The 144,179-nt window shown below is 39.7% G+C and overlaps 1 protein-coding gene across 3 annotated transcripts; it reads left to right on the top strand.

The window, feature by feature from the left end:
- The first annotated feature begins 33,111 nt into the window (after positions 1-33,111).
- On the top strand, positions 33,112-133,356 carry spo11 (SPO11 initiator of meiotic double stranded breaks). Of its 3 annotated transcripts, none has more exons than XM_063015328.1 (13): positions 33,112-33,193; positions 48,194-48,307; positions 75,814-75,902; positions 87,675-87,741; positions 87,885-87,993; positions 104,881-104,961; positions 114,138-114,174; positions 114,261-114,370; positions 124,099-124,198; positions 124,325-124,362; positions 125,713-125,789; positions 130,644-130,755; positions 133,025-133,356. In XM_063015328.1, the coding sequence occupies exons 1-13, from the start codon at positions 33,189-33,191 to the stop codon at positions 133,142-133,144; spliced, it is 1,059 nt and encodes a 352-aa protein (XP_062871398.1). In that variant the 5' UTR covers positions 33,112-33,188; the 3' UTR covers positions 133,145-133,356. The 3 variants fall into 3 exon arrangements, with proteins under 3 accessions (XP_062871398.1, XP_062871399.1, XP_062871397.1); XM_063015327.1 differs by lacking the exon at positions 33,112-33,193 and adding an exon at positions 33,527-33,645; XM_063015329.1 differs by lacking the exons at positions 33,112-33,193; positions 130,644-130,755; positions 133,025-133,356 and adding exons at positions 33,488-33,645; positions 129,453-129,579.
- Positions 133,357-144,179: the final 10,823 nt, after the last annotated feature.

Here is a 144,179-nt window from a genome sequence, read left to right as displayed (position 1 = left end):
GCAGGTGGTCGTGGGTTCGAATCCCCATGCTGTATCTGAGTCGGGGTTACATCAAAGAGCTTTACGATATAGAGTTGGAACGGCGTTGATATCTCGAACTTTCAAAAAATGAATGGAAGTGAATGTAGCCGAAAAATGGGCGTGGCAGGTGGGCGTGGGATTGAATCCCCATGCTGTACCCAAGTCGGGGTTACATCAGTGGGCTTTACGATTTAGAGTTGGAACGGCGTTGATATCTCGAACTTTCAAAAAATGAATGGAAATGAATGGGGACAAAAACCGGGCGTGGCAGGTGGGCGTGGGTTCGAATCCCCATGCTGTATCTGAGTCGGGGTTACATCAGTGAGCTTTACGATATAGAGTTGGAACGGCGTTGATATCTCGAACTTTCAAAAAATGAATGGAAGTGAATGTAGCCGAAAAATGGGCGTGGCAGGTGGGCGTGGGATTGAATCCCCATGCTGTACCCAAGTCGGGGTTACATCAGTGGGCTTTACGATTTAGAGTTGGAACGGCGTTGATATCTCGAACTTTCAAAAAATGAATGGAAATGAATGGGGACAAAAACCGGGCGTGGCAGGTGGGCGTGGGTTCGAATCCCCATGCTGTATCTGAGTCGGGGTTACATCAGTAAGCTTTACGATATAGAGTTGGAACGGCGTTGATATCTCGAACTTTCAAAAAATTAATGGAAGTGAATGTAGCCGAAAAATGGGCGTGGCAGGTGGGCGTGGGATTGAATCCCCATGCTGTACCCAAGTCAAGGTTACATCAGTGGGATTTATGATGTAAAGTTGGAACGGCGTCGATATCTCGAACTTTCAAAAAATGAATGGAAGTGAATGGGACCAAAAACCGGGCGTGGCAGGTGGGCGTGGGTTCGAATCCCCATGCTGTACCCATGTTGGGGCGTCATCAGTGGGCTTTACGATATAGAGTTGGAACGGCGTTGATATCTCAAACTTTCAAAAAATGAATGGAAGTGAATGGGGCCGAAAAACGGGCGTGGCAGTTGGGTGTGGGTTCGAATCCCCATGCTATACCTGAGTCGGGGTTACATCAGTGAGCTTTACGATATAGAGTTGGAACGGTGTCGATATCTTGAACTTTCAAAAAATGAATGGAAGTGAATGGGGACAAAAACCGGGCGTGGCAGGTGGGTGTGGGTTCGAATCCCCATGCTATACCCAAGTTGGGGTTACATCAGTGGGCTTTACGATTTAGAGTTGGAACGGCGTCGATATCTCGAACTTTCAAAAAATGAATGGAAGTGAATGGGGACAAAAACCGGGCGTGGCAGGTGGGCGTGGGTTCGAATCCCCATGCTGTATCTGAGTCGGGGTTACATCAGTGAGCTTTACGATATAGAGTTGGAACGGCGTTGATATCTCGAACTTTCAAAAAATGAATGGAAGTGAATGGGGATAAAAACCGGGCGTGGCAGGTGGGTGTGGGTTCGAATCCCCATGCTGTATCTGAGTCGGGGTTACATCAGTGAGCTTTACGATATAGAGTTGGAACGGCGTTGATATCTCGAACTTTCAAAAAATGAATGGAAGTGAATGGGGATAAAAACCGGGCGTGGCAGGTGGGCGTGGGTTCGAATCCCCATGCTGTACCCAAGTTGGGGTTACATCAGTGGGCTTTACGATTTAGAGTTGGAACGGCGTCGATATCTCGAACTTTCAAAAAATGAATGGAAGTGAATGGGGACAAAAACCGGGCGTGGCAGGTGGGCGTGGGTTCGAATCCCCATGCTGTATCTGAGTCGGGGTTACATCAGTGAGCTTTACGATATAGAGTTGGAACGGCGTTGATATCTCGAACTTTCAAAAAATGAATGGAAGTGAATGGGGATAAAAACCGGGCGTGGCAGGTGGGTGTGGGTTCGAATCCCCATGCTGTATCTGAGTCGGGGTTACATCAGTGAGCTTTACGATTTAGAGTTGGAACGGCGTCGATATCTCAAACTTTCAAAAAATGAATGGAAGTGAATGGGGCTCTTATAGGTTAAATAAAGGTTGTAGAAATGAGCATTCAACAACCATTCAGAAAAAATGAATGGAAGTCAATAGGACCAAAAAACGGTAAAAAAGAGGGCGTGGCAGGTGAACGGGCGGGCGGATCGAAAAGCAAAAAACAAGAAGTTATTTCAATAACGTGCCGGACGATATAGAGTTGGAACGGCGTCGATATCTCAAAATTTTTTCAAAAATGAATTGAAGTCTATGGGACAAAATTTCCGGAAAAACGGGCGTGGCGGGTGAAGGGGCGGGCAGATCGAAAACCTGTATACAAGCAGTTGATTCCCGTATGGGCCGGACGATTTGGCGCTGGAACGGGGTCGATATCTCGAAAACTGCGGACGAAGATAGGGAGACAAAAAACGGGTGGAATAATAATAATAACTAGAGATGTGCATTTCCTGCAGAAAATGCGAGTGTGATTGCCGTGTGCCGATCGGGCGGGCGCGCGTAACCCAATGCTTTATCCAAGTTGGGGTGTCATCAGTGGGATTTACGATTTAAAATTGAAACGGCGTCGATATCTCGAACTTTAAAAAAATGAATGGAAGTGAATGAGGACAAAAACCGGGCGTGGCAGGTCGGCGTGGGTTCGAATCCCCATGCTGTATCTGAGTCGGGGTTACATCAGTGGGTTTTACGATATAGAGTTGGAACGGCGTTGATATCTCGAACTTTCAAAAAATGAATGGAAGTGAATGGGGACAAAAACTGGGCGTGGCAAGTGGGTGTGGGTTCAAATCCCCATGCTGTACCTTAGTCGGGGTTACATCAGTGGGCTTTACGATATAGAGTTGGAACGGCGTTGATATCTCGAACTTTCAAAAAATTAATGGAAGTGAATTGGGACAAAAACCGGGCGTGGCAGGTGGGTGTGGGTTCGAATCCCCATGCTGTATCTGAGTCGGGGTTACATCAGGTAGCTTTACGATATAGAGTTGGAACGGCGTTGATATCTCGAACTTTTAAAAAATGAATGGAAGTGAATGGGGACAAAAACCGGGCGTGGCAGGTGGGCATGGGTTCGAATCCCCATGCTGTATCTGAGTCGGGGTTACATCAGTGAGCTTTACGATATAGAGTTGGAATGGCAATGATATCTCAAACTTTCAAAAAATGAATGGAAGTGAATGGGGACAAAAACCGGGCGTGGCAGGTGGGTGTGGGTTCGAATCCCCATGCTGTACCTGAGTCGGGGTTACATCAGGGGGCTTTACGATATAGAGTTGGAACGGCGTTGATATCTCGAACTTTCAAAAAATGAATGGAAGTGAATGGGACCAAAAACCGGGCGTGGCAGGTGGGCGTGGGTTCGAATCCCCATGCTGTATCTGATTCGGGGTTACATCAGTGGGCTTTACGATTTAGAGTTGGAACGGCGTTGATATCTCGAACTTTCAAAAAATGAATGGAAGTAAATGGAGCTGAAAAATGGGCGTGGCAGGTGGGCATGGGTTCGAATCCCCATGTTGTACCCATGTTGGGGTGTCATCAGTGGGCTTTACGATTTAGAGTTGGAACGGTTTTGATATCTCAAACTTTCAAAAAATGAATGGAAGTGAATGGGGACAAAAACCGGGCGTGGCAGGTGGGCGTGGGTTCGAATCCCCATGCTGTATCTGAGTCGGGGTTACATCAGTGAGCTTCACGATATAGAGTTGGAACGGCGTCGATATCTCAAACTTTCAAAAAATGAATGGAAGTGAATGGGGACAAAAACCGGGCGTGGCAGGTGGGCGTGGGGTCGAATCCCCATGCTGTATTTGAGTCGGGGTTACATCAGTGGGTTTTACGATAAAGAGTTGGAACGGCGTCGATATTTCGAACTTTCAAAAAATGAATGGAAGTGAATGGTGACAAAAACCGGGCGTGGCAGGTGGGCGTGGGTTCGAATCCCCATGCTGTACCTGAGTCTTGGTTACATCAGGGGGCTTTATGATATAGAGTTGGAACGGCGTTGATATCTCAAACTTTCAAAAAATGAATGGAAGTGAATGGGACCAAAAACCGGGCGTGGCAGGTGGGTGTGGGTTCGAATCCCCATGCTGTACCCAAGTCGGGGTTACATCAGTGGGCTTTACGATATAGAGTTGGAACGGCGTTGATATCTCGAACTTTCAAAAAATTAATGGAAGTGAATGGAGCCGGAAAATGGGCGTGGCAGGTGGGCATGGGTTCGAATCCCCATGCTGTATCTGAGTCGGGGTTACATCAGTGGGCTTTACGATATAGAGTTGTAACGGCGTTGATATATCGAACTTTCAAAAAATGAATAGAAGTGAATGGGACCAAAAACCGGGCGTGGCAGGTGGGTGTGGGTTCGAATCCCCATGCTGTACCCAAGTTGGGGTTACATCAGTGGGTTTTCCGATTTAGAGTTGGAACGGCGTTGATATCTCGAACTTTCAAAAAATGAATGGAAGTGAATGGGGACAAAAACCGGGCGTGGCAGGTGGGCGTGGGGTCGAATCCCCATGCTGTATTTGAGTCGGGGTTACATCAGTGGGTTTTACGATAAAGAGTTGGAACGGCGTCGATATTTCGAACTTTCAAAAAATGAATGGAAGTGAATGGTGACAAAAACCGGGCGTGGCAGGTGGGCGTGGGTTCGAATCCCCATGCTGTACCTGAGTCTTGGTTACATCAGGGGGCTTTATGATATAGAGTTGGAACGGCGTTGATATCTCAAACTTTCAAAAAATGAATGGAAGTGAATGGGACCAAAAACCGGGCGTGGCAGGTGGGTGTGGGTTCGAATCCCCATGCTGTACCCAAGTCGGGGTTACATCAGTGGGCTTTACGATATAGAGTTGGAACGGCGTTGATATCTCGAACTTTCAAAAAATTAATGGAAGTGAATGGAGCCGGAAAATGGGCGTGGCAGGTGGGCATGGGTTCGAATCCCCATGCTGTATCTGAGTCGGGGTTACATCAGTGGGCTTTACGATATAGAGTTGTAACGGCGTTGATATATCGAACTTTCAAAAAATGAATAGAAGTGAATGGGACCAAAAACCGGGCGTGGCAGGTGGGTGTGGGTTCGAATCCCCATGCTGTACCCAAGTTGGGGTTACATCAGTGGGTTTTCCGATTTAGAGTTGGAACGGCGTTGATATCTCGAACTTTCAAAAAATGAATGGAAGTGAATGGAGCCGAAAATCGGGCGTGGCAGGTGGGTGTGGGTTCGAATCCCCATGCTGTACCCGAGTCGGGGTTACATCAGGGGGCTTTACAATTTAGAGTTGGAACGGCGTTGATATCTCGAACTTTCAAAAAATGAATGGAAGTGAATGGGACCAAAAACCGGGCGTGGCAGGTGGGTGTGGGTTCGAATCCCCATGCTGTACCCATGTCGGGGTTACATCAGGGGGCTTTACAATTTAGAGTTGGAACGGCGTTGATATCTCGAACTTTCAAAAAATGAATGGAAGTGAATGGGGCTGAAAACCGGGCGTGGCAGGTGGGTGTGGGTTCGAATCCCCATGCTGTACCTATGTCGGGGTTACATCAGGGGGCTTTACAATTTAGAGTTGGAACGGCGTCGATATCTCGAACTTTCAAAAAATGAATGGAAGTGAATGGGGCCGAAAAACGGGCGTGGCAGGTGGGTGTGAGTTCGAATGCCCATGCTCAGTGGGAAGTGAGCGTATCTAAATGTTGTATGTGAGTGTGGTTACATCAGTGGGAAGTGAGCGTATCTAAATGCTGTATAGAAGAGCTACAGTGTGTGTTTGGTGGATGGGGGGGTAAATACTTTATCTTTAAATCCTAGCTCTCGATTTGAGTCGAGGGTGGGTATAGGAAAATCCCATTCTAAAAAAATGAATGGAAGTCAATGGGACCAAAAAACGCTACAAAAGCGGGCGTGGCTGGCGAACGGGCGGGCGGATCGAAAACGTGTATACAAGCGCTCGATTCCCGTATGGGCCGGACGATTTGGCGCTGGAACGGGGTCGATATCTCGAAAACTGCGGACGAAGAAACGCGGACAAAAAACGGGTGGAATAATAATAATAACTAGAGAGTGCATTTCCGGAGAAAATGCGAGTGTGATTGCCGTGTGCCGGTCGGGCGGGCGTGCGTATCCCAATGCTTTATCCAACTCGGGGTGTCATCAGTGGGCTTTACGATTTAGAGTTGAAACGGCGTCGATATCTCGATCTTTCAAAAAATGAATAGAAGTGAGTGGAGTCGAAAAACGGGCGTGGCAGGTGGGCGTGAGTTCGAATCCCCATGCTGTACCCAAGTCAGGGTTACATCAGTAGGCTTTACGATATAGAGTTGGAACGGCGTTGATATCTCGAACTTTCAATAAATGAATTGAAGTGAATAGAGCCGAAAAACGGGCGTGGCAGGTGGGCGTGGGTTCGAATCCCCATGCTGTACCTGAGTCGGGGTTACATCAGTGGGCTTTACGATTTAGAGTTGGAACGGCGTCGATATCTCAAACTTTCAAAAAATGAATGGAAGTGAATGGAACAAAAAAACAGGCGTGGCAGGTGGGTGTGGGTTCGAGTCCCCATGCTTTATCTGAGTCGGGGTTACATCAGTGGGCTTTACAATTTAGAGTTGGAACGGCGTTGATATCTCAAACTTTCAAAAAATGAATGGAAGTGAATAGGACCAAAAAACGGGTGTGGCAGGTGGGTGTGGGTTCGAATCCCCATGCTGTACCTTAGTCGGGGTTACATCAGTGGGCTTTATGATTTAGAGTTGGAACGGCGTTGATATCTCAAACTTTCAAAAAATGAATGGAAGTCAATGAGGCTGAAAAACGGGCGTGGCAGTTGGGCGTGTGTTCGAATCCCCATGCTGTACCCATTTTGGGGTTACATTAGTGGGCTTTATGATTTAGAGTTGGAACAATGTTGATATCTCAAACTTTCAAAAAATGAATGGAAGTGAATGGGGCAGAAAACCGGGCGTGGCAGGTGGGCGTGAGTTCGAATCCCCATGCTGTACCTGAGTCGGGGTTACATCAGTGGGCTTTACAATTTAGAGTTGGAACGGCGTCGATATCTCGAACTTTCAAAAAATGAATGGAAGTGAATTGAGCTCAAAAATGGGCGTGGCAGGTGGGTGTGGGTTCGAATCCCCATGCTGTATCTGAGTCGGGGTTACATCAGTGGGCTTTACGATATAGAGTTGGAACGGTGTTGATATCTCGAACTTTCAAAAAATGAATGGAAGTGAATGGGACCAAAAACCGGGCGTGGCAGGTGGGTGTGGGTTCGAATCCCCATGCTGTACCCAAGTCGGGGTTACATCAGGGGGCTTTACAATTTAGAGTTGGAACAGTGTTGATATCTCAAACTTTCAAAAAATGAATGGAAGTGAATGGAGCCGGAAAACGGGCGTGGCAGGTGGGCGTGGGTTCGAATCCCCAAAACTGTATCTGAGTCGGGGTTACATCAGGGGGCTTTACGATTTAGAGTTGGAACGGTGTTGATATCTCAAACTTTCAAAAAATGAATGGAAGTGAATGGGACTCTTACAGGTTAAATAAACGTTATAGAAATAACCATTGAACAACCATTCAAAGAAAACGAATGGAAGTCAATGGGACCAAAAATCGGTACAAAAGCGGGCGTGGCGGGTGAACGGACGGGCGGATCAAAAAACTTTTTTTCAATAAGTGATGCCAATAACGGGCCGGACGATCTAGAGTTGGAACGGCATCGATATCTCAAAATTTTTTTGAAAATGAATGGAAGTCTATGGGAAAAAAATCGCTACAAAAGAGGGCGTGGCGGGCGAACGGGCAGGCGGATCCGAAAGCTGTATACAAGCCCGCGTCGCACCAACAGGCCGGACGATTTGGCGTTGGAACAGTGTCGATATCTCGAAAACTGCGGGGCGAGATAGCCGGCGACGAAAGTGGTGGAATAATAAAAAGAAAAAAAATAATAATAATATGACTAACGGATAACAATAGTGTGCTTGCCCATAGGCAATCACACTAACTAGAGAGTGCATTTCCGGAGAAAATGCGAGTGTGATTGCCGTGTGCTGGTCGGCGTGCGTGCGCTCTTATCTGAACGCCGTATCTAAACTGAGAACAGCGTCGACGTCCGGACGTCTCAGAAACGGGCGTGGCAGACGGGCGGGGCTGCGTATGACCATGCTGTATCCAAGTCGGGGTGTCAGCAGTGGGCTAAACAAATTAGAGTTGGAACAGCGTTGATATCTCGAAATATTAAAAAAGTGGGCGTGGCAGGTGGGCGGGGCTGCGTATGACCATGCTGTATCCAAGTTGGGGTGTCATTAACTGGCCAGATGATTTACAGTTGGAACGGTGTTGATATCTCGAAATATTAGAAAATGGGCGTGGCAGGTGGGCGGGGCTGCGTATGACCATGCTGTATCCAAGTCGGGGTGCCATCAGTGGGCTAAACAAATTAGAGTTTGAACGGCGTTAATATCTCGAAATATAAAAAAAGTGGGCGTGGCAGGCGGGCGGGGCTGCGTATGACCATGCTGTATCCAGGTTGGGGTGTCATTAACTGCCCGGATGATTTACAGTTGGAACGGCGTTGATATCTTGAAATTTCCAAAAAATGAATGGAAGTGAATGGGGCTGAAAACCGGGCGTGGCAGGTGGGTTTGGGTTCGAGTCCCCATGCTGTATCTGAGTCGGGGTTACATCAGTGGGCTTTACGATATAGAGTTGGAACGGCGTTGATATCTCGAACTTTCAAAAAATGAATGGAAGTAAATGGGGCTCTTATAGGTTAAATAAAGGTTATAGAAATAACCATTAAATAACCATTCAAAAAAAATGAATGGAAGTCAATGGTATTGCGCAATCTATGATCGGCTGTGTCTCATTTACAGCTTTCATTCATAGTGCACTTACACAGTGCTCACACTTCGGTCCCTCCTTTAGCATGTAGCCATTGCCATTGATTTGAATGCATTTGTTAGCCTTGAAGCTAACGGATATAAATATCTTCTTTTCTGTTGCAACGCGAACGATATGACGCTCACTGCTAAGTGTTACTGGCTTATAATTTCATTCTGTGCAGCGTTTTCACCTTAAAAATCACTAATACTTTAGTTACAGACCAAAATAAGTCAGATTTTTTGGCGGCGGCCATTTTCTGTTCTCAGAACGGACTGAAGATGCCGCCTACGTCATCACGTTGACGTTCTGTGGAAAGCCAAAGGTGTCAAGATTTTAGTCCAAAAATTCGGGCAAATACGGGCATAAATGCCACACGGATGGGCGTATCCGGATGATTTTTTGGATTTGTGCGCTAATTAATGACCCGGTCGATCAAGGGTTGGAACGGCGTTGATAGCTCGACATTTTTTTCAAAATGAATGGGAGTCAATGGGGCAAAACGGGCACCTTAAAACGGGCACTGTGCCCACAGTGTTGGTTCGATCCAAAAGCTGTATACAAGCAGTCCATTCCCGTATGGGCCGGATGATTTGGCACTGGAACGGGGTCGATATCTCGAAAATTGCGGACGAAGAAAGGGAGACAAAAAACGGGCGGAATGGCAATAATATATTGAAAACGAAAATAACAATAACAATAGTGTGCTTGCATTCTGCAATCACACTAACTAGAGAGTGCATTTCCGGAGAAAATGCGAGTGTGATTGCCGTGTGCCGGTCGGCGGGCGTGCGCAGGTCGGGGGCGCGCATGCGTTTAGAAGTGGTGCGGTGCGTGGGGTGTGAATACTTTCTCCCAGACAGGCCACTGTATCTGTGCACAAGCTGTGGTGTGAGCACAAGTTCACTCTGGGTGTGTTTGAAAAGCCAAACCTGTAAAAAAATGCATTTCTGCACGTTTGTACTGCTTACAAATCAGTACTCATTCATTTACATGTGATTATCACTGCAGGGGCCATGGTATTGCGCAATCTATGATCGGCTGTGTCTCATTTACAGATTTCAGGCATAGTGCACTCAGACTTCGGTCCCTCTTTTAGCATTTAGCAATTCCCATTGATTTCAATGCATCCGTTAGCCTTGAAGCTAACGGATATAAATATCTTTGTTTCTGTTGCAGCGCGAACGATATGACGCTCACTGCAAAGTCTAACTGCACTATAATTTCATTCTGTGCAGCGTTTTCATCTTAAAAATCACTAATACTTTAGTTACAGACCAAAATAAGTCAGATTTTTTGGCGGCCGCCATTTTCTATTCTCAGAACGGCCTGAAGATGCCGTCTACGTCATCACGTTGACGTTCTGTGGAAAGCCAAAGGTGTCAAGATTTTTGTCCAAAAATTCGGGCAAAAACGGGCATAAATGCCACACGGATGGGCGTATCCGGATGATTTTTTGGATTTGGGCGCTAATTAATGACCCGGTCGATCAAGGGTTGGAACGGCGTTGATAGCTCGAAATTCATTTCAAAATGAATGGGAGTCAATGGGGAAAAACGGGCACCTTAAAACGGGCACTGTGCCCACAGTGTTGGTTCGATCAAAAAGTTGTATACAAGCGCTCTATTCCCGTATGGGCCGGACGATTTGGCGCTGGAACGGGGTCGATATCTCGAAAACTGCGGGAGAAGAAGCACGGACAAAAAACGGGCAGAATAATAATAATATATTGAAAACGAAAATAACAATAACAATAGTGTGCTTGCATTCTGCAATCACACTAACTAGAGAGTGCATTTCCGGAGAAAATGCGAGTGTGATTGCCGTGTGCCGGTCGGCGGGCGTGCGCAGGTCGGGGGCGCGCATGCGTTTAGAAGTGGTGCGGTGCGTGGGGTGTGAATACTTTCTCCCAGACAGGCCACTGTATCTGTGCACAAGCTGTGGTGTGAGCACAAGTTCACTCTGGGTGTGTTTGAAAAGCCAAACCTGTAAAAAAATGCATTTCTGCACGTTTGTACTGCTTACAAATCAGTACTCATTCATTTACATGTGATTATCACTGCAGGGGCCATGGTATTGCGCAATCTATGATCGGCTGTGTCTCATTTACAGATTTCAGGCATAGTGCACTCAGACTTCGGTCCCTCTTTTAGCATTTAGCAATTCCCATTGATTTCAATGCATCCGTTAGCCTTGAAGCTAACGGATATAAATATCTTTGTTTCTGTTGCAGCGCGAACGATATGACGCTCACTGCAAAGTCTAACTGCACTATAATTTCATTCTGTGCAGCGTTTTCATCTTAAAAATCACTAATACTTTAGTTACAGACCAAAATAAGTCAGATTTTTTGGCGGCCGCCATTTTCTATTCTCAGAACGGCCTGAAGATGCCGTCTACGTCATCACGTTGACGTTCTGTGGAAAGCCAAAGGTGTCAAGATTTTTGTCCAAAAATTCGGGCAAAAACGGGCATAAATGCCACACGGATGGGCGTATCCGGATGATTTTTTGGATTTGGGCGCTAATTAATGACCCGGTCGATCAAGGGTTGGAACGGCGTTGATAGCTCGAAATTCATTTCAAAATGAATGGGAGTCAATGGGGAAAAACGGGCACCTTAAAACGGGCACTGTGCCCACAGTGTTGGTTCGATCAAAAAGTTGTATACAAGCGCTCTATTCCCGTATGGGCCGGACGATTTGGCGCTGGAACGGGGTCGATATCTCGAAAACTGCGGGAGAAGAAGCACGGACAAAAAACGGGCAGAATAATAATAATATATTGAAAACGAAAATAACAATAACAATAGTGTGCTTGCATTCTGCAATCACACTAACTAGAGAGTGCATTTCCGGAGAAAATGCGAGTGTGATTGCCGTGTGCCGGTCGGCGGGCGTGCGCAGGTCGGGGGCGCGCATGCGTTTAGAAGTGGTGCGGTGCGTGGGGTGTGAATACTTTCTCCCAGACAGGCCACTGTATCTGTGCACAAGCTGTGGTGTGAGCACAAGTTCACTCTGGGTGTGTTTGAAAAGCCAAACCTGTAAAAAAATGCATTTCTGCACGTTTGTACTGCTTACAAATCAGTACTCATTCATTTACATGTGATTATCACTGCAGGGGCCATGGTATTGCGCAATCTATGATCGGCTGTGTCTCATTTACAGATTTCAGGCATAGTGCACTCAGACTTCGGTCCCTCTTTTAGCATTTAGCAATTCCCATTGATTTCAATGCATCCGTTAGCCTTGAAGCTAACGGATATAAATATCTTTGTTTCTGTTGCAGCGCGAACGATATGACGCTCACTGCAAAGTCTAACTGCACTATAATTTCATTCTGTGCAGCGTTTTCATCTTAAAAATCACTAATACTTTAGTTACAGACCAAAATAAGTCAGATTTTTTGGCGGCCGCCATTTTCTATTCTCAGAACGGCCTGAAGATGCCGTCTACGTCATCACGTTGACGTTCTGTGGAAAGCCAAAGGTGTCAAGATTTTTGTCCAAAAATTCGGGCAAAAACGGGCATAAATGCCACACGGATGGGCGTATCCGGATGATTTTTTGGATTTGGGCGCTAATTAATGACCCGGTCGATCAAGGGTTGGAACGGCGTTGATAGCTCGAAATTCATTTCAAAATGAATGGGAGTCAATGGGGAAAAACGGGCACCTTAAAACGGGCACTGTGCCCACAGTGTTGGTTCGATCAAAAAGTTGTATACAAGCGCTCTATTCCCGTATGGGCCGGACGATTTGGCGCTGGAACGGGGTCGATATCTCGAAAACTGCGGGAGAAGAAGCACGGACAAAAAACGGGCAGAATAATAATAATATATTGAAAACGAAAATAACAATAACAATAGTGTGCTTGCATTCTGCAATCACACTAACTAGAGAGTGCATTTCCGGAGAAAATGCGAGTGTGATTGCCGTGTGCCGGTCGGCGGGCGTGCGCAGGTCGGGGGCGCGCATGCGTTTAGAAGTGGTGCGGTGCGTGGGGTGTGAATACTTTCTCCCAGACAGGCCACTGTATCTGTGCACAAGCTGTGGTGTGAGCACAAGTTCACTCTGGGTGTGTTTGAAAAGCCAAACCTGTAAAAAAATGCATTTCTGCACGTTTGTACTGCTTACAAATCAGTACTCATTCATTTACATGTGATTATCACTGCAGGGGCCATGGTATTGCGCAATCTATGATCGGCTGTGTCTCATTTACAGATTTCAGGCATAGTGCACTCAGACTTCGGTCCCTCTTTTAGCATTTAGCAATTCCCATTGATTTCAATGCATCCGTTAGCCTTGAAGCTAACGGATATAAATATCTTTGTTTCTGTTGCAGCGCGAACGATATGACGCTCACTGCAAAGTCTAACTGCACTATAATTTCATTCTGTGCAGCGTTTTCATCTTAAAAATCACTAATACTTTAGTTACAGACCAAAATAAGTCAGATTTTTTGGCGGCCGCCATTTTCTATTCTCAGAACGGCCTGAAGATGCCGTCTACGTCATCACGTTGACGTTCTGTGGAAAGCCAAAGGTGTCAAGATTTTTGTCCAAAAATTCGGGCAAAAACGGGCATAAATGCCACACGGATGGGCGTATCCGGATGATTTTTTGGATTTGGGCGCTAATTAATGACCCGGTCGATCAAGGGTTGGAACGGCGTTGATAGCTCGAAATTCATTTCAAAATGAATGGGAGTCAATGGGGAAAAACGGGCACCTTAAAACGGGCACTGTGCCCACAGTGTTGGTTCGATCCAAAAGTTGTATACAAGCGCTCTATTCCCGTATGGGCCGGACGATTTGGCGCTGGAACGGGGTCGATATCTCGAAAACTGCGGGAGAAGAAGCACGGACAAAAAACGGGCAGAATAATAATAATATATTGAAAACGAAAATAACAATAACAATAGTGTGCTTGCATTCTGCAATCACACTAACTAGAGAGTGCATTTCCGGAGAAAATGCGAGTGTGATTGCCGTGTGCCGGTCGGGCGAGCGCGCGTATCCTAATGCTTTATCCAACTCGGGGTTACATCAGTGAGCTTTACGATATAGAGTTGGAACGGTGTTGATATCTCGAACTTTTAAAAAATGAATGGAAGTGAATAGGCACAAAACCGGGTGTGGCAGTTGGGCGTGAGTTCGAATTCCCATGCTGTATCTGAGTCGGGGTTACATCAGTGAGCTTTACGATATAGAGTTAGAACGGCGTCGATATCTCGAACTTTCAAAAAATGAATTGAAGTGAATGGGGACAAAAACCGGGCGTGGCAGGTGGGCGTGGGGTCGAATCCCCATGCTGTATCTGAGTCCGGGTTACATCAGTGAGCTTTACGATATAGAGTTGGAACGGCGTCGATATCTCGAACTTTCAAAAAATGAATGGAAGTGAATGGGGACAAAAACCGGGCGTGGCAGGTGGGTGTGGGTTCGAATCCCCATGCTGTATCTGAGTCCGGGTTACATCAGTGAGCTTTACGATATAGAGTTGGAACGGCGTCGATATCTCGAACTTTCAAAAAATGAATGGAAGTGAATAGGGACAAAAACCGGGCGTGGCAGGTGGGCGTGGGTTCGAATCCCCATGCTGTATCTGAGTCGGGGTTACATCAGTGAGCTTTACGATATAGAGTTGGAACGGCGTTGATATCTCGAACTTTCAAAAAATGAATGGAAGTGAATGGGGACCAAAACCGGGCGTGGCAGGTGGGCGTGGGCTCGAATCCCCATGCTGTATCTGAGTCGGGGTTTCATCAGTAGGCTTTACGATATAGAGTTGGAACGGCGTTGATATCTCGAACTTTCAAAAAATGAATGGAAGTGAATGGGGACAAAAACCGGGCGTGGCAGGTGGGTGTGGGTTCGAATCCCCATGCTGTATCTGAGTCGGGGTTACATCAGTGAGCTTTACGACTTAGAGTTGGAACGGCATCGATATCTCGAACTTTAGAAAAATGAATGGAAGTGAATGGAGCTGAAAAATGGGCGTGGCAGGTGGGTGTGGGTTCGAATCCCCATGCTGTATCTGAGTCGGGGTTACATCAGTGAGCTTTACGATATAGAGTTGGAACGGCGTCGATATCTCGAACTTTCAAAAAATGAATGGAAGTGAATGGGGACAAAAACCGGGCGTGGCAGGTGGGTGTGGGTTCGAATCCCCAGGCTGTACCTGTGTCGGGGTTACATCAGGGGGCTTTACGATTTAGAGTTGGAACGGCGTTGATATCTCGAACTTTAAAAAAAATGAATGGAAATGAATGGGACCAAAAACCGGGCGTGGCAGGTGGGTGTGGGTTCGAATCCCCATGCTGTACCTGAGTCGGGGTTACATCAGGGGGCTTTACAATTTAGAGTTGGAACGGCGTCGATATCTCGAACTTTTAAAAAATGAATGGAAGTGAATAGGCACAAAACCGGGTGTGGCAGTTGGGCGTGAGTTCGAATTCCCATGCTGTATCTGAGTCGGGGTTACATCAGTGAGCTTTACGATATAGAGTTAGAACGGCGTCGATATCTCGAACTTTCAAAAAATGAATTGAAGTGAATGGGGACAAAAACCGGGCGTGGCAGGTGGGCGTGGGGTCGAATCCCCATGCTGTATCTGAGTCCGGGTTACATCAGTGAGCTTTACGATATAGAGTTGGAACGGCGTCGATATCTCGAACTTTCAAAAAATGAATGGAAGTGAATGGGGACAAAAACCGGGCGTGGCAGGTGGGTGTGGGTTCGAATCCCCATGCTGTATCTGAGTCCGGGTTACATCAGTGAGCTTTACGATATAGAGTTGGAACGGCGTCGATATCTCGAACTTTCAAAAAATGAATGGAAGTGAATAGGGACAAAAACCGGGCGTGGCAGGTGGGCGTGGGTTCGAATCCCCATGCTGTATCTGAGTCGGGGTTACATCAGTGAGCTTTACGATATAGAGTTGGAACGGCGTTGATATCTCGAACTTTCAAAAAATGAATGGAAGTGAATGGGGACCAAAACCGGGCGTGGCAGGTGGGCGTGGGCTCGAATCCCCATGCTGTATCTGAGTCGGGGTTTCATCAGTAGGCTTTACGATATAGAGTTGGAACGGCGTTGATATCTCGAACTTTCAAAAAATGAATGGAAGTGAATGGGGACAAAAACCGGGCGTGGCAGGTGGGTGTGGGTTCGAATCCCCATGCTGTATCTGAGTCGGGGTTACATCAGTGAGCTTTACGACTTAGAGTTGGAACGGCATCGATATCTCGAACTTTAGAAAAATGAATGGAAGTGAATGGAGCTGAAAAATGGGCGTGGCAGGTGGGTGTGGGTTCGAATCCCCATGCTGTATCTGAGTCGGGGTTACATCAGTGAGCTTTACGATATAGAGTTGGAACGGCGTCGATATCTCGAACTTTCAAAAAATGAATGGAAGTGAATGGGGACAAAAACCGGGCGTGGCAGGTGGGTGTGGGTTCGAATCCCCAGGCTGTACCTGTGTCGGGGTTACATCAGGGGGCTTTACGATTTAGAGTTGGAACGGCGTTGATATCTCGAACTTTAAAAAAAATGAATGGAAATGAATGGGACCAAAAACCGGGCGTGGCAGGTGGGTGTGGGTTCGAATCCCCATGCTGTACCTGAGTCGGGGTTACATCAGGGGGCTTTACAATTTAGAGCTGGAACGGCGTCGATATCTCAAACTTTCAAAAAATGAATGGAAGTGAATGGGACCAAAAACCGGGCGTGGCAGGTGGGCGTGGTTTCGAATCCCAATGCTGTACCTGAGTCGGGGTTACACCAGTGAGCTTTACGATTTAGAGTTGGAACGGCGTCGATATCTCAAACTTTCAAAAAATGAATGGAAGTGAATGGGACCAAAAACCGGGCGTGGCAGGTGGGTGTGGGTTCGAATCCCCAGGCTGTACCTGAGTCAGGGTTACATCAGGGGGCTTTACAATTTAGAGTTGGAACGGCTTTGATATCTCAAACTTTCAAAAAATGAATGGAAGTGAATGGGACCAAAAACCGGGCGTGGCAGGTGGGCGTGGGTTCGAATCCCCATGCTGTACCCATGTTGGGGCGTCATCAGTGGGCTTTACGATATAGAGTTGGAACGGCGTTGATATCTCGAACTTTCAAAAAATGAATGGAAGTGAATGGGGACAAAAACCGGGCGTGGCAGGTGGGCGTGGGTTCGAATCCCCATGCTGTACCTGAGTCGGGGTTACATCAGGGGGCTTTACGATATAGAGTTGGAACGGCGTTGATATCTCGAACTTTCAAAAAATGAATGGAAGTGAATGGGGACAAAAACCGGGCGTGGCAGGTGGGTGTGGGTTCGAATCCCCAGGCTGTACCTGAGTCAGGGTTACATCAGGGGGCTTTACAATTTAGAGTTGGAACGGCTTTGATATCTCAAACTTTCAAAAAATGAATGGAAGTGAATGGGACCAAAAACCGGGCGTGGCAGGTGGGCGTGGGTTCGAATCCCCATGCTGTACCCATGTTGGGGCGTCATCAGTGGGCTTTACGATATAGAGTTGGAACGGCGTTGATATCTCGAACTTTCAAAAAATGTATGGAAGTGAATGGGGACAAAAACCGGGCGTGGCAGGTGGGCGTGGGTTCGAATCCCCATGCTGTACCTGAGTCGGGGTTACATCAGGGGGCTTTACGATATAGAGTTGGAACGGCGTTGATATCTCGAACTTTCAAAAAATGAATGGAAGTGAATGGGGACAAAAACCGGGCGTGGCAGGTGGGTGTGGGTTCGAATCCCCATGCTGTACCTGAGTCGGGGTTACATCAGGGGGCTTTACGATATAGAGTTGGAACGGCAGTCAGAACAGTGGAATTATGTTTCCTCTGAGCTAAACCTCTCAGATCATGGGTCCCGGTCCGTTCCAGCTGCTGAGCTTGAAAGCACTACATGGCTGACTAGACCAGCCTTCTTGACCAAGCCAACCAGTTCAGATGTCAACACTGAAAATGAGATGACATATGACCTCATAGATCCAGATTCTGATGCTGAGATTCTCGTCCACTACCATCAGGAATGTGTGAAACATTAGGGCAGACATTTCATTGAAGGTGCAACTCGTGCCAGTGGTCTGTGGATAGTGGGAGGACAACGCCTCATCAACAGCTGCATTCACAGGTGGGTCACATGCTAAAAACTGCGAGGAAGGATGGAGCAACAACAAATGTCTGATCTACCTACAGAACGCCTGCAAGTAGACCCCCATTTTCCTATGTAGGACTTGACGTCCTTGGGCCATGGAAAGTCACACGTCGTACCCGGGGTGGGCAAGCCAAAGATAAAAGGTGGGCAGTTTTACATTTTCAGCATTTAGCAGACGCTTTTATCCAAAGCGACTTACACGATGAGCAATTGAGGGTTAAAGGCCTTGCTCAGGGACCCAACAGTGGCAACTTGGTGGTGGCGGGGTTTGAACCGGCAACCTTCTGTTTACTAGTCCAGTATCTTAACCACTGAGCTATCACTGCCCACGTGTATGTCCATTCCGTGCCATTCACATTAAAGTAATTGAAACCATGACCTCTTCAAGTTTCATAAGTGCACTCAGAAGATTTTTTCTCCATCCGAGGTTGTGCCAGACAGCTTCGATCAGACTGTGGGACCAATTTTATTGGCGCATGTAAAGAGCTGAAAATGGATTCACAATGCCTTGGTCCATCAAACATAGAAAACTACCTCAACAAAAATGCACCTGGGTTTTCAACCCTCCTCACTCTTCTCACATGGGTGGTGCTTGGGAGTGCATTACTGGAGTAGCACGACGAATTCTAGATTCCATACTCACCCATGAAGTCCTTACCACCTTTATGGCAGAGGTTAGTGCTATTGTGAATGCGAGGCCATTAATTCCCGTATCCACTGATCCAGAGACTTCCCTCATTCTAACCCCTTCTATGCTGCTGACAGAAAACAGGCGCACATTTTCCTCCTGCCATTGAGTTCTCAAAGGGAGAGTTGCTCAAGAACCAGTGGAAGAGAGTTCAGGCCTTGGCAGAGACCTTCTGGGCTAGATGGCAATGAGAATATTTGATCACACTTCAGAGTTGGCAGAAGTGGCAATCACAAAAAACCCAATCTCAAGGAAGGAGATCTAGTTCTGATGAAAGACAGTCAAGCAAAAATAAATCAGTGGCCAGTGGGAGTTATCGTGAAAGCCATTCCCAGCCGAGACGGACTGGTTAGGAAAGTGGAAGTCAAAGTGACAAGAAATTAGACAGTCAAGATATTCTCCAGACCGATTTCTGAGGTTGTCCTGCTTCTTTGTCAGGAGGACAAGCAAACCCAAGAGACCTCTCCTTTAACTCACCAGCCTCTTGCACGTGAGTCAATAACAGATTAGCTGTGTTACGTGACATGATAGTAATGTCATTGTCATAATCCTTGGCTTGCAACTCAACTATTCTTCTGTAAAGACTCTAGGGACTGTGGGTCACTATGTGTAGTGACATACTGTATTTCTTAATATGCCAGGCGGGGAGTGTATTGGATTCAGTGTAGCGATTTTCTTTGTATGGTCTTTAGTACCACCTAGTGGCTGTTGCCAGTAGCTGCTCTGAAGAGGAAGTGAGCTAATAGTAATTATTTAAAGAGAAAACAGGAAGTAGCAGAGTGAGAAGTTCGTAGAGTGAGCAGCTCAGTTAACAATCTTCTTAATTCTTTGCCTTAGAGTTCACAGAACCGGCTTTCTCTTTTTACAAAAAAAAAAAAATAGAAGATTACATTTTTTCCTACAATAAATCCTGCCAAACACAACAATTGTCTGTTCCTTGGAGGATGCAAGTTTGGAGAATGTAATGTTTGTTCACTTGCTGTATAGCTGAATACTAAGTTGTTTTGCAACGACTTTTAGCAAGGACAGCATACTTATTCTTTCTACTTTTTGACAGTGACATCGCAGAATGCATTTTCAGCATCAGATAAGCTCAAAAAAGCGCTTTAAACACAGTTCTGAAGTGTTTTAATGTTCATTATTTTTACTTTGTTGACAGTGAGATTGTACAACGCCTTTTGAGCATCAGACAAGCACAAAGAAGCGCTTCAAGCACAGTCCTGAAGTGCTTTAGATTTTTTGTAATTCCTTTTACATTGTTAATAGTGACATTTCAGAATCCATTTTCAGTGTCGAACATTCTCAATCAATTCTCAGTCTTTTTGTTTACAAAAACAACAAACTCAAAGGAGTGCTTCAAGGACAGTTATGAAGTGTTTTAGTGTTTTTGTTCATTATTATTTCATTGTTAATAGTGACATTGCAGAAAGTGTTTTTAGTGTTTTTTTTTTATTATTTACTTTGTTGAAGTGACATTGAATGATGCATTCTTTAGCGTCAGACAAGCTCAAAAAAGCGATTTAAGCACAGTTCTAAATTGTTTTTAGTATTTTTGAACATTTCTGTTACTTTTTGATAGTGAAATTGCACAATGCATTTTCAGCATCAGACAAGCTCAATGAAGTGCTTTAAGCACAGTTCTGAAGTGTAACAGTATTTTTGTTAATTGTGATTATTTTGTTGACAGTGACATTGCAGAATGCATTTTCAGCATCAGACAAGCTCAAGGAAGCGCATTAAACATAGTTCTGAAGTGTATTCTTTTTTTTGTTCATTCTCATTACTTTTTTGACATTGATAGCACATAATGCCTTTTAAACATCAAACAAGGTGAAAGAAGAACTTTAAACACAGTTCTGAAGTGCATTAGAGTTTTTGACATTACACAGTGCATTTTCATTGTCAGACAAGCTCAGAGAAACACTTTAAGTACAGTTCTGAAGTGTTTTAGTGTTTTTAACACCTGATGTACATAATTTTATATATATATATATATATATATATATATATATATATATGGGCCAACCTTCACTCCCCACTAGTATCAATGAGGCTTGGCCTCCCATGGCCCTATCGCCAGTTTACCACTGTACTTTCCTTAGACCACTTTTGATAGATACTGACCACTGCAGACCGGGACCACCCCACAAGAGCTGGTTTGGATATGCTCTGACCCAGTCATCTAGCCATCTCAAATTATATACATTATATACATCTGGTATTTTGGGCAAATGTCAGTAAATTGTCATTATGCATTTTATCCATTTTAAATTCCACAAAGCAACATACACTATTTAATTATTTATGTAAACTAATTTAATGTTTTAATTACATAATTGGATGGATTTAGAATAGAAACTGACATATATATGTCATATATATATTTTTTTAATATTTGGCCATCATCCTTTTTCCGCTACTGCCTCCATTGAGTCTAGGGCACCGCCCAGGACAGAACTCTCATTCCTGATTAGTTTATCCAGCTTATTCCTGTCTGCTGTAGTAATACTGCTACCCCAGCAGACAATTCCTTAGAAAATGGCTGATGCCACCCCTGAGTCATAAAATGAATTGAGAAGGGCCTCCTGTATTCCAAAAGACCGGAGCCTCCTCAAAAAATAAAGTCTGCTCTGGCCTTTCTTGTACAGTGCTTGTGTATTGTCAGTCCAGTCCAGTTTATTGTTTAGGTGAGCACCCAGGTACCCATGGGTGTTGACCATCTCAATATTTTTTTCCTGGATGTTCACCAATAGTTTCAGTAGTTGGAACTTAGTCCTGCGAAAGTCCATGACCACGATCTGGAGGTAGATCAGTCCACAAAGTTCTTGGTAAGCAGTCCTCAGAGGAAAGAGGAATTGGGCCAGGACGGTCCCTTGTGGAGCCCCTTTGCTGCAGAGGATTGTGTCCAAAACGCAGCCGTACATACTGTCGTATACATACTGTAGTCTATTTGTAAGACAGTCCATTGTCCATGTGGTGTCCATTGTCCATCAGGACCTCTTTCACTCTCATTTTCCCCAGTTCCCTCCTCACTTGTTCTCTGGTAAAGAGTGGGGGTGCGGGGGAAAATATCCTTTTTATGTGCTTTAAATGCCTTTTTTAAGCTTCTCTTGTTTTGACAATTGGTTTTGTTCAGGTTTTGTGCAGTAAACACCCAAGACAGGTTGCCAGTCTATCACATGGCAAACTCACATACACTTATTCACACACTCACTCATACCTAGAGGGACTTTAGTAGCTCCAATTAACCAGACTGCATGTCTTAGGACTTTGGGAGGAAACCGCATAGCTTAGCAGAAAAGAAGCTCAAAAAAGAATTTTAGGAGAACGAGAGGAGCATTGTGTATGTTCCTTTACTTGCTTCTCACAAGAAAAGCATTTTAACGTACTTTTTACTTCAGAAACGTGGTTTTAGACGTTCTGAAATGCATTTTCAGCACTGGAGAAGCTCAAAAAGGATTATAAACGCATTAAAAAGCATATATATATATATATATATATATATACTGTATATATATATATATATATATATATATATTTTTTTTTTTTTGTAAGTTTCCTTTTTCTTTACTCTAAAGGCTTGGCTTGAGACATTTTTAAATGCATTTCAGCACAAGAAAAGCTTTAAAAAGCATTATAAGCGGACAATAAAAAGCATTTTGAGTTTTTGTATGTTCCTATTTATTTACTAGATAAACTTGATTTTGGACGTTGTTGAAAGAAATTATCACCGGAGAAGCTTAAAAAAGCATTTTTATTGATGAGAAGAGCATTTTGTGCTTTTGTATGTTCCTATTTATTTCTTGATAATGTTGGTTTTTGTGATGTTGTTGAATGTATGTTTAGCACAAGAAAAACTTGCAACAGAACAGCATTTCGTGATTTTTGTATTCATTTATATTTACAGCATTTAGCAGACACTTTTAACCAAAGCGACTTACAGCACTGTGACTGTATATTGTCCAATCAATTGAGAGTTAAGGGCCTTGCTCAATGGCCCAACAGTGGAAACCTAGCAGTGATGGGGCTTGAACCAGCGACCTTTCGACCAGTCCAGTACCTTAACGGCTAGGCTACAACTGCCTCCTATTCCTTTACTTGATACTCTTGGTTTTGGACATTTTTAAATGCATTTAAAGCACAGGAGAAGCTCAAAATGCATTTTAAGTGCACAAGAAGAGCATTTCGTTATTTTTTGTTTATATTCCTTTACTTTACAAACTTGTTTTTGGACATTGAAAAAATACTTTATAGCTTCTCCTGTGCTAAAATGCATTTAAGTGCAATAAAGAGCGTTTTGTGATTTTGTGATTTTTTTTCACCAGAAGCATATTTTATATTTTTGCATGTTCCTGTTGCTTTAATTGAGAAACTTGGTTTCAGACATTGGTAAATGAATTTCAGAATGAGAGAAGCTCAAACAAGTGTTCAAAAAAGCATTTTGTGTTTTTCTGTGTTCCTATAACTTCACTCACTAAACTTCTTTTTGGATGTCTATCATTCCTACTGCACATCTCACTGCTGTCACACTATCATACATATCTTGCACCACCCTGACATACTCCTTTGCCATTCACTATTTCCTCAATCCACAAAATACCACAGCTCTTCTCTCTTAACCCCATCATAAGCTTTCTCTAGATCCACAAACACCCATCAACAACTTCCCGATCAACATTCTTAAAGCAAACCACATCTGTGGTACATTTCACTGGCATGAAACCATTTTGCTGTTGACAAATCTCCATCTCTTTTTTAAACATAGCTTCCACTACTCTTTTCAGATCTTTAGGCTGTGGCTGAAAGTTGCTACAGATCAGCACATCACCCTTATTCTTCAATTCATACATATTTGCTTTCTTCTTCTTCATTCCTCAGGCATTCTTTTAAAATCCAAGATCCACTTCTCTCTTTGCCTTATGCCACATGTCCTTCTACTCCTGTCTAACCTCTTTGCCTCTCTGGAGATCCCAGTTCCTTTTCATCAACCTTTCCTACTTAAACTTTCCTGCACTTTCACATTTAATTCTTCTTAAAATGTGTGTTTACTAAAGCCATGTCTATTCTTTTTACAAAATCTAACACAAAATCTCCTCAATTATGTTCTCAACACCATCTGCCCAACACCTTATCATCTCTATTCTTTTCACAACCATGTCCATTGAGGTCAGCTCCAATCACAACACTTTCTTTTTTTGGTACCCTCTGACACTCACTTTCACCTTTGGTAAAACCTCAGTGTTAAGTGCTAGACATAGGCACTGGTGTTGAAAATGGCGAAATACATATTTTTTAAAAGTTTGTAAAGATTAGATATGTATTAGGTACAAATGTTGGAACCTGCTTAAAATTGCAAAAAGGAAATTGTTAAAAAAAAAGGAGGGCATGAATGATCACCCTGAACCATCATAGGACAACACTATTACCAATTAGCAACCTTTGTTTTCTTTGGGACACCTAGGAGATTACATTTTAAAAAGTTTCAAACATCTGTGAGTTGAGCATCGACCGGTCTGTTAGGGACCACTGATCATCAATGTGAGGTTTTTGACTTAATCTCTGTCTGATTCCTGGTCAATCTTATTCAGTCTTCATTATCATAAAATAACTAAGGAGAACTTCTGACACTTTTTTGTGAGCTGGTATTGGACTTCCAGCAAAGCTCCAGCTGTTCAAGTGTGACATCTTACAGATCTCATCCTGTACCATCACAAAAAGAGAATGAGGAAGTGTACAAAGTTTATAAGACTTGAAATACTTAGGAATGGAGACTTGGCTAAACTCCACTATGACAATATAGTGTTGGAAAATATATTATTTACACATAAATGCAATAAGAAAGATTCATACAAAAACCAACCTATTGTTTTCTGAGTATCATTTAGACATTTAGCAGTATAACAACAATAACTGGCTGCAGGTTTTGCAGCTGTGTTGAAGTGGTAGGGGGCCAGAGCATACTATTGCCTCAGACATTATTTTAGCTAATTCACACTCTGTAATGCTTGGCTGAGGGACTGGGTCGGACACAAGTGCATTATGAACATGATTAATATGTATTAAAGTCAACCAAAAACAATGCAAAAGCAAGAATCAAAACAGGTTACAAACCTTATCATTGTGAGAAATTACTGGCCTAAATTCTGTGTGGGTGCTGTAGATAGTGATTGGCAATGTTATCAATAGCAGTGTTATTCAAGACATAGTTTAGTTTGAACTCTATTAAAACCATGTTTAGGTTGGACATTGGAAAAGTTGACATGTTTTTTTACTTAGTAATCTGTAAACAAATCTGTATCTCTAAACACAGATAGCCATGGAGCTGATTTGGGGGTTGAACAGAATCAGAAGCTAAAAACAAAAGAGTTGTCACACAAAAACATGAATGAAAAAAGAAAAATACTGAAACTCCTCAAGGTGGGATTCGATACAGATCTGTAGAGTGGTGAGGATGAACCATCAGCAGTGTAAACTAGTAACTTGGTAAACAAAGGCAGCTAAAAGGCAGGGCCAGTGATAGCTCAGTGGTTAAGGTGCTGGACTAGTAAACAGAAGGTTTCCGGTTCAAGCCCTACCACCACCAAGTTGCCACTGTTGGGTCCCTGAGCAAGGCCCTTAACCCTCAATTGCTCATTGTGTAAGTCGCTTTGGATAAAAGCGTCTGCTAAATGCTGAAAATGTAAATGTAAAAGTGGTTAAAGTCTCCCACTCAAGGAAAAGCTCCTCCTCGACATTTTCATGCCTGCCACTTGGTTGCTGCAGAATTCTGGGATCAGATCTGGGACCAGGATGTGTCAGGCTGAAAGCAAAGATTGTTTCATCTGACCATATTCCTTCCAGTCTGTTTACAGTGGCAGTTGTAAGCAAAAACAATATAAAAAAGTATGTTATAATAATCTAATTAAAATTAATCTAAATGAGCATCATAAACACACTAGTAAAGCTAAACTAAAGTTAGGACTACTAAACATTAGATCACTTGCATGTAAAACTGTAATTGTAAATGAAATGATTACAGATACCTGTCTTAGTGCACTTTGTTTAACTGAGACCTGGGCTAGACCCGACGAGTATCTAGGTTTAAACGAAGCAGCTCCTCTGGGATACAGTTACGAACATAAGCCACGTCTTAGTGGTCGTGGTGGAGGAGTAGCCACAATTTATGACAAAGACATAGGCCTTACTGTAAAATCAAGTCCTATAACAAACTCATTTGAAGTTCTCTGACATAGCCAATAAATCTTCATTTGATAAAACTAGTATGTTTAAGCTGGTTACTGTTTATCGACCCCCTGGTCCTTACTCGGAATGTCTTCATTAATTTGCTGATTTTCTTTCCAAATTAGTCTTATAAACTAAAAAAGCTTTAATTGTTGGTGGCTTTAATATTAATTATGAGGATAAGTATGATCCGCTCAAAATAGCGTTTGATTCCATTTTAGAATCTATAGGTATTACCCAAAATGTAACAGGACCCACTCACCGCTGTAAACATACCTTAGATTTAATACTTAGACATAGACAACCTGGTAGTTCTACCACAGAATGACTTGATTTCTGATCACTCCCTACTAATGTATGAAGTGTCCCTATCCAATGATATACAGCAACTACATTGTTTTAAATGTGGTGGCCAGTGATAGCTCAGTGGTTAAGGTACTGGACTAGTAAACAGAAGGTTGCCGGTTCAAGCCCCGCCACCACCAAGTTGCCACTGTTGGGTCCCTGAGCAAGGCCCTTAACCCTCAATTGCTCATCGTGTTCCACTCATTGTGTAAGTCGCTTTGGATAAAATCTGCAACTGCAGCAGCGTTCCTAAGCATCCTACCAGAATTACCAACTGTATCACCATCAGACCCTAAAGAGCTAGATCAGGAAACTCAACATTTAGATACCGTAGTTCGCACAACCTTAGATAACGTAGCCCCACTCAAAACTAAATTGATCCGCTCAGGTGGCACAGCGGTAAAAAGACAAGCTGCAACCAGAGCTGGATTCTGAGTACCTCGTATCGAATCCAAAATGCATTCGGCTGCTGCCCATGTTTCGGAGGGGATATGAGTTAGCTTCGATCTCCTCGGTCAGGGCAGGGTTCGGCATAGACAGAAAGGAAGCACGATGCAAATTGAACAATTGGATGCGCTAAAGGGGGAGAAAAAGGGGGAAAAAAATTTAATTAGGGAAAAAAAGCTTGCTCCATGGTACAATGACCACACGTGCGCTTAAACAAGCAGCACGAAAATTAGAATGCAAGTGGCAGCACACTACACTGGAAGTGTATAAGATAGCATGGAAAGATGCTCTAACTGAGTGTAAACATGCACTTAAATAAAAGCTAAATCTTTATATTATTCTTCCTTAACAGAGAAAAATAAGAATAATCCTAGATTCCTTTTCAAGACGGTGTCCAAATTAACTAAAAATGTCAATGAAACTGAATCCTATATACCACCTGACTGTACCAGCGATGCTTTTTTAAAATTCTTTAATGATAAGATAGAAAAAATACGACTTCAAAGTCAGAGTGTGTCACTTGCCAATGTTAAGTATGAACTCACTTTTAGCAGCACTGGTGATAATAGTGACTTATTTAACAAGGTAATCCAACTAAATTCCTTTAATCCAATCTCCCAAAATGAACTAACTGCGTTGATTAAATCATCAAAGTCATCGTCATGTATACTTGATCCTGTTCCAACTCGTTTACTTAAAGATTTACTCCCTGCCATTGTAGAGCCCTTGCTTACATTAATTAATGCATCTCTTAGCCTTGGGTACATACCTAAATTGTTCAAAAGTGCTGTTATTAAACCCCTGATTAAAAAACCTAATTTTGATCCACATGTTCTATCTAATTATAGGCCAATTTCAAACCTTCCTTTTGTCTCTAAAATACTAGAAAAAGCAGTTTCCAAACAATTATGTTCTTATTTGAATGAAAAATGTATTCATGAAAAATTTCATTTAGGAATTAGACCCAACCATAGTACCGAAACCGCATTAATAAGAGTAGTTGTTAATGTCTTCTGATAATGGATGTGTCTCTTTTCTTGTTCTATTAGATCTTGATACTGTTGATCATAACATTTATACCAATACTGGATAGGCTAGAAAATACAGTAGGTGTTAAAGGACTCACACTCTCTTGGTTTAAATCCTATTTGAGTGACCGCTCTCAATTTGTTTATGTAAATAATAAATGCTCGGAAACTACAAAAGTAAAGTGTGGTGTTCCACAGGGGTCAGTACTGGGACCTCTATTATTTACACTCTATATGCTTCCATTAGGAAAAATTATTCATAAACATTGCATAAATTTTCACTGCTATGCATACGACACACAGCTGTATATATCAGCCAAACCAAATGACACTAACACAATCAGTAAGATTGAAGATTGTGTAAATGACATAAAAAACTGGATGTCATGTAACTTTCTTTTACTTAATTCAGATAAAACAGAGGTCTTACTTGTTGGATCTAAAGCTGCAAGAGACAAGTTGTCTAACCTGGTGCTAAACCTAAACACTTTCTCTGTTACTCCCAGCTCAGATGTAAAAAACTTGGGTGTCACAATAGATTTAGATCTCTCCTTTGATACACACGTTAATAATATTACTAGAGTTGCTTTCTTTCATCTGCGTAATATCTCTAAAATAAGAAATATACTATTTGTTAATGGTCCTGAAAAATTTATCAATGCGTTTATAACTTCTCGGTTAGATTATTGTAATGCTCTTCTCACTGGATGCTCTGGTAGATCCATAAACAAACTCCAGTTAGTTCAAAATGCAGCAGCTCGAGTGCTAACTAGAACTAGAAAGTTTGATCATATTAGTCCTGTTCTATCATCTTTACACTGGCTGCCAGTTAAATTCCGCATTGATTACAAAATACTTTTAATAACTTATAAAGCGCTACATGGTCTGGCTCCACACTATCTAAGTGAGCTTATTGAGCACTACAACCCAGCACGTCCACTTCGTTCACAAGATGCAGGGTTACTTATAGTTCCAAGAATTAAAAAGATCACGGCTGGTGGAGGAGCATTTTCTTACAAAGCTCCAGAACTTTGGAATAATCTTCCTGTCTCTGTTCAGGATTCGGACACAGTCTCAATGTTTAAGTCTAGACTGAAAACATTTTTTATTTTCTCAGGCTTTTGATTAGTATAGACAAAGACGCAGAGCTTGGGGGTTCTTGGTCATAGAAACTTGTGGTGATCAAGGATGTTGGGTTGCTGTCGTTCTGCCTCTCTTGTCCGATCACTCAGGTTTGATGGCGGAGGGGGAGGTGGGCGCTCATGTCCTGTGAAAGCCTTCATGACCTTGTTACCTGCTCGCTCTCCCTTTTAGTTATGCTGTAATAATTAGGGCTGCCGGAGTCTAAAACTATCTGTACAACTAATATTTTACTCAACTCGCATTTTACATTTTTAACTACATTTTCTGTTGTTTTACCCCGAGGTGGTTCTGATGGAAACCTGTTTACCCGCCCAAAGTTAAGGAATGAAGTCGAGACTGCCATGCCAACAATGCTTCTCCTGCCGGATGTGACGGGGACCTGGCGTGTTTGCACCAAGACTGTCAAGAACTCACTACAGACTGGACTGAATAATAACTCTATTATTATTTATTTATCTATCTATTTATTTATTGCTAGTTATAACTTTTAGTTCATTTTAATTCTGTGTTGGTATGATTTGTGTAAATCCTATTTATTTAAAGTATCCTCCAGGCTACCCAAGAAGGATGGGCCCTGCTGAGTCTGGTTCCTCTCAAGGTTTCTTCCTTGCCACTGTTGCCCTCGGCTTGCTCAGCAGGGGTTTTTGTATCTGTTGGTCCTGGATTTTGTAAAGTTGCTTTGAGACAATGTCTATTGTAAAAAGTGCTATATAAATAAATTTGACTTGACTTAACTTGACGTATTGGTTGGTGCCTTTCATTTAACACTCATCAAGCAATGTAACCATGTAAGACAGGGACCCAGCTACCAGTTGGGGTGCAGGAAGTTTAGGCTATAAAGTACTGGCTTGGGGTGCAATATGTGGAATGTAAAGTTAATCTGCTTAGACTGTGAAAGTTGTCGTATTTAGAAAATCGAATTAAGCTTTCTAAGGATCTTGAATGGCCCCATGTATCTGGTACACATTTTTCTGGACTCCAGGAAAAGAGTAAGATCTCCTGAAGAAAACCAAATATGTTGCCCTGGATAAAAAGAGGATCCCAAGGTTCTAAAGATTATCTTTGGGGCAGATCACCTGGCAAGCCGTGAACAATCTTGGCAGTCTTTTTGGTCAAGGGGAGCTTTGGCAGCGCAACAAACTTACAGGGCCTTTTAGAAATTGTACACCATGACCAGGGTAATGAAATTGCCCTGTGAAAGTGGCAATCCTGTCCCAACTTGGAGTTGTATTTTTCCAGTCCATAGCATAAGGGTATTTGCAGATGTCAATTGCTTTCGATAGGCAATTCTCTTCGTAAATTATATCTAAAGTTGGCAACTGAATTCCATTGATTTTTTTGCGCGTTATTGATGATCCTCTGTAGAGCTGTTCAGTCAGCAACTGAGCAGCTGCCATACCACAGTGCAATGGTATGGCAGGATGCTTTCCTTGATGCAGTATTTTTGCACCTTGGGTCTATTGCAAATTTGATGCACCTTGGGTATATTGCTTAAGACAGTGACAGATTGAATATGGTAAAATAATATCTGCAAGCTGTTCATAACATAAGTATTATGTTCTTTAAAAAGAATACTCAGTATAAAATAATTTCTTATTTGTGACCAGCTGTCTTTTTCTACAAATAAATGTTTAAAATGACTTGAAAATGTTTATTTTACTCAAACTGATTATAGACAGTAAAACCAGGGCCTGCAAGAAGATATACCTACCTGGTATACCTTCAACAGGAGGCATCCAAATAGCGTTGCTGAGCTCCTCACAAGATCACTCATTTTGGCTGCTTGTATTCGTGATCTCGTTCTTTCGGTTATTACATAAAGCTCATGACCATAGGTGAGGATTGGTACATAGATTGATAAGATAAGATAATCCTTTATTAGTCCCACAGTGGGGAAATTCACATTGTTGCAGCAGTGAAGGGATAGTAAAGCACTTAGTACAAAATATAGACAATAAAAAGTATTAATAATAATATAATATTAAAATAATAATAAAAAAGTCAGAAAAAACTCAAATAATTACAAATAATTGCACTTGGGAAAAATATTGCACATTGTAATAATTTCACATTATTTCACATGATCATTATTTATTTATTTTTTATTTTCACATGATCGGTAATATTGAGCTTTTCTTTGTGGTTTAGCTCCCTCTTTACCACTATGGTTTGCTACAGCAAATGCATCACTTCAGATGCTGCACCTAACCTACAGTCAATCCCATTCCCATCACTCGTGAACAAGACACCAAGATATTTGAAGAACACAAGAAAACTGGAGCAGCAAATTCTCATGCCCCCTCAATAATCTGCGAAAGGGTGAAGAGTTGATTTGCCATTTCACAGCCAGAACGAAATCTGCATTGTTTCTCCTGCATCTGTGGTTTAACTTTTAGACAAACTCTCCTTTCCAGAACATTGGCATAGACTTTTCCAGGGCAGCTGAGAAGTTTAATGCCCAGATAATTGGCACCAGCGCCCCTCACCCTGTGCAGCTAGTAGGAGGGACATCATGCCCTATTGAGAATTTTGGTTCCAGAGCCCACACTCTGTGTAGAGGTGAGCCAAACTATTTCTAGCTGGTATCTTTTAACGACCCTGCACCAGCTCTAGCTCCTCCCCCCAATCAAGGTTACATTCCAAGAGCCAGTTTCTGCTGCCAAAGTTGGTACAGCCAGAGAAGTCTTTGCTGATGTTCTGTGCCCAATGAGCATTGCACCCCACCCTTCACCTGGATCTTGCTGGTGGTGGGTCCACTCAATCCTCCCACATTGCCTTTTTGTTCTAAGCCCAGCCGAGTTACGTTGGCTGCCTGCCTACCAGGTGCTCGCTGTCGGACACTTCCCCCAGGCCTGGCTCCATGGGTAGGTCCTGATAACCCTCTTCCGGGCAGGGAACACACTATTCTTTTTGTTATGTTCATAAGGGTAAATATGGATTGTGTTTGTCTGGATCTTCACTCCAGACCTGTTTGTCTTAGGAGACCCTACTGGGAGCTCAGTGCTCCTGCCAACATAGCCCTAGAAGTCATTAGACCACACAAGCCCTTCCACCATGACAAGGCCCTGATCCAGGAAGGGTATTATACTTTATCAGATTTGTTTATCTGCATTATTAAATGACTGTAACATTTAAATTTTATCAACTGCTTTATCGTGGTCAGGGCTGTGGCAGAAACAGAGCAAGCCAAGAATAATTTACACATGGCACCAGTCCAATGCAGGGGTTCATTCATTCTTTCCCCCAGACATAGCCAAACATAGACATTATTATAAAATACGTAAAATAATTAATAAAAAAAAAAAGGCATGTAAGTAACATTGATGCATGTTTTTAAATGTTGATTTTCCAATAAATAACATTATACTAAAATGTAATTATCAGTATAATACAATTATTACTACAATTATTTTATTACATTTTGTAGCATGTGTGAAACATTAATATTTCATGTACTACATGAAATACCAGGACATTTTAAATAAAATGTGTCTGCCTCTGCCAAGAAAATACAAACAGATAATCACGATCATTGTTTTTCAAAAACAAAATCTGTCATAGCAATCTCAGTCCCCTGATTTGCATTACATGAATGCATCAATAATTCAAGTGATAGGACAATTTAACAGATTTATTTGTACGCATATAATACATTATCTGTTTTACCACCACTTCATTCTTGTGGCAATGGTGAAAAAGGAATAAAACATTTCTGCTCTTTTAAACTGCAGGAGTTACAAAAGCACAAAGACGAGGCCAGATCTGAATACGCAGACCATTCCTCCTATGCTTAACCAACGAACTTAACAAAACTTAGTAATGTACAAATTTAACATAAACACAAACACAAATACAATAATACAATATTTCCAAAACTAAGCTTTGTAGTATGTAATCGACATTGATTTTTGTATCTAAAAGTTGGTTTGACGTCAAGTTAATTTATATGAGTTTTTAATACATTTTTATTTGCTTGCACTGTAAATATTATGAATAGGCCTACGATTATTCCGTTAGTTTTACGACGGTCCCTAACTCAATACCAGACGTGGTTGCAATCGATTCTTTAAATAAATAAACTTAATCTTGTATTTGACATAAAATTACAACTGTAGTGTGTTGACCATTTTATTTTCCTGTAAACTGTGTTATTTATACGACTGAGATGGATTGTAATGCTGTTTACTGCTGTAAAAAAATACTGGTATCTTTTTTGGTGGCAAAAAAGCATGTATGCGACTTTTCGTCACTTCTTTAAGGCATCTTCCCAGCTCTCCACAGCAGAAGGATGAGGTAAGATAATATTTTCTCGCTTTAACGTAATTTTGATGAGTTCCCACATTTGGTGTTATCGTTTGTTTACGTTTCACCGTATTGTGCTAAGCATCATGAGGCGCAGTATTATCGCGTAAAAACTAATTTGACGCCGTTTTTCCCATGAAAAAAAATAAAAAGGACCATACAAGTAAGTACCCGGATGATTAAACGAATCGCTACTATCGTACAAAGACACTAATATCAGTGTTCTCAATACATTATTAGTGTAGAAATTGTAAACTGATCAACAATCTTCGTCACTATAGCGAGTAGCAAAATATTAATTCACAACGTTTAAGATAAAAGTCTGATTCCTTTCAGAACATGGCTGAGCACTTGTCTGAGGTAGACAAACTACGAGCAAAACTGTTGCAAAATATCGAAGCCGATGACGAAACGGCAACTACATACTTTAGTAATGTTGTGAGGTAATTGTAATATAATTTATTGTCAAATGGTATTTATATTTGATTAATGTAGGGTCTGTGGAGATTTTTGGAACAACTTGACCTTGTAACTAAATAATCAATAGGCCTTAGAACGAACATGCTGATCTGCACGTACGCCAATAAAAAGCGAAAGATAAAACTTGGTAAACAATATGTTAAATACCTAAAACAAGAAGTGTATGCTAATTCAGACTAACAACTTGAGCTAACTTTGAAATCTGCCCGGAGATAGAATGTTCTAGAGATCGCCGTATAAATCGCCATATAAGGTAACAACTAAGACTTCGACCAAAACACCATGGTGGGCATAGCTTAAAAGGGACGGATACTAACAATAGGGAGATAGACAGACAGACAGAGAGAAACTTGCAGTGATCGATCACTTCAGGGCTCAGAGACTTCCTTTCTTCTTTTCTAAATAAATAATTATATTTTAATTGCTAATTCTGAGGTTCCTGGTCCTCATTCAATAAAAGATTTCATCGAGATTCCTAACAGGTCACGTTATTCCTAAGCAGTATCCATAAATTGAACATTATGGTGGCCAAATCTACCAGGGTCTGGGGGCTTCTAATTTACTAACACATGAGATTACCCTGCATTTTGTTTATTTTAAGTTATTATTAGTACATAGTAGCTAATAGTGTATTGTAATTGCAGATATAATGGATTAATTAAGCACAACCATAACCATATCAATAGAACTCGGTGCATTGTTATATAAAGACAAGGAAATTATTGTTTTTGTTTACATTTGGGGGGGAACAGGAACATCTGCTCTCTTCTTCTCTCCTTTCGAACCTGTCTTCTTATGTCCAGCCATGTCTCCTTATCTACTCTGGTCCTATTTTCTAATCTCCTTTCCAGGCATCTCTTTAACTCTCTTCAGCTCTCCATTCATCTCTTATCTCCTCTGCTGTCTTCTCATCTCCACCCCAGGTCTCGTATCTTCAGTATTTGTTTCTTTTTTCACTTACCTCCATGTCACTTGCACTCCCTCGCTCTTCTTACCCTGAATGTACCAAAGTGAACATGAAAGAAATATTATTTGTAAGCGATTCTTACCGTGATTATTAGAAATTTAGTATTGATCATATCTAATGTGACTGGCATTTATTATATCAAGAAACAATGACTCATCTCTTGTACTGCTGTATACTTTTATCATCTGAATGGTACTGCTCTCAACTTAATTCTCTTTGGCTAACTAACTTTCCAGATATCTAAAATAGCCAATGGTGGTGATGGTTGATTGGTTAGCTCTTGCAAATTGGCTTGTTTATTTCAACTTTTTTATTTGTTTATTTTCACAATTACAGTTTCAAAGCTAAATGGCATACTGATGTTAATGTTAACTTTTCATGGAAATCAGTATGGTTATGATGACTTTGCTAAAGTGAAGTGCTGTTGGTATTTTGTTACAGTAATAAATGTCCCATCAACAACTAATGGAAAGACACTTCATCTCAGCTTTTGCACTTTCTCACAGCCTTGACTTCCTGGCACTGACTGAGACATGGATCACCACCGAGAACTCAGCAACACCAGCAGCCTTATCCTCTGCCTACACCTTCTCTCATACACCGAGAGGATCTGGCAGGGGTGGTGGTACAGGTCTGCTCTTGACCAGGAAATGGAACTTCACTCCTGTGAATGTTTCTCACCTTAACATTTCATCATTTGAATTTCATGCTATTACTGTTACTTTTCCAATTACTCTTCATATCGTTGTCATCTACAGACCACCTGGCTCATTGGGAGACTTCATAGAAGAGCTGGATGTTCTTCTGAGTTTCTTCCCTTCAGATGGAACTCCTCTGACTCTTCTTGGTGACTTTAATCTCCCTACACTTCAGTCCTCCTGTCTTCTTCCTCTTCTTTCATCTTTCGACCTCCTCTTTAACCACAGCCCTCCGACACACAAAGGCGGCAATCTTCTGGACCTGGTCTTCAGCCTTCCAGCTTCTGTTCTGGACCTCACAGTCACCCCACTTCACTTCTCCGACCATCACTTTGTTTCCTTCTCTCTCCATCTCCCAACTCTTTCTACCTCCAACCACACTTACACCCTTAAAACACGCCCCAATCTTCACTCTTTATCTTCCTTCCTGCTGATCTCCAACATCCTTACTTCACTACCGAACCCTGACATGCTTGCTACCCTTCCACTCAACTCCGCAACTAGTACTCTACTCTCTTCTCTTTCAACATCCCTCGATCAACTCTGTCCTCTTACCCTCAAACGAGGAAAACCTTCTCACCCTGCTCCTTGGCTTTCAGATGCATTGCGCAGCAGCAGAAGAGAATTAAGGGCAGCTGAGAGAAAGTGGAGGAAATCTAAGCTCGGTGTTGATCTCCACTCTTACCACGATCTGCTGTCCAGGTTCTCATCCGGCGTGACTGCTGCAAAAACATCTTTTTACAAAGCCAAACTTGAACAATCTGCTGCTGACCCACGTAAGCTTCATGCTATCTTTTCCTCTCTTCTGAACCCTCCTCCTCCTCCTCCCCCATCTGCCTCTTTCACTGCCACTGACTTTGCAACATTCTTTCAGGACAAGATTGACAAAATCAATCAATCCTTCTCTCAGACTGACCCACTTTCAACTGACCCTCAACCCACCAACACACTCACCAGCTTCACCCCACTCACCATGGATGAGGTTACACAGCTCCTCTCATCCAGCAATCCCACCACATGCACACTCGACCCTACACTCGACCCTACCTACACCATCCTTAAAGACATCTCACAGGACCTAATCCCCTTCATCACACCCATCATCAACAACTCCCTGACATCAGGTGTCGTCCCTACTGCTTTTAAGAAGGCTCAGGTCATTCCCTTTCTTAAGAAACCTACACTAGACACTACAGACATTAACAACTACAGACCTGTCTCACTCCTCTCTTTTCTATCCAAAATTCTTGAACGTGCTGTCTATAACCAACTATCTGCCTTTCTTACTCAGAATGACCTCCACGATCCGTACCAGTCTGGCTTCAAGGCAGCGCATTCTACGGAAACAGCACTTGTAGCTGTTACTGAGAAGCTTCATGCAGCCAAAGCAGCCAAACTGTCATCGGTCCTCATTCTTCTTGACCTCTCTGCAGCCTTCGACACAGTGAATCACGGCATTCTCTTGTCCACTCTCTCCAACCTTGGAGTAACAGGTTCAGCATGGCAATGGATGGCCTCCTACCTCGAAGGGCGCTCCTACCAAGTGTCATGGAGGGGATCCATAACTCCCCCATGCACTCTCTCAACCGGTGTTCCTCAGGGCTCTGTACTTGGCCCACTTCTTTTCTCTATCTACACCCGCTCTCTGGGTAAGGTCATAGCCTCCCATGGCTTCTCCAACACTCCTATGCAGATGACACTCAGCTCGTTCTGTCATTTCCTCCTTCAGACACACAAGTCTCAGCTCGCATCTCAGCATGTCTGCGAGATATCTCACAATGGATGTCAGCTCATCATCTGAAACTTAATCCCAGCAAGACAGAGATGTTGCTCATTCCCGGAGATCAGTCTCCAACCCAGGACCTAGTCATTTCTCTTGATGACTCCCAGATCAGACCATCTGATAAGGTAAGAAGCCTTGGTGTTGTCCTGGATAACCAGCTGACCTTCTCTCCTTATATAGTCAACATGACGAGATCGTGCCGGTTCCTCCTGTACAACATCAGGAAGATTCAACCATTTCTCTCCAGGGAAGCTACCCAGATTCTGGTCCAATCACTTGTAATCTCACGGTTGGACTACTGCAACTCCCTCCTGGCAGGAGCTCCCATGTCCACTATTAAACCCTTGCAGCTCATTCAAAATGCAGCTGCCCGTCTGGTTTTTAACCAGCCCAAACACTGCCACATCACCCCACTGCTGCGTTCTCTTCACTGGCTTCCTGTAGCTGCACGCATTCAGTTTAAAACACTGATGCTCCCCTACAAAGCCAAAAATGGACCAGCCCCAAGCTACCTTCGAGGCCTAGTCAAACCCCGCTCTGTACCACGCAACCTCCGAGCCACTAGTCTCGCTCGGCTTGAGCCTCCACCCAGGACTAAAGGAAGACAAGCATCAAGGCTCTTCTCTGTTCTAGCACCCAAGTGGTGGAATGAACTTCCTCTGTCTGTCCAAACATCTGAGTCTCTTGCTGTCTTTAAAAAACGATTAAAAACCCACCTGTTTACTAAACACTTAAGCTGACTTGTACCTATTTACAAATTTTTTTTTTCCATTTCCAAAAAAAAACAAAAACAAAAAAAAAACTTTGGTTCTAACAGGTTTCAGCAGATTCGTGTTCTTTGACTGTTGTTTACTAAAACTTGAGAAATGAAATGTTTACTATGGAAGCATTTCTGTAAGTCGCTCTGGATAAGAGCGTCTGCTAAATGCAGAAAATGTAAATGTAAATAACATTACGCAGTGCTAGTGAGTGGAATATGTTTCTTTATATTTTTACATAAGTATATTGTGGGGGCATGAATGCATATCTAAATATGTTTTAATGGTGGCCCTGTGCTAAGGGGTAAAACTGGAGGCCTGGCAACCATATTTACGTATACAGTTTATTTTAGTATAAGCGCTTTCTCTTTACATCTGCCATTTGTTGATGTTTATCCATACAAAATACTAACCCCATTTACAGAGAAGTTGGGACATTTTGTAAAATGCAATGAAAGCAGGAACCTGTTAATTTTTTTTAACTGACAAAAGTACAAAGAAATAAGTCTTAATGTTTTGGTTGACCAGCTTGAATGTTGTAGATATAAACAAATTTTGAATTTGATGCCTGCAAAAAAAGTTGGGACACAGACAAAATAAAAGTGAAAAACTTATATAGTACACTTAGGGTACAGTGTTTTAAAACATTTAGGTCTTTCACTGTCTACCATATGTAATATTGTAAAAAGATAAAAGGGAATTTGGAGACATTTGAACTGAATGTGTGGGACCTTTAGTTGGCATTGTGTGAGGAATCATCATGCTATTATGATAAATATAGCCACATTGGCTTGGAAGTACATCAGAAAACCATTGTCATCAGAAACTTTTTAAGAAAAGATATACAGTATATGGTACAGTGTTTATATTTGGATTTTAGGAAGACACTAAGTGCACGTGCATGTATGCTGTACCAGATGTCCTACTGTTGAGCAGTTGAGCAGTGAAGTCTTGTATAAAGCAGGAACAGACAAAAATTCCACTGCAAATCTGCAACAGTTAGTAGTGCATAAACAAAAAAAGTGTATTTAATTGTAAAGGTGATGTAACACTCAACTTTCTGAGTGTGTTGCAGGCATCAAATTCTAAATGCATTTAGATTTACAAAATGCTATAAAGTTTGTCAGTGAAAATACAGATTTTGTTTTGTACACTTGTTAAATTTATCAAATATTTATTCAAATTCACAGATTCTTGTTTTATTGCATTTTACAAAAGGTCTTAACACATTCCAGAAAAGGTTGGGATGGTAAAGGATTTACCACTTTATAATGTTGCCATTACTTCTTACAACACTTAAAATTTGTTTTGGCAATAAGGATAAAAAATGATTAAGTATTTTAGTAGTCATTTGTCCCAATGTTCTTGCAAACATGTTATAATGTGTGCAAAAGTACAAGGTTGAAGTCGTCACGTTTTTGTTCAGAAATTCTCCACACATTCTCTATGGAAGGCCAGTTCAGTACGTACCCTCTTTTTCTGCAGCCATGTGTAATGTTTGCAGCATGTGGGTTTGCATTGTCTTGTTGAAAAATTCATGAAAATCTTGAAGGCTTATTTAAAAAAACATTATTTCACTTTTTTTTTTTTATCTTAATGTTCTTATTTTTGCATTAATGCTGTCGTCACAGAAGTGTAAATTCCCTTTGCCAAGGGCACTGAAACAACCCCATACCATGACAGACCCTGGATTTTGGATTTGTTGCTGATAACAGTCCGGGTAGTCCTTTTTGTCTTTGGTCTGGAGCACACGGCATCCATTTCTTATTCATCTGAAAACTGATTTGTCTGATCACAATACACATTTCCACTGTGTGGTGGTCCAGCCCAGATACCTCTGAGCCCAGAGAACTTGACGCCACTTCTGGACTTGGTTAACATAAGGCTTCTTCTTTGCACAGTAAAATTTTAAGTGTAATTTCAGAATCAGAATCTTTATTTTTGCCAAGTACCAGGTGTACAAGGAATTTCTTTTGGTGCAGGTGTCAACATATGAACATCTAATTAAATAATAGAAAGTTGTACTGTATATAAACATGGAATAAAAAAATATAACAGCAACAACAACAGTATAGCATCCGATGAAGTGTGCAATACAGATTTATAGTACAGTACACTGCCAGACTTCAAGTATAAAAAAAGTGCAATAGATATTTCAAGTAAAAAGGCGCAAATGTGCGTACGAAAGAATGTGGAAGGCACGTGTGATGTGCAGCATGTTTGTTGAAGTCCATGTGCGATTATTAAAGCAGAGGAATGTGGTAATAGTCGTTATTAAGTATGGTGATGGCCTGTGGAAAGAAGCTGTGGAGGTGACGGTTGGTCCGAGTCTTTATGGCTCGTACTCACGGTCTCCGCTGGGATGTAAACCGCTGGAAAAATGAGTGACTGGGGTGTGAAGTGTCTGCCATGATCTTCCCTGCCCTCTTTCTCATCCTAGACGAGTACAGATCTTCCAGAGTGGAAAGCTGGCAGCCGATGATTTTCTCTGCACATTGCTCTGTACTCTGTAGCTTACGCTTGGTGTGCAGAGATGCCGAGCCGAACCAGACGGTGATAGAAGATGTGATGACGGACTCGATTATCGCAGTGTAGAATTGAACGAGCAGAGTTTGAGGCATACGAAATTTCTTGAGCTGTTTCAGGAAATACAAGCGCTGCTGGGCCTTCTTCATAACTGCAGTGCCATGTCTGTCCCATTTAAGATCCTGTTGGATGGTCGTGCCCAGGAATTTACAGGACGCAGCTCTGCTGACTGTGGAGCCGTGTATATCCAGTGGAGGCAATGGAGAGGGTTTTATCCTGAAGTCAATGATCATCTCCACAGTTTTTTGTGTGTTTAGCTCAAGGTTGTTTGCTCCACACCATGACACCAGCTGTGTTATTTCCTCCCGGTATGTGGACTCATCATTGTTTGAAATGAGACCGACCAGGGTAGTGTCATCTGCAAATTTAATGAGCTTAACTGAATTGCTGTTAGATCTGCAGTCATTGGTGTAGAGGGAGTAGAGCAGGGGAGAGAGCACACATCCCTGTGGAGTGCCAGTGCTGAGGCAGAGAGGATCTGAAATGTGGTCGCCCACCTTTATATACTGTTTCCTGTTAGACAGGAAGTTGTGGATCCAGTAGCAGACAGATGGGGGGACATTGAGTTGCCATAATTAGTGAAGCAGAAGGTCAGGAATGATGTTATTAAATGCAGAACTGAAGTCAACAAACAGCACACTGGTGTAAGTGTTAGGGCCATCCAGATGTTGTAGAATGTAAGAAAGAGTCAAATTAATGGCATCATCCACAGACCTGTTGGCTCTACATTCACATTTGTGAATGTAACTCCATGTTTTAGTGCTTGACAAAGGTTTGCCACAGTAATCTCTTGCCAATGTGGTTATATCAGCTACTAATAATCGATGGTTCTTAATGCTGTGTCAACTGAGGGATTGAAGTTCACAGGTGTTTTGTTTTTTTGAGATTCTTCCTTGAATTTTTATTAATGCACTGTAGATATAAAATAAATCTTTTTGAATCTATTTGAGATACATTGTTTTTTGGAGATCCTCTGCCCATCTTTGCTTCTGAAAAACTGCTAGTTAAACTGCTATTATACCAAATCATTACAATCACCTGTAGACATTTATTTATTTTTTTATTTTTTTAACCTCATTACTTGCTTCAAATTGCCTCCATTCCAACTTTGTTGAAATGTGTTGCATGCCTGAAATGCAGGTATAAAACAAATGAAATGAAGTTGATCAGACAAAACATGAATACTGTTTATACTCTCTGCAATAAAATTAAAGGCATGTGCATGTAAGAAACTCTGCATCTTATTTTTAATTTGCATTTACCCTAACGTCTTAGCTTTTTCTGACTTCAGGTTGTAAAATTATGTGGTTGCATAAATGTGCACATTGTCTTATAATTGGGGATATGGTTATGTTAAAATTTTATCAGTCCCATTTAATTTCATGTTAAACTGTGGTCAGGACACGCCTGCTATCGATTAAGGTGACTAAGATTAACCCCTATATGAAGTTCAGCTCTCCTAGTAGGATTTTCCTGATATTTACTTAATTGCATTTTACAGCAAAAGTCCAGCATGGTCCATGGAACTTACGAAGTATCAAAGGGATCTTGTTGTTAAAAAGTATCAGTCAAGAGAAAGGAACAAAAAAAATCCCTGGCATTATGTATACCATGGAACACAATGAAGATGGTTGTCAACAAGTGGATAAAATATGGAACAACAGTGGCAATACCAACAACTGGACTTCCCTTCGCAATTAATGATAAGACAAGAAAAATCTGGATGCCTACAGCAACATAGAAGAAGCTGCATGAATTTCTGGCATGTACTACATGTGACAACAATATATTTTTCATATGTCTGGGCAGGGTAGGTGGGTAGGGTGGCAAGAAAAAACATCCAAGCCTGGATACAGTTTGCAAAAACCTACTTCAAACCAAAAGCATGTGGAAAATGTGTTATGGGCTGATAGGACAAAGGTTGAGCTTTTTGGTTATAATGTCAGAAGGCTACATGGCTACTAGCAGATTGCTTAACTAGAGAAGACTCACTCGGGAAGGATGACGAGAGAGAGTAATTGTCTGTGACCATTCCTTTTTTGGGGATTGTCTTGCTGTTGCATCTCCAATGCACCTGTTGTCACTTTTATTTGGAAAGCAGGTGAAACTGATTCACAATTGCCTATGCTTTCTGATTGCACAGATTACTAATCCTTAAGTTTAATTGACTTTGTGTTATACTGTGATGATTAAGTGCTCCCTTCATTTACAACCCCAAATCAGAAAAGTTAGGACAGTATGGAAAATGCAGATAAAATAAAAATGCAGTGTTCCTTACATTTACTTTGACTTTTATTTCATTGCAGACAGGATGAACCTCAGATATTTCATGTTTTATCTGCTCAACTTAATTTCATTTGTTAATAAACATCCATTCCTACAATTCAGGCCTGCAACACATTCCAAAATAAATTGGGACGGGGGCAATTTAGGGCTAGTAATGAAGTGAAAAAACTAAATATTTATATGATTCCAAACAGGTGATGTCAACAGATGATTGTGAGTCTTTGATGAGCAAAGATGGCCAGAGGATCTCCAGTTTGTCAACAAATGTGTGAGAAAATTATTGAAATGTTTAAAAACAATGTACCTCAAAGAAAGATTGGAAGGGATTTACATGTTGCTCCCTCTACAGTGCATAATATCATTAAACGATTCAAGGAATTGGGAGGAATTTCAGTGCGTAAAGGCCAAGGGCGCAAGCTTAAGCTGAACGGCCGTGATCTTCAATCCCTCAGATGGCACTGCATCAACAACCACCACTCAACAATAGCTGATATAACCACATTGGCAAGGGATTACTGTGGCAAACCTTTGTCAAGCACCACAATACAGAGTTACATGCACAAATGCCACTTAAAACTTTACTGAGCAAAAAAGAAACCTTATGTTAACCATGTCCAAAGATTCTCTGGGCTCTGAGGCATCTAGGATGGACCATCACACAGTGGAAATCGGTATTCCAGGTCTTTTTTGGAAAAAATGGATGCTGTGTGCTCTGGACCAAAGACAAAAAGGTTATCAGCAACAAATCTAAAAGCCAGGGTCTGTCATGGTATGGGGCTGTGTCAGTGCTCTTGGCAAAGGTCAATTACACTTTTGTGATGGCAGCATTAATGCAGAAAAGTACATTGAGATCTTAGAGCAACATATGCTTCCTTCAAGACGTCATCTTTTCCAGGGACGTCCATGTATTTTTGCAAAACCACATGCTTCACACATTACAAAGACATGGCTGTGGAAGAAGAGGCCAGTCCAGTGTACTGGACTGGCCTGCCTGCAGTCCTGACCTGTCCCCAATAGAGAATTTTGAAAGGAAAAACGACGACCCCTAAAATTAAACCTGAAACACTTATTCACTTGGTATCCTTGGTGCCAAAACGTCTTTTAAGTGTGGTGAAAAGGAATGGCAACATTACAAAGTGGTAAATGCTTTACTGTCCCAACTTTTTTTGTAATGTGCTGCAGGTCTGAAATTAAAAAATGAAATGTTGAGCAGACAAAACATGAAATATCTCAGGTTCATCCTGTCTGCAATCAAATAAAAGTCAAAGTAATTGTAAGAAACACTGTGTTTTTTTATTATTCGCTTTTTCCATACATCCCAACTTTTTCTGATTTGGGGTTGTATATACTTTGGGTCGAGTATACAAATTATTGGAGAGTGAGGAAGAGAGAGCAGGCAGGGTGGAGTTGGCGGTGTAGAGTGGCAGTAGTGAGTTGAGATAGAAGCGTATCTGCCAGAGTGAAAGGGAAAGTTTGCAAGACATCAGTGAGGCCTGCTGTGTTGTGTGGCTTGGAGGTGGTGGCACTGACAAAAAGACAGGAGAAAGGGTTTGAGTTGGCAGAGATAAAGATGCTGTGACTCCCATTGGGAGTGATGAGGAGGAACAAGTTTATGAGCAAGTTTATTTGAAGGACAGTGCAGGTAGGCTGTTGTGGAGACAGAGTTAAGAAGGCAGCATATTGGGAGAAGGGTACTGAGGATGGAGCCACAAGGCACAATAAAGAGAGGAAGGCCAGTGAGAAGGTTTATGGATGCGACTAGAGATGGGACGATCGATCGGCTATGAATCGGTATCGGCCGATTTTTAATCAAAATATGCTATTGGCAATCGGCCGATATTTCCTAAAAGTAGCTGATCCGATCGTGTGATATATAAAGATCACGTTAAGTTAACAGCTCAGTGGATTGATCCAGACTTTGAGCTACAAAGCACCAACCATCACATCAAAATTCGTCAACAATCGTACAGAAACCATCGTGAAAGCTCTTCATGACCTAAAATAACATCATTGACGTTGTGCATCATACATATGATGCAATTTTGCTGATTGAAATATTTACTTTAAAAAGATAATTCAACCCGGTCACATCTGAGTCGATTCTATCAGCACGTTATATAAACTCCTGGTTCACTTTGGTAAATCGTAAGCGGTTCTTGCTTGTGATTTAGATGAGAACAGAAAACATTACAGAGCCAATCAGAGGCAAAAGTTTATTCATTACCAAATTCGTTAGTTCAGGATCATCTGCTGAACTTTTAGGATCATCAGAAAACTTTTAGACGGAATGAGTCTGACTCGGTTACAGATCTGTGGTAATAGCAGTTTAATTAAACTTTTAAATTAAGCTTTTTAATGTAAAAGAGTCACACAAACTGTTCTGAAGTATCTGGTGTTTATTTAAAACCATGACATTTAATTAATAACAGTAAACACAGAGAGATAACCGAGAAGAAGAACTTACGCATCGCATGAAAACGAATCGACTCATGAATCACTTAGCGACACTAAACAGATCATCTCTTAAAGGCACAAACACACACACGCGCGCTGTTGCGTTTGTCTCCGGTTTATCTTCACTGTGAGGCTCTTTTTAAGTTTTTTTTTCAGACTGAACTGGATAACATTAAACCTGCGTGTGTGTGTGTGGCCATGTTGCACCCAACCCCCCCGATCGGAATCGGCTATCGGCCGATCGCCCTGAAAGGAGATCGGAGATCGAAATCGGTGCCAAAAACCCTGATCGGTACATCTCTAGATGCGACCATAGAAAACATTCACTCTAAAAGTTTATGTAACTTCTGGAAAACTGTACAATACATTTGCTGGCTTTCAAGAGGCTTTATTGTCATTTTAGCTATTTACAAGTACATATTAAAATGAAATAACATTCCTCCAGGACCAGGGTGCAACACAGAACACAAGTGCAAATAACAAAAAAGGACAATGAATACACAAACTACAATAAATACAAGGCACATTTCTAACCTGTAAAGTACAGGAACGCGACCAAAAGACAAGGCTAAAGACAATTGTGGTGTTGGCCAGTACATGGTACTGAGTAAATGTCAACTGGGGAAAAATATACAACATATTTGATATGTAAGCAACAGTGTATGGTTTGTATAGCAGCAGCTATAATAAAGAATAATGTTCAAAGCAAGACTGTGTCGGGTGTGTGTGTGATTGTGTTTGTGCTTGAGTGTGCATTAGTGAGTGTATGAGTGTGTGTATGTGTGTGAGAGTGTGCATGTGTGTTTGTGTGCAAGTGTGTGTATGTGAGTGTGTGTGTGTGAAGTGGGTTTGTGTATGTGTGTCTAAGTGTATGTTAGTGTGTGAGTATGTACTGTATGTGAGTGTGGATATGTGAGTGAGTGTTTGTGTGTGTGAGTTGCATATATGTGTGAGTTTGTGAGTGTGTGTATGTGTGTGAGTATATGAGTGTGTGGGGGTGTGTGTGAGTGCATATGGAAGTGTGTGTAGAAGTGTGTGAATGTGTGTACATGAGTATGTGAATGTGTGTGTGTGTGTGAGAGAGAGAGAGAGAGAGAGAGAGAGAGAGAGAGAGAGTCTCTGCCTGTCAGTTCAGACCTGAGTTGAGGAGTCTGATGGTTTGTGGAAAAACCTGTTGACTCTAGCAGTAAGGGATTAAATGCTGTGGTATCTTCTACCCCCCTACCAGCTGACAGGAAGGTGGCAAGTCCATGTGATAGGTGTAATGAGTCTTCGACAATGCTGAAAGCTTTGCAGATGCAGCGCATCAAGTGTCAGATATAGAAGAGAGACCCTGATGATCTTTTCAGCTGTCCTCACTTTTTGCTAGAGTCTTGCGGTCAGATACAGTGCAATCCCCAAACCACACAAAGATGCAGCTTCTCAGCATGCTCTTAATGGTTCCTCTGTACAGTGTGGTGAGGATGGGAGGTGGCAGCAAAGGCTGAAAGTAGAGACACTATTGGGCTATTTTGGTAATGGAGCTGGTGTTGAGGGACCAGGTGAGGTTCTCCACCAGGTGAAGAACCAGAATCTGAATTTTGACCAGGAGAATCCGAATCACTTTTGCCAGGTATGTTAAGGACTTTGTTTGGATGATAGTACACATAATACACATGTATGGCATGTAACATATTTAACAGACCAGACAGCATGCGGACTGCTAACAAGTATTTAACAAGTATTTGACTAGTATATAACCAAGAAAAGCTGTAATTAAGAAGTGCTATAGCTATGGGGAAAAATCTGTCTGGTTGTGTTTGTTTGATTGCCCCGAATCTTCCGCCAGAGGGAGGTGTTTAAAAAGGAGATCTCCGGGTGGAGGGATCTGCTGTAATTTTGCCGGCGCACTTCAGCACTCCTCTGTTGTAGATGTCCTAAAGCATTGCCAGACATCCAATGATCATCTCCGTTATCCTGATTATACACTGGAGTTTGGCTCGTTGATGTGATATGGAGGAACCAAACCAAATGGTTATGTATGATGTGAGGATGGACTTGATCATCCTGTGTAGCACTGGATCAGCAGACTCTGTGGCAGTTTAACCTGCAACAGCTCTGGCACTATGGTGTTGAAGGCCAAGCTAAAGTCCACAAACAGAACTTTAGCGTAGGTCCCAGGACTGTCAAGATGCTGTGGCATGAAGTGCAGGGCCACATTGACTGCATCATCGACAGATCTGTTTGCTCTGTAAGCAAACTGCAAAGGATCCAGCAAAGGATTTATGATGGCCTTCAGGTGGGCTGGGACCAAGTGTTCTAAGACCTTCATGACCTTCATGAGGTCAGGACTATAGGCCTGTAATCATTAAGACCAGTTATGTTTATTTTTTGGGGACTGGTATGATGATGGATGTGTTAAAGCATGAAGGAAAGGAGCAAAGTTCTAGTGATTTGTTGAAAATATAAGTAAAAGTTATATTGTTTTTTTTTTTGTATTACTTTTTGAAAAGTTCTAAAATTAGGTTGTCACTATGTGATTGTGTATTATATTCACTGTACATTCATTCCATTACAAATGGTGTTGCTGTTTACTTTTTAGATTTTTTTTATATAGTCATGGAAAAACAGTTTGTAGTGTTATTTGTTTTTATTTGGGATAATGTTATTAATTAATAATTCTGTATCAAAAGTCTGCATCAAATGCTTAGGCACTCACATGACTGTTTGTGATACTGTGACCTTAGATAATTTGTTATTAATGTCTAACTTATCAGTGCTGTTTACAGTATTCTGTAAATTGCAAACAAGCTTAGATTTTTATCGTAGTAGTATTTTTGTTTTGTTTTAGTGATCCAGATATAATTGAGTAATGAGTAAGGTTTACTGCATGAAATAATAGTTATTTACTGTATGAAGAACTGTATGGAATACTGTGACCTTATGTATTTGTCAATAACATAACTTCATTTTAACAAAAAGTTATATTTTTCATGCCAGGGAAGATGTTTTATTACGAATAGAGAAGGTTATCGGGAATATAGTTTCCAGTTTATCAAGAGAAGAAGCACCTGTCTTGCTCTTAAACAGTCGTAGCCAATGGTCGAGTGTGAGGTAAGACAAAATTTCAAATTTTTAATGCATTGTATTTTGCCAAAACACCAATTTAGAAAATCTCGGATCGCTTTAAACAAATTCATTGCATTATAATATTAAAGACAGACAACTGATCAGGGGTACGTTTCCCAAAAGCATAGTTGCTAACTACGGTAGCAACTTACATAGTTGGAACGATGCAGTTGCGATGCAAGTGTTTCCCGAAACCGTAGTTCGAACTACTGTTGTAACTACGTTGGTAAGTTGCATAGTTCAAAACATCGTAAGGCGACACAGGTGTTTCTCAAAAGCATGGTTCCAACGAACGTTCGTAACTACTGTGGTCAAGTTGTGTAGTTCCAACTACACCTGTAGATGTGTGGTTAGAAGCGTAGTTCCTGGTGACTACGTCATCGCTGACGTAGGACGCCGTTAAAGGACGGTGATTTTGGACGGTAATCTTGGTGTACGAACATTTACAATGTAAAATGTTTAATAATGTAGTTCTTAATGGACTTCTTAATGTATTAATGTAAATATAGTTGCATTTGTCGAATAATTATTTACATATAAAAATATAGTGTATGGGAAAGGATGTGGATGTTGTTTTCCCATTTGTGACTGTGATCATCTGTACCATGGCTGGATTACTGACCGGGCCAGTGGGGCCAGCGCCCAGGGGCCCTGGGGAGGCCCTGGCCCAAAACATTTTGCGATGCCTATCAACATTTATGATACAATATATTTTTATTTCCGAGGGCCCTCCATTTTAAGGATCCTCTGACTATTAGGGACTTTGACCCCAGGGCCTCTTGGGGGCCCTAGCCATGCTTTTGGGGCCCCTAGCCATGCTTTTGAGGGCCCTAGCCATGCTTTTGGGGGCCCTAGCCATGCTTTTGGGCCCTAGCCATGCTTTTGGGCCCCTTATGAAAATGGATGAGGCGTTGTGGCACTGCTCTGACTTCGACTTCTGGCTATTAGGGGTCCTAGGAAAGAGGGGGGCATATTTTTAGAGGGCCCTGGTTATGAGAGCCCCTACCAGGTGGCCCTAGAGAAGAGCAGGGCATACCATTAGAGGGCCCTTGATCACGAGGGCCCCTGCTATGGGGCCCTTGACTTCCATAGAAGTCGTTTACCATGGCTCCTTGACTTTCTAGGGACCTACAAATTGCCAGGCAAGCTACCATATTTCATAACAGACGTTTTGTTGCAAATATGCGATTCAGGCTCTTACTTAATGTTTCTGAATTTGTATTGTTTCAAAATTATTATGTTCAATTTCTCTTTAGCGCAAAGACACAAATTAATTTAGCAATTTTGCAATTATTTAAATTTAAGACAAGCAATTTCAAGCAGTTTGAATGCATACACACACTTAACTGAGCTATTTGATGTTCTTTTCATGCCTGACAATATGTCCAACAGTGAGCTCACTTTAAAGGCTAACTCACTTGCTGCAGCATATCCTTCAGATCTGAACATGAGTGTGGCAGATGAATTGATACAATACAAATCATTCATAACAGAAAAAGAAAAATGTCCTAGTAAAATGCTCAAAACCATGATAAATTAGAATTTACAGTCAACCTTTCCAAATGTCTACATAGCACTTAGACTTTTTTTGACTGTGCCTATCACAAATTGTGAAGGGGAGCGTTCATTCTCCAAACTGGCTCGTATTAAGAATGAACTCAGGATTAGGATGCGCCAAAACCGCCTGAACTCACTGTCACTTCTGGCCATTGAATCAGATTTGGTCAGACAGCTTAATTTTGATGAATTAGTGGATGACTTTGCAAGAAAGAAGAGTAGAAAGAAACTTATATAAAATAGATTCTTGTGTTAGGGTTAGTTATTGACAGGTTGTTTAATGTATTAATTTATTTATGTTTTTGGAGGGGGGGGGGCGTGGGGTGGGGCGTGGGGGGTCCTGGGCAACTCTTTGCCCAGGGGCCCAGACTATCCTTAATCCGTCCTTGATCTGTACATAATGGATTCATACAGGAATGAGTGAATGAGTGAATGAATGAATGAATGAATGAATGAATATATGAATGAAACGGTTGTAACATAAGTGAGAATTATTATATGTAAAATTACAAAATGAATAGTGAAGGGAAAAGCTGTGGGATAGATGGATGGATGGATGGATGGATGACAGACAGACAGACAGACACTTTATTGATCCTGAAGAAAAATAGAGTCCCAGTAGCATTGTACATCAAATCAAATACACACTATAAAAAATGTGATTGAATGTAACCTACAGAGCAGTTATTGATAATGAGGATGGATTGAGTGTAAATAAACAATGGAATGGAATTAGAAATTGCAGGAAGGTGCAGTTCCAAGTATACAGTATATGGTACAGATTAAATATAGATTAAATCTTAAATATAAGGTGATGTGACAAGTATTGCACATTGGATTGGGCCAATATAGCCATAACTATATGTACATTAGCATGCATATGCATGTGTATGAATATACTTAAGTACTTCTAAAGGGTGTGTGAGAGGGTGGGTTGGGGTTATAGGCCAAACATAGTTTCTATTAATTGGTGATGTCTTTCTTGGCCTGCATGCATTGCTCCACATTGCTTAATTATTACATGACTTAACCAAAGGTAAAAGAACTAAACAAAGCATGAAAAAGGTCAACATAACATTTACCCTTTAAATTTATAGTTTATGTGGAAATGTGTTTACTTTTAGGCGTAGGAAAAAGTGTTGAAGTGGTGAAAAGTGTTATTTTACTACAAACAAATCAGAAGAGACAACATTGAAAGCTTTACAGTTATTTAAACCATTTGGCTGATCTTACTTTGAGTCTGAATAACTGGATAAAAATAAGCTGTATTTAAATAATCTTGTTTGGGCCATACTTCTTGTTTGACATATGTTAAACTGGAAAATATTGGGTAGATTGTTTCAAGAAACCTATATGTAAAATTACAGCCTGCAGCTGAAAAAATACCCTTAAAAGTTCATCATTTTTGTGATCACCTCAGCTGTTTGGTAGAGGCTCATTACTCTAATAACTTTTTTTTTATTATGGACAATCATAATCACCCACTGCACACAACTTTTGTGAAACAGAGAAGGAACATAATTCTAAATGTAACAGAATTGTGGCACGTGTATATATCTATGTATGTATGTGGGTGTGCACATGTATCTATCTATCTATCTATCTATCTATCTATCTATCTATCTATCTATCTATCTATCTATCTATCTATCTATCTATCTATCTATCTATCTATCTATCTATCTGTCTATCTATCTATCTATCTATCTATCTATCTATCTATCTATGAAAATACTATGTGCACTAGTAAAAACATATTGTTTGTTGTTGGTATAATCCACGGGAACTAAGATTTAGAACTAAGATAATATTTTTTAAACATTATTTTCTTGGTACCAAGGATCAATAAATCAATTGTTCATCAATTAGATATTTCACTGCCATTATGAAAAAGATAAAAGAAAGAAATAAAGATTATTTTCTTGGGATTTGAACCCCCACTCCCGCAAACGCGTTACACTGCCCTCATTAGTTTATCCTCTTGAGCCACAATGGACTGATACGGAGATGGGAATTTAAATGTACTAAAATAGCTAGTTCTTCTGGGTTTTTTTCCCCCTTTAAGAAGAAGATTTGTATATAATTTGAATTATTTTACTTATAATAATTATAATATATTAGTATTGATTATTTTTACGCTTATTTCAATATTATTGTCATTTCTATGAATGTTTTTGTTGGTGGTGGTGGCGGTGATATGAATATATATTATTAGATTAGATAATAGTGACGTTATTTCGGTCACAGCGCTCATATTTTGGTCTAAAATTACAAACTTTGTGAGTTTCTCCACGTTTCTCGCTGTGGAAATCAAAGCGAACACGTCGGGAAACATTGTAGTTCAGACAACGGTGGTTTAAACCAACGTGGTTCGAACTACTGTTGTACCAACATGTACTGTTGTACCAACATTCGGATGTTTGTTAGTTTAACGATGCATCGTACTATGGTAGTTCAATGCTAACCTCCGTGGTTGTTTGGGAAACGCACCCCAGGAAGGCAAATATTTAGCTTTGTCTCTAACAGCTCATTCACATTATTAGGCAATATGACAATGTGACTTATGTGTTACTGAATTTAATTAATGAATATAATACTAAATGTATTTCTAAAAAAATAATGAGAACTACATTTTACATTTGTTATTTTCTTAGTTCTTAACAGTGGCAACCTTCTGATTACTAGTCCAGTACCTTAACCACTGAGCTTCCACTGTTTAAGTCATATACTAAACAAGAAGTAGTATATGACTTAAACAGAGTTTAAGGAACCCTTCCCTAATACTTGCACAAGCTTTGGTAACAATAACTGCCTCTAAACGTTTTTGTAGCCATCTATGAGCTTCTTTTTTCACCTGCTGGTCTGCTGGTCGTTTCTGCACTGTTCCATTGCAAATGCTTTGATAATCCTCCGATTTTATTATTTCTTGTAATGTGGCTTAGCAGCTTTGGCAGTGAGCCAATGTTGGAGTTGTGTCCTGCATTGGCATTTTTTCACTGCTGTGCATCCTCATGACAAAACCGCTCTGGATAAGTTATTTGCCCTAGAGATTTTGTGGGTACCCCGTCTTTTTTTTTTTTTTTGAGAACTGGGCTATTGCAGACAGCCAAAGTATATTATCAGCTTGTCATATTGTTACAACCAGTTCTCCTTTTTCTGTTTCTATTATTTTGGCCATCTGATTTGTGATTTTTTTTTTTAGCGGCAGTCTTGATCCACCTATTCTGCACTTTTATGCCGGTCCTAGTTTGGTTTTATCTGTCCATATACCATTTTCTTAAAAGGATTGTGGTTTGTCTATATAAGTTTTGGCAATTTTAAGTTTTAGTTTTTTATGCCTTTCTCTATTTTGTTCAGTGTGTAGCAGATTTGTATCTTGTGCTTTTCTGTATCAAACATATGAGTTTATGTTTATCAAAGCAGGTTCACTAAACTTTTCATTTTTGGAAATAAAAAGTAGTCACAGTTTGACTAGGCATTTCCTCTTGGTGAAAATGCATCATGATGCATCATTGTTTACACTATAAATGTTTTGTGTCTGTATGAGCCCCAGACCACCTCCAGAAGTAATTCCAGAATTGATTCACTCCTGAAGTCATCGCAATGTTCACCCAGGAGGTTCTCACCTAAACTTTTTCACTGTCTACTTATGATTTGGTAAACAAAAACAAATAATAATGCCAGGTGTAAGTCAAGTTTCACATTGCATTGCATAAAACGGGTTTACATGGCCATGAGAGACCTCTGCAGGACTATGGCTAGTCTTAAGACACATATAATTTTTATAATTATGGGTACAAAAGCAAGACGCTCTATCTGAAACAGCTTTCAGTGTTTACCATTTTGGAAAATATTCAGACACCTTAACATTTTGCACACTTTTTTACACTTTCAGAAAATCATACTTTCATATCATGTATCATACTGTAAGTCTTAGAGGTATCCAGAGCCTTTTTTCAATCATTTGTAAAAGTTTTCTTGGATACACCTATACACGTTTTGCACACCTGAATTTGGTCAATTTATTTTATAATATATAGCAGATCCTCCTAAGCTCTGTCACATTGGATGGAGAAAGTCTATAAATTGCTATCTTTAGGTCTATTCACAAATGTTTCAATATCCTTAAGTGGCCCAGCCAAAGCCTAGACTTAAACCACATCAGAAAATTGCCCTAAAGTCACTCCAATTTTGTTTTGGCTCTATGCTTCAGGTCATTGTTGTGTTGAAAACTAAACTGTTGCACTAGTTTTTATTCGTGTTTTTGCATACACTCTAAACTAAAGAATGTTTTTTTCAAAGATGTTGCTGTATTTCACTGCATTCAATAATGTCTCAGTTCTTACCAGTGTCCATGTTCTTGCATCTGATAAGCACCCCATAGCATGATGCTGCTACCGCCATGTTTCGCCGATTTAGCCAAATGATGTGCAGCGCATGTTTTTTTTTGCCAGACGGTTACATGCCAGACTGGTACATTGCCAGGTTACATTGCCAAGTTACATTTTCATCTCATCAGATCAGAGATTTTTTTTATGAAGTGCTGCCATGATTGTTGTCCATCTAACAGGTTGTCACATCGATAGATAGATAGATAGATAGATAGATAGATAGATAGATAGATAGATAGATAGATAAAATTAAAGCCTTAGATATCATTTTTGCCCTGATCTATATGACTTGTTTTTGACTTTCTTCACAATTTATGTAAATTGTGAGCCCTAATATAGCCTGTCGTGTTATATAGGCATAGTACCAAATTATGTCTATTCAGTTCAAATAGGTGAACAAACAGGTGAACTAGATGCATCTCAAGGATAGCTAAAACAACCTGGATACACCTAAGCATTTGTATGGCTAGGCACTGATGTCAGAAAAGCTTCAATTGATGTACCAGTTTATTCCAAAGCTGTTCAGTGGGACTTTAAATCAGGCTTTTCATTATATTGTTGTGGGAATTTAAAATAACCCTTAAAGATTGACACAGACAACCGGGATAGTGATAAAAGCAAATAATCAATTTATTACTCAGCTGAGGACCAATCTCAATGCAAATGCTCACACAGCTTTACAGAGGAGAGAGGCGACTACTGTCTTCCCTATCACAGTATTTATACCCGTCTTTACTGCCTCTTCAGGCTAACTCTGCTCAGCAACCCAGCTCAAGGTCAACTTTCCACACTAAACTTTATCATTTTAGAAGAATGATCAGTTTGTTACTAACACAGCTGTGTGTGTGTGTGTGGGTGTGTTATCAGTCTTTGGAATTCTGAAACCTTCAAAAGTCTCTTCTACCCCTGCTAATTAAACTAAGAAAGCAGAAACTTATGAGTTTAATGCAAATAACTAATAAAATATAAAATTTCCAGTCACAATCCCTCCTTTTGTCCTTCCTGGACAAAACAAACAAAATTTTATATACTAAACAAACTTTTCATTTTACAGTTAACATCAAACACCTACCCTTCCCTTGTCAGAGTTTTAAGGTATTGTTATCATAGAGTAAACACACCTAAAAAATTTCACGAAATGAATATACTGTTTTTTATAAAATGTTTTTTGCTAGGAATATTTCTGACAATATCACTAAGAATAGATTCCCCTCTCCTTGTGACTATGTCACGAACCCATAAGTGATTAATAAAGTCTTAATGTAAGAATGATTAATATAATTGCTTAATATAAATGTTACACACTATCTGCTTGTTCTTCCTGCCATCCCCCAGAGGTGGGCGAAAAACCCTCAGGCCCACAAGAAAATTCTCATGAGCTAATTATCAATCAATTTCTAATTTAGGGAAAATTCCACACCCTACCCATCCTACCAACCAACCTACCTGATGCGATAGTGTACTCGACACCACGGGTTCAGCACAGGATGACTTACATAATAAATGATTACATATAAAATGAATTATATGATTAAGCCTATCAGACAACCATTCTACCTTGATTAAATGCTGCCAAAGGAAAGAAAAAAAAACAATACATTTGAATATCACCAGTAAATATCAGTATATGAGTAAGATAAATGTGAGTTAATAATTGTGTAAATGATTATCAAATACTTGAGTAAATATAAAAACCAACTATTCAAAAGACATTAAATCATCAAAAACTTCTATCAACTTGAGTGATAAGATGATCAAAAAAACTCTGAGTCAAAAGATACTCAATAGGTAAATAAAAACTATTTACATCAATTATTCAACACTAGTTCTTTTCATAAACAGAAATACTGATACCTGAATTCTCAAACACCTGTTTAAGAATTGAGCTCTTTTCCCCAATTCAACTTATCTAAGCCACATCAAATCTTAGACATGCTAACATGCAATACACCATGTGTCAAACATTGGGCTTTCATTTTTGTCAGACTTTAAAATTTCTAGGTTAGGTGAGCCTTTGCCATTTTTGACGTATGTTGGTGCTCGAAGTGCGGGCACGCCCAATCAGCACCTGTCCCACCTCACCGAGGCTTAGAAACACCCTTCCTCTATAGATGATCTAATCTACAACAATTTTCTGCAACACAGGTGTTATCCTCAGGTCCCGCTCTCAGTCTCTGGATCTTCCACAGGTTCCAAATGTCACTTCGCTGATCCTGTTTAAACATTGGGCTTTCATTTTTGTCAGACTTTAAAATTTCTAGGTTAGGTGAGCCTTTGCCATTTTTGACGTATGTTGGTGCTCGAAGTGCGGGCACGCCCAATCAGCACCTGTCCCACCTCACCGAGGCTTAGAAACACCCTTCCTCTATAGATGATCTAATCTACAACAATTTTCTGCAACACAGGTGTTATCCTCAGGTCCCGCTCTCAGTCTCTGGATCTTCCACAGGTTCCAAATGTCACTTCGCTGATCCTGTTTAATCAGATAAAACTCACACACAAGCTCACAGTTGACTCTTTTACTAGTTACTGAGGTGAAAGTCTGTTTCATTAAATGTTCTGGATTTTGATTCAAGATGTACTCCATTACACAGTGTTCAAAGGTTTTTCAGTTCGACCAATCAGCTATTTCACACGCTGCAACGTCAGTTGGCTCAATGACGTCCTGTTCTTTTATCAGGTACCCCCCAAAATTGGCTCAACACGTTTAGGTGACTTTTATGCAAAAACTCTCTTGTTTTTGTGTGGTTTTGGCCAAAAGGACAAGCTGACATTGCCCCTTTAATCTTGCTCTGTGTGTGTGTCAGGGCTGGTTTCAATTGGTTCTGTCACTCTTCCGCCATGGCTAGCGTGGATCCACGTGGCTCTTTCAGCAACCTTGACGACGGTGTGTGTCGTTAGGAGCACTTGGAACGGATCTAGCCACCTCTTGGCTTTCCAGCTTTTTCTCCTGAAGTATTTCCTGAACTCTTTCACCATCACTCTTTCACCTGGTTTTCAGATCATGTAGATAGGTACTCGTTGGTCCTGGAAGGAAGTCTTTCACCTGCCTGTGAACTTCACACAACACACAGGACAGGTTTCACAATAACTTAAGATAAGATTAGATAAGATAAACCTTTATTAGTCCCACAGTGGGGAAATTCACAGTGTTGCAGCAGCGAAGGGACAGTAAAGCACTCAGTACAAAAAATAGACAATAAAAAAGTACAGTGTATAACAATAATAATAATAAAAAGTCAGAAAAACTCTGAAAAAACAAAATATTTACAAATAATTACAAATAATTGCACATGGGAAAAATATTGCACATTGTAATAATTACACATGGGGAAAAAGTTGCACATTGTTCTGAATAATGAATGATTTAAAGTGTGTGTGTGTGTGATCTGCCTGGAGCAGTGCTGGTTATACAGTCTAACAGCAGCAGGAAGGAAGGACCTGCGGTACCGCTCCTTCCCACATTTGGGGTGAAGCAGCCGGTCACTGAAGGAGCTGCCCAGTGCTGCCAGAGTCTCATGCATGGGGTGGGAGTCGTTCTCCAGCATGGATGCCAGCTTGGCTAACATCCTTCTGTCTCCCACCACCTGCACTGGGTCTAAGGGGCTCCCCAGGACAGAGCCGGCCCTCTTGATAAGTTTGTTCAGTCTCTTTTTGTTCGCTGTAGAGATGCTGCTGCCCAAGCATACCACTCCATAAAAGATGGCTGATGCCACCACTGTATCAAAAAAAGTCCTCAGGAGTGCCCCCCACACTCCAAATGACCTCAGTCTCCTGAGTAGGTAGAATCTGCTCTGACCTTTTTTATAAAGTGCAGTGGTGTTAACTGACCAGTCCAGTTTGTTGTTGAGGTGAACACCCAGGTACTTATAAGAGTCCACTTTCTCAATGTCCATTTCCTGGATGTTCACCGGTGGCAAGGTGGGTCTGCACCTGCGGAAATCCACCACCAGTTCTTTGGTCTTCCCCACGTTTAACTGGAGGTGGTTCTGCAGACACCAGTCCACGAAGTCCTGGATCAGTTCTCTGTACTCGCTGTCCTCGTCATTGTTTATGAGTCCGACAATCGCTGAGTCATCAGAGAACTTCTGGAGGTGACAGTCCGGTGAGCTGTACATGAAGTCAGCCATGTACAGGGTGAAGAGGAACGGTGCCAAGACCGTTCCCTGAGGGGCCCCTGTGCTGCTGACCACAATATCAGACACACAGTCCCGTGCCCTCACATACTGTGATCGGTTGGTGAGGTAGTCCAGTATCCAGTTGGACAGGTGACTGTCCACTCCAACATGATCCAGTTTGTCCTTCAGGAGCCCCGGCCGTATGGTGTTAAAAGCACTGGAGAAATCGAAGAAGGTGATTCTCACAGTGCTCCCAGGTTTCTCCAGGTGAGCAAGAGCTCTGTGTAGCAGATAAATGATGGCATCATCCACCCCAATGCCAGGCTGGTAAGCAAACTGAAGAGGGTCTATGGATGGGCTCACCAGAGGGCGGAGATGGGTAAGGACCAGCCTCTCCAGTGATTTCATCAAATGTGAAGTCAGTGCCACCGGTCTGTAGCTGAGGTCCTTTGGATGCTGTGTTTTCGGCACAGGTACCACACAAGATGTTTTCCACAGCTGTGGTACTCTTCCCAGCTTCAGACTCAAGTTGAACATGTGCTCGACTACCCCGCACAGCTGATCTGCACAGGACTTGAGGAGCCTGGCACTGATGCCATCTGGACCTGCAGCTTTCTTCACTTTGATTCAACATTTCACTCACACTCATCCGTGAGTGGCCTTGGAGTTTCTCTGGGCCTAATTCCTGTTTTTGGAGGTCTGCCAAATAGTATCTCAAAAGGGCTTAGGTTTGTTCTTCCCTTATTCTGGTTCTCATATACATTATTATCACTGACTGGGCCTTAACCCATGTCAGACCAGTATCTGAACGACATTTTGTTTATTTTTGTGTGTTATTTTCTTGCTCCACGACCCCACAGGTTGGGCGATGGGCACACTGTTGTTTTAAATCAATAAATCACATACTCACGACCTGCTGTAATGCTTTGTTGACAAATGGAGTACCATTGTCATTGCCAATTCTTTCAGGGATCCTCCACTTTTGGATTATGTCAGTTATAAGTGCCTTTGCTACTGCACTTGCATGCTGTTTTTAATGTCCCAACCTCAGTTGGGAATGCTTCAATCCATTTGGAGAAAATCAATCTGGAGATGCTGAAAAGGTCAATCAGCTGGTGGTTGGTCACTTTAAGAAGTTTTAATACCCCTACTAACCTTATTTATTTTGCAAATCATGCAGCGTTCACAAAATTTTTGGGAGTAATTAGTTAAGCTAGTTAAGCCCTTAGTGTACCAATGTCTTGAGATACTACCTGCATCCCTCCTTTTTGACACATGGTCTCGACCATGTGTCAAACTATCCAGGGCCGGAGTGGGCCCCTTTTTCAGCCTGGGAGTTTCATGCCCAAACCCGACCCACTTTTTCCATGGAGGAGGAATTTGAATAATTGAAACAGCAGCTAGCTCTTACAATGCCTTTTTATTGGGTATAAGTTCAGGTATATGTTGGTAAGTTAACAGAAAACACTTCACTTAAACATGTTTAATTCAAATTTAAATCAGATAAAGATTTAAAAGGTAAAAAAATGTGATAAAGATGAAAACGTATTTACATTTGTACAGGAGCAATAAGTTGAAATAAAAATAATTTGAAATTAAAATTGCATTTGTCTTCCCAACAGAGATGTGTTCTATAGTTAGGTTTACACTAAACTCTTAAGTAGCTTCACTACACACACATTTAGTAGGCTACCTACAGCATCAAACATCAACGCTTTAGCCACTATAGGGAGTTTTGTGGGCTGCTGTTAATGGTAACTGAAAAGGATGAGTAAAATAATCAAAATCAGTCTCCTTATCTACACTAGCAGCTGCCTGAGTTTGTGGGATCTCCTGCTGCACTGCTGCTGTGTCACTGGACTCTACCTCTTCCCTCTCAGCATCTGACTCACCTGTATTATGTAGCCTAAAAACAATGTTTATCTATTTCATTTGGGCTGATTTTAATGCATTTTCAGCATTCTGAATATCTGGGTACTGGGTATTATTTAGAATCTATCCATCACATCTGTTCTGTGTGCAACTTGTTACATACAATAGTTTTTTTTTTTTTTTAGTTAATTTTTATCCTCTCTACCTGTCTCTGTAGTCCTGGCCTCTCCATGCCTACTCGGTTCACCATCAGGATCAGACTGGCTTATCTGCTGCTCTGAGGCAAAAAAAAGCCCCATTTCATTAAGGGTTAGCCTATTTTGCTAAAGAACATGACATGCTTGAAATTTTTTTATTTTTTTTTATTTAATTTTAATTTTTTATTTTTTTTCTCAATTCTGCCTATATTATGATGGTGTAAAATTTATAGTGATTTAGGCTATTTGTCTCCATTTGTTAAAATAAATTAGGCTATCGTGCTGACATCTTTCTGAATGTCTGAACAATTTAACATATATCATGTATATTCTCTACATTATATTTTACATTACAAATAACTATCTTAGTTTAAATAACTCTGTTGGACTATCCTCAGTACAGTAGATTCGGAACAAAAACATTCCATTAATGAGTTAGGCTATTTAACATATTACACTTCAAATTATGTTTATTTTCAGCTTGAAACTGTATATTTGTGATTAATGGTGTGTGGGTTCTACAAAATAAACTACGCTAAGTTGACATTGCAAATGTTGCGCAATAGCCTTACAGTGACAATACAAAATTATTTCCATATCTTCCTTTACCGGCTGCAACTGGGGTCTGTCCTCTGGAAAACAGGTCTGTTAATTTGGCACATTTGGCAGCAACTTCTAACAACGCCTTTCTTTTTTTCAACCTGGCCTTTTCGGCTCCACCTGGCCTCTTCCTGCCCACCATCACCACCGACTGATGGTTTGCGCTATTCTGTTGCTAAATTTACTTTTACCGGCGCTCCAGAAAAGCCGCCTCGTGGGCCCAACCAACTTAAACATTTTGGAGGGGAGAATTCCCTCAGATGGTAGAACCCATCTAATCTACTACGATGTAGGGGCTGTGCTGTCAGATGAATGGAGAATGAATGCAAGAAGAAGATTAGATAAGTGTCAAAATTATTTTTCCCATCCAACTTGCCCAAACTCGAGATTGACATGAACCGGCCCATCGGGAATCCTCCCGAATCTCCCAATTAGCCACTCCGGGCGTGAAACTATAATCTACAATAAATTTTTTAGGAAGACACGGCTTACCAGTTGGACCATACCAAACCGCGTCCTTTTTGTTACACCTAGCTCGCTTCCACTCGGCCTTTCCTTTTGGCTTGGCAAAGGACTGGATGGCTGTCAGGTCAGCTGAAACAGAAATCATTTTTCCACAACATATTTATTTACTATATGTTTCACTTCTGTCTTTTTCTTCGGCCATGTCTGCTGCCCTGTAAAATGGGATCAGAACATGAGGTGTGAGCTTTACATTTACATACATCAATAGCTTTTGGAAATATGGTTCCATCCAGAAGTGCAGAAATCAGGTTGTGATGTGTGATTTACCTAAATAGGTCAAAAAACCTCATCTACTACTTCAAATTCATATCTACTGACAGTGAAAATGTTAACAGTTTTCCCCTTTAGCCAATTTACAATGCTACTAATTCATCAGCTTGAGCTGATATACGAGATGTTAGTGATTGTGCTTGATTAATGATAAAAATTTTTTTTTTGTAGTTTCCTGTAAATCTGGTCTAGGAAAGCAAACTTCATTATCAACATTAAAACGATCATTTGGTTCACCTTAATTTTCTGTAGGAAGAAAAGTATCATGATTAAATACATAACATATTTTCATTGTGATGTTAGTCATTTCAATTAATACACTGTTATATCTCAGCCATCTGGCTGCTGTCATGTTATCAGTTTTTTGTTTCTTTGTTTAGCAATTGAGAAGCAGTTTGGTACCAACAAGGTCAAATTTCAGTAACTTACGTAAGTCTATTGAATCATTTACCACTTTTTTATTTGGCTGGTACAGCTCTCAAACACATTGGAGACCTGCTACTATAAGGTCTAATTTAGCTAAAAAAATATATATATATATTTATTGGTCTTAGTTTACCTCCATGACCCTGGAGTAATACACCTTCCTTTTTCATTTACTATCTGAGTGAATGGTCTGTTTGGAGCCGGGATTCCCCGTTGTTGGTGTTGTCTTCAGAGCTCTTTTCAATGTTTCAAAGGCCTTGTCCACTTCGATGTTCCAACTAAGTGCACTATGGACCTGTAGGCCCGTCCCATCAGCAGTTTTGCTTAAGGGAGCCTTGAGGACTTCATACTTAGGGATGTAAGTTCTGCAATAAAATCACATACCTTAGAAAGACATTTGTTGCTTTTTGTGATTGACATGGGATTTTTCCGAACGGCTTCTGTTCTGCCATTGTCTAATCTTTTACCTTTGACAGAGATCAATTAACCTAGGAATTTCACTTCATGTTTTACAAATTGTAATTTTGAAAGGCTGTTTTTATCTTTGCTAGGTGACATAATAGTTTCACTGTGTAATTTTCACATTGCTTCTTCGTTGGAGCTGCCAACAAACAATCATTCACTGTTGACATTTTGGACACAACCAACCATGTTCTTTGTACACATTTGTACACAACTCAACTGTCCTCTCCTCATGAGAGACATAGATCAACTTAATACAGAAATCAGACATTTCGCTTATTCTCAATCACCAAATGTCTGTTCAACCATCACACGACAACAGTTTCAACCCTCAATCACTCCAGTGATCATTACAACCTTTATACATTGACACGTTTGGGACGCAGCCTTTTATGTCAATCAGGTGTGGTTAGCCTTCTCTTTCATCATTTCTAAACAAGTCAACTTCAACTTCGCTCCTACTTCTACTCCAAAACAAATGTTTCAACGCCAGTCTATTAGTCTTATCTAAGTTTCGAAAACACTCCTTTTCATACCGGTCATCTGACTCCCCCTCTTGGATCCGTGCAGTGCAATGCAAATCTTCATTTTTTACTTGGTTAGTAAGCAAGTAAGCGTGTTCTATGAGCTTCAGATTAACTTAATTTATGCTGTGGTTGCAGAGATGCCACGAATAAACATAAAGTAAGGGTTTAATGTTCATCAGTACACCCTGAAAGGAGTTATGTTGGGTAATTTGGATTTTTAGCCTGTCAGTTTCACTGATCAGGGTAATACCTAATTTTTCACATCACATCTCGCCCCAGTAAATTCACTGGACAATGATCTGACAGTAGAAAGGAAAATTTGAAAGGCTCAAAGCCTTGCAAATGGCATTTTGACAGCACTGAACAATATTCAGTAACCGTGACTCCTGATGCCCCAACTGAATTCATGAATCTTCCACTTTTCTTTGGAATGACCTCAAACTCGTCAGTTCTAATGCCTGAACTCTCTTCTCCTCAGTCTACCAAAAACTGTATCTCACTACCATTCACAAAAATTTAATTATCATAGACATTTTAAGGTTCAGAATACTTAACATATGTTCCTTCAGGAAAATACTTTTGTTCTATTTGTTTTATAGCTACTTGGATCTTACCATTTACATTTAACAGGTATAGGTGTTAGCTTAAGCAATTCTTCTTTGCAAAGCATAGAAAATTCGGACTCACCAGACCCTTTTGGTTTGTCCTCAGTCCGGTCCTCCTCCATCATTCAGTCTTCTCCATAGTTCTCAACTCTTTAATCATTTGTTGGCCCAGTGTCCTTCTTTTTTGCAAATGAAGCATTTGTTATTGTCCTTATGACTCCAGGTCACATTTCGCTGTGTGACATTGTCTGTTATCCAGTCCATTCTGACACGTGAAATGTCCACGCCCAGCTTCCGACCCATTAGATGTTTTTGTTCATTTGTGGTATGTCTCAGCTCTGCTGAGAACTTTTCTCCTCCAACTTCACGAGGATGTGTCAGTTGTTTGGACACCTCAGTGATGTCATTCTCTGTCCACGGACGATGAACCACCATTGCATGTCCATCAATCATGGGAAGTGTAGCATGTCTTTATTGTCCATCTTTATTCTCCTTCAAACGATATTTACCAGTCGAGCGAGTGGGAAGGGACGAAAACATGTTGGATTAGAACAGGTCCTCTCTATTCTCACTGGGCGGGTCATAGGTTGTAGTTAGCACAGCTGAGCTTCCTGCTTCAGGTTTGGAAGGCAGGTCTAGTAGATTATTACGTGGAGATCTTGGGCGGTGCCGTTCAGTAGGTGGAATGGCACCCTCATGGCTTCTTGCCTCAGCTTCCTGTTGAACTTTTGCTTGTCTCTGTGCTGGAGGACACGGACCGGGACACCAATCTAGGTCTGGGTCTGAAACAGATTTAACACACTAGACATCTGCTTTGTTAGTTTTACATACTGCTTGTAATATATGTGCACATTCCTTAGACTCAATAACCCACATACCAAAACCTTCACATTAATACATCTCTTTTTCCTCTTTTTTTTTTTCTAACAACTTTTCAACATTTTTAATTGTCTTTCACTAAAACTACCTTTGGAAGAAAAACCACACTCTTTTACCCAAATTCAAATTTGGTCAATGCTGCTTTACCATAATTAACATACACGAACCACACATTTGGTTCATCATACACATCTAAGAAAAATTTTGCTTTTGCCACTCCCCATTATGCCTTTTGTGTCAATCCACCCAATTTAAATTGTCCGTTGTGAATCACCCGAACACATAAATATTTCGTATTTCGTTAAATATATCCCATATTTAACTTCTATGTTAGTTGTACACCACCTAAACACATAAATACGTTATGTATATGTCCCATATTTAACTTCTGTGTTTAGCACTGACTTGTTTTTTCTCCCGGGAGACATGTTGCACTGGGTTCGTCAACCTGTGGCAGATTTTCTATCCAAGAAATACTGCTAAACCGAGTCAACACCTCATCGACCCTTGCTGGCCACCCCGACCATCAACAAAATCCAAGTCTAAATTTTGTTACTTGTGTGATTCACCACGTACAATTATATTAAATATTTAATTTACTTACTTTCTATAAAATTATAGTAACCCCAGTACCAACGCAGAATGCCAGTTGGGCGTTTCAGATGAAGTGAAGTCCTTCAGGATACCGACGCCTGTATCCCCCAGAACTTCTCAGCCATCCAAGGAACGGGGTCCCATCTGGTTGGTGCCATGTTTGTTGTGGGAATTCAAAATAACCCTTAAAGATTGACACAGACAACCGGGATGATGATAAAAGCACATAATCAATTTATTACTCAGCTGAGGACCAATCTCAATGCAAATGCTCACACAGCTTTACAGAGGAGAGAGGCAACTACTGTCTTCCCTATCACAGTATTTATACCCCCCTTTACTGCCTCTTCAGGCTAACTCTGCTCAGCAACCCAGCTCAAGGTCAACTTTCCACACTAAACTTGATCATTTTAGAAGAATGGTCTTTGGAATTCTGAAACCTTCAAAAGTCTCTTCTACCCCTGCTAATTAAACTAAGAAAGCAGAAACTTATGAGTTTAATGCAAATAACTAATAAAATATAAAATTTCCAGTCACAATATCTCGCTTTGTGCACAATGAAACTATACAAACAGCTTTTGTTTGTTTTAAAGCATGAGGTAACTTATTGTCTGAAAAGTTATACGTAAAAACAAACAAAATGAAAACAAGAATCTGTGATTTCTTAATTTTCCTAAACCTTTATTTACCTAACAAGTATTTCCGATGTTTTTACCATTTATTTATATTTAGTAAACTTAAACAAATTAGAATTTTAGCTAGGGTTGGGCGGTATTGCTGATTTTCATACCGCCATACCGTCTTCAGAAAATACCACGGTATACGGTATTACCACGCGGGGGGACCCCCTCCCCCCGCGTGGTAATACCGTATACCGTGGTATTTTCTGAAATATACGTGTTCGGTGGCGGACAAACTTTACAGTGTAATCACAGTATTCAAATGTTTTATTACAAAAAATAAAACAATCAGAACGTCAAACATTGCTTATCCTATCTGATCTATAATAAATATTTTACGCATAAGTGTAAATGCATGTGTATCAATTACGCTTTTAAAAATATTAAAATATAACATTTAGCCATTATAATCTATCACTGCCCACACAAAACAGAATAATAGCAGGCTAAACAGTTAAATATATTTAAATTATTTGGTTAGTTTTTAGTTAAAGCTATTTCTTAAAGGTGCATGAAGCAGAACGCTGTTTAAAATGCATTAAATGTTGTAATAGTTACACAGTGACGTGTACGATTAGTTATGCCTGTATTACAGAATTGAGTTCTATACGGTAAAAAAAATATTAATGTAAATGTTAATGTTGTGACGACGGTGATGTAAAATAATGTAAAATAATTCATAATTCATAATGTCCAAACATTTGAGTGGGGGTTTAACGAGAACGCTACTTTTAATGTCACACAAGCTCAGTGCAAAACAACATAAGCACAGCTAGAGACGGTCATTTCTGATATCTTCCCTACACACTTGCTCCCTATGCCCTAGCATAGTACACATAACATTCTTAAAGGGCCAAACAATATATTTGTAATTCACATTACATGACAGGTGAAACTTTGAAAACAACATTCTTCTTTCACAAAGTTGAATCAGTTCATCTGGACACAAGTTTGTTGTAGAGATACGTTTCGTCACTCGTGACGAAGATGAACTGATTCAACTTTGTGGATTTGTGTACCTGGATTATTGAGCATGCATCAACAAACATTCTTCTTTCTTAGAATATCTTCCTTTTTTTTTTAGGAAAAATTGTTCTTGTGTGAATTACAAGGGCAGGAAAAACTATGGCAGAAACAAAAGTCAGAACAGGGGATGCGGCGTAATGTTATTATTACTTTTTGCTCCGTCTTCTCAAAACTTGTGCTTGATATATACTGTTTAAATGAAGCAAATAATATACACATCAGCACATGCATGCATTTTCGGTTGAACCGTCTTTTAATTTCTGCTTGTTTGTTATTTGATTTTTGATTTTGAAACGAAAAACGACTTTGGGATTTGAAGTGAAAAACGAATGACCAAAGGTACACGGACCGTTCATCAAGGTTTGCTGGCTCCCCCTTTTTATTTGGAACAAATCCAAAATGCTGCCAAACTGCAGCAGTGGCATTTTTCTTTGGAACTAGTTTGCTTACCTCACAGCTAATGCTAGCCATTGTGGCTTTTTGCTCGTCTCTCTGTGTTATCACCTCAAACAGTGAGCAGCCCCACAACCAATCAGTGAGCTCCAACTGCCTACCACTCCCACCCCTCCCTTACTGTGGATGCGCGAATGTCTTAAAGTCTCAGTTTTTAAGGTAGACCTGAGGCAGAAATTTGGCGCTTCACATTTTTAAAATACTGTCAGCATTTTTAAATACCACGGTATACCGCAATACCGCCATACCGCCCAACCCTACCTTCAACACACACACAACAAAGAAATTGGGACAAGAGGCATATTTACCCCAGCACCCCTTTGTTATTAATGATACTTTTTTTTATCTTTTGGGAAATGAGGATAGTAACTGAATATACAGAATTTTCCAAGTGGAATTTTTTTGCCTATTCTTGCTTGATACAAGACCTTAGCTGTTAACAGTCCCTTGTCACTGGGGCTAATTCTTCTCTTCAAGATGCACCACACATTTTCATAGTAAAATCCTAATATACGCCTCCATTGCCTTTACACATTTACAGGTTTGCACTAAGGCACTCCCATACCGTGGCAGATGTTGCCCTTTGCACTTTTCCCTGATAACAGATTAGAATGAGCTTTTGTCTGTGGCATGATAATGTCTATTTTCTAAATAACAAGCTAAACATATCTAATCATTTAACCAAAGCACAAGTTTCCATTGTCTTTTGCTTTATCTGCTTGTCTGAAACTTAGTAACACATTTGTATGAAAGAACCCACTTTAATTTTTTGCAATAGTTTCATGTTACATTTTTTATACATTGGCAGATTGTGTAAGGTGATAAAAATTTTTCGAGGGACCATACCCACCATGTAAAAAAGTATAAGAAAATACAATGTTATATAAAATGCACTTACAGTTTTTCTCAATTGCTAAAACACTAAAACCCATTCTTGGGACACAACTGTCAACTGCCAAAACTTGTCTATTGAATGATTCACTCATTTCACAAAACCTTAAACCATTTTCTCCTAGTTTGACACAGTTTCACGTCTGATTCAACCTTTTTGCAAAACTCTAAACACATTCTCACTGACTAACACACATTTCTCATTGTAGTGCACTTGCCACAAAAGTTAAACACAACAAACACACTACTGTCATTGTTAAACACTACAGGTAAAAACTGTTCACACATGTGTCATATCAGTTAAAAGGGTTCAAATTATTGGGTAAACAGAATAAAAGTTATTTCAGATGCATGTGGCATTTCTGAGCTGTATTGTGACTTTAGCAATGAAGGGCAACATTATAAGAAGAAGAGAAGGGTGTGTCAGAGGTGGTGGATGAGGAGGAAGATGAGGATGACCAAGAACAAGAGCAGTTATATCAAATACTGTATTCTGTGTAAAGCAGCACATTTATACAACAACATGAGGTCTGTCATGATGTGTCACTTTTAAACTAAAACCCCGGAGAATGTTTACATTTGAACAAAGCTGGATTTATTCTCACAAAGAGGTGGAGAAGAGGTCCCAACATAGCTGATCAACATGCAGTTATAGAAATGCCTGATCATCGTGGTGGCAATGTGACCATGTAGCCTAGCAGTTAAGGTACTGGACTAGTAAAACCACTGCAAGGTTGCCACTGTTGGACCTTTGAGCATGACCCGTAACCCTCAGTTGCTTAGACTGTATACTGTAAGTTGTCTGGATAAAAGTGTCTGAAAATGTAAAATGTATATTGCTGAAAATGTAAAATGTATGTGCGGCCATCAACAGCAGTGGGGTACTACTAACATTTCTGGATGGTCTACAAGATGCTTTGATTGGACTTCAGCAGGGATCCTGAACTGAGAGAGCACCACCCTGTGTACGTTGTTGTTTGACCAATGTGAGCTTTCACCTTCGTCAAAACGTATGTTAGTGGTTTATCAATAACCTGTGTTTCATAAATCTAAGCCTTCAACCATACTCTCTCTTCCCAAAATCATTTGAGGAATTCTACTCAGCATACCCAGAAAAATCTGCTCCAGTCAATGGATGCAGTATGTGATGACATTAGAGTGGATTCTTCTCAAGCCTGGATTCTGAATGGATTTTTTTTTGCATTGTCTAGATAGGGAGAATACTGCCTGTGATGTAGATGAAGTCCTGTGGCCTGACCGAGCCCAGAGACATGATCCTGAGGCAGGAAAAATGATTGACTTTGCAAACTGTAAATACAATAAATAAATATCTTGCATTTTATATACTGTATTTCTTTGTTTGTTATCTAGTATTTAAATATGTAAACACTTCAGTAAATATGTTTTTATGTAAACAAAAAACATTTCAGAATTCTTGAATAAAGATTTTTTGGTTTTGCTATGATAAAATCACAGTGTTTTCTATTGTTTTATGTAGTGTGTAATAACTGCTGTGTAGTGTTCATGCATTAGCTGGATTTGTGTGTATTTTGACGGCAGTGTTTGGTTTTGAGTGAAGATAAAATAGTTTTGAGTTGATTGTTTGATTTTGCAAGACAAATCAGAGGTTTTGTGAAAGTAGCTTACATTTTGGGTTTAGTGTTTAGTGTTTTGAGAAAAGGAGAGGAGGTTTCAGGAAATGTGTTTTAGCAACTCAGAAAAACTGTAATTTGATCTCATGTTTATTACAACTATTACAGTTTTTCTGACTTGCTAAAACACATTTCCTAAATTTTTCTCTCCTTTTCTCAAAAAAGTAAAACACAAAACCCAAAATACAAGCTACATTCACAAAACCTCTGACTTGCAAAATCAAACAATTAACTAAAAACTATTTTACCTTTGCTCAAAACCAAACCTTGCTCAAGGGCCCAACATTGGCAACCTGGCAGAACCTGCAACCTTCTGCTTACTAGTCAAGTACCTTAACTGCTAGGCTACATGGCCACAAGGCCACAAGGATGGACAGGCATTTCTATAATTGCATGTTGATCAGTTATGTTGGGACCTCTTCTCCGCCTCTTAGTGAGACTGAACCCAGCTTCGTCCCTATATCTACATTCATGGGGCCTCACCATGGATTTTAGTTGTTGTATACATATGCTGCTTTACATACAATACTGTATTTGATACAACTGCTCTTGTTCTTTGTCATCCTCATCTTCCTCCTTGCCCACCACTTCTGACACACATTCCTCTTCCTCTTCTATTGTTGCCCTTCATTGCTAAACTCACAGCACAGCTCAGAAATGCCACTTGCATTTGAACTGACTTTTATCCTGTTTACCTACTAATTTTAACCCTAATCACTGATTAGACATGTGTGTGCACTGTTTTTACCCTTAGTGTGTTAACGATGAACAATAATGTGTTTGTTGTGTTTAACCTTTGTGACCTGTGTGTGCCATTTTGCATCAAGGTGCACTACCATGAGAAATGTGTTTTGTCAGGGAGAATGTGTTTGGAGTTTTGCAAAGAAAGTTAAGACCAGATGTGAAAACTGTGTCAAACTAGGTAAAATTTTTTTAAGGTTTTGTGAAAAGAGTGATTAATTCAGTAAATGAGTTTGGGCAGTTGACAGATGTGTTCCAAGAATAGGGTTTAGTGTTTTAGCAATTCAGAAAAAACGTTAGTATGCCCAATGTAATTAGTAGATTTTTTAACGTCCACTGACAGACACAATCAAACTAGCATGCATATATTATTTTATGTAGTATTACATTAGGATTAACTTGACTTGAAGTGTTGGATGAGTATGAAATTAAAAAAAACCTTTATAGGTCATACATTTTATGTTGTAAATGTGCATAATGTTAATTGACAAAAGCCATATCTTACATGTGAATATTAACAAAATTGTTAAAGCTTGCTAAATGCGATTGTGCCTGTGAAATTTCAATTGTAAACTTTCCAACAGAAGGGTTATAGAGAGGCAGCCATGCTTATGTAGTTATGCCAGTATCCAATACGTATTGTGTATTGCCTTAGAATGTTAATTTTGCAGATTCCATTTAACCCTGTGACGCATAGTGGTCACTACAGTGTACAGCTATTCAATAGCTGTTTTTTTACAAGCACAGTTTTCCATGCTTTAAATGCCTATCAACCCTTACAGTGGACACTACTGCATCACTCTATCAGATTCTACCCAGTGGTCACTAGTTGTTACTGCAACTATAATTCCTTTTGACCAAGATGGTCGATTAAATGCCAAACAAGTGTCGCATGGCAGAAATATTTTGCCAATATTTTTAATCTAGGAGATCCTTGAAAAAAGAAAAAAAAAAATATTAGGACATAATGTAACATCTAAGGAATAAAATATTTAAAAAATATTTTTTTAAAATATTCATTTCACATAATAAGTACCTTCTGAATAACCATGTGTCCATTAAACTGGACATCATGCATTTGCAGCTATAATTTAGCCATACTATTCCTATCCAGTATACTATTCCTTCAGCTTTGTTGTTTTAAAAATACTTTATTTCTAGCGACTTTTTGTTGTCAGTTTGTTTATCGACATGTGAGTACACCCTGTGCAATATCACTTAAATGTCAAATAATTCAAAATTGTATCACCTCTCAATAATTGCATTGTTTCTAAGTCGACAAGTAGAGTATTCCCTCATATAAACAACCAAAAATAAATACTTTAGAAAGACTATGTTGAAAATACAGGCCTCAAAGTAGACAATCAATGCAACAAAAGTAAATACATATAGGAGTTTCTGTGAAAGCTCAGAAAGTGGGAAGAACATTGCATAACATCAACCCCTATGGATGGTGTCCAAGGAAAAAACCCTTGAAAATTCAGAGTGAGAGAGAGTGAGAGAAAGAGAAACAGACAAACAGGCAGAGACAGAGAGATAGATAAAAACAAGACAGAAAAAAACAGACAGGCAGAGACAAACAGGAAGGCAGGTAGTCAGAGAGAGAGACAGACATACAGAGAGACATACTGATACAGAAAGAGAGAGAGGCAGACAGACAGAAAGACAGACAGAGAAAAACAGACGGACAGACAGAGAGAAATAGAGAGACAGGCAGAGTGACAGAGGGAGAAACAGACAAACAGGCAGAGACAGACAGATAGATAAAGACAGACAGGCAGAGACAGACAGGAAGGCAGTCAGTCAGAGAGAGAGAGACAGACATACAGAGAGACATACTGATACAGACAGAGAGACAGACAGAGAGAGAAACAGACAGAGAGACAGACAGACACAGCATACATGCATCAAATGAATGTATGCAACACACAGCAAAGCTGACCCTCATGTGTTGTATAGGCTAGCATGAATAGACTGTGTTCAATGGGACTGATGTGTAGACAGATACTGTATCTGTTCAGGCTGGTGTTTCTTAGACTGACAAATGTTTTAAATTTCTTAAGGTTGTTTTATTTCGATTTGTTATTGCCATATTTTGATAGTGATTTTGACTTTTTTATATTTTATCACAACAAACGGATGGCACTGTTATTTTTAAATATGATCCAGCATAGGTAAATAGTAAATGTTAACCAAATATGCTGTCTTTATTGCTTTTAAACATCTTAAAGTAGACATCTGATATTTTGTATGTTAAATAAGTTATAGCTGTATTGATTTAAAAAACACAATAATGCGGTGGGTCCACTAGACCCGCAAACATTGGCTGAGTAACAAAAATATGAACACCACACAAGGGTTAAGTTCCAAGCATACATTGAAGCAGGCAGATAATGGCAGATTAGCACCTTATTGTCCGCGGGCTGTTTGAATTGAGGCGGCGGTAGCTGATCGTTGAGATTTAATGACCTCTTCCAACGCTGGAGGAAACCCGTAGCGTCCATACCTATACACCAAAGTGGACTTATAACTCTGATAGTAATAGCAAATATTTTATTAGCTTTAATTTAAGTTTAAATGTTTACATGTATTAAATGTAGCCAAGAAAAAAATCAACTGTTTACATTTTTGTTTCATTTCTCTTTATTGTTTTACCACCGATTAATTCTGGTCAGGGTCAGGTTTCCCTGGAATTTCCTGGAAATGCAATAACACACCCTAGACAGGACTCCAATCTATTGTGAGGCCTCGGACACCCCCCAGACATAGCTAATCATGTCTGTATGTGGACGTGAGACTGGCTAATAGCACCACTGGGGATTCGAACCCTAGATCCCAGCGGAAGTGGGATAACAAGTTATCATTTCTATCATTTAAGCACATCATAAATATATTTTTTTACAAACCACTTAATCATGGTTTTGTATTGGGCTCATTGCAACCTAAAATCTCTGGCACAAGGCAAGAAATACATCCTGGACAATGCTGGACCATCACTTATTTATTTGCTCACTTATTAACAACTAGTGGCAACCTGTCCACCCTCTGCATGTTTTTGGAAGGTGAGAGGAATCTGTACTACCCATAAAAATCCCATGTCCACATGAGGATAAACATGTGACATTCTCACAAACAATAAGCAAAGGAATAATTCCATGTAGAGAGCTCGCTCTATCAGCTGCACCCCTGTACCACCTGCATTCATGACTTTCAAACATAATTTGATGCTATTTGGCTTAATCACCTTCCCCTACAATCAAAATGTACTACATGTACTATCTTTATGTTTACTCATTTTGATTTATTTATTTTTACTGTTAGCTACAGTGTATCACAAAAGTGAGTACACCCCTCACATTTCTGCAAATATTTCATTATATCTTTTCATGGGACAACACTATAGACATGAAACTTGGATATAATTTAGAGTAGTCAGTGTACAGCTTGTATAGCAGTGTAGATGTACTGTCTTCTGAAAATAACTCAACACACAGCCATTAATGTCTAAATAGCTGGCAACATAAGTGAGTACACCCCACAGTGAACATGCCCAAATTGTGCCCAAATGTGTCGTTGTCCCTCCCTGGTGTCATGTGTCAAGGTCCCAGGTGTAAATGGGGAGCAGGGCTGTTAAATTTGGTGTTTTGGGTACAATTCTCTCATACTGGCCACTGGATATTCAACATGGCACCTCATGGCAAAGAACTCTCTGAGGATGTGAGAAATAGAATTGTTGCTCTCCACAAAGATGGCCTAGGCTATAAGAAGATTGCTAACACCCTGAAACTGAGCTACAGCATGGTGGCCAAGGTCATACAGCGGTTTTCCAGGACAGGTTCCACTCGGAACAGGCTTCGCCAGGGTCGACCAAAGAAGTTGAGTCCACGTGTTTGGCGTCCAGAGGTTGGCTTTAAAAAATAGACACATGAGTGCTGCCAGCATTGCTGCAGAGGTTGAAGACGTGGGAGGTCAGCGTGTCAGTGCTCAGACCATACGCCGCACACTGCATCAACTCGGTCTGCATGGTCGTCATCCCAGAAGGAAGCTGACGCACAAGAAAGCCAGCAAACAGTTTGCTGAAGACAAGCAGTCCAAGAACATGGATTACTGGAATGCCCTGTGGTCTGACGAGACCAAGATAAACTTGTTTGGCTCAGATGGTGTCCAGCATGTGTGGCGGCTCCCTGGTGAGAAGTACCAAGACAACTGTATCTTGCCTACAGTCAAGCATGGTGGTGGTAGCATCATGGTCTTGGGCTGCATGAGTGTTGCTGGCACTGGGGAGCTGCAGTTTATTGAGGGAAACATGAATTCCAACATGTACTGTGACATTCTGAAACAGAGCATGATCCCCTCCCTTCGAAAACTGGATAACGACCCCAAACACAACCTCCAAGATGACAACTGCCTTGCTGAGGAAGCTGAAGGTAAAGGTGATGGACTAAACCCAATTGAGCACCTGTGGCGCATCCTCAAGTGGAAGGTGGAGGAGTTCAAGGTGTCTAACATCCACCAGCTCCGTGATGTCATCATGGAGGAGTGGAAGAGGTTTCCAGTAGCAACCTGTGCAGCTCTGGTGAATTCCATGCCCAGGAGGGTTAAGGCAGTGCTGGATAATAATGGTGGTCACACAAAATATTGACACTTTGGGCACAATTTGGACATGTTCACTGTGGGGTGTACTCACTTATGTTGCCAGCTATTTAGACATTAATGGCTGTGTGTTGAGTTATTTTCAGAAGACAGTAAATCTACACTGCTATACAAATTGTACACTGACTACTCTAAGTTATATCCAAGTTTTATTTCTATAGTGTTGTCCCATGAAAATATATAATAAAATATTTGCAGAAATGTGAGGGGTGTACTCACTTTTGTGATACACTGTATATGAATTAACGCTGTTAACTTAAGCCCTATTGACCATTTAGTAGATTTTTCATTGCCCAATCCTCCTTCTTATACAAGCTAAAATAGACTTGTGTTTGGGTCACAGTATTCATGAAACTTTTTTTTAATTGTTAGGTTTGAAAAGCCTGTTGGTCTGCTTATGACTTCAGACTGCACTGTCACAACTCTACGAAGTAATGGCTCTTTAAGTCTAAACAAGTTTGGTAAGAGAATATAAACATGTTTTATGATTATATCTAGTGTTTTAAAATATATAGACCTATACCTGGCTTTTTGTTTACCATCAAATCTGAAGTATTAGATCAAACCAGTTGTGGAATAATTAACCAGGAAACAAAGGAAAGGAAAATAGTAACAAACTAACATGACAAAATAATTAGTTCATTTAAGTTTTATATGTTTTTTTATAAACCTAACATATGGCTTTTCCAAATCCAAGTACATATAGACTAAATTAACATACTACCATGATTCCTTACAAACTTGAGCAAGAGCGGTTCAAGTGAATAGAGCCTCATTTCCAGCACCCTGGTATGGGATGTTGAATAATTCACCTATATTTGAAACACTCATAAATACTCATAGACATAGTTCTGACTTACTATGTAATATGCCAAATGACAGTCACTATTATCCTAGACATAGGCTAAAATTTTAAATGTTACTTTTAGGTGTGTATATAGGTTTAGCATTTAAATGCACAATAATGAACCATTAACATTAACCATTAATATGGGCACAGAAAAACTGAATGGTAGGTTGCTTTTATAACTGTGGCATTGCACACTATAGACATATATAAACATAAACACTATAGACAAAGACAACACAACAAACACAGTTCAGACATGGGGAGAAGCGGTAGTCAACAAAGGGACGCCAGCGTACTCTTACCCAACCATGACGCAGTTTTAGCCAGAAAATGTGCCAAGCAAAGGTAAAGGTGGTGGTGTTAAGAGACTTACCAAGCTGATCATGACACCATCACCTTTACAGAAAGACTCATCCAGCTGTGGGCCCAGTGGAAAGTTAAAGTTGCCATTGAACAGCACCCATTCTGAGCCATCATGGGCAGGCTCTCCAGCAGATTTTGGAACAGTTGCAGATGCTGGTTCAAACCCAGGCTGCTGCACCTATTCTCAACCTCAGGCAGTACCACCTGCCAGTGAACCTCTTTAACACCTGAGCCCCTTCATTCCACATCATCATGAGCCCTATCTGCCAAGCCCAGAATTTTGTGATTGGGTCCTGAGTTGAGGTAGGGAGGTCCTACAGCAGTGCTTACTGGCTGTTGAGCTGTAACCTTCCCATTTCCTCACCGAGTGCTTGAAGGTTGCCCATATAATGGCCCTATTTTCTTGTTACCCCTCACAAGTAGAGTATGTGTTCTTCCATTCACCAGTTCACCAGCTGCAACAGACCTTTGACTGTCCAGCTGGGGAAAGTCCTTGGCAGGGCTCCTTCTCCACTTGTGATCCACCAATGTTTTTGAAGCTCCTATATGAGCTGACCATAAAACTGGACAGTCACCTCCAGGAAACGAGGCTGTAGCCACAGGTCCAAAATTTCCTGACGGGCCAGACTGGATTGTAGCCTGCACAGGCCAGCCACACTTGCTTTTCTGCCCCTATGCAGCTTTTGCAGCTCTGAAATGCCTGTCTTCAGAATGGTGGGCAGCGTTGAGGGCCCAGGAGAAGGCTGAGATGAGGGTCCATGAGTGGGCTGAGATGAGGGCCCAGGAGTGGGCTGAGATGAGGGCTCAGGGGTGGACTGCGATGAGGGTCCAAGGATAGATTGTGACGAGGGCCCAGGGGGAGTCCTTATAATGACTACCATTACAGTAGCACTGAGCAGTTCCAGTCAACCAGCCTGGAGCTCAGTTTTAAAAAAATCAGAAGGGCAGACACATGAAAGGTGCCATACATCACCCCTTTGGGTCACTACAAGTATAGGGTGATTACTGCTGCTTTCACATCATCATCACATGGAAATCTTCTTCCCCTTAAAGCTTCTTTGAGTGGTCCAAAAAGGTGGCAATCAGATGGCACTAAATCTGGACTATAAGCTCTCTTAGACACGACCAATTACTACTCCTCCTGCTCTGACTGTTTTCAACGAAAATATAAAAGTGTGGAAACTTTTTTGAAAATCCCTTGTATGTCACACTTAGGGCACATTTTACAGCTCCTGGACAACTCCATAGCTTCATGGTTTTCAGGGGTGACTTGCAGATGGATCTAGCAAAGACCAAGGATGGACAGGGATGTTTAGGAATATGTTGAGGTCTTTCAGGTTTGTTTCAGCAATAAAGATCCATGGTTGTTCCTAGGGACTACCAAAGGGACTGCCAAGATTATCCTAGATAAGGTTGTCAAAGTTCATAGCATACCCAGTGACTGTGGGTCAGATTGGGCACCCAGTTAATAAGCCAGTTTCAATTTTGGATTGCCTTCTGCTGTCTATTTGGGGCCTCCTGTCCTGTGGATTTTGCCCTCAGTTCAGTAGACAGACAGAGAGAGTCATGTGGAAAAAACATGGAGAGAGAGAGAGAGAGAGAAGACGTGTATAAGATGAGCTCCTGATTTTATTTAGTATTTTTTGTTTCTAGAATGAGATAAATTTTAGTAAAACGGTTAATATCTACAATGATCTTAAATGTAATATGAAAGATAAGTTGTTTTTTTTAAATAGGCAAAAACTGATAAAATAACAACATATCTGGACAGAATCTTACCAAAAACAAGGCAACTTTAAAGGAAAAGAAGAAGAAGGAGAAAAGATCACACAAAGAAGAAGAAAATAAGGTATAAGGATTTAACATGTATAGGGAAAAGGAGGAAGAGAAAAAGTAGAAACAAAGGCACATAAACAGGAATAAGGACAGCATTTCCACAAAACCTGGACAAATCTGCTCTGCTTCTGCACACTGAGGGTAGGCACACAGTCCTGAACTGCACACCCACATACCTCCACAAAAAGGATTAGAAAACTGAAGATGACAGCTATCATTTATTTTCTAAAGGCTTACTGTGCTAATTGTTTATTAAATTGTAAATTTTGTGCTGAATCTGACAGTTAATGACAGTTATAAAACGGATAGTTCCGGTCCTAAAATCTGATTGGCTGAGCCGCGTTCGAAGCCGTTGTAAAATCCTCGATAAATGCACACCTATGACCACCTCACGTCATTCCATATTAATACGCCACTGAAAAGAAAAAGTGAATGTTATGTTCGCCCTCATGTTGCCTAGCAACACTGTTAACGAACTACCTGGGGTCACGGAAGAATGCTTTTTGTAAGTGTTTTTGTAAATAAAAACATTTATAAATTGAACATTGTTGTATTTTATTATATTTTATGTTGACCGCCGTTTTATAAAAGCAATATGCCACTCGAGACTCCACTTCGCATCGTGCCAAAACAACCTTCCCCGTGATAAAATCGCAGTAACGCACGGTCTCTCATGGCTTATTGCTTTATTAAACTCCCAGTATCATTCAAATATTGATACCTTTTAAAATGGCCAATGAGGAGACAGCAACAGTAGCAGCAGTAGCAGTGAAGCCCCGCCTCTTTGAGTTTCCTCAGGAGGTTCAGACAGAGAACGACAGACAGCAGAACAAGATCAAAACTCAAAAAGAAAACTCAGACACACTGTTTAAAGACTGAGGTCTAAATAAAGGGAAAAACACCACCAACAACTTGCTCCTTTACACAAACCACACTGAAGACTGGCACTCTGCCATCTGTTCTTATTTTAAACATGTCACTAAACGTAGTATTTGTAAGGGATGTCAAATTTATGTATTTGAAGACTGAAAAAAAAGACAGATTTTTAACTATAAACCTATACCAGACAGGGACTGTCATGATTCAAGAAATTTGCATCAATTAGAAGCTTGTGTCTCAGGGACAGTCTGAACCCCTCCTCTGAATTACATACCGCTGAGAGAGACACAGAGTCAGGTAAAAAACCCTGCACCATCCCTCCACCGAGCCCACACCTCAGCACCACTGTGACCTAACTCAGAGACAATCTAGCTCTGTTAGAGACCGAGCTGATAGAACTCAAAGAACACATTTTTAATCACCACATCCCCAACCCAGACACCGAGCTCAGAGACCAAATCAACTAAATTAAAAACCAGCTAAAAGTGACTGTACAGGAATTGAAAGGAGAGATTAAGAACCTACAGCAGGACAGGGAAAAACTAAAAAATTAGCTGAAGGAATATAAAGAGAAAGCAGAAAAAGAACAAATAAACATAAAAGCAGAGCTGTCCAGAGAGATCTCGAACCTCAGACAGGAGCTGCACAACAGAGACTCCATTATAAGGACTCCCCCTGGGCCCTCGTCACAATCTATCCTTGGACCCTCATCGCAGTCCACCCCTGAGCCCTCATCTCAGCCCACTCCTGGGCCCTCATCTCAGCCCACTCATGGGCCCTTATCTCAGCCTTCTCCTGGGCCCTCAACGCTGCCCACTGCCAAGACCTCTCAGCCCACCCCTGGACCCCTATCACAGCCCAACCCTGGGCCCTCAACTCTGCCAATCGGCAAGCCCTCATCTCAGCCCACCCCTGGGCCCTCACAAGGAATGCCCACATCCCCACAACACCAGCAGAATATCCAGCCAGGAACTCACACAAACACAGAAGTTGTCATACTAATTGATTCAAATGGCAAATTTTTACAGGACAAAAAGCTTTCCCAAGATACACAACATAAAAAATTTGGTGTCCAAGAATAAAAGATGTGCACTAATTCAGCCCAGTTATATAATCATTCACGCAGGCACAAACGATTTAAGAACAGAACAGGAACGTGTTGGAGTCTTGATGTGCAGAGCTGCAGAAAGAGCTGCAGAGACCTTCCCCAACACTAAAATCATCACATCAACCCTCCTACCATGCAAAGAATTCCACCCTGACACCATACAGAAAGTCAATTCCTACATCTCCAGAGGATGTGCTCTCATTCCTGATGTACACCCTGCTCATCACACCAACATCACACCCCATCACCTATACAACCATGTGCACCTGAACAAAAACAGTGGTAAAGAATTCACCAGAATACTAAAGGATGCAGCACTGGGCAGACACACACCTACTCACACAGCAGACTAACACAGAGGAAAACTCCCAAAGCTACAACAACAAACATAGAGCTACAGCACACCCATCAGACGACCACCAACACAACCTCTTTTTAAAAAAAAAACTCAAATGGGACACAACTTAAAAAAGCAAAGCATACCTCAACCTACTCAGCGCTCTCACCTGATCAGCACCAGGCAAATTACCATCACATCAGCCTGGACTACTGATAACTCCACCAGCTCACTGGCACCAACCAAAGCATTCAGAACCAGCAACACCACTCCACCTCACCCGGACTGAACAAACTCAACTCAGCTATGCTCAAGAACTCATAGGACCAGAATGCACTGACGGAATGGGTGAGATCAAACAATTACTGCAGTACATTTGCAACAAACTGGTTTAAAAAAAAACCCTGTCTTTTATGTATATATGATTGTTCAACTGGTTGTCTCATTCTGAAACGATAATTATAAAATGACTTCACTCACCATCACCATGTGGAATATCCAGGGGCTGAATTCCTCAGCCTTTGGTATAAAAAGTTTACACCCTGAATTACACAAACAGCTAAAACACCTTGACATTATCATTCTACAAGAGACATGGTGTAGGGCTGATACAGTCACTTACTGTCCCCAAAACTACAGGGAAATTCTAATACCCTCCCAAAAACTGAGCACAGTGCACCAGGGCAGAGGCTCATCATCTGGTATAAATCAAACCTACATAATTTCATAGACACAATAAAACAAGCAAAATACCACATCTGGCTTAAATTAAACAAATCTATATTATCATCACATTATAATTGCTATTTACATCCCTCCTTCAGAGTCTCCATACTACTCAGGTGATATATTTACAGAACTAGAGAGAGAAACGAGCCATTTCCACGCCCAGGGAAATGTGCTCATCTGTGGAGACCTGAATGCAAGAACAGGAACACAATCAGACATTTTAAAAACACACAGAGATCACTTTATTAAGAATAATATGTTCCTTAATAATCATTCCTGTTCCATTTACAGGAATAACTATGACATTGGGATAAACAAAAATGGCAAAGACCTCCTGCAGCTCTGTCGAAGTCTGGGTCTGTACTCTTTAGGAAGATACATAAATTGCTCATCGCTTGGGAACAGTACAGTAGACTATATGGTAACAGATTTAGACCCTTTCTATCTTAGTGCATTCACTGTCAAACCACTAACCCCTCTGTCTGATCACAGCCAAATTACTGTGTTCATCAAAAAGACAGAAACTAACCCCACCACACACACACACGGCCCAGTAAGCTGTACAACATCCCCAAATCCTACAGATGGGCCGAGAACAGCGCAGAAGAGTTCCAGAAAGCAATCATCAGCTACCAAATTCAAACACTCTTAGATAACAGTAAAGAAGGAGTAAATCAGGCAGTTCAAAATATTAATCAGATCTTTAAAAGAACAGCAGAGAAGGCAAAACTAAAACTTAGATCTACACTAAAACCCAAATTCACAAAAAATGACAGCTGGTTTGATAAAGACTGTCAACATTTACGAAAAGAACATTATCAAATCAAAAACACAGAGAGCCAAACAACACTAACATACGACTTCTTTACTGTGAAAAGCTTCGACAATATAAACACTCAGAACCAAAAAAGCACAACACACAAACAAACAACTGACACTAATTGAGGAGTCAATCAACACACATCAATTTTGGGACAATTGGAACAAACTAAAAAAAGGGAATATGAAGAATTAGCTATTCAGGATGGGGATATCTGGACAACCCATTTCCAGACGCTTTTTAAAAACAACATTCAACACAAATTCAGAACAAAATGACATAAATAGAAGACTTATAGAACTTGAATTGGCTATTAAAGATAATCAAAACCCTTTAGACTCCTCCATTAGTGAGCAGGAACTCCTTAATAAAATGAATAAATTAAAACCAAACAAGTCATCAGGACCTGATGGAATCCTGAATGAAATCATTAATCACATCAGTTCCAAATTTCGATTGGCCATTTTAAAACTCTTTAGCTTGGTTATGAGTGTAGGTTCCTTCCCTGAAATCTGGAATCAAAGTCTCATAACACCAATTTACAGAAGTGGAGATAAATTTGACCCTAATAATTACCGGGGCATCGGTGTGAACAGTAATCTGGGGAAGTTATTCTGTAGTATTATTAACTCAAGGTTTTTAAGCTTCCTTATTGAGCACAATGTCCTGAGTAAAAGTCAAATTGGATTTTTACCAAATTACTGCACAACTGATTTACACTAACCCTATATTTACACCCTACACACCCTCATTGAAAAATATGTAGTTCAAAACCATGTAAAAATATTCGTCTGCTTTACTGATTTTAAAAAGGCTTTTTGACTCAATTTGGCTGTTTTACAAACTATTAGAAAGTGGTGTAGGGGGTAAAACATATGATCTTATTAAATCCATGTACACAGAAAACCAGTGCGGAATAAGAATTGGCAATAAACAAACAAATTTTATCTCTCAGGAGCGTGGAGTGAGACAGGGCTGCAGTCTGAGCCCAACTCTATTTAACATCTATATTAATGAATTGGCCTCCATGTTAGAGCACTCAGCCTTGTGCGGTCTCACTCTACACGACTCAGAGATTAAACTCCTGCTGTATGCAGATGATCTGGTCCTGCTGTCCCCCACCGCTCAGGGCCTTCAGCACAAACTGGACCTGCTGCAGCAGTACTGTCAGACCTCTTGAGGACTTTTTTATAAACGCATTAAATTTCTGCTCCAAATAACCGGTCCTGCCTTGAAATAACTCAACAGAGTAAACAAGGCGTTAGAAAAACCAAATAAACAAATAAACAAAACTGAGTCAACCTCAAAAAGACTAAAATTATTACCTTCCAGAAACGACCCAGATCTTGGGGAACTAAACACACATTTAGATTAGGAAATCATGAAATTGAACACTCTAAAAACTATACCTACCTTGGACTAAACTTGGACTCATCAGGAAACTACAACTTGGCAGTGAATGAACTGAGAGAAAAGGCACGCAGGGCCTTCTATGCCATAAAAAAACAAACTTCTGTAGAAATCCCAATCAAAATTTGGCTCAAAATATTTGGCGCAATAATTGAACCAATTGCCCTGTATGGCAGTGAAGTGTGGGACCCGCTTACACACCAACAATTTAACAAATGGGAACAACATCCAATTGAGACCCTGCACACAGAATTTTGTAAAACAATATTAAATGTGCACAGAAACACAACCAACAATGTGTGCAGGGCAGAATTAGGCCAATACCCACTTATTATTAATATACAACAAAGGGCAATACAATTCTGGAATCTAGAAGAGAGCGACCCACACTCGTATCATTACAAAGCTCTGCAATACCAAGAGCTGAGCAAAGATATCAGTCCCCTCATCAAACTGGTCCTGAGTCACTGCACCAACACACCACTAACACATACTAACACTATCAAGACTAAGGACCAGAACCTAATCAGAACTGATCAAATTACACAGAAATTAAAGATAAACTATTTGGCCTATTGGGAAACACAAACTAAACTCCAAAGTAAATTACAATGTTATTTGGCTCTAAATAGACAATATAGTGTGGCAGATTATCTCAGCACTATAACTGATCCAAAACTCAGAAACACCTTGACAAGGTACAGACTCAGCGAACACAGCCTGGCCATTGAGACGGGACGACACAGACAGTCCTGGATGCCCAGAGAGGAGAGAGTGTGTTAACACTGCTCTTCAAACCAAAAAGAGACAGAGCTGCACTTCCTCACTGAATGTACAAAATACACACAAATTCGGAACCAATTTTTTACCAAAATCAACAAAATTATCCCCAATTTTAAATCGCTCTCAAACGCTGACAAGCTGCCCTACCTACTGGGGGAGCATAGAGAGAGCTGCACACTCGCAGCTCTCTACTTACACACCTGCCACCAGGTGAGGGACAGTGAGTGACCATATCTCATACACTCGCACACACACACCTATACATACAGTGTATCACAAAAGTGAGTACACCCCTCACATTTCTGCAAGTATTTCATTATATCTTTTCATGGGACAACACTATAGACATGAAACTTGGATATAACTTAGAGTAGTCAGTGTACAGCTTGTATAGCAGTGTAGATTTACTGTCTTCTGAAAATAACTCAACACACAGCCATTAATGTCTAAATAGCTGGCAACATAAGTGAGTACACCCCACAGTGAACATGTCCAAATTGTGCCCAAATGTGTCGTTGTCCCTCCCTGGTGTCATGTGTCAAGGTCCCAGGTGTAAATGGGGAGCAGGGCTGTTAAATTTGGTGTTTTGGGTACAATTCTCTCATACTGGCCACTGGATATTCAACATGGCACCTCATGGCAAAGAACTCTCTGAGGATGTGAGAAATGGAATTGTTGCTCTCCACAAAGATGGCCTGGGCTATAAGAAGATTGCTAACACCCTGAAACTGAGCTACAGCATGGTGGCCAAGGTCATACAGCGGTTTTCCAGGACAGGTTCCACTCGGAACAGGCTTCGCCAGGGTCGACCAAAGAAGTTGAGTCCACGTGTTCGGCGTCATATCCAGAGGTTGGCTTTAAAAAATAGACACATAAGTGCTGCCAGCATTGCTGCAGAGGTTGAAGACGTGGGAGGTCAGCCTGTCAGTGCTCAGACCATACACCGCACACTGCATCAACTCGGTCTGCATGGTCGTCATCCCAGAAGGAAGCTGACGCACAAGAAAGCCCGCAAACAGTTTGCTGAAGACAAGCAGTCCAAGAACATGGATTACTGGAATGCCCTGTGGTCTGACGAGACCAAGATAAACTTGTTTGGCTCAGATGGTGTCCAGCATGTGTGGCGGCGCCCTGGTGAGAAGTACCAAGACAACTGTATCTTGCCTACAGTCAAGCATGGTGGTGGTAGCATCATGGTCTTGGGCTGCATGAGTGTTGCTGGCACTGGGGAGCTGCAGTTCATTGAGGAAAACATGAATTCCAACATGTACTGTGACATTCTGAAACAGAGCATGATCCCCTCCCTTCGAAAACTGACGTTTTCCAACAGGATAACGACCCCAAACACAACCTCCAAGATGACAACTGCCTTGCTGAGGAAGCTGAAGGTAAAGGTGATGGACTAAACCCAATTGAGCACCTGTGGCACATCCTCAAGTGGAAGGTGGAGGAGTTCAAGGTGTCTAACATGCACCAGCTCTGTGATGTCATCATGGAGGAGTGGAAGAGGATTCCAGTAGCAACCTGTGCAGCTCTGGTGAATTCCATGCCCAGGAGGGTTAAGGCAGTGCTGGATAATAATGGTGGTCACACAAAATATTGACACTTTGGGCACAATTTGGACATGTTCACTGTGGGGTGTACTCACTTATGTTGCCAGCCATTTAGACATTAATGGCTGTGTGTTGAGTTATTTTCAGAAGACAGTAAATCTACACTGCTATACAAGTTGTACACTGACTACTCTAAGTTATATCCAAGTTTTATTTCTATAGTGTTGTCCCATGAAAAGATATAATAAAATATTTGCAGAAATGTGAGGGGTGTACTCACTTTTGTGATACACTGTACATATACACACTTGTTCTAATTTGTTTCTGTTATTTTTAAGGCTAATTACTAATGTTATTGAACATTGTTTAAATTAATATAAATGTTTTTGTATGCAATTATTTTCTCATTTATTATCCAGTTTGTAAAGAAGCTTTGGCAATACAAATGTGAATATTTCTCATGCTAATAAAGCACTTTTGAATTAAATTAAATTGAATTGAGTCAATCAAGACCTGCATTCTATAGGAATGTCACCCTTCGAATGCCAGTGTGGATGCCCTTTTGTCTATGTTTCCTGATTCATAAAGTTGTAACCTTGAAGTGACCACTGCAACTGCGTCATAAGTCAACTGCTGTTCAAATAATTGGGACCTAGATATATGGTACTTTTAGGAGGGTTAATCCAGTTGCCTATTGTTTAGAACTGTCCCGGTTGATTAACCCAATTTTAAAATTTTTAAATTATCATGCCTGAAGTATTTCACAGCATCAGCTTTTTAATCCCCTAATTTTAAACTTCCTTCACCTTGATTAGTGGCAGGAAATCTTGTCTTCATAGTAAAAGACTTTTGGACATTTGCCAGGTGCAAGGTAGTGCCCAGTACTGGCCCAAAGGAGTGTTGGCCAAGCCAACATACTAAATAAGCTGGCCAAATTAACAGAAACAAAGTAAGAAATGAAAGACACAAAAACATCCGCTGACCAGGGCAGTGTTTGACCGAAGGGTATAAATGACAATGCAAATGCAAAAGTTCTGGATTCATATGCATTAAGGAAAGTGTCTTTATTATGCTATTGCTTTTAACACAGTTAATTTATGTCATTTTCATAAAGATGTAGATGCTTAGCTTGTTCTGGAATGTTGACAGTTGGTAATAAAACTGTAACGGCATCTGGTACTTCCTACATAATAAACAAATAATTCATAAATCAATCTATAGGTTCTACAATAACTATTAGTCAATTATCAGGTTATATCTGATCTTATTTTGGATGGCAGCTCTCTTTGCCTCATGTGTAGCCTTATACACCAAATGTTTAAATAACAGGTTGTATGAGTTGCATTACATTGTTAATCTACTTGTGTCCATTGCAAGTCCTGAGTAAAACAGAGAAATTGAATTTAAAGGTGATACAACAACCACTACAACCACCCACAGCACAAAACACACTTAAAATACATCTAGAGGTTGTTGTATTCATAATTTGTTACATTTATTTTTATTTTATTTTAGCAAAACAGTGTGACTATGTGATATATACATAACGATTTATCTGCTTACAGCAGTGATATTAAAGGCCCTGTCAACAATTTACAACTTACTCCAAAATGACTCATATGCAACCAAAAGGTATGTATTATTTATTAGTGAATTTATTACAATAACATTAATTATTTAATATTTGTATTATATAGGGGCAGAGCCAAGTGGTGACACAATGGCTGCCCCTCTGGCCATTGCTGTTATGCTGATGTTTTGCCATTGTAACACAGGGATATGTACTATAATGATCCTCAGCTGTTTGGATCACAGAAGATTCTGGATACCGTTGTTGATGATTTGTCATGCATGCTCAAAGTTTCTCGAAGAAGCCTACATGTGGTATGTTTTCTATTATATTCCATATAAACTATCTCTTATTTTTTGTTTATTTTTCAAAAATGTTTCCATAGTGGCCCCTAAGTGGGTTTTAAAATAGTGTTGAAGAGCCTGTATTAACCTGTCAAAATCAGGACGCTGCCTACAAAAAATAACCACAGAACTATGAAATTATATAGTTTAAAGTGTTAGGGGAGGCCAAGCAAGAACTGGAAGCATAATAATTTACTATTATAACAGAAAATAATATGTTAAGCAAGCTTTTTCTTGCTAATATTTTTGGTTGGTGGACTATTCTCAGTCCAGCAGGGACAGTGAGGTGTTTAAAAACTTCATCAGCACTGCTGTGTCTGATCCACTCATACCAGCACAACACACACTAACACACCACCACCATGTCAGTGTCACTGCAGTGCTGAGAATGACCCACCACCCAAATAATACCCCACAGAGTAGTGGTCCTGGGAGTGTCCTGACCATTGAAGAACAGCATGAAAGGGGGCTAACAAAGCATGCAGAGAAATGGATGGAATACAGTCAGTAATTGTAGAACCACAAAGTGCTTCTATATGGTAAGTAAAGCCGATGAAATGGACAGTGAGTGTAGAAACAAGGAGGTGGTTTTAATGTTATGGCTGATCGGTGTATCAGCGCACTGTTAATATTCTTAGTAAGAAGTAATGCCAGTGGTAAAACACAAGTATAGAAAGTTTGAATGTGAATTTATTATGTATTTATTATTTTATTATTTACTGATTTTCTGATTCACAAATATACTGTACATACAACATACCTAGTATTTTTAATGTCAGCACACCTAATATTTTTAATGTAATGTTGATCAGTCATTTTTATTTGGCAGAATTAATATATCTCAGGGGATCAGTGCTTCACCTTTTTTGTCATAAAATGTAAGTGGGAAAAAATACTTAATTGATTTAGTAGGTAGTAGGTTGATTGTAGCTCTTATCACAAAATTAAAGTTAAAAGTCTTTATTGTTATATACAGAAAGAAACAAATATTAAAAATATTACTACAAAAGTGGTAAAAAAAATGTAGAGACAATAATACTGATTTTATAAATAAGGTACAAAAGCTGAACAATAGCTGTGCTGTGAAAAATGATTTGACCCTTTCCTGATTTTTCCCCTACAGTTTATTGCAAAAGTATGTGAACACCATGGAGTTCATGTGTTTCAGTTACAATCATAACTAACTGGTGTATAAATGTGCTTCCATCTTTGTGGCAATTGTTTGTGGAAGCTATATTCCTGTTTCTGCATGACATATTCAGTATGGCAAAATAATAGCACTTATCTTTAAACCTACTTCTAGTCTGTATGACCTAAACACAGGTAACAATTTGATAAAACCACTGGGAACTTAATAATTATCCTTAATTTGCTTTTGTCTTGATGTGTTATATGAATACCACCCATAGATTGGTATAAGAAAACATTCCCAGAGACCCTGTTGGAAGTATTGTCTGAAAGTTTCAAGCTTATGGAACAGGAGCAAACATCTGACCATGGGAGAGCCTAAAGTTCTGTTCAGAGGGCAAGACTGCAGCCACTGATCTCCACGGCAGGTGGGCTTGGTACAGAACTCCCTCTCAAAGTTGCTAATTCTCTAAAGGAATTTTATGGATAACGCCCCACCTTCTGAGTTGGGGAGTAAGAGGAAGGACAAGTGCCTATATGTCCAGGGCAGTTCTGTTATGACATCAGCTGATTTTGTCAGAAAGGCAAAATGTGCTGGCATCATATGCCGGAGAAACCCTAGAACGGATCAAGATCTAGGGTGACATAATCTTAAAAAACATTCTGGTTTTTAAATTAACCCAATAGATCTTTTGCTTTGTAAGTGGTCAGCCTGTATGTCCATATTGCCCTAACTAATACATAAAAAATTAATGCCAGAGGCTGATGAGTATGCTATAACCTTTATGTCCTTCCAAAACTGTTAGACCTGCAATTAGGCCAGATGCTTTTTAGCATGGAGTGCACTCTTTGTTCAATTTTACCATAGTCACCAGGAAATGCATGGAAAAAATGCAGCATGCATTTAAAAACTAAGCATATACTTGTAAAATTGGTCCTTATCATGCAGCACGGCTACGGGTGTCTCTGAAGGATGGGTATAAGCTATTTGACTTTCCGGAGGCTGCCCAAGCTTTCTTCAAAGAACATTACAATTGCTGACCTTTCTGGTTTGCTGATGGAGTTCAACATTGCGTACAGCCATTAAACTCTCTTAGTGAATGATGGAGATCTGATACTCTCACGTTAAGAGCACTTTCTGTAAAAGTTGAGGGTGTTGCACTTTTTACTTTCTTTTACAATTGTGGATATAGTTTGTATCATCATTGCACATTTAACCATGCTCTTTAATTTTCACAGTTGAAACGTGCTCGTACAATCTTTTTAGGTCCTGGAATTTGTTCTTTTTTTTTTTTCTGTTGTAACAAAATGGCCTTTATTTTATAATATTGACTACATGATCTTTGATTATGATTAGATTTTGGTAATTTACATACTATGTGCATTGAATTCGGGGCTTATGTTTCTTCTAATAGAGTGTCAAGGACTTAAAACAAGACACCACTGATACTGTTAATATCGCCAATTGCTGTTGGTGATTGTGTCAAGGGTTAAGATGGGGGTATTTCGTTTTTATTTTCCTTTTTTTGTACATTACTACTGGTTGCTATATACGCTAATCCTATTATTGGTAATATTTTCCCCTTGTGTGTTTGTTCGGGAGCAGTGATATGTTTTGGTAGCGAGTAGATTAGACTTGGTTTGGTTCTAGTTAGTCTTTTCGAATATATGTTGGCATACTGGAGGTACATTCCCCCCCACCCCCGATCATCTTTTCCTTTCTCTCTTTCACCCTACCCTTGTCCTCTTGCCTGAAGGTTCCAAAGTCCTCTGTCTTTTTGCGGCATTATCCAATCACAGTTCCTATTTAGGCACTATGCATTTAAAAGATGGTACAAAATCTGTTAAATTTATTTCCTGGAATGTCAGGGGCCTACAGTCCCGGAACAAAGCCATAAGAGTGTTTAACCATATTAAATATTTGGACGTTGATATAGCTTTGTTACAAGAAACTCACCTTTCTAAACTTCAGCACACTAAACTCCGTAAACCATGGATTAATCAAGTGTTTCTAACTACAATAGCAGAGCAAGGGGGGTAGCCATACTGGTCAACAAAAGAATACATTTTATTCCTTCTAATATCATATCTGACCAAAACGGGAGATGTATCATAGTGGTGGGCTCTCTCTTCCACACCCAAGTGGTACTTGTTAATATATACGCACCTAAATGGGACAATGTGGACTTTATGGATTGCTGTCTATTATTCCCAATTTAAATACACACAAATTAATTTTAGGTGACATTAACTGTGTATTTAATCCCACTTTGGATCATTCAAAACAAACGTCCACAAAATCCTCTAATATGGCATCTTCGCTATCTCTCTTCGTCGAGGAAAGTGGTGGTATCGACCCATGGAGGGAGCTCCACCCCCAATTAAGATCTTTTTCTTTTATCTCTCAGGTACACTGCTCCTTCTCCCGAATAGACTATTTCTTTATTAGCCGTGAGCTTATGCAACAACTCAACCGGATTGATTATTTAGCAATAGTCATCTCTGGCCATGCCCCTTTGCTAATGAAATTGACTTTTGCTAATTACCAAAGAGATTCCCCTCAATGGCGCTTTAATCCAAGCCTACTCTCCGGATGCAAGAGCGATGTACGAAGGCATCAAGAAAGCAACTAGACCCTCTATCACCAAGACTGCCCCACTCAAGTCCAAGACAGGAGAGGTCATTACTGACCAGGGGAAGAAACTGCAGCGCTGGGTGGAGCATTACCATGAGTTGTACGCAACCCAGAACACCGCTCTGGATGTCATCCCAGACCTGCCAGCCATGGAGGAGCTAGACACAACGCCAACCATGGAAGAGCTCAGAACAGCCATTGACCACCTCGCCTGCAAGAAGGCTCCAGGGAGCGACGGCATCCCGTCAGAAATCTTGAAAAGCGGGAAACCTGCACTACTACAGCCCCTGCACGAACTCCTCTGCTTGTGTTGGGAACAGGGATACATATATCCCGCATGACATGCGAGACGCAAACATCGTCACAGTATATAAAAACAAAGGGGACCGCAGCGATTGCAACAGCTATCGGGGCATCTCCCTATTGAGCGTCGTTGGAAAGGTGTTTGCACGGGTTGTCCTGACACGTCTGCAGATCCTAGCGTCCCGAGTCTACCCAGAGTCTCAGTGTGGCTTCCGAGCTGGCCGGTCAACCGTAGACATGATATTCTCACTACGCCAGCTTCAGGAGACATGTCAAGAACAGCAGATGCCCCTCTTCATCGCCTTTATAGATTTGACCAAGGCGTTTGACCTGGTTAGCCGGAGCGGACTTTTCAAACTACTGAAGAAGATCGGCTGTCCACCACAACTTTTGGCAGTCATCACTGCATTCTACAAGGACATGCACAGCACAGTCTGCTTCAACGGTGCAACGTCTGATGCTTTTCCAGTTAGCAGCGGATTGAAACAAGGTTGTGTCCTTGCGCCCACACTTTTTGGTATCTTCTTTTCCATGCTCCTCCAATATGCCCTCAGAGACTGCAGTGAGGGAGTCTACATACACACAAGGTCTGACGGCAAGCTCTTCAACATCGCCCGCCTTTGCGCCAAGACCAAAGTTGTTGAGTTACTTCTACGCGAGATGCTTTTCGCCGACGACGCAGCCTTGATCTCACATACGGAGGAATGTTTGCAGCAGCTTGTCAGTCGCCTCTCCCACGCCTGTAAGGAGTTTGGGCTGACCATTAGCCTCAAGAAGACCAACATCATGGCTCAGGGCACAGACCATCCTCCCAGCATTGCCTTAGAGGGATGCAACCTGGAAGTTGTGGAGAGCTTCACCTACCTCGGGTCGACTATATCCTGTTCACTCTCCGCCGATGCAGAGGTAAATCGCAGGATTGCCAAGGCTGCAGCAGTTATGGCCAGACTAAATCACAGAGTGTGGCAAAACTCCAACCTTACTGTAAAAACCAAGCTGCGTGTCTACCAGGCCTGCATGTTAAGCACACTCCTCTATGGTAGTGAGACTTGGACAACCTACGCTAGGCATGAGAGGAAGCTAAACAGCTTTCACCTGAGGTGCCTGCGCATGATGCATGATGTACACGCATGATGCATCCTGCGTGTACAGTGGGAGGACAAAGTACCCGATACAGAAGTTCTGGAACACGCCAACACGAGCAGCATGTTTGCCATCCTCTGTGAGAAGCGTCTCCGTTGGCTTGGCCACGTTAAAAGAATGGATCCAGGTCGTATCCCCAAAGATCTTCTGTATGGTGAGCTGGCTGAGGGTTCACGGCTGACTGGACGCCCCCGACTGCGATTCAAAGATGTCTGCAAGAGGGACATGAAATTATGCGGCATCAACCCTAGTTCGTGGGAATCCAACGCTGAAGACTGTACAGCCTGGCGACTTGCTGTTAGACGGGGTACTCAGAAAGCAGAGGAGGACAGGTTCAAGCATCTTGCTGACAAAAAACCAGGAGGAAGGCGTGGCAATCTCAACCACAACGTGCGACTCAATTTGTCTGCGGCAACTGTAGCCGGGACTGCCACTCAAGGGTTGGCTTGTACAGCCACTTGAGAAGGTGCAAATAAAAATTTACCCGCAACGGATGCTACACCATTGTCTCCCGAAGACGGAAGGATGCCAGAGAGACTCTCCGATGAAAATTTTTGTGATACTAACAAATCAGACTCAGTTACCTACTCAGTACTCTGGAAGACACTCAAGGTGGTGATCAGGGATGAAATAATTTCTTATGCATCACACATTATTCCTAATGTGGAATTATTCCTAATGTGTGATGCATAAGAAATTATTTCGCCCCTGATCACCACCTTGATTACCACCTTGAGTGTCCAATAAGAAGACACTTGATGAACTTTCTTAATCTATACTTGATGGCCAGATGTCCTCTAGTCCTACTCCTGAATTAGTTAAAAAAAAGACTTGATCTCCAGGCTGAATTGAATTTACTCTCCACCAAACTTGCAGAAGCTTCCATACTGCATTCACAAGGATTTTTTTTATGAATATGGGGTAAAAAGTGGATTGCTGTTGGCTCATCAGCTAAGGAGGCAGGTGGCTTCCAGGCTGATTCACCAAATTAAGGACACCCTCGGTAATTTAACGACCTATCCCAAAGATATTAACATTGCTTTTAAGAATTATTACACTTTATACCTCAGAGGGTCCAGCCAACACTCTTGCCATGCAGTCTTTCATGGATAGACAAAAAATTCCTGTGTTGGATCCTGCTCAGACTGAGGAGCTAGATTGTCCCATCACCTTGGGTGAACTGTCTGAAGCAATTAGATCCATTAACAGTGGGAAATCTTCTGGACCCGATGGATTTGGAATATAATTTTTTAAGGAATTTAATAATGTGTTGTCCTCTCTCCTGTTGGAGGTCTTTAACGAGTCTCTAAGCAGAGGTTGTTCCCCCTTCCCTGACTCAGGCCACCATTACACTCATCGACAAAAAAGATCCCACTCTTTGCAGTTCATACCGTCCTACAAGTCTGCTTTGCATTGAACACAAAATTTTAGCCAAGATTTTGGCTAAACGTATAGAACATGTCCTCCCCTCTATCATATCAGAAGATCAGACGGGATTTATTAAAGGAAGGCAACTGTCCTCCAACATTCGAAAACTTCTTAATGTATTATATACCCCTGACGATTCACAAGTTCCGGAAGCAGTCATTTCTTTGGATGCAGAGAAGGTCTTCGACCGTATAAAATGGTATTATTTATTTTCAGTTCTTGGGAAATTTGGGTTTGGAGACGTCATGATATCTTGGATTAAATTACTCCGTCAGCTCGAGTTCATACTAACTCAAACTACTCCTTATTTAGAGGCACACGTCAAGGATGCCCCTTATCACCATTGCTTTTCGCTTTGGCAATAGAACCCCTCTCAATCGCTATTAAATGCCCCTAATATACGAGGAGTAACCCGATATGGAATTAAAAACAAGGTCTCTCTCTATGCTGATGACCTCCTGATTTATGTAGACAACCCCATCACAGCTATCCCAGACATCACTGCCATTTTAAAAGAATTTGGATTCTTCTCTGGTTATAAGCTCAGTCTTTCAAAAAGTAAATTTTATCCAATAAAAACAGCAGCTCTCACAATAGCACAAAAGGACATTCCCTTTAATCTAGCTTCAAATGGCTTTAAATATCTAGGTGTGAACATTACTCGTAAAATGTCGTAGCTAATTTCTCTCCCTTAGTTGCTAAAGTAAGCAATGACTTTCAAAGGTGGAATAGTATCCCCCTTTCTTTAGCAGGAAGGGTACAGTGTATTAAGATGAATGTCCTCCCTAAATTTTTATTTCTTTTCCAATGTCTTCCGATTTTTTTGCCCAAATCCATCTTTTCATCTTTGGATAAGGCTATGACTGGTTTTATCTCGGGGGATAGGGTCCCATGTATTAGGAGAGGGATCCTTCAGGACCCCCGTTCTTCGGGTGGCTTGGCCCTCCCCAACTTTTTATTTTATTTTGCTGCTAACATACAGAAAGTAGCTCTCTGTTTTAAACACCCTCTCATAGATTGGTGTAACATGGAATCCTTTTCTTGTCATTCAACCTCCGTTCGTGCTTTGGTCTTCTTCTCCCTTTCCATTTCTCCTTCTCGGTTTTCCAACAACCCATTAGTCATATCCTCCCTAAAGATTTGGATCCAATTTCGTAAAATGTTTAAATTTACTGAAGCTTCCACACTAAGTCCCATTTGCGAGAACCACCTGTTTAAGCCAGCAGCCTTGGATTCTAAATTCAGGATATGGGAACGGTCTGGCATTGGTACTTTTAGAGATCGTTATGAGAACGTATTTTGTAGTTTCGATGCAATAAGCATAAAGTTCGGTCTTTACAAAACTGATATGGTTCACTTCATCCAAGTTTGTCACTGTGCGGAAGTCCTTTTTCCCACATTTCCAGACCATCCTCCAACTCTTCCCTGGGAAGATTTCTTTACCCTGCAAATTGAGAAGGGAGCCATCTCGGTTTTTTATAACAAAATTCTCTTGTTGAGTACAACGGTGGGTTCTGATGCAAAGGCTAAATGGGAGGAGGAGCTGGGTTTTGAGTTGCGGAATGATTGGTGGGTGGATGCTCTGGAGTTGATCCTAATCAACTCCTCATCCTCCTGCCTCAGACTAAATTTAATGCAATTAACGGTCGTACATAGAGCTCACTTATGTAATACCAAACTAGCCCAAATCTATCCAGAAGTAAAACCCAATTGTCCCCGTTGCAATGGTGATCCAGCGACACTCTACCATATGTTTTGGTCTCCCGAGAATTGGATAATATAGCGTTTACTCTTCTGCTTGCAAGAAGATGAATTCTTATTAGTTTGAAGTCTCATTTTTCCCCCTCTTATTCACTTGGCTGAAGGATGTTATGTTCTTTCTGCACCTCAAGAAAATAAAGTTTAGTCTGAGGGGTTCAACAGACAACTTTTATAGGTGCTGGTCACCCTTTATAACATTCTTTAAATCCCTTCCATGTCTTCCTACGGAGGACTTGAGTAACCTTACTTCCTAATATTTTTTTTTATAACTTATTTATTTATTATTTAATTATTTATTTACTTTTATTTAATTTTCTTTCTTCTCTTTTTTTAATAATTTTTTTTTTTTTAGCCTTTTTTTTCTTCTTTTCTCTTGTTACATAGTTGCAATGTTTGTATGTATGGCTTTGACTCTCTGTATGTTTACTGTAAAGTATTTGTTGTCTGGTTTGCATGTTGTTAAATTTTTAAAAAGCAATAAAAAAAAAGACATCTCATAGGACCTAATCTCTTTCATCACACCCATCATCAACAACTCCCTGACATCAGGTGTTGTCCCTACTGCTTTTAAGAAGGCTCAGGTCATTCCCCTTCCTAAGAAAGCTACACAAGACACCACAAACATTAACAACTACAGACCAATCTCACTCCTCTCTTTTCTATCAAAAATTCTTGAATGTGCTGTCTATAACCAACTATCTGTCTTTCTCACTCAGAGTGACCTCCACGATCCGTACCAGTCTGGCGTCAAGACAGCGCATTCTACAGAAACAGCTGTTGTGGCAGTTACTGAGAAGCTTTATGCAGCCAAACCAGCCAAACTGTCATCAGTCTTTATTCTTCTTGACCTCTCTGCAGCCTTCGACACATTGAATCACAGCATCCTCTTGTCTACTCTCTCCAATCTTGGAGTAACCGGTTCGGCATGGCAATGGATGGCCTCCTACCTGGAAGGGTGCTCTTACCAAGTGTCATGGAGGATCTATATCCCCTCCATGCACTCTCTCAACCGGTGTTCCTCAGGGCTCTCTACTTGGCCCACTTCTTTTCTCTATCTACACCCGCTCTCTGGGTAAGGTCATAGCCTCCCATGGCTTCTCTTACCACTCCTATGCATATGATACTCAGCTCATTCTGTCATTTCCTCCTTCAGACACACAAGTCTGCGAGATATCTCACAATGGATGTCAGCTCATCATCTAAAACTCAATCCCAGCAAGACAGAGCTGTTACATAATTCTGGAGATCAATCTCCAACCCAGGACCTAGTCATCTCTCTTGATGACTCCCAGATCAGACCATTTGATAATGTAAGAAGCCTTGGTGTTGTCCTGGATAACCAACATGTGTAGCCAACATGACAAGATCGTGCCGGTTCCTCCTATACAACATCAGGAAGACTCGACCATTTCTCTCCATGGAAGCTACTCAGATTCTGGTCCAGTCACTTGTAATCTCATGGTTGGACTACTGCAACTCCCTCCAGGCAGGTGCTCCCATGTCTACTACTAAAATCTTGCAGCTCATTCAAAATGCAGCTGCTCGCCTGTTTTTTAACCAACCTAAACACTGCCACATCACCCCACTGCTGCGTTCTCTTCGCTGGCTTCCTGTAGCTGCACGCATTCAATTTAAAACACTGATGCTCGCCTACAAAGCCAAAAATGGACCAGCCCTAAGCTACAGGGGTTGGACAATGAAACTGAAACACCTGTCATTTTAGTGTGGGAGGTTTCATGGCTAAATTGGACCAGTCTGGTGGCCAATCTTCATTAATTGCACATTGCACCAGTAAGAGCAGAGTGTGAAGGTTCAATTAGCAGGGTAAGAGCACAGTTTTGCTCAAAATATTGCAATGCACACAACATTATGGGTGACATACCAGAGTTCAAAAGAGGACAAATTGTTGGTGCACGTCTTGCTGGCGCATCTGTGACCAAGACAGCAAGTCTTTGTGATGTATCAAGAGCCACGATATCCAGGGTAATGTCAGCATACCACCAAGAAGGACAAACCACATCCAACAGGATTAACTGTGGACGCAAGAGGAAGCTGTCTGAAAGGGATGTTCGGGTGCTAACCCGGATTGTATCCAAAAAACATAAAACCACGGCTGCCCAAATCACGGCAGAATTAAATGTGCACCTCAACTCTCCTGTTTCCACCAGAACTGTCCGTCGGGAGCTCCACAGGGTCAATATACACGGCCGGGCTGCTATAGCCAAACCTTTGGTCACTCGTGCCAATGCCAAACGTCGGTTTCAATGGTGCAAGGAGCGCAAATCTTGGGCTGTGGACAATGTGAAACATGTATTGTTCTCTGATGAGTCCACCTTTACTGTTTTCCCCACATCCGGGAGAGTTACGGTGTGGAGAAGCCCCAAAGAAGCGTACCACCCAGACTGTTGCATGCCCAGAGTGAAGCATGGGGGTGGATCAGTGATGGTTTGGGCTGCCATATCATGGCATTCCCTTGGCCCAATACTTGTGCTAGATGGGCGCGTCACTGCCAAGGACTACCGAACCATTCTGGAGGACCATGTGCATCCAATGGTTCAAACATTGTATCCTGAAGGCGGTGCCGTGTATCAGGATGACAATGCACCAATACACACAGCAAGACTGGTGAAAGATTGGTTTGATGAACATGAAAGTGAAGTTGAACATCTCCCATGGCCTGCACAGTCACCAGATCTAAATATTATTGAGCCACTTTGGGGTGTTTTGGAGAAGCGAGTCAGGAAACGTTTTCCTCCACCAGCATCACGTAGTGACCTGGCCACTATCCTGCAAGAAGAATGGCTTAAAATCCCTCTGACCACTGTGCAGGACTTGTATATGTCATTTCCAAGACGAATTGACGCTGTATTGGCCGCAAAAGGAGGCCCTACACCATACTAATAAATTATTGTGGTCTAAAACCAGGTGTTTCAGTTTCATTGTCCAACCCCTGTACCTTCGTGGTCTAATCAAACCCGCTCTGTACCACGCAACCGCCGAGCTACTAGTCTTGCTCAACTTGATCCTCCACAAAGGACTAGAGGAAGACAAGCATCTGAGTCTCTTGATGTCTTTAAAAAACAATTAAAAACCCACCTTTTTACTAAGCACTTAAGCTGACTTGTACTTACTTACTAACACTTATTCATTTCTTGAAAAAAAAAAAGAAATGGTTCTAACAGGTTCTAACCCCAATCCAACCTCTCACACACCCTTTATTTAAACCACAGCTTTTTCCTCCACTATTCATTTTGTAATTTTACATATCATAATTCTCACTTATTATATATTATTATTATTATAATATTATTATTATTCGACAAATGCAACTATATTTACATAAATACATTAAGAAGTCCATTAAGAACTACATGATTAAATATTTGACATTTTAAATGTTCGTACAACAAGATTGATGTAAACGTTCTGCTTTCATGGCATTGTGACTAACGTCCTTTAACTGCGTCCTACGTCAGCGATGACGTAGCCACCAGGAACTACGCTTCTAACCACACATCTACAGGTGTAGTTGGAACTACATAACTTAACCACAGTAGTTGGGAACGTTCGTTGGAACTATGGTTTTGAGAAACATCTGTGTCGCATAACGATGTTTTGAACTATGCAACTTACCAACGTAGTTACCACAGTAGTTCAAACTATGGTTTCGGGAAACACTTGCATTGTTCCAACTATGTAAGTTGCTAACATAGTTAGCAACTACGCTTTTGGGAAACGCACCCCCTGATAAGAGCGTCTGCTAAATGCCAAAAATGTAAATGTAAATGTTAAGATTTCTTTACACTGAAACTAAGGTGCCTAGACCAAGCCCTGAAAAACAACCCCATAGCATTATCTCTCTTATACCGAACTTTACGGTTGGCACAATGCAGTCACACAGGAGAACTTTTATGACAGTATTCACTCTTATTGTATGGAAGATTGATGACCATCTGGAAAGTAACAACACAGGCAGGTCTGGCAGGCAGTACAGCACCTCACAAACTTCAAGGGCAGCCGTGGGACAAGTGAGGGCGACGCTACACTGGCCTCTGCCTCTTCTTTGAACCTCTTCTTTGCACGCTTCGAGGAGGAGCCGCAGGAAACAGCTATATCGCACCCAGAGGTCAGCAGTAACACCAATTTAACCTTCACCGTGAATGAGGGGATCGTGAGGCGCACGCTGAAGACCATCAATCCAAAGAAGGCAGCAGGCCCTGATGGTGTCTCCGGACGTGTGCTGAAGGACTGCGCAGATCAACTTGCCGGGATCCTTACGAGGTCTTTAACAGGTCACTTTCCCAGTCGACTATTTCATCCTGCCTAAAATCCTCAAGTATAGTCCCGCTGCCAAAGAAATCCCCTATCATCAGCCACAATGACTACCGGCCAGTTGCTCTTACCCTGGTGGTGATGAAGTGAAACTGGTTAGAAATCACATCCTATCATTCCTTCCATCCACCTTCGATCCGTACCAGTTCACATATAGGGCTGGCAGGTCTACGAAGGACGCAGTAGCCACTGCCCTTCATACAACGCTAAACCATCTGGAGCAGCAGGAAACCTAGGCTCCTCTTTGTGGATTATAGCTTGGCCTTTAACACCATCATCCCCCACAGACTGACGTGCAAACTGCTGGATCTGGGTTTGCCTTATCACACTTGCCTATGGATTAAAGATTTCCTGACGGGGCGCAGACAGAGGGTTAGAGTAGGACCAAAGAGTTGCCCAGGGCCAACCCCTTCCCCTCCAAAAACATAAATAAATTAATACATTAAACAACCTGTCAATAACGAACCCTAACACAAGAATCTATTTTATATAAGTTTCTTTCTACTCTTCTTTCTTGCAAAGTCATCCACTAATTCATCAAAATTAAGCTGTCTGACCAAATCTGATTCAATGGCCAGAAGTGACAGTGAGTTCAGGCGGTTTTGGCGCATCCTAATCCTGAATGAAATATGAAATATGGTAGCTTGCCTGGCAATTTGTAGGTCCCTAGAAAGTCAAGGAGCCATGGTAAATGACTTCTATGGAAGTCAAGGGCCCCATAGCAGGGGCCCTCGTGATCAAGGGCCCTCTAATTGTATGCCCTGCATATGCCCTGCATATGCATTTTGAGAGCCCCCTGGTAGGGGCTCTCATAACCAGGGCCCTCTAAAAATATGCCCCCCTCTTTCCTAGGACCCCTAATAGCCAGAAGTCGAAGTCAGAGCAGTGCCACAACGCCTCATCCATTTTCATAAGGGGCCCAAAAGCATGGCTAGGGCCCAAAAGCATGGCTAGGGCCCCCAAAAGCATGGCTAGGGCCCAAAAGTATGGCTAGGGGCCCCAAAAGCATGACTAGGGCCCCCAAGAGGCCCTGGGGTCAAAGTCCCTAATAGTCAGAGGATCCTTAAAATGGAGGGCCCTCGGAAATAAAAATATATTGTATCATAAATGTTGATAGGCATCGCAAAATGTTTTGGGCCAGGGCCCCCCCAAAATCATCGGGTGTTCTCTACCCACCCTGGAGGACCTACACAGGTCTCGTTGCATTCAAAGAGCTAACAAAATTGTAATGGACAAGTCTCACCCCGGCCACCATCTGTTTGAGTTGTTACCGTCAGGCAGATGGTATAGAACAATTAAAACAAGGACAAACCGGCTCAAAAATAGCTTTTACCCCACCGCAGTATGAACTCTAAATACTTCTATTTAAGGTGATTTCATTAAACACATGGAACTGTGCAATTTCACTAACATATGGGACTGTGCAATTTTCATTAAATACATGGGACTGTGCAATTTTTCGGGCAATGTTTAAATGTTTACAAAGGGTAATATGCAATTTTCCACCAGCTTGTTACTGACAGAAAGTCTGTTTTTGTGTGTTATTGTCATTATTGTTATTGTAAATTCTGTAAATTTTGTGAATGCAAATTTTTGGTATTTTGTAAATTCTAGTTTTTTAAATGTACTGTATTGTTTATAACACTAGAGAGTATTGCACCTTAATTTTGTTATACCTGGTATAATGACTATAAATATATTCTGATTCTGATTCTATTGGGGAGGAGTCTACCAGCATGGCACATCTTGACTTGTCAATTTTTGTTTCCTTGCAAAAGCACTCCAAATCTGTCATATTGTGTGAGTATTGTAACGTGATGGCAGCAGTTTAAGAGCTGCTCCACGGTAGGAGTCGTGTCCCTCTGTGTGGCCTATTTTGGCCTGTAGATAGGGCACAGAGGCACAGTAGCATTTGATTTTTCAGTCTCTTAATTAATCACCTGTGCCTTGTGTCCCTCTGTACTTTTTAGTTTGACTGGCAGATGGGGCATGGAGGCTCAGTTACGTGTGTGTTATCAATCTCTTTTGCCCATCACCTGTGCCTCACAAGTGCTGATACACTCCAGGTGGAAGTTCCTCTATAAATCACAGATTCTCCCTGTGATTCTCGTCAGCTCTTTTGTTTGAACACTTGCTGCTCTTTGAAGCTGTGATTGCAGATTGCTCGGTTTTCCACATGTCTGCAAAATTTTGAACAATGAATAGTGAATTGAATAGTGCAATATATCAATATTAAAGTCCCTAGTGAAAAAAAGTGTACTTAAATGTACGTAAAATATACTAAGATTTGTCTAAGTCAGGGGTGTCAAACTCACGGCCCGCGGGCCAGATCCGGCCCGCCACGTCATTTTATGTGGCCCGCGAAAGCTTAACCGACTGTATGATTGTTGTGATGGTTCGAGTCGTTACAGAGACACGCTTATAATTTAATGGGAGTCCTGCACCTTTAAATTCAACTGGCGACATCGTAGTCATGGCAACTAACTTTAACCTCTCTGAGTAGCCATGTGACTTTTACTGCAAAAGAACGCGAAGTAGCGTAGTCAGTAACGTAAACAGTAATAAATAAATACAGATAATTATCTTGCAATATAATACCAAAGCATCGTCTGTAAGTAGTGGCGTTTATATTCTCAGTTGTTAGTAAATGTTTAGTGAGTAAATCACAGCGCTTTAGTTACAAATTTACCGTAATTAAATACAATTGTTACTGTTACTATAGCAATTAGTATCTTTACACAAAATGCTAACTCGTTAGCGCTGTTTTACGTTTGGTTAAATCTCATATTGTACCAGATGTAACACTTGACTACAGCTGTATGCTTGTACTGTATTAAGTTCTTTATTGTTTTTATTGTTTGTATTTTTTTAATTTTGATGCACACAGTATATCACACAGCTGGCGAGCAAATAAAACCGACTGTATTCTGAAGAGAGCTGTCTGTCTGTCTGTCTAGCTGAGCAAGGGGGATAAACTATTAGTGAGGGCAGAATGATTGTCTTAAAAATACACTGTAAAATCCTAAACAAACTGAATCTTTCAAAATGCATGCTGATTTTGTGACCTCCAAAGTGACACAGCCCGCCAGTAGATGATGTTACACATATTTACACATGATCCTAAAATGTACAAGAAGATAATTAAGAAAATTAAGCATAAGGAGGAAATTTAATGAAAGTGAAAACAAGTTTGTGCTTCAGGAAGAGAAACCGGTGCGTCTCTTGTGTTATGAGTATACTTAGACCAGGGGTGTCAAACTCATTTTCACCGAGGGCCACATCAGCGTTATTGTGGCCCTCAAAGGGCCGATTGTAACGTATCCTGCTGTGATTGCAGTCTGTTGTTTTTCTTGGAGGCTGAATTCTGCATTTATATTGTCCTACTTTACCACAGACACAGCCTCATAACACAAGAGACGCACCGGTTTCTCTTCCTGAAGCACAAAAATTCTCAAAGAGTATGTTTTAATAACCTAATTAGCATTAACCTAAATGATCCAGATAGAAGCAACCTTAAATTCAGATTAAAATAACTGTTTAATTAATTTTGTCTAATGGAAACCTGAATTACTCCTAATAAGTTTAGGTTTAAATGAAGCAACTGCTCTCAAAAACAATTATATACATAAGCCATGTCTGAATAGTCATGGCATATGACAAAGACATAGACCTTACTGTAAAAATTACCCAATTGAATTGGTTGTTGCTGATGTGGCTAAGCAGTCTTTAACAGATAAAAAATGTTTAAACTATTTACTGCCCCCTTGATCCCTATTTTGAGTTTCTTAGAGAATTTGCTGAATTGCTGGGTCCTCTCAAGGTTTCTTCCTTTCTTACTTGCCACAGTTGCCCATGATTTGCTCATCAGAATTTTTTGGTCTTGAAATTATGTATTTGCTTTGAGACAATGTCAGTTGTAAAAAGCGTTATACAAATATAAAAGTTAATAATAATTAAAGCTGACTCAAGGAATAACTATATGTGGCTGGTAGTCAGGCTACTCATTAATGTAATTAACAACAATTTCTTAACTAATTTGCATTTAAAATCTATCTGCTACAATGTCATATGCATATAAAAAATCTTTTTATAATTAAAACAATTGTGAATATGTGTGTGTTTTACAGCTTGCTACTACTAAAGGATTAATCATCGGTGATTTGTGTTACTTAGAGGAGGATGGGACGAGGGTTGACTGTAGCTTCACTGTAAGTATGAACTATTGGTAAATTACACGTTTATGAACACAATTACAATTAGAAATGCTTTTGTTTGAATTTTTTAACCTCTGTGGCCTGTCTAATCAGATTAAACTATTCTTCCTAAGCACATTTCACACCCCACTGACACCTCACCCTTTAGAGCTCTGAATTTTAGAGCATGGTATATATTACTGGGATTTACAGGATGGGCATGCTGCCTGAATTTTATTTATATACAGTTAAAATTGGTGGATATGTTTTGTAAATGTCATTTTTGATTTCTTTTTTGTACAATGTCCAGCACTGATAAAAACAGAAAGCGTTAAATTGTATCTGGCATGTGGTGAAGTAAAAAAAAAAAAAAAAAACAGTACAACAATATTTATTATTGTTAATAATAACAATAAAAATATAAGCAAATATATGTATATTCCAAATTTACTGCCTGTTTAATTATTTTTTTAAAGTTAAGGCATGGGCATTTTTTTTTTTTATGCTAGTAACAATCTGGATGGTGCTTTTTTTGGCCCAAAGAACAAGACGTTTTTTGAAGATTATTTTTCAGAACACTGTAAATGTTTGACTCATCTCACCACAAAACACATTTACATTGTTTATCAGTCTATTTCAGAATGGACACTGTAAATCAGTCTGTAACTGACTACCCTTCTCTTGAGAACATATACATTGCATCCGGAAAGTATTCACAGCGCTTCACTTTTTCCACATTTTGTTATGTTACAGCCTTGTTCCAAAATGGATTAAAAAAAAAAATTCTTCGAAATTCTACACACAATACCCCATGATGACAAAGTGAAGAATGTTTGTTTGAGATTTTTGCAAATTTATTAAAAATAAAACACAAAAATATAACATGTACAGTGTATCACAAAAGTGAGTACACCCCTCACATTTCTGCAAATATTTCATTATATCTTTTCATGGGACAACACTATAGACATGAAACTTGGATATAACTTAGAGTAGTCAGTGTACAACTTGTATAGCAGTGTAGATTTACTGTCTTCTGAAAATAACTCAACACACAGCCATTAATGTCTAAATAGCTGGCAACATAAGTGAGTACACCCCACAGTGAACATGTCCAAATTGTGCCCAAAGTGTCAATATTTTGTGTGACCACCATTATTATCCAGCACTGCCTTAACCCTCCTGGGCATGGAATTCACCAGAGCTGCACAGGTTGCTACTGGAATCCTCTTCCACTCCTCCATGATGACATCACGGAGCTGGTGGATGTTAGACACCTTGAACTCCTCCACCTTCCACTTGAGGATGCGCCACAGGTGCTCAATTGGGTTTAGTCCATCACCTTTACCTTCAGCTTCCTCAGCAAGGCAGTTGTCATCTTGGAGGTTGTGTTTGGGGTCGTTATCCTGTTGGAAAACTGCCATGAGGCCCAGTTTTCGAAGGGAGGGGATCATGCTCTGTTTCAGAATGTCACAGTACATGTTGGAATTCATGTTTCCCTCAATGAACTGCAGCTCCCCAGTGCCAGCAACACTCATGCAGCCCAAGACCATGATGCTACCACCACCATGCTTGACTGTAGGCAAGATACAGTTGTCTTGGTACTTCTCACCAGGGCGCCGCCACACATGCTGGACACCATCTGAGCCAAACAAGTTTATCTTGGTCTCGTCAGACCACAGGGCATTCCAGTAATCCATGTTCTTGGACTGCTTGTCTTCAGAAAACTGTTTGCGGGCTTTCTTGTGCGTCAGCTTCCTTCTGGGATGACGACCATGCAGACCGAGTTGATGCAGTGTGCGGCGTATGGTCTGAGCACTGACAGGCTGACCTCCCACGTCTTCAACCTCTGCAGCAATGCTGGCAGCACTCATGTGTCTATTTTTTAAAGCCAACCTCTGGATATGACGCCAAACACGTGGACTCAACTTCTTTGGTCGACCCTGGCGAAGCCTGTTCCGAGTGGAACCTGTCCTGGAAAACCGCTGTATGACCTTGGCCACCATGCTGTAGCTCAGTTTCAGGGTGTTAGCAATCTTCTTATAGGCTAGGCCATCTTTGTGGAGAGCAACAATTCTATTTCTCACATCCTCAGAGAGTTCTTTGCCATGAGGTGCCATGTTGAATATCCAGTGGCCATTATGAGAGATTTGTACCCAAAACACCAGATTTAACAGCCCTGCTCCCCATGTACACCTGGGACCTTGACACATGACACCAGGGAGGGACAACGACACATTTGGGCACAATTTGGACATGTTCACTGTGGGGTGTACTCACTTATGTTGCCAGCTATTTAGACATTAATGGCTGTGTGTTGAGTTATTTTCAGAAGACAGTAAATCTACACTGCTATACAAGTTGTACACTGACTACTCTAAGTTATATCCAAGTTTCATGTCTATAGTGTTGTCCCATGAAAAGATATAATGAAATATTTGCAGAAATGTGAGGGGTGTACTCACTTTTGTGATACACTGTACATGTATTCACAGCCTTTGCTCAATACTTTGTTAAAGCACCTTTGCCAGCAATTACAGCCTCAAGTCTTTTTGAGTATGATGCTACAAGCTTGGCACACCTATTTTTGGGCAGTTTCTACCATTCTTCTTTGCAGAACCTCTCAAGCTCCATTAGGTTGGATGGGGAGCGTCAGTGCACAGCCATTTTCAGATCTCTCAAGAGATGCTCAATCAGGTTCAAGTCTGGGCTCTGGCTGGGCCACTCAAGGACGTTCACAGACTTTCACCGAAGCCACTCTTTTGTTCTCTTGGCTGTGTGCTTCTGGTTGTTGGCATGTTGGAAGGTAAAAAAGTCTAAGGTCCAGAGCGCTCTAGAGCAGGTTTTCTTCAAGGATCTTGGTGTACTTCATGCATTCATCTTTCCCTCAATCAGGACTAGTTGCCCTGGTCCCGCTGCTGAAAAACATCCCCACATCATGATGCTGCCACCGCCATGATGCTTCACTGTAGGGATGGCATTAGCCAGGTGATGAGTGGTGCCTGGTTTCTTCCAGACGTGACGCTTGGTATTCAGGCCAAAGAGTTAAATTTTGGTTTCATCAGACCAGAGAATCTTGTTTTCATGTGCCTTTTACTAAGAAGTGGCTTCTGTTTGGCCACTCTACCATAAAGGCGTGATTTGTGGAGTGCTGCCTGGATGGTTGATCTTCTGATAGGTTCTCCCATCTTCACAAGGACACGCTGGAGCTCTGTCAGAGTGACCTCTGGGTTTCTGCTCACCTCCCTGGCCAAGGCCCGTCTTCCCTGATTGCTCAGATTGGCCTGGCGGCCAGCTCTAGGAAGATTTTTGGTGGTTCCAAACTTCTTCCATTTACGGATGATGGAGGGATGCTCCTTGGGACCTTCAGTGCTGCAGAAATTTTTCCCCAGATCCCCTGTACTCTTCCCCAGATCTGTGCCTCGATACAATCCTGTCTCGGAGGATTCCTTGAACTTCATGGCTTGGTTTGTGTTCTGACATGCACTGTCTACTATGGGACCTTATATAAACAGATGTGTGCCTTTCCAAATCATGTCCAATCAACTGAATGTACCACAGGTGGACTCCAATCAAGTTGTAGAAACATCTAAAGGATGATCAGTGGAAACAGGATGCACCTGAGTTCAATTTTGAGTGTCATGGCTGTAAATAAATTTACAAAAATCTTAAACAAAGGGAAAAATGACATTAATCCATTTTGGAATAAGGCTGTAACATAACAAAATGTGGAAAAAGTGAAGCGCTGTCAATAGTTTTCAGATGGACTGTATGTAACAGGGCATTTAAAAAGAGCTATGAACATCTGTAATGATTCTTGTCATCAGTGTAATAAACTGTTTTATTTAACATGACCAGGGTGGCGTATTAGGTCTATCTATTTATAGACAAAGACTGAAGGAAAGGCTTTTACCACAAAGCTATCAACCTTACAAACCAGTCAACCTTTAGTCAATACAATTACATCAGCTATGCACAGTCATTTTTATTGTATTTTATCACAATACACAGACTAAACTACTAATACTACCTAAACTACTTGAGATCTCTTTATTTACTATATGTATGTATGTAGGCATGAATGTATGTTATGTAAAAAAAGTATCTGTCTCTCGCTCAATTTCTTCTATTTTTGCTAATTTGTCATATTTAAATGTTTTAGATTTTCTAACCAATTTTAATTTAAGATCTAAATATAAGATAAAGGCAAATACAAAAGTTAACACAAATTGCATCTTTTAAGTGATCATCTTTTTGAAGATAAAGATTTATTCTAAAGCTATCACTTATGTGAAAAAGTCATTCTTTTTTATTATACTTGGGTTTACTTGGTAATATTAAAAGTAGTTAAATGATCTGAAACATGCATAAGACATATGCAAAAATAAAGCTATGTATGTATGTTAGGGGCAGTGGTAGCCAAGTGGGTAGAGCTTTGGGTTGAAAGGTTGAGAGTTTGAATCCCAGCTCTGGGATTCTGGAAATGATGGCTGAATTTAGAGGGCATGTGTCAGGACTGTGCCTTTGTCTTTCAGACTGACAGTAAAACTTTCAGGCTGTTGGCAAGATTTAATTTCTGCCTGTATGTGGGAATCCGATGGATGATGACATAATGATATGCACTGTTAAATGTAGTGTAACAGTGATCTAGTATTATCCTCTCTTGTCTGGCATTATATTTGCTGGCTGTATTTAGGAAGTTTGTTACTGAGGTTTCCTTTAATAAATTATTATAAAAGAGTCAGGGTTTGTCTGTTCTACTCAAAATATCTGGTTGACGATTCTGCACACAATTCTGCTTCATGCACATCCGCCTCTGGTGTAATGTAAACACAGACCAAAATGAATGAAGCAAATTCAGTGGAGGAATAGAAGGGTATACAATGATTACATTTTCCAGCAATAGTACTACAGAATCACTGTGACATAATTACACAATTCACTGTTGATATAAAACAGATTCCTCCACCTTTGTTTTGCCTGAGAGTACTGTCTCGATCTGCTCTGAACAGCTGTACGTCTGCCAGCTTCAGCACAGAATCTGGTACTAATTCACACAGCCAAGTTTCAGTAAAAGACAAAACAAAAAATGAAGAAAAGTCTCTGTTTTTTCTTACCAGTAGCTGAAGTTCATCTGATTTGTTATACAGTAAACACACATAAAAGGAAACATTCCCAGTAGTGGACTGTGCAATCTTGTTTGCAAATGCGGAATGCTCCAAGCCTCAGCGTAGTGTATCATAGTGTCTTAGCCAGTCTAAGTTTCTGAGAGTTTAATTTGGGCATGTTGATGACAGCGGACTGTAAGCCTGTCTCTAAACTGCAGCATCATCTTTTTGGTATTCCTGTGCTGTCCCCTGTTTTTCTGTAGCGGGTTACGGACCTTATATTTTGTATTGTTATTTCCCTTGTTACTTTGTATTCATTAATTGGCCATTTTCCTTTCTAAATTTCCCCTATTTAGTTTGTGGTTATTAAGACAAAGTATTATTCTGCCTTGGATTGGAGATCTGCACATTGGGTTCTACCATTTTTGTGTTTTTTTTTCTCTCTAGCGAGCTGCATCCACCCTTTTCTATTACAAAAAAGAAATGCGTCAATTTTAGAGGACATTGATATGTCATTAACAACCCTTATTAATATCGTTTCAGTACTATGATTAAGTCTTATTCCTGACTAAAACTTGTATGTATGAATATGGTTCATAATTACTAGGAAAGTGTTTTTGTCTAAAATGTTAAATACAAAAGGAAGATTTGAATTTGCCTATAATTTAGGAAACACATATGGATCAAAATTAGGTTTTCTAATCAAAAGTTTAACAACTGCATATTTAAAAGATTTATGTACAGTGTATCACAACAGTGAGTACACCCCTCACATTTCTGCAAATATTTCATTATATCTTTTCATGGGACAACACTATAGACATGAAACTTGGATATAACTTAGAGTAGTCAGTGTACAGCTTGTATAGCAGTGTAGATTTACTGTCTTCTGAAAATAACTCAACACACAGCCATTAATGTCTAAATAGCTGGCAACATAAGTGAGTACACCCCACAGTGAACATGTCCAAATTGTGCCCAAATGTGTCGTTGTCCCTCCCTGGTGTCATGTGTCAAGGTCCCAGGTGTAAATGGGGAGCAGGGCTGTTAAATTTGGTGTTTTGGGTACAATTCTCTCATACTGGCCACTGGATATTCAACATGGCACCTCATGGCAAAGAACTCTCTGAGGATGTGAGAAATAGAATTGTTGCTCTCCACAAAGATGGCCTGGGCTATAAGAAGATTGCTAACACCCTGAAACTGAGCTACAGCATGGTGGCCAAGGTCATACAGCGGTTTTCCAGGACAGGTTCCACTCGGAACAGGCTTCGCCAGGGTCGACCAAAGAAGTTGAGTCCACGTGTTCGGCGTCATATCCAGAGGTTGGCTTTAAAAAATAGACACATGAGTGCTGCCAGCATTGCTGCAGAGGTTGAAGACGTGGGAGGTCAGCGTGTCAGTGCTCAGACCATACGCCGCACACTGCATCAACTCGGTCTGCATGGTCGTCATCCCAGAAGGAAGCTGACGCACAAGAAAGCCCGCAAACAGTTTGCTGAAGACAAGCAGTCCAAGAACATGGATTACTGGAATGCCCTTTGGTCTGACGAGACCAAGATAAACTTGTTTGGCTCAGATGGTGTCCAGCATGTGTGGCGGTGCCCTGGTGAGAAGTACCAAGACAACTGTATCTTGCCTACAGTCAAGCATGGTGGTGGTAGCATCATGGTCTTGGGCTGCATGAGTGTTGCTGGCACTGGGGAGCTGCAGTTCATTGAGGGAAACATGAATTCCAACATGTACTGTGACATTCTGAAACAGAGCATGATCCCCTCCCTTCGAAAACCCAATTAAGCACCTGTGGCGCATCCTCAAGTGGAAGGTGGAGGAGTTCAAGGTGTCTAACATCCACCAGCTCCGTGATGTCATCATGGAGGAGTGGAAGAGGATTCCAGTAGCAACCTGTGCAGCTCTGGTGAATTCCATGCCCAGGAGGGTTAAGGCAGTGCTGGATAATAATGGTGGTCACACAAAATAATGACACTTTGGGCACAATTTGGACATGTTCACTGTGGGGTGTACTCACTTATGTTGCCAGCAATTTAGACATTAATGGCTGTGTGTTGAGTTATTTTCAGAAGACAGTAAATCTACACTGCTATACAAGTTGTACACTGACTACTCTAAGTTATATCCAAGTTTTATTTCTATAGTGTTGTCCCATGAAAAGATATAATAAAATATTTGCAGAAATGTGAGGGGTGTACTCACTTTTGTGATACACTGTACATTCTCAATGTATTTTAGAATGCAAGGGTTCTTTGATAGCAAGGCGTAATTCTTTATGTAATCGTGTAGGAGTAGAGGTAAAGTTTAAATGACAATGACTTTGATGATTAAATCAAGTTTTGGAGATTGTATGAAAGAAAATTAATTTGATAACATTGCTGGATAAGCAGCTATTAACAATAGTGCTTGTTTGCACTCTCTCAGATGGCATTTTTCCATGCTATATGATACAGTGTTTTACCATTAACAATTTAATTTTCAGGTTGTTTGTTTAAGAGCATGTATGTGGTCATTTTACCATAAAGCAAGCCTTTTCTCTCCAGTAATTTTAATTATAACAGATGCAACATTACCTAAGGTTGTGTACATTGCAGACTTGGTGTTCAAGTGATTTGAGCTCTAATGGTGGCTATTAATTCTGGTAGGTTATTTATAGCCAAACTGCAGTAGCAAATGTATTAGTGTGCTTGAATTTAGAGTTATGTGGTAGAAAAATTATCCTAGTTACGCAATGTAACAAGCCCACCTGTCATGGAGATTGGCAGCATGACTTACAGAATCACATTCTTTTGCTTTCCGGTTTTAGTCGGCAGATGGTTCATGGAGACACACAATTTACATGTCAGTTACTCTTAAGCATTAATTTGCTCCGGGTGAGGATGTTTCTATATATTATGTTGTCTTTCTCACAGACCTTGCCAGCTCCTCTGCATGCCATCTGCTCTTTCTCTGGGTCTGTGTTGCCAGGCTTGGTCTGGCCCATTTTTTTGCTGGTGTGAGATGGCAGCATATTTTCTTTTTTTCTTGGGAAAAGGTCATGGCCAAGGTCATGGCACTTTCAGGCCTCGTGATGGCCAAGGTCATGGCACTTTCAGGCCTCGTGACGGAACTGCCATAAGAGAGCAAATTGCCTCAGGGCTGTGATATTAATCAACAGATCGACAGTCTTGCACATGCATGCCACTATTTTGTTTTTTAACACGACACAAGATTTGTCTATTATTGTAAAGTTTGCTGCAATGTTTAAAAAACTTTTTGCTCTCTGAGCCTGACAGATGTTTGGCTCATTTAAGGGTTTATGTGTCCCTTAACAAAAAAGTTATGATTAAGAAAATGATGAAGAGTAAGATATCATAAATATGATGATTGATTTACAAACCCTTCTGGCTTAGGGGTCACTGGAGATATAACTTGATTTATATATTTTATGTATTCATGAAAGCTAAGGTTTTTAAATAAGTGAATGAATAAATGTTCCATAATGCTAATGTTTAGATACTTTTTGATTAATAACTTTAATATTGACATGATTTTTACAATCTTTTAATATTTAGAGTTCAGTGTAATTACTTTTTATTGACTTGATTATTTTTATGTTCTCAAGCTTTGTGGTGTTTGCTTATAAAAATATTTGATTCAGTTTTAACTGTTTAAGAAAGTAGTGTTTAACTGCTAATAAATTATATGTTAAAACATTTATCTCATTTAAGAGTTTAGGAATGATGGAAAAATAATTATTTTATCATTTACCTGCCATTGGGGTTTATATGTGCATCATTTTTTCAATTACACTGTCACTTAAGGGTAAAAAGATCTATTTTTTCATTTTATAAGAACTCCATAACCATTAACCTGTGAATTTATCTCCACCCTTAAGCTTTGAACCATCCTCAGTACTTTTAGCCCAACTGTCAGGGCAACTTGAAAATCTCACTGTAGGTCTCTCCCTTATATAATTGTTTGGTCATGCCATATTTTACATATATTTGTATGAATGTGGTGACTGTACGTGTTATGATTTGTGTTTGTTTAAATGAATACTGATTTTAAATAATGCATGTTTGCCAACAGGCAGTCCCTGTATGCTCGAATGTCCGCGGGATAATAAGTATCCTTTTTGTTTAATTTTAGTTTACAATTAATAATCATTATGTGCAAGTCTGCAATTTTCATGTTTTCTTAAACAGTGATGAGGTGTTACATCATCTGCAAAATTTGTTCTGGTCATTGAAAAAGATGCCACCTTTCAGAGACTTTTGGATGATGATTTTTGCACACGATTCTACCCATGTATCATGATAACTGTAAGTATTTCTGTGAAAGATTAAAGTATGTTTATGTTTGTGAAAAAAGTAAGTTGTACGTATAAGGATTGTGGTGTTATAAAGTAACAAACACTTACTGATTTCCTCTGCTATTGCATAATTTGCCCACTTATCACACATTAAAAACATTAAAAAGTGGTTTCACGTTAAAAGGTAGTTTCTCAAGAACTTACTATTTTGTATTTTAGCTGTGAATTTGAATTTCAAGAAAATTAGATTACCTGGAATTTTGTTTTGTACAAACTTGTTATTTAGACCCTGATAAAATAAAACCCAGCAACTTAACTACATTTCCTATTGTTTCAGTAAAATTTATTTCTTATTGACTCAAATAAATTACACTTTTTTTTGGCTGATTGTGTTTGGAATCATGTAGTTGATCATGTAGTTAACTCTGAGTAAGACTTACTTTTTAATGTACATTATTGTATAATTTGTTTTTATTTAAAGTATGAAATTAAGGAAAATAATGTTGCTTAGCTTGTTGAAAATGTAGTTTCATAAAAACTACTACCATATGCAATTTTGCCTATTGCATTTGAATAGTGGATGGTCAAGATATATTTTCATTTCAGTTTGTTGACTTTGATTTGCTGATAAAATAGTTTGATACAATTGAAATAAATTTCTAAGTACTTTGTTTACTATTTAATGAGTGGTACAATAAAACTAAGGTAAGAGTGGGCAGCCCAGTCTGATCCCTTTGTGTGGTGTAGGGCTTTGTTTGACTGAGTAATTAATTACCTGAGCATTTAAACTTTTTCACAAATAAACTTTTTGTTTCCAACTTTAAATACATTTGTCATAACATATTATGCCAACAAAGTATGCTCAGGTGCTCCCTGTGATTTAGGGTGATACACACTGGAAACTTGGTGAGGAATGGTAAGCTCTTTCATAACCTGAGCAAATAATCGAGACATTAAGTTGGAACCTTGTCCGATTGAATCATTGTTGGTAATCTGAATGTAGTGCAAAATTTGATCAGAGCTTTGACAATCACACATAAGCATAGGCTCTGAATACAGATTGCTTCGGGAATCTGGTAGCAGCACACACAGAAGTAAAAAGATAACTTTTTCTTGATCTTGTTCTTGGCAAAGGACCCACACAATCAATTAAGATGCATTTAAATGGTTAATTCATAACCTGAATCAGCCGTAGTGAGGCTTAATTACTCAGTTTTGTTCACCTACCAGCTGATGTGTGGCAAGTGCAGCCATACGTTGCCTTATCCTATTTAGGTGTAGGCTGCCAAAAATAATGAAGAGTGAATTGATATGTACTTCTGTGTATTTCTGTACACCTAAATGTCCTAAACAGGAATGGTCAAGTAGGCTTTATTTCACCTGACAAAGAAGTTTAAGAACTGTGTTCATATAATTAATTGTATTCACTTTCTTAATGGTTTGCACCCGCTCATTTTTTTTCAAAGCACGACAATCCGCAATTAAGTGAGCAGGCTCATGACAATAAAAACACAACCTTAATTTTTTTTTTTAGCCTTTAAAATGTTTGACTTCACACGCAATACACCCATTTGAGTAAAAAGCTCAGAAATATTAGTCTTATATGATTTAGATTAGGTTAACCATCAAGAGTGAAAGCCTTGTGAGTGCCTGATTGATCAGTGCAGTCAATTGTGCAGTTTGAGCAGATTTTAATGAAATGTGCCTCCCAAATGAAGTTTCGCAGAGAGAATACTGAAAAGCCACAGTAGTTGACAAAATGGTAGAACCATGTTTAAATGGTACAGGTGATAGATCAAGTCTAAAGATGCAAATGATCTATGATCTTCTTCAGAGATATGGAATGGCTAGTCTTACCTTTGGCAGGCCCAGTGCCGGAGCTGAACATTATTTATTTATTAGGATTTTAAAGTCATGTTTTACACACTTTGGTTAGTCATGACAGAAACGGTAGTTACTCGTCACACAAGATTCATCAGTTCACAAGTTTAATGTCAAACACAGTCATGAACAATTTTGTATCTCCAGTTTACCTCACTTGCATGTCTTTGAACTGTGGGAGGAAACCGGAGCTCCAGGAGGAAACCCACGCAGACACAAGGAGAACATGCAAACTCCACACAGAAAGGACCGCCCCACCTGGGGAACCTATGACCTTTGTGCTGTAAGGCACCGGAGCTAAAAAAAGAGCAGTATTTAGATACTGGAATGGCAGTCGCATCCATGTGTGTGCTGCTTGCTGAGAGTGAGGACACACAATACAGTATCTTGTCATTGTGAGAGCAGTCAGGGACCCATTGTCTGCAGTAGTTGCCAGGAAGCTTAGCATCGCTTTAAATAGAAGTTGTCGGGGGAAGGTGGGTGAGTGGTATTTGCATTGCTACATGAGGTTGCTGTGTTAGTGTAGATCTCAGGTATATGTGTACGCTTTATACATAAGTGCTTAATTAGGTTCACTGATGGATGTTTGTATTGTAGTTAGCAGACAACGTTTGTGCTTTCTGTTCTCTACTGTGGGCAGATGGTAGACTTTTTGTTTAGTTTGCTTCTTTTAATCGCTAATCGTTTTATGCCGTCTATTTGTCTTATTGCAGAAAGTGCGACACAAGACTGACTCCTGTGGTTTTGCTTTTACCTTGGTGTTTTACTTTTACCATTGTGTTTTGTTTCTACATTCATTTTTGTTTTGTTTCTATGACTTTTCAACCTCCGTGTGTGTTGATGTGTTAATTTTATTCATTTATTTGCTGTGTTGTAGTTGTTTGTATTTTAGCATAAGTTAGTTTTTCTTTGAGAATCAGTGTTATTTACTTCACCTGTCAGTGGTCATAATGTTATGCCTAGTCGGTGTATTTCTTAACTGTTCTTTTTTCTTTTCCGATTGTATAATTAAGGCCTATATTTTTTATGTTATTTTATGTGTAGTATTGTTAGGTAGGCTGAGGTAATACGGTGGGGAGGTTGGCCGCCGTCATGGTTTTCACGTGTCTGCTAAATAAATGCTTAGCACTTCTTGCGTATGTATGTATGAGTGTGGTGCTCATGTGTATGTGATCTTTTGACATCATCTCTTTGTTGGATTGGTGAGTTTCCCTATTGATAAATTATCGACTGAGATAGCTGTTATTTTTTTTGCTTCCTTTCTTTTTTCCTGTTTGATTTCTTTGAGTTTTTCTATGTTATTGGTTAATTACACCAGTAAAAGTAGATAACGATTGTATTTTTGGGTTGAAATTGTAATCGTTTGCTCTGTGCTGTTTTATTTGCTATTATATATATACAGTATATATATATATATATATATATATATATATATACAGTGTATCACAAAAGTGAGTACACCCCTCACATTTCTGCAAATATTTCATTATATCTTTTCATGGGACAACACTATAGACTTGAAACTTGGATATAACTTAGAGTAGTCAGTGTACAGCTTGTATAGCAGTGTAGATTTACTGTCTTCTGAAAATAACTCAACACACAGCCATTAATGTCTAAATAGCTGGCAACATAAGTGAGTACACCCCACAGTGAACACGTCCAAATTGTGCCCAAATGTGTCGTTGTCCCTCCCTGGTGTCATGTGTCAAGGTCCCAGGTGTAAATGGGGAGCAGGGCTGTTAAATTTGGTGTTTTGGGTACAATTCTCTCATACTGGCCACTGGATATTCAACATGGCACCTCATGGCAAAGAACTCTCTGAGGATGTGAGAAATAGAATTGTTGCTCTCCACAAAGATGGCCTGGGCTATAAGAAGATTGCTAACACCCTGAAACTGAGCTACAGCATGGTGGCCAAGGTCATACAGCGGTTCCACTCGGAACAGGCTTCGCCAGGGTCGACCAAAGAAGTTGAGTCCACGTTTTCGGCGTCATATCCAGAGGTTGGCTTTAAATAATAGACACATGAGTGCTGCCAGCATTGCTGCAGAGGTTGAAGACGTGGGAGGTCAGCCTGTCAGTGCTCAGACCATACGCCGCACACTGCATCAACTCGGTCTGCATGGTCGTCATCCCAGAAGGAAGCTGACGCACAAGAAAGCCCGCAAACAGTTTGCTGAAGACAAGCAGTCCAAGAACATGGATTACTGGAATGCCCTTTGGTCTGACGAGACCAAGATAAACTTGTTTGGCTCAGATGGTGTCCAGCATGTGTGGCGGCGCCCTGGTGAGAAGTACCAAGACAACTGTATCTTGCCTACAGTCAAGCATGGTGGTGGTAGCATCATGGTCTTGGGCTGCATGAGTGTTGCTGGCACTGGAGAGCTGCAGTTCATTGAGGGAAACATGAATTCCAACATGTACTGTGACATTCTGAAACAGAGCATGATCCCCTCCCTTCGAAAACTGGGCCTCATGGCAGTTTTCCAACAGGATAACGACCCCAAACACAACCTCCAAGATGACAACTGCCTTGCTGAGGAAGCTGAAGGTAAAGGTGATGGACTAAACCCAATTGAGCACCTGTGGCGCATCCTCAAGTGGAAGGTGGAGGAGTTCAAGGTGTCTAACATCCACCAGCTCCGTGATGTCATCATGGAGGAGTGGAAGAGGATTCCAGTAGCAAACTGTGCAGCTCTGGTGAATTCCATGCCCAGGAGGGTTAAGGCAGTGCTGGATAATAATGGTGGTCACACAAAATATTGACACTTTGGGCACAATTTGGACATGTTCACTGTGGGGTGTACTCACTTATGTTGCCAGCCATTTAGACATTAATGGCTGTGTGTTGAGTTATTTTCAGAAGACAGTAAATCTACACTGCTATACAAGTTGTACACTGACTAAGTTATATCCAAGTTTTATTTCTATAGTGTTGTCCCATGAAAAGATATAATAAAATATTTGCAGAAATGTGAGGGGTGTACTCACTTTTGTGATACACTGTGTGTATATATATATATATATATATATATATATATATACAACCCCAAATCAGAAAAAGTTGGGACAGCATGCAAAATGCAAATAATGAAAACCCCACAAAGTTTCTTACTTTTACTTCATTGCAGACAGTATGAACCTGAGATATTTAATGTTTTGTATGGTCAACTTCATTAATAAACATTCATTCCTGCATTTCAGGCATGCAACACATTGCAAAAAAGTCGGGACAGTAAAGCATTTACCATTTTGTAATGTTGCCATTCCTTTTCACCACACTTAAAAGACATTTTGGCACCAAAGATACCAAGCGATTTAGTGTTTCAGGTTTTATTTTGTCCATTCTTTCTGCAAACACATCTTAAGATGTGCAACAGTACGGGGTTGTCGTTGTCGGACATTCACATTCTGTTATGGACAGGTCAGGACTGCAGGCAGGCCAGTCCAGTACCCGTACCCTCTTCTTCCGCAGCCATGCCTTTGTATTGTGTGCAGCATGTAGTTTCCTTGAAACATTTAATGATGTTATGCACTGTAGAGGGAGAAATATGCAAATCCCTTCCAATCTTTCTTTGAGATACATTGTTTTTAAACTTTTCAATAATTTTTTCACACATTTGTTGACAAACTGGAGATCCTCTGGCCATCTTTGCTCATCAAATACTCAGCCTTTCCTAGATGCTGCTTTTGTACCAGACCATGATTTCAATTACCTGTTGACATCACCTGTTTGGAATCACATCATTATTTAGTTTTTTTCACCTCATTAATAGCCCTAAATTTAATGTGTTGCAGGCCTGAAATGCAGGAATGGAGGTATATTAACAAAGGAAATGAAGTTGAGCAGACAAAACATGAAAAATCTTGGGTTCAAACTGTCTGCAATCAAATAAAAGTTAAAGTAAATGTAAGGAACACTGCATTTTTATTTTATTTGCATTTTCCATACTGTCCCAACTTTGTGTATATAAAATTTTTCAATCGTGATAAAAAAAACCAATTAATCACGATTAATCGCTTGCAAAAATAACTAAGCAAAATTTTAAGTTATGCACATTTTTATTGCAAGAACATGTTTACCAATAAATAAATAAAAAGATGATAAAATTATTAAATCCAAATTATCTTTAGAAAGCCAGCCAATGCCTGTATAGAGTTGTTAACAGCTACCCATCTTTCAGCCAGTTATTTAAAATTACAAGTCTGTTCACATTATCTGGCAAAAGTGAGAATCTTTTCCTGTTCATAACCCTGCAACTGAAAACAGGTGCTCAGGGTACTACAATAAACTATTTCTAGATGCAACACGTGTAACGTCATGTAGACCCACATCGTTAACTATGTTAGAGCGTCTGCAGTCCACTGCGATCCATTTAACACCACTGTTTGTAATGTTCCCACGACGTGTATAGTTCATAGGCTTTCTATGCAAATTCCTCTTAAATAAAGAGTCTGAGCTCATTTTGCCTGTAATGCGTATCCGTGCATGCAGACGCCTGACGAGACAAAGGTGTGCTTTGACCAAAGATGATATTAAAGCGTCAATTAATAACTGTAATTTTGTCTAGTGATGATTTCTCACGCTTTTTGAAAACAAAAATTATTATTTAAAACACACAACATTTCGCTGTATACAGCAGCAGTAGCTACAGTAATTTGTAACTCACGATTGCAAACTGGAAAAAGACCCGTGTTATCGCTATACAGTATAAACACAATGTTGCTATGTTAAGTCAGTGCAAATTACCACAGTGACGTATGTTTAGAGTGTCTTTTTGAACATATTTAAACATATGGACATTTGAGTTTCATATGAACAGTACTGAGAAATGGAGCTTATATAACTAAACAACAAAAATGTTATAAATTACTTTTAAACACAAAAATGGAAATTTATTGTGAGGAAAAAGTTAGGACATCCCCACATTTATTGCTACTTAAAATGAGTTTTATTTAAACCTCAGACATTAGTTTGGTTTGCTCTTGATTGTTAAAGCGAGTGTTATCACCATGGTGAGATCTAAAGAGCTCTCTGAGGCATTCAGAAAGAATATAGTAATCTGTGTAAACTGTAGATGCATATGATGCATATGAGGGAAGGGATTTATAAAGATCTCAAAACAATTAGAAATCAGCCATTTTACTGCCCAGAAAATAATTTACAAGTGGAGAACAGCATGAAAGGGGGCTAACAAAGCATGCAGAGAAACAGATGGACTACAGTCAGTAATTTAAAAAATATATATATTTTAACTGATTTGTTCAGCTTCTTATTCTAATTAGGTCATGGGGGGCTGCTTAAGTTTAACCCAGAGCTCAGGAAATGCAGGGAGACACCTACATTAATTGTATTTTTAAAAGCATTTATCTAATACAGTTTACACAGATTACTATATAAGATCTTTATGTACACAGAATAAATATTTATGTAGTGTATTCTTTGCAAGTATAATCCAGCATCATTTGAAATGCATTAATTCCATGCAAAGTAAAATTTCATAAAATAGTATTCAATATTGAAATACATTTTAAATGATTATATTTTAATATAACAAAAATTTGTAAAAACGTTTTACCAATGTACAAATAATTCACTTTCTGAAAAAATGCACTTAAGTAAAACCTTTGTATAACCTTTGTGTAGTCACTTAACACACACTTTTAACACGTTATACAAAGGTTTTACTTAAGTGCATTTTTTCAGAAACTATACTATAGCAGTTGGTTAACATACTTTGCAAAAATATACCAAACATCTATTTGAAAACAAGTACTTTAAATGTATATTAAATTAAATGAAACTTAATTTTTACCAAAGTATACTTCATAGTAATGTATTTATTAAAATATACTTTTTATAATTGTTTTGAAAAGTATTATAGAAGTGTACAATCATTTGATCAAAGTATTACCAATATATTTTAACATGTTTGAAATAAGTATAGACATTTGCTAGTTTATTTACAAAATGCTGAGACAAATCTCAGTATATTTTTAAGTAATTTTTTCAATAGGAAAGTGTAGGAAAGAGAAACTGTGATTATATAGAAGTTCTTTGTGCAATACTTGTAATACTGTAAATACTTTTTACACTTACTTTTTTAGTTTCTTAGTTTATTCTATTTTATTCTTATCTTAGTTTATTCTTATTTCATTAATGTCGCACACACTGAGGCCTGGGTAACTGTATTTCTTTCTTATCATGTATGTGGTTTTGAATGACAATAAAGCTGAGTCTGAAACTCCTACCTAAATTGAATTAACGCTGACGGCTCGCAGGTGATTGTTAATTAACAGAAACTAAGACATCAGTCCTCTGATCCCTTTTCAGCCAGCCAAAATGTCAATGCAAGAAGGACACAACTCTTAACGTAGTTCACTGCTAAACACTTAAACCTTCTGAAGGATAGGGGAGGGACAAGTGCCCATCAGCTGCAGCTGCACCAAACAGGTGCAAGAGGGAGTAAAAACGCCAATAAAGAAAAATAAAAAATAAAAGAAAGCTGCTCACATGGGGTGACAACTTATCCCAAATGAACTGGAGCAGCTTACCTTGTTTAAATGGTGCTGGATTCATGTACTGGCCAGCTCCTCTCTGGGAACTCCTCTAGTTTTTGGCGCGGGCCATGCCCGTAAATACATGTTATGTGTGGTGTAGGCCATTTGGTGTTAGGTGTGCCGCTTGCATATTGCATTTAATGCAATTAACAATTACTAGGCCAAACTGGATTGTTTTTAGTTTGTTCTCTGCTGGTAACTATGCAAGAGTGTTTCTTTACCCCTATGCAAGGCAAAAATTGTAACATAAAACATTATAATATGTCAAGACTTGACAGTAAAAAAGACAAGTGGCTTCATTACAGAAGCAGAAACACTTCACACACAACATATTACTTGACAAAGATGTTTCTTTATTTGACTGAATTTATTCATCCCTCAATTACTATCAGTCTCCCTTTTCCTGGCACCCCATTACATGTTGCTGCCATTACCATGTTTCACCATAGGTGTTGTATCAACAAAGGTAATGTGCAGTGTCTGTTTTTTGCCATAGTGCTTACTGTTCTGTCCTACAGAGAAGGATGTCTGTCCAACAGGTTCTTTTAGAATGACTATTTTTTTCTTTCTTACTAAGGCAATTCTGCCTGGATGCCTAATTTGGCTGGATGGCTAACTTAAGTAACTTAAGTTAAGGTTGTGCCGACCATTCTTCCTATTCAGAAATATTTAGGCCACTGTTGTCCTAGAAACACTCAAAGCTAAGAGTGTTAATCTTCAAAGGAAGATTCTAAAAACATTTAGTAATTATGTGTGATCAATCAAATCCACAGCACCAAGTTTTCAAAAAGCCAAGGGGTCTGGATACTTTCTAAAACAATTGTATATAAAAAGTCTTTTTTCTTACATTTCCCTGTTGTCACAACTTTTTGGAATAAGGATTAGACAATTGCTTAAATAGAATTAAAATGTCTATTTTTGTTTGTTTCTGCTAGTCAAGGTGAGAAATTGTATTTTTAATATAAAATGTAATGTTTAGAATTATTGTATTGTGTCCTCTTAACAGGCGTTTGTTAGTGGTGCAATGTAAACATCCTAAAATGACATGGTTGCCCTGTACACCGAAAAAAATTCTTAAGAAGTAAATGTTATTTATACTTTTAATGGTGCCTCACTGTAAGTAGCACAATAAATTCGGTTGGTATTTGCTAACATTGGGTAGATTGGGTAGAAAAGATATACATGGCTTTAAACAGGTGAGATTTTTTAACGGCAATGTTTCTAAATTATGCTAAAAAGATCCAGGATCAGATCATTACCAATATAACTAATAATTTTCTTTGTGCATTTAAGGGTAAAGGTGTACCAGACATCAACAGCAGACTGATGGTGAGGAGATTATGGGAGACATTGCAAATTCCAGTGTTTGCCCTGGTGGATGCGGACCCACATGGTATGCTTACATTAGAACATTTGCATGTAAACAAAGGTTTACACGTAGTAAGTGGCGACTGTAGAATAATCTTTCTCTCTTTTTTCCTCCTTTCCGTCTTCTCTCTCATCCTCTCAAACTTCCCAGGGATTGAAATCATGTGTATATACAAGTATGGATCAGTTGTAAGTTCAGATTTATTTTATTTGTTTTTACTGCTTTTATCCAACATATATATGTTTTAGATCACCAAACTAGTTTTAAATTAAACAAAGAAACCCCAATTTAACACAAAATGCTTTTTTTTAAATGGTAAAATGGTAATTTCATTTACTGAAGGAAAAATGTTCAGTCATATCTTACCAAATATAATTTCAATTCAATTAACCAAATTCAATTGACAGTTGGGTTAAATTTCACTAGCCACATGAGGCATGATTAGTGCCAGACCTGTTGAATCTTTATATCACATAAATAGAACCTGTCTGGCAATGTGAAGCAGTCTAGAAGGTCCCATAACATTTATGACATTTAGCAGCTGCTTTTATCTAAAGCAACTTACAATGTACATGATTCAAAAATAATGACAAAGGCAAAAATGGCATTCATGGGAGAGTTGCAAGGCCACTGCTGACCAAAAAAAAAACTCACAAAGGCTTATCTTGCATTTGCCAAAAAATAGATGACCCCAAGACTTTTAAGATAATATTCTGTGGACTGATGAGTCAAAGGTTACATCTGGCATAAAGCCAACACTACATTATGCCGTAAAACATCATACCATCAGTAAACATGGTGGTGAAAGTGTGATGGTCTGGGCTGCTTTTGCTTCTGCAGGACCTGGATGACTTTTCATAATTTATGGAATAATTAATTCTGCTATCTATCAAAACATCCTGAAGGAAAATTTCTGTCCATCAGTTTGTGACCTAAAGCTCAAGTGCAGTTGAGCTATGCAGCAAGATCATGGCCGAAGCACACAATTAAGTCCACCTTTGAATGGCTCAAAAGATACAAAATTAAGGAGTTGTCAAAATCAAAGTTCTGACTTGAATCGCACTGAATTCAGTATAAATGAAATAAAATAAATTAAATCAAATCTGCAAAAAAGAGGGGGGCAAAACTCCTACTCATCAATGTAACTCAATCCATGTTACTGCAAATGTTTGACTGCAGTTGTTACTGCCAAGGGTGGCACAACCAACATGAAAAATTATGATCCTGACAACTCTCAGCTGAGGCCTCCTGGTGCTAAAATGTCTTTCTGATTCATATTGAATATGAAAAAACACACCAAAAATAGGTTTTTAATGGCTATGAATTCCCATCAGTTACCCATGTCAAAAAGTAAGTGTCGCCCTTAATGTTTTGCCACATTTTGCAGTGACAGCTATCAATGATTGAAGATTGTACAGTACAGTGCTGTAAGATTTAAGATTTTTTACATGTCTCAGTTTGCAGATGCTTGTGCCATTTGTTTATATTAAAGGTAATTACATTAGTGTGGTAAAAGATTCTTATTACATTTTTTCCAGTCTATGGCATTTGAGGCAGCAAATCTGACTGTCTCCTCCATGCTATGGCTAGGCCTGTTGCCCTCAGACATTGAAAGGTTTGAAAAAGCCATTTCATCACTTATTGTCTTTACTTATTGTTGCTTTACATTTTTCTTTCAGTGTGTTTTGATTTGTATTGGGCTATACACCGATCAGCCATAACATTAAAACCACCTCCTTGCTTCTACACACATTGTACATTTTATCAGCTTCACTTACCATATAGAAGCACTTTGTAGTTCTACAATTACTGACTGTAGTCCAACTGTTTCTCTGCATGCTTTGATAGCCCCCTTTCATGCTGTTCTTCTATGGTCAGGACCACCACAGAGTAGGTATTATTTGGGTGGTGGATCATTCTCAGCGTACTGTGACCACTGATTAAGGTCTAGAAGATGACCAACTCAAACAGCAGCAATAGATGAGCGATCGTCTCTACGAGGTGGACAAACTAGGTAGGAGTGACTAATAGAGTGGACAGTGAGTGGACACTGTATTTAAAAACTCCAGCAGCGCTGCTGTGTCTGATCCACTCATTCCAGCACAACACATACTAACACACCACCACCAGTCAGTGTCAATGCATTGCTGAGAATCATCCACCACCTAAATAATACCTGTGGGGGTCCTGACCATTGAAGAACAGGGTGAAAGCTGGCTAAAAAGTGTGCAGAGAAACAGATGGACTACAGTCAGTAATTGTAGAACTACAAAGTGCTTCTATATGGTAAGTGGATCTGATAAAATGGACAGTAAGTGTAGAAACAAGGAGGTGGTTTTAATGTTATGGCTGATCGGTGTATAGTGTCTGTAAGTATATACAGTATACAATATACAGTTAAGTCGGAAAGTGCACACCCCTTTCACCTTACAGACTTACATTGCATTACATTACATTACATTACAGACTCATTCTATTATAGATTAAGTTCATTTTTGGTCACAGAATTCTACCCAAAATAGCCCACAATGACTAAGTGAAAGCAGGTTTTTAGACATTTGTCCTAATTTATTAAAAATCAAAATGTAAAATATTATACTGTATGTAGTGCAAGTGTGCACACCCTTTGATATGACACCCAAAAGTGAGCCGAGGTGCATTTTGTTTTCACTGATACTGCTTGAGATGTTTCTACAATTTAATTGGAGTCCACTTGTGATAAATTGATTGGGGATTGCCAACACCTGCCTATATAAGGTCCCACAGTTGACAGTGCATATCAGAGCAAACTCCAAGCCATGGGGTCAAAGAAATTATCTGCAGACCTCAGAAACAGGATTGTGTCAAGGCATAGATCTGGAGAAGAATACAGCTTTACAGGTCCCAAAGAGCACAGTGGCCACCATCATTCGTAAATAGAAGAAGTTTGGAACTACCAAAAATCTTTCTTGACCTGGCCGCCCAGCCAAACTCAGCGATTGGGGAAGGCGGGCCTTGGCCAGGGAGGTGAGCAGGAACCCGAAGGTCACTCTGACAGATCTCCAGCATATCTTTGTGGAGATGGGGGAACCTATCAGAAGATCAACCATTCAGGCAGCACACCACAAAGCCAGACGGAAGCCACTCCATAGTAAAGGGCACATGACAGCCTGCTGTGCCAAAAGGCACCTAGAGGACTCTCGAACCATGAGAAACAAGATTCTCTGGTCTGATGAAACTAAAATTGAATTTTTTGGCCTGAATACCAAGCATCACGTCTGGAGGAAACCAGGCACAGCTCATCACCTGGCTAATTCCATCCCTACAGTAAAGCATGGCAGGGGCAGCATCATGATGTGGGGATGTTTTTCAGCAGCGGGATCGGGGAGTCCTGATAGAGGGAAAGATTAATGCAGCTAAGCACACCAAGATCCTTGAAGAAAACCTGCTCCAATCGAACATCTGTGGAAGGAGCTGAAAATGGCTGTGTACCGACGCTCCCCATACAACCTGACGGAGCTTGCAAGGATATGCCAAGAGGAATGGGCAAAAATGTGCAGAAACAAGTGTGCCAAGCTTGTAGCTTCTTTCCCAAGACACCTTGAAGCTGTAATTGTTGCCAAAGGGGCAGCAACCAAGTATTAGGCTAAGGATGTGTACAGATATGTAACCCCTAAATAAAGGATTTTTGTCAGTAAAATAAAATTGCATATTTTCTAAACTCTGTTTTCACTTTGTAATTATTTTCAATTGTGTTTAGATGTTTGAGGCAAAAAGAGAACTCAATCTATTATAGAATGAGTCTGTAACGTAATAAAATGTGGAGAAGGTGAAAGGGGTGTGCAGACTTTCTGGCTTGACTGTATAGAGTATTGTGCAAAAGTCTTAGGCCACTATTAGATTTGTTTGTTATAGCAATGGTATAATGTATAATGACCATGTATAATAATTTCTCCGTTTTTTTTATTAGATTAGAACCAAAAGATTCTGGAAATTCATATAAAGTTTTTTTTTTGTTTTTTAAGAAAATGAAACAGCTTCTATGCGTTTTTAGTTTGGAAAGTATTTAGTTTGACCTTCCCTTATATTTGAGTGACAGCAGGAACCTAAATGGAAGGGGACCCTAATTAATGTCATTGCTAATACCTGTTTTTGTCCTACTATTTCATGTCTAAATGGCTGCCGGAAAAAATGTCTATTACACCAGGTTTGTGCAAGACATGCTTGAGCATTACATACACATTGTTAGGTTCTATTCCTGATTAAGTAGTTCTACTGATGCCATCTGTCGTGATTCCCTTTGTCTGGTAACAGAAGATTATAAGATAGGACAAACACATCTTTTCTTGAACAATCTGAAGTTTATTAATTATACATGCAAATATGTAGTGAACAGAAAAAAGGGGTCACATCGACTTAAACTCTGTGTGATAATATAGAGAAATGTCTGTGTAATCGTAAAGATATTTAATTAACAACTGTGTCTGCCTAAGATTTGGACAAGGCAGCTGTTCAGGGATAGAACAGGAAAAACAGGACAATACAAATCTGACATAGCCTAACTGAGCACAGAGTAAAATATCAGAGACAGAGTAAAGTCAGAAATCACAAAAACCTAAATGTGAAATATATAAAAAATTATGCAAATGTATTCAAACACACATGTATGAGTTTAATTCATAGGAAGCTTGCTAATATGTATAAGATTACATCATCCCATGCAAAATGTAAAGATCACAGAATTTGACATAAAATTATAATTTTGCATTAACAAGGCCACTCTCAAAGGAAAATCAGAAAACAAATTGGATACTCAGGATGTGGTATTCAAGAAGGTAATTGAAGAAACAGAAGAGGTCAAGGACAAAAAAAGGACTGGAAGGCTAAGAAAAAATTCAAAACTTAAGAGGCTTGATCAAGAATGGTCTACATGGTGAAGTCTAAAATATGCTAAAGCTGACAAGGATTGGAGTGAAAATCAGTGTTAAAAAGTATTATGGAGTGACAAATCCTAATTTGAACATTTTGGGTCCTATCATTAACAATGTGTAAGAAGAAGAGCTGGAGAGAGATGGAAGAATAAGTACTTGCAGCCTTCACTGAAACATTTTAAAAATGCAATGGAAACAAGCATATGTGCTTTGTTAATTCTCGTGAACCGCTATTTAAGGAATTATTTTCAAATTTAACAAATTTTGAATTTGAAGCCTGCAACACACTCAAATTAGGACAAAGGCATGTTTACCACTTTGTTAAATCATTTTACTTATAATTAAAAAAGGAACTAATTTTTTCACAGTTTTGCAAGTGAAGTTTTTGCCCATTCTTGTTTGATACAAGACAGCTGCTCAACAGTCGATGGTTGCGATTGTCCGATTGTCCTCTCATGACGCATCTTACATTTTCAAAAGGAGACAGATTTAAACTGTAGGCAGACCAGTCAAGCACAAGCACTCTGGTTCTATGTCCCAGATCTTCTAGAAATGGGGTTTGTACTTTACACCTTTCTTGTGTTCCACAATCTGTCCCCTCCATTTATGCCAACAAACCACATTCAACCACCAATTAATCAATGCTCTTCTTTTAGTAATATTTAGTGATATTTAGGGATATTTGTCATGGGTCGTCTAAAATGTTAAAAGCTACATAAGTAGAAACCTACAAAACCCAACCCAATGGCAAAGAACAGGGCCTTGAACCATAACATATGAACAATGTTTTTTCAGGGTTGTATTTCACCAGCCTTACTATCAGAGGCTAAAACAGGCTAGGACATATCACCTCAATTTATAACAGTTTGTACAGTTTGTAAATTTTACATGACATGAATGACGTGCCAAATCTTGCCAGTCAGAATCTCCTTCAGTTACCCAGTAAAATACATTCAACAGTGCTTGTGCCATGCTTTTTGCAAAGATTGTTTGTAAAGGTGCTGCTTTGGTATACTGGGTTGCATAGTTGCACAATTTTAGCTACCTCTGCTTGTGTTTTTGCACATGCAAGCTTTTCATTAATTTATGACATTGTGTATGGCTAACAGTGTTATGCAGTATGAAACTGTAAGCTAATTAGTATTTATAAGCCTGGCCTTCAAGCGTCCAAAAAACATAACTGGCCCTTTTTGAGTGTGAGAAGGTTGAACATAGTTTCTCTTTGTTGCTGCGATATGCCCTCTCACCACTGACTGAGGCACTGGCTGAGTGGTGGTGAGACTCACAGAGATTAGCGTGACTCTAATCCCATGTATGTATGTATATTACTTTGCAACTATAAATAACTTTAAACATTATGTTCTATTTATATGCATTACATTTATTAAAGAGCCATTTTAAATGCAGAATGCTGGATCTTTAGGTATTACAATTTAAAACAGGTTGAGCTGCTAAATCTATAGAGAAAGAACATAGTTAATACTTCTGTTAATTCAAGTACAGATTATTTTGCTTTATCCATCAACTTTATTTATCAAAAATAACTCTCTGTGTTCCAGACTTGGGGTGCCACATGATGTTCTAATTCCATTTACAGAGGCAGATAAAAGAAAGATGAACAGTCTGAAAAAAAGACCTTACATCTTTTGCCACCCTGCATGGGAGAGAGAGGTACAATTAGCAATGTCATTGCACATTTAAAAACAACAGCTGTAGTAACTAACTGTAAAACAGACAATTAAAACATGGAAACCAATTTACAAACACATACAATACAGGTTATGGGTACTGGACTGGCCTGCGTGCAGTCCTGAACTCTCCCCAATAGAGAATGTGTGGAGAGGTTTTAAACAAAAAAATGTGGCAACAACCCTGTTTTACCGTCCCAACTTTTTTTGGAATTTGACAAAACATGAAATATCTTGGGCTCATACTGTGTCCATTGAAATAAAAGTCAAAGTAAATGTAAGAAACACATTTTTTTATTTGTATTTTTCATACTGTCCCAACTTTTTCTGATTTGGAGTTGTGAAAACAGTCAGTGAAGGGTTCAGCCTAACATACACTGGCAACTTATTCCAGGAAAAGAATGATTTCATAAAATATCCCACAGGGGAAAATTTGCAATGTTACAGCAGCTTCAAGAATATAGAGATATAAAAATGTTTATACATATATTTACAAATTAAAAATGTAAATATATATATATAAAAGATGTTTTAAATTAAAATTTTAAAAGATTAAAGTTATTAGGATATTAAAATGACCAAAAATAACAGTTTAAAAAAGTTGCCTGTGATACACCTCACAGGCAACACCAATCCAGATTTTGGTACAATTAAAAGGAGCCGATATGCATTTCAATGTGACATTGATGGGATGAGAGGTTGTAATAGGTCAGAAATATAGTTTGGAGCTAACCCATTCAAAGTTGTGATCCCTATTTATTATCACCCCTAGATTCTTTACAGTAAGTTACATCCAAGTAATTCTGTCATCGGTCAATAATGAAATAAAAGGTGTAGTTTCTAAAAATGGATTATAACAGGAGGATATATATGAAAAATAAAATTGGCCTAAGAATAGAGCCCTGGGAGACTCTACAAGAGAGAGGTTTAAAGAAGCATACAAAATTACAAAGGCTGACAGAAGAATGTCTATTAGACAAGTATCAGAACCACTCCAATGCAGTATCTGTAATACCAACATAGTTCTGGCAGCGTGAGATGAGAATACCATGGTCTACTGTATTGAAATTGGTCTGAAATCTAATCTCAAGCCATTGGTCTAATCTCAAGCCAAGAATTCATGCAGGTAAATTAATAGCCTTCTAGCCACATATAATTGTAAAGCATTTTTTATAATAAACATTTTCTCAAGATAGCTTCACAAAAATGTATGTTTAAAACCATAGGTAGTAGCAAGAAAAAATCCCTAAATGTTACTTAAAAAAACCCTAAGAGGACACAAATTAATGGGGCACCCATACTCCACATCAACAGAAATTACTTTAGTAATTAGAGCATCCAGTCAGAAAGGCATTGGCATTAATCAATTTAGTGTTGATTAAATGTCAACACTTTTGAACAGTGTCTTGAACAGTAAGTTTATTTAGAATTTTTGCATATAACAAAAATCAAAGAAAGCATTTTCAATAATATAACTAAAGTGTGCATCAAAATGGAGGTCAAAATTATTTGTTTTCCTTTTTTAACAACTAAGCTGAGTGTCACAGAGTTATAAGAAGACATCTAATTTTTAATTTTGTTTCAATAATCTTAAGTCTTATTAATTGTGTGAACTGTGTTAAGTTTGTGTTAAGCTTTTGTAAAAGCTTAAGGCCTTTCTAATGTTCTTCAACAAACTGGTAGCAGAAAGTCAATATATAAGATCTAAGTATCACTTCTTTTACACATAACGTATTTTATACCACTGCTTTTACACATACAGTATTTTATAGCATTAGTGCATTAAATTATTTTATAGCATATACTATTTTATAATTTAAATGCTGCACTAAGTTTTGATAGAACAAGAAAAGAGACATTTATTACAAGAGGATATTACTAGATCATTTACTACCCTAATTATTGCAGCAAACTTAGGGTAAGGTCTAAATCATTGGATCAAGGTATATGATTAACTTGATGACAATTACTTTAATTGGTGAATAAATCTGTAAAAACAAAACAATTTGTTCTATTAGTTTTTTTAATTTGTTTATGGTGCACTTTTAATTTAAAGCCCTATTATCATTAAAGATTTAACTAAATTCATGCAAGTGCAGTTGGACAAAATACCAGATTTTGTTTCTGTGATATTTTCATTACATTTAAACATTGCAATTAAAAAAGTGATCTAGTATTTTTTATGTTAAGGCAGAGGTTGAGTTAGCCTGTTTAAAAATTTTAACTGTATTTTTATTTCTGTATCTGTTAAGATAACACTTATGCTGCAATGGAATCAGAAAGCTGAGATCCAGTCCCTTGCATCCATAGCCCCTCATTTCCTCACTCGTGTTTACCTACCCAATAAACTGTGTCATGGAGGCTGGATATGAACATCACTGGATGCTGTAATTTTACTTGCACTGCAGCAGACTTTGCTAATAATATATTTACTGTATAGAATTATCTTTACCATATTTTAAGTTAGAAGAATAGTTTGGTGTTGGTTTATGCTGCTTTAGGCCCTTAAAGTGTATTGATAGTAATGTTATACTTATAAAAGTATATGTTTGTTAAAACCAATAAACAAAAAGCAAACATCCAACATGGAATTACTGCATGAGATGATCTGAAACATGATTTTGACTAATATGCAAAAACTGGGAAATTGGTAAGATGCAAATAACTTTTCACTGATCTGTACACTATATGGAACAACATTTGGGACACCCCTTCTAATTTTTTAATTCATGTGTTTTAGCCACATCAATTGCAAACATGTATAATAAATCCAATATATAAAGGAAATTATATGCCTCTACCTTTGCAGCAACAGCTTCGAGAAAGCCCATCATTGTTCCAGCATTACTTACTTACCCTGTGCACAAGCAAGGTCTATGAAGACATGAAGAAAAGCTTGGTTTAAGGAAAATTTAGTTGTCTGCTCAAAGCCCTGACCTCAGCCCCACTGAACAGCTTTTCATTTTATGTGGCCCGTGAGAGCCTAAAAGGCGTGTGATTGTCTTAAAATACATTGTAAAATCGTACATAAACTACATCTCCCACAATGAATGTCAATTTTGTGACCGCATCCCGCCTCTAGATGGCGGTGTTTCCACATCAGCGTCTAACTGGTTTCAATCAACTGATGTTGAAAAATATCTACAAATAATTACATGTCCAAGAAGAGAAAATTGATGCAGGAGGAAGGTAATTTAATGAAAGATTGGAAAGCAAATACAAGTTTGTGCTTCAAGAAGAAAAACCGGTACGTCTTTTGTGTTATGAGGCCGTGTCGGTGGTAAAGGAGTACAATAAAAAATTCAAAATGAACATGGAACTAAATGTGCTAAATTTAGCCTCTAAAAAACAGCAAATTGTCTATGAATTAAAAGGCAGACTCCAGGACAGCAGGATACATTACAAACGGCCCTTTGAGGGCCACCATAATGCTGATGTGGCCCTCGGTGATGAGTTTGACATAACCTGCCATATAGTGTACACACACACACACACACACAAACCCTTTTACCAGAAGAATTGGGACAATAACTTTACATCGTGTAGATCCTGGGTTTGATTCTGGGTCCTGTCTGTGTGGAGTTTGCGTGTTTTCCCTGTGTCTGCGTGGAGTTCCTCCAGGAGCTTCGATTTCCTCCCACAATTCAAAGACATGGAAGTTAAGTGAATTGAAGATACAAAATTGCCCGTGATGGTGTTTTACATAAAAAGTAAACTACTTGTCCTGTCATGAATGCAACCAAGGTGTGTAACATGACATTAAAATAATTTACATTTAATGCATGCATCAAATGTAAATTATTTTCACACACTGGGGTGTTTACACCCTGTAAATTATGCTTTCCACACTGGGGTGGGCAAAATATTACAGAAAATGTTATAGAATATTGAATTGACAATTTAAAAATATTTTACAATAAACAGATTAATTGTATCAGGTTATGGTATAAATTGGGTTTAAAATCAGGATCCACCAATGGCTTATCTGTTGCAAGCAAAGATGGGTCTTGGTTTACCTCTTTGTGCCAGGAGTCAGTAGATCGGGTCTTCAGCAGTGGAGTTTTATTAACACATACAAAAGTATGAAGTATCAACACATCTGAATAGGCATATTTTTGTGGAGACTTTATCTGCCCTAAGAATGAGGGAAGGAAGTAAGAGGAAGAGGAGGAGATTAAGAAGGAGGAGGAAATTGGAGTGAAGTCATGTTTGTCATGTTTCCTCACCATGACCTATTGGCCTGGAATTATTGTATGACCTCCTTCAGCTGGTTTACCCCAAGTGCGTTTGACCCGATCGTGAGCTTCCTGTACTGCTTTTGTGAGTGTTTGACAGTAATTAAGACGTACATCTGACAACAAATGCACATCTGCCTTATGCCTAATTCACACTACACATTTTTTGCAATGATTTAAGCTCGCCAACAGGTTGCTGCTAGATGTGGCAGCTCGGAGGCAACTCGGCGTTTGCTCGGGCCTCGAAAATCAGCTTTCGATCGGTATGTGTGAACTGTTCAATGACTTGATCCGAGCGGCTCGCCGAAAAAATATATCTAGCATGCAAAATACCTGGACCTGTCATCAACTCAAAATCATGTAGCGTGAAATGTGTTGCAATCAGGTCTAACGACCTGTTATGAATGCAAAATACAGAAGGGAAATTTTGGGGGTTGTAAATGTATGGGGCAGGGGCATAATATAGTTTATATCGGAATACATTGGCACTTATACAAGCTTTACAGTATTTGTGACTTATCGTCCACGGCAAACGTTGGATTTAAAAAAATATATTTATTTTGACTTCCAATTGTCTGCAGAACATTCATTTATTTTTTCCTATTTGCTTTTACTCTACACATGAGCGCATAAACAACTTTTATCACTTTTCATGTTGACATGCACTTTTGGACATGGTATCACTAAACCCCATGACAAAACGTAGTTTGGGAGACTGGTTTAGACTCGTCTAAATTCCTCCTGGTGATTGTGTAGTGTGTGACTCCCTATCACCGATCAGTCGTGTAGTGTGAAAACTCCCGATTACAAGAGATTGTGAACTGTACAGCGATCTGAACAACTTGAAAGTCGTGTAGTGTGAACTTGGCATGACGGAGCTTAATCACACCTGGAACTAACATGGGTCTACATGCATGTCAGAATTTCGTAAGGGCTAAGACCAACAGTTTTGTTGTCCTTATACTACAAAGTATTGCTGGTAAGGCTGCAGTTCACTTTACTCCCTGACTGTAGAGTTTAGTCACCCCAAATGGTGAGATAAAAGGGTGTTAAAACAGGAACAGAATCGGATTATAACAGCTCTGTAGTTAGCTTTATCTGCAGGAGCAGATGGTATGCTCAGCTTAACAGACAAACAGGTCAATAAAATATTTGGGGTTCAGTACCTAAGTATATGGACACTTAACATTTCTAACAAAGTAGGGTCACTAACTCAGCCTGCTGGGCTGCCAGTTACTGCCCATCCAGATCTACATTGACCATCAGTGTGGGTTAAGGAACCATCGATAAAAAGAATTAATTCAGGGTTTATCAAGTTAAAAAAACAGGATGAAGATTAGATAATTCACTGCAATCATGGTTGTCCTCTTCCTCATTCACATCCATCAGTGACGACATCATAAAAGAGGAAGCGTTCTTCATGGGTGCATTCTGAATTACTACATTAGGAGTTGTCAAAACTACAAGCCAGCATACAGGAGTCAGGAGACTGGGTCTTTAGCTGTGTTTTATTTTGGAAAGGCTTTATACCTACCATAGGGATGAGGGGAGGAAGTAAGAGGAAGAGGATGGGATTAAGGGGGAGAAGAAAATGGGAGTGAAGAGGAAATAACAAAGAACATTAGGGAGGATTAGGGAAGTATGATAAAGACAAAAACATGTAGGTGGATATAGAGGGTAATTTCCTCTATAATTTTCATCAAGATACAGGATGAGGAAATCAAACATAAAGGGTTATTCCAACACTCAAAAGGTGTGAGGAGACAGGGTAAGGGAAGCAAATATTATTCGGTGAGTATATATAGTGGTGAGTATTTTCTCTCACTTTATAAGCGTATTGTTAGCTAAAAACATTTCTCAATGCAAGATTGCCAGTAATTTAAATCTTTCACCATCTACCATAAAAGATTGTAAAGAGTCAGGTACTCCGGAGAAATGTCAATTTAGGGCAGGGCTGAGCATGAGAACCCATCATTCTACTGTCTATAAACAAAGTTTTGAAACTTCTGAAAGCTGATAATAGACTCAGCTGCTGCATTAGGAAATGAAGTCTGAACCTATATTAGGTTTGTGTGTTTGTTCATTAGGATTTTAATGTAATGGTTTACAGTTTGGTTACAGTAATGATTATTTATTTACTATTTTCATTCATCACTTCAAGTTCAATGTCAAGCACCAATATGGGCAATTTTATATCTCCAACTTAACTTACATGTCTTTGGACCGTGGGAGAGGACCGGAACTCCTGGAGGAAACCTATGCAGTCACAGAAGAACATGCAAACTCCACACAAGAAGAACCCTGTTTCACCTGAGAATTGAACCCAGGACCTTCTTGCAACAAAGCTACCAACCAAGCCACACATGCCAAACAATAACATAAATCAGTTCTATGCAAAAAATTATTTTATGCAAGGGAAATTATTTTATTGCAGCAACATACATTTGTTACATGTACATTTGTTACAAAAAAGCACACTGGTATATATGTTGAACAAAACTTTAACAACAGTTTAATGTTTTGTGAGAAAATTTTTTAAATTTACACTAGAAGTATTAATACATAAGCTTAATACTTAGAATGCTCAGGGCATGATTGCCAGTGGTCATATTAAATTTTTTTAAGAATACTGCTACAACGGAATGTCATTGGATGTGTACGTGGCATACGTGATAAGAAGTGCATCACTTGCAAAGTATGACCTCCAAAACCCAGTTCTAGCTGGAAATCATTGACAGGAGTATATTAAGGAGAATTTTTTTTTCGTGTTATTGCATTCACAGAGTCTCTGTGTGACACATGTCAGTGTCATTCTTCTTTGCAGACAAGATTAAAACTCTTTTCTATTCATAAGCCAGTCTCTAAGGTATTTCATTAAGGGTTTTTTCACCACAGTTTTTTAAATAAAAAGTAATTATTTATCATACTAAATAAATAACAGTATTGGTACCAAGTAAATATTTTTTATTGTTACACAATAAACATAAATGAGTGCATCATTGTTCCAGGCTATAAGAACAAAAGTCCCCAATAGGTGGCCTGGGGGACCTAATGTGGCTTGCACAAGTTAAACTTCATGAAACAAAAACTAATGAGAACAGTGCAGCCAACTACCAAACTCACTCTCTGAATACAGTCACGTTATGTTTACACAAAAATCATGGCCAGTGCTAAAAATTAAAAATTTATAATGATAATATATAATTTATTTCAGTCTAGACATAAATTTTGTTTTATTTTGCTAAACCATACTAATGCTAAAGCGAAACATTAAACTATGCCACAGCAGCTTCAATAATAACTTCCCTGCAAAATCTAAAAATAGAAACCAAAAGACTGCAAATTTGATTGCCTCCTATAATCATTCTGTTATCACCATCCATAAAACTTTATCTGCACAAGAGAACATGAGCATCTCTGCATGTGTTGTGGAACTTAATGAAAGCTATTAAACCTTTCATGGATGCTGAGTTGATCAAGGCATGTGCAATTGATGAAGTTTTAATTCATGACGAAAAAACAAAGAAAACAATCGTAGACTTTTGTAAATCCAAAGAGCTCACATTGCATAGATACTTTTTATGTGATATCGCATTTCACCTAATACTGCTGAATTTGCAATTGCAAGTAAAGAACCCTACCATTGCAGACATGTACAAGTCGGTTGAAGCTTTACATTTAAAAGTTGTGTGAACAAGATCTACAATGATGAAAATTACACTTTCCAAAGCTGCTGCAACACTGCAAGAAATGCAAAATGCAAGAAGACTCTGGGATGCACATGACGAGACTGCTAGAGAATTTCAGGGATGCTTTAGCTCTCAAGTTAAATCCTTCTGTTTTTGCAACAGCCAATCTTTATTTCTGCACCTGGCCAGTAGACTGCCAAAGCCAAAAGCAGTCTCTAGATTAAGCATCTCTTCAGTTGGACATCTTGGATGTCTGATAATGTGAGTAAGTTTCCAAACAAGCAATAATATTTGCAATGTTGCTTCTTACAATATTTCTCTTCACCTATATGTGTGAATCATTGTTTTCTCCAATGAACATTATCAAAAGCCAGGATAGGAAAAGACTCTCCAGTACACACTTGAATGTTTTCTCATCACCACCACCACCAAACTTTAGGTCTTTCTTTAGGTGTTTCAACCCGCCACTGTCACTTCTCTCACTGAATAGTGAGTAAAAACAAATAACTGTATTTAAGCATACCTAATTACATTTAATCATAATAATAATTAATTTCAATTAATTAACTACTACACATACTACTATAAAGACTATCAAACTATGAAAATGACACACGGGTCCTTGCCTTTGCAATGTTGGTTGGATATGGTCCTTTATGAAAAGTAATTACAGAGCCCTGGCGTAGTCTTTCACCACCCCATTACATACAGTCCTCATAATGTATGGTTATAACACTGAGAACCCAACATAGTAATCTAGTAACAGGCCAAAGCAGTATTTTGTCCTCAAAATCAAAACAACATTATAGTGTTAACTGGGTGTGTCTCTTTTCAGGATATGTCTGTTGAGGTATTTTCTCAGTTTACCAGCAACGTTTAACCATACACAAGAGTTTTAAATGCTTTAAGCCCTCTTTTTGACTATAGCTAAAGTTTTAAGAAAAAAAATCTTAACCCTTTGGATTTGCATGGTAGGCTGCAATAACTACTCAAAAACAACATCCTTTCAGTGCTATTAAGGCTCAATAACAGACACATATATTGCTTAAATTAATAACATGCCATTTTATGTTTTTGCTCAGTAAATAATTTGACATGATCTGAGGAGGGCTTTTAATGCAGGTAATTTTAGAATAGAATGTTATTTCTACTAATACGGATGATAAGACCAATGGAAAAAAAAAAACAATGTTAAGATTTAATTTAGGCAGACCATATGGAATTTTAAAGATTCAACTATTACAAAAGTTATTACAGTTTATAAAGTTGTATGACAACAAAGAACACATGACAAAATACAACCCCAAATCCAAAAACGCTGTGACAGTAAGGAAAATGAAAATTAAAAAAAAGCAGTGTTTCTTACATTTACTTTAACTTTTAATTAAGTATGGATGGCAGACAGTATGGATATTTCATATTTTTTCAAACTTAAATTCATTCGGTAATTATACATCAATTTCCGCATTTCAGCCGTGCAACATATTCCAAAAAAGTTGGGACAAGGAAATGTATGATTATAAATGAGCTTTAAAAAAACTTAATAAAAATGTCATTTCAAAAAAGTGATTATCTATGAATATTAAAAGAGGAGAATACAATCTACAGTTTGCAACAAATGCATAAGAAAATTATTAAAATGTGTAAAAACAATGTTCCTTAAAGAAAGGTTAGAAGCAGTTTGCATATTTCTCCCGCTACAGTGCATACTATCATTAAACAATCAAGGAAACTGCATTATGAACAGTCATTCATCAATAGCTGATGTAACTTCATAGGCAAGGGATTACCTCTGCAAATCTTTGTGAAGCACTACAATACAGTGTTATAATAACAGATGACACTTTTTTGCACTTGCACTTCACTGTACAAAAAAGAAGCCTTATGTTAAGCACATCCAGAAGCTGTGTTGAGTTCTCTGGGCTCAGAGGCATCTAAGATGGACCATTACACAGTGGAAACATGTACTGTGGTCAGGCAAGTATAGTATTCCAGATCTTTTTTTGGAAAAAATAGACACTGTGTGCTCTGGACCGAAAATGAAAAGAACCATCAGCAACACAACCAAAAGCCAGGATCTGTCATGGTATGGGTTTGTGTCAGTGGCCGTGGCAAATGAAATTGACACTTTTGTGATGGCAGCATTAACGCAAAAAAAAAAAAAAGTACAGTAAAATTTAAGAGCAACATATTCTGCCTTTAAGATTACATCTTTTCCAGAGATGTCTTTACAGTTTTCAACAAGACAATGCGAAACCACATGCTGCACACACTACGAAGGCATGGCTGCAGAAGAAGAGGGTATGCAATAGAGAAGACATGTTTGCAGGAAGAATGGGACAAAAGACCACTTCATTGCTTGGTATCTTTAATGCCAAAACATCTTTTATGTTTTTGTTTCATACTGTAATGTTTTCTGATTTATAGTTGTAGCTACATAAACAACATACTAATATTTTTGAAACTACAAAACTGACTGGAGTACAAATTAAAGATTTCCATAATTTTGTAAATATAAACAAATTTAGAATTTACGTATTTAACAAACTCAGAGGCTCAGATATTTGTTACCTGAGGTTTATATTGATTGTTGCAAAGTTTATTATCAAAAGCCAGGATATATTGAATGTAGCAGATTTTTTTGTTTATTCATCACATAATTCTTCTCTTCAATATCTATCATACATTTTCATGATCTGAGCTGCAGGCACTCTGGCAAGCACACACACTCTGTTTCTATGAAGCCACACTGTTGTAATGCATGCAGAATAACAAATGCATTGTCTAACCCCAAGGAAAACCGTCAGGGTCATCTAGGTCCTCAGAAAGGACCTAAGACATCCTAAAAATAATTTATATGGTAATAAGTTATCAGTTTCCATTTTATTTTATCTACTCATAATTTGACAATCAGCATTTAAACAAAGACAAATCTAAGTAAATAAATCCTTCATACATGCCGATTCAATCTGTGTTGAAATAAGAATAGGAAGTTTTTAAAAGCCCCTTTTTATCTCTCTGTTGTTGCTAGAAAGAACAGTCAACCAGCTACAAATTCTTAAAAAGCTAAGCAACCAAGTAATTCAATGAAAGACTAATCACATCTTCCCCCTAAACGGGTGGGCTTTGTCAACACTAAGTTTATGACAAGTTCTGCCTACTTTGGGAACATGTGTATAAAAAAGAATTGTTAATACAAATGGTTCTACATGGATGAGTTTAAGTGTAACACCAGTTTGAGTGTAGTGAAATCACGTTGTACAGCTGTTCCTCACTGAATAACTAAAAGGTAAGACAATTGTTTTAACTGTCTGTTCTGTTATTTTAGGATTATAAAAGAACAGAATGAAACAATTGGTGCAGTGTACTGTACACTAAACTTGTGATGAAGTGGTTATTTCTAAAAAGGATTTGCATTTTGCTTGAGATATGAGCTATTTTATTTACCCTCTAAGTGCTGGTTGCATTTCTAAGTCTGAATTATTGTCTTAATTTTTGTTTCTTAACTTTTACACTACAACTGCATTTCAGGGTCACTGTTTATTATTATCGTTAAAACTAAAATACTTTGAGAATAAAGTCAAAATAATATGGCCAAAGAGAGTGCAACAGGAAAATAGAAACCTCCTTGTGTTAAAATGAGGGACGCTAAGGTAAAGTTAAGTGGTGGGTCAGAAGGCTTAGGTTTAAGAGAAGTGGTTCACTACTGATCTAACCATAGACTTTTAGAGAAAAGATGTCACCTTGATGGCAGCATATGTCTCTGTAAAAATCCAATATGCAGCATATATCTCTGTGTCAACGGAACTGTAACACAATGCAAGTCACTCATGCCCATTTAACAATTATTGGATTTTGCATAATATCCCAACTTTTCTGGCAGTGGGGTTAACATTTGGGCCATTATCATTAAAACACCAGCTGTGAAAATTTTATTTAATTTTTTTTTGTGTTTTCCCCAATTTTCCTCCCAATCTAGTCGTATCCAATTACCCGATTGCATTACGCTTCCTCTCTACCGATGCTGATCTCCACTGCTGATTGAGGTGAGCGAGACTGTCACACACTCCCTCCGACACAGGTGCAGTAGCCAACTGCATCCTTTCACCTGCACAAGGCGAGTTCATATGCGGATCAGCTTTGTGTACGGAGTGCCACATCCTGATCACACATTATCCCTTGACTCTGTGCAGGCACCATCAACCAGCCAGCAGAGGTCATAAATGCATCAGTTATGAGGACCCTATCCGACTTCCCACCCTTGTATAAAAAACAAGCCAACTGTTGTTCATATAGCTGCCTGGATGGCAGAGCTGAGTTTCAAACCGACATGTTCAAAATGTCAGCTCTGGTGTGCTAGCGTGTTTTACTACTGTGCCACCTGAGCGGCCGAAAATATATTTTTGAAGAATGATGTTCCATATTTTTAGATGCTCCACTTTATTAAAACACTTTATGGTCGTTTTATATTCAGATTTCCACTTGTTTTATGTGGTTGCCTTAGTTGTCACCAACAGATCTGAAAAATCCATACTGTAATGTGAAAGGTCCTTATTCAAATTATTTTCAAGAATTTGTTTTTCTTTCTAATTTAGTACTATCAACTAATAAGGTTTTAATTGTTGAAGACTTTAATATTCATTATGATCATCTACGAATCTAAGCATGATCCAATTAAAATCACATTTTATCCACATTTTTCATGATCCACATTTTATGAGTATCACCCACAATGTAATGGGACCTACTCACTGCTGTAAACATAACTAAGACTTAATATTAATTCTTGGTATTAACATATACCTTATACATACATATACCACAAACTGACAAACTGACTTAGTAGAATTGCATCAGTAGATGCAGCAATGAACTGTGTTTATTTACTTTTCTTTAAGCTTTAATAATGGACTGTAGATAGTACAATTTCTTAATTTCTACAAAGTGTCCATTGAGAAACATTTCTAAACTGATGGACTGTTAGCCAACTCAGTTTTCACAAAATGGCAAATCTCCTCTCACAAACAACTGTGCCTTTTGCTAAAACTCCTTTTACATCAGACCATGATACCATCACTGTGAAAAGTTTCACAACAGGTGTTTTTACATTGATCCTGTCCTAACTTTTTTAAATTGTGTCACAGGCATCAAATTAGGAATACAATTCTGTATGTTTGGTAAGTTTCAAAAATAGTTGATAAGACTCGAATATTAGATACCTATTTTGTACTTTCTAGATTTAAAATAATTGCAATTCCTACTGCTATCTTCAAACTGTATGGGCCAGTATTTCTGTTGTTGTTCAGAGGGAAGCAAGAAATACTAACCTTTGTCTGATGTTTTGTTTGCATCAGGGTAGGTCATTTAGTTTGTGTGTGTGTGTGTGTGTGTGTGTGTGTGTGTGTATTATTATTATTATTATTATTACTATTATCATTAGTAGTAGTAGTAGTATTACTAGTATTAGTATTTGTATTTTGTCA

The sequence above is a fragment of the Trichomycterus rosablanca genome, chromosome 19 (assembly GCF_030014385.1).
Source record: "Trichomycterus rosablanca isolate fTriRos1 chromosome 19, fTriRos1.hap1, whole genome shotgun sequence".
NCBI classification, from domain to species: domain Eukaryota; kingdom Metazoa; phylum Chordata; class Actinopteri; order Siluriformes; family Trichomycteridae; genus Trichomycterus; species Trichomycterus rosablanca.
Note: the sequence above shows the minus strand (reverse complement) of the source record. Positions and strands in the feature narration are given on the sequence as shown.

Coding starts and splice junctions, on each gene's coding strand:
- spo11 (XM_063015327.1), top strand. CDS start 33,542: ATGGCTGAGCACTTGTCTGAGGTAGACAAACTACGAGCAAAACTGTTG. Junction 87,994..104,880: donor CTCGAAGAAGCCTACATGTG/GTATGTTTTCTA, acceptor TGTGTTTTACAG/CTTGCTACTACTAAAGGATT. Junction 114,371..124,098: donor ACCCATGTATCATGATAACT/GTAAGTATTTCT, acceptor TGTGCATTTAAG/GGTAAAGGTGTACCAGACAT.